The sequence below is a fragment of the Oncorhynchus tshawytscha genome, linkage group LG06, assembly GCF_018296145.1.
Source record: "Oncorhynchus tshawytscha isolate Ot180627B linkage group LG06, Otsh_v2.0, whole genome shotgun sequence".
Lineage (NCBI taxonomy): Eukaryota > Metazoa > Chordata > Actinopteri > Salmoniformes > Salmonidae > Oncorhynchus > Oncorhynchus tshawytscha.
The window spans coordinates 54,595,155-54,710,040 of record NC_056434.1 but is presented as its reverse complement, the minus strand read 5'-3'; the positions used below and the strand labels follow the sequence as shown (position 1 = coordinate 54,710,040).

At 43.7% G+C, this 114,886-nt stretch overlaps 2 protein-coding genes across 2 annotated transcripts; one reads left to right on the top strand and one right to left on the bottom strand.

Moving 5' to 3' along the window:
* Positions 1–22,302: 22,302 nt before the first annotated feature.
* LOC112232342 (L-lactate dehydrogenase A chain) lies at positions 22,303–36,521 on the bottom strand. Its single transcript, XM_024399325.2, has 8 exons — positions 36,426–36,521; positions 35,322–35,447; positions 29,490–29,607; positions 29,015–29,188; positions 28,336–28,509; positions 28,080–28,197; positions 23,732–23,855; positions 22,303–23,367 (listed from the first exon to the last, which is right to left on the bottom strand). The coding sequence occupies exons 2-8, from the start codon at positions 35,445–35,447 to the stop codon at positions 23,203–23,205; spliced, it is 999 nt and encodes a 332-aa protein (XP_024255093.1). The 5' UTR covers positions 36,426–36,521; the 3' UTR covers positions 22,303–23,202.
* Positions 36,522–51,222: 14,701 nt separating this feature from the next.
* On the top strand, positions 51,223–110,917 carry LOC112232475 (filamin-C-like). The gene is made up of 42 exons (XM_024399487.2): positions 51,223–51,607; positions 58,957–59,205; positions 68,203–68,300; positions 73,489–73,645; positions 75,444–75,640; positions 76,192–76,354; positions 76,544–76,744; positions 79,108–79,369; positions 79,616–79,752; positions 79,988–80,181; positions 80,328–80,585; positions 80,868–80,991; positions 81,409–81,569; positions 83,397–83,778; positions 84,029–84,291; positions 84,522–84,788; positions 84,985–85,303; positions 85,658–85,831; positions 87,548–87,710; positions 88,021–88,181; positions 90,875–91,033; positions 91,183–91,303; positions 91,460–91,616; positions 91,698–91,887; positions 91,969–92,237; positions 95,566–95,662; positions 95,929–96,069; positions 97,415–97,543; positions 97,653–97,826; positions 98,159–98,320; positions 98,612–98,815; positions 99,106–99,258; positions 99,498–99,620; positions 103,777–104,034; positions 104,380–104,652; positions 104,854–104,991; positions 105,936–106,051; positions 106,560–106,692; positions 106,929–107,105; positions 109,322–109,540; positions 110,096–110,308; positions 110,411–110,917. Exons 1-42 carry the CDS (start codon positions 51,223–51,225, stop codon positions 110,596–110,598), a joined length of 8,109 nt encoding a protein of 2,702 aa, XP_024255255.1. The 3' UTR covers positions 110,599–110,917.
* Positions 110,918–114,886: the final 3,969 nt, after the last annotated feature.

The following is a 114,886-nucleotide window of genomic DNA, read 5'->3' as shown; positions in this document are numbered from 1 at the left end:
CTGGGTGTCTGTCTCTGTCTGGGTGTCTGTCTCTGTCTGGGTGTCTGTCTCTGTCTGGGTGTCTGTCTCTGTCTGGGTGTCTGTCTCTGTCTCAGTCTGGGTCTCTGTCTCTGTCTCTGTCTGGTTGTCTGTCTCTGTCTGGGTGTCTGTCTTTGTCTCTGACTGGGTGTCTGTCTTTGTCTCTGACTGGGTGTCTCTCTCTGTCTCTGTCTGGGTGTCTGTCTCTGTCTGGGTGTCTGTCTCTGTCTGGGTGTCTGTCTCTGTCTGGGTGTCTGTCTCTGTCTGGGTGTTTGTCTCTCTCTGTCTGGGTGTATGTCTCTGTCTGGGTGTTTGTCTGTCTGTCTGTCTCTGTCTCTGACTGGGTGTCTGTCTGTCTCTGTCTCTGACTGGGTGTCTGTCTGTGTCTGACTGGGTGTCTGTCTGTCTGTCTGTGTCTCTGACTGGGTGTCTGTCTCTCTGTCTCTGTCTGGGTGTCTGTCTCTGTCTGTCTGTGTCTCTGACTGGGTGTCTGTCTCTGTCTCTGTCTGTGTGTCTGTGTCTGTCTGTGTCTCTGACTGGGTGTCTGTCTGTGTCTCTGACTGGGTGTCTGTCTGTGTATCTGACTGGGTGTCTGTCTCTGACTGGGTGTCTGTCTCTGTCTGGGTGTCTGTCTCTGTCTCTGTCTGGGTGTCTGTCTCTGTTTCTGTCTGGGTGTCTGTCTCTGTCTCTGTCTGGGTGTCTGTCTGTGTATCTGACTGGGTGTCTGTCTCTGTCTCTGTCTGGGTGTCTGTCTCTGTCTGGGTGTCTGTCTCTGTCTCTGTCTGGGTGTCTGTCTCTGTCTCTGTCTGTCCGTCTCTGTCTCTGACTTGGTGTCTGTCTGTCTCTGTCTCTGTCTGACTGTCTCTGACTGGGTGTCTGTCTCTCTGTCTCTGTCTGGGTGTTTGTTTCTGTCTGTGTCTCTGACTGGGTGTCTGTCTGTGTCTCTAACTGGGTGTCTGTCTCTGTCTGGGTGTCCGTCTCTGTCTGGGTGTCCTTGTATGTCTGTGTCTCTGACTGGGTGTCTGTCTGTGTCTCTGACTGGGTGTCTGTCTGTGTCTCTGACTGGGTGTCTGTCTCTGTCTGTCTGTCTCTGACTGGGTGTCTGTCTGTCTGTGTCTCTGACTGGGTGTCTGTCTTTCTGTCTGTGTCTCTGACTGGGTGTCTGTCTCTGTCTCTGTCTGGGTGTCTGTCTCTGTCTGTGTCTCTGACTGGGTGTGTGTCTGTGTCTCTGACTGGGTGTCTGTCTGTGTCTCTGACGGGGTGTCTGTCTGTGTCTCTGACGGGGTGTCTGTCTGTGTCTCTGACGGGGTGTCTGTCTGTGTCTCTGACGGGGTGTCTGTCTGTGTCTCTGACTGGGTGTCTGTCTGTGTCTCTGACTGGGTGTCTGACTCTGTCTCTGACTGGGTGTCAGTCTCTGACTGGGTGTCTGACTGGGTGTCTGTCTGTCTGTCTGTCTGTCTGTCTGTCTGTCTGTCTGTCTGTCTGTCTGTCTGTCTGTCTGTCTGTCTGTCTGTCTGTCTGTGTCTCTGACCTGGTGTCTATCTGTGTCTCTGACTGGGTGTCTGTCCGTCTCTGTCTCTGACTTGGTGTCTGTCTGTCTCTGTCTCTGTCTGACTGTCTCTGACTGGGTGTCTGTCTCTCTGTCTCTCTGTCTCTGTCTGGGTGTTTGTTTCTGTCTGTGTCTCTGATTGGGTGTCTGTCTGTGTCTCTAACTGGGTGTCTGTCTCTGTCTGGGTGTCTGTCTCTGTCTGGGTGTCCTTGTATGTCTGTGTCTCTGACTGGGTGTCTGTCTGTGTCTCTGGCTGGGTGTCTGTCTGTGTCTCTGACTGGGTGTCTGTCTGTGTCTCTGACTGGGTGTCTGTCTCTGTCTGTCTGTCTCTGACTGGGTGTCTGTCTGTCTGTGTCTCTGACTGGGTGTCTGTCTTTCTGTCTGTGTCTCTGACTGGGTGTCTGTCTCTGTCTCTAACTGGGTGTCTGTCTCTGTCTCTGTCTGGGTGTCTGTCTCTGTCTCTGTCTGGGTGTTTGTTTCTGTCTGTGTCTCTGACTGGGTGTCTGTCTGTGTCTCTGACTGGGTGTCTGTCTCTGTCTCTTTCTGGGTGTCTGTGTCTGTCTGTGTCTCTGACTGGGTGTCTGTCTGTGTCTCTGACTGGGTGTCTGTCTATGTCTCTGACTGGGTGTCTGTCTGTGTCTCTGACTGGGTGTCTGTCTGTGTCTCTGACGGGGTGTCTGTCTGTGTCTCTGACGGGGTGTCTGTCTGTGTCTCTGACGGGGTGTCTGTCTGTGTCTCTGACTGGGTGTCTGTCTGTGTCTCTGACTGGGTGTCTGTCTGTGTCTCTGACTGGGTGTCTGTCTGTGTCTCTGACTGGGTGTCTGTCTGTGTCTCTGACGGGGTGTCTGTCTGTGTCTCTGACGGGGTGTCTGTCTGTGTCTCTGACTGGGTGTCTGTCTGTGTCTCTGACTGGGTGTCTGTCTGTGTCTCTGACTGGGTGTCTGACTCTGTCTCTGTCTGTCTGTCTCTGTCTCTGACTGGGTGTCTGTCTGTCTGTCTGTCTGTCTGTCTGTCTGTCTGTCTGTCTGTCTGTCTGTCTGTCTGTCTGTCTGTCTGTCTGTCTGTGTCTCTGACCTGGTGTCTATCTGTGTCTCTGACTGGGTGTCTGTCTGTCTGTGTCTTTGACTGGGTGTCTGTCTGTCTGTCTCTCTGTCTGTCTGTAACTCTGACTGGGTGTCTGTCTGTCTGTCCGTCTCTGTCTGTCTGTCTCTGTCTCTGTCTGTCTCTGTCTGTCTGTGTGTCTGTCTCTGTCTGGGTGTCTGTCTCTGTCTGTCTGTGTCTCTGACTGTGTGTCTGTCTGTCTCTGTCTGTCTGTCTCTGACTGGGTGTCTGTCTGTCTGTCTGTGTCTCTGACTGGGTGTCTGTCTGTGTCTCTGACTGGGTGTCTGTCTGTCTCTCTGTCTGTCTCTGTCTATCTCTGTCTGTCTGTGTGTCTGTCTCTGACTGGGTGTCTGTCTGTGTCTCTGTCTGGGTGTTTGTTTCTGTCTGGGTGTTTGTTTCTGTCTGTGTCTCTGACTGGGTGTCTGTCTGTGTCTCTAACTGGGTGTCTGTCTCTGTCTCTAACTGGGTGTCTGTCTCTGTCTCTGTCTGGGTGTCTGTGTCTGTCTGTGTCTCTGACTGGGTGTCTGTCTGTGTCTCTGACTGGGTGTCTGTCTGTGTCTCTGACTGGGTGTCTGTCTATGTCTCTGACTGGGTGTCTGTCTGTGTCTCTGACGGGGTGTCTGTCTGTGTCTCTGACGGGGTGTCTGTCTGTGTCTCTGACGGGGTGTCTGTCTGTGTCTCTGACGGGGTGTCTGTCTGTGTCTCTGACTGGGTGTCTGTCTGTGTCTCTGACTGGGTGTCTGACTCTGTCTCTGTCTGTCTGTCTCTGTCTCTGACTGGGTGTCAGTCTCTGACTGGGTGTCTGTCTGTCTGTCTGTGTCTGTGTCTGTGTCTGTCTGTCTGTCTGTCTGTCTGTCTGTCTGTCTGTCTGTCTGTCTGTCTGTCTGTCTGTCTGTCTGTCTGTCTCTGTCTGGGTGTCTGTCTCTGTCTGGGTGTCTGTCTCTGTCTGGGTGTCTGTCTCTGTCTGGGTGTCTGTCTCTGTCTGGGTGTCTGTCTGTCTCTGTCTGGGTGTCTGTCTGTCTCTGTCTGGGTGTCTGTCTGTCTGTCCCTCTGTCTCTGTCTGGGTGTCTGTCTGTCTGTCTCTGTCTGGGTGTCTGTCTGTCTCTGTCTGGGTGTCTGTCTGTCTGTCCCTCTGTCTCTGTCTGGGTGTCTGTCTGTCTGTCCCTCTGTCTCTGTCTGGGTGTCTGTCTGTCTGTCCCTCTGTCTCTGTCTGGGTGTCTGTCTGTCTGTCCCTCTGTCTCTGTCTGGGTGTCTGTCTGTCTGTCCCTCTGTCTCTGTCTGGGTGTCTGTCTGTCTGTCCCTCTGTCTCTGTCTGGGTGTCTGTCTGTCTGTCCCTCTGTCTCTGTCTGGGTGTCTGTCTGTCTGTCCCTCTGTCTCTGTCTGGGTGTCTGTCTGTCTGTCCCTCTGTCTCTGTCTGGGTGTCTGTCTGTCTGTCCCTCTGTCTCTGTCTGGGTGTCTGTCTGTCTGTCCCTCTGTCTCTGTCTGGGTGTCTGTCTGTCTGTCCCTCTGTCTCTGTCTGGGTGTCTGTCTGTCTGTCCCTCTGTCTCTGTCTGGGTGTCTGTCTGTCTGTCCCTCTGTCTCTGTCTGGGTGTCTGTCTGTCTGTCCCTCTGTCTCTGTCTGGGTGTCTGTCTGTCTGTCCCTCTGTCTCTGTCTGGGTGTCTGTCTGTCTGTCTGTCCCTCTGTCTCTGTCTGGGTGTCTGTCTGTCTGTCTGTCCTCTGTCTCTGTCTGGGTGTCTGTCTGTCTGTCTGTCCCTCTGTCTCTGTCTGGGTGTCTGTCTGTCTGTCTGTCCCTCTGTCTCTGTCTGGGTGTCTGTCTGTCTGTCTGTCCCTCTGTCTCTGTCTGGGTGTCTGTCTGTCTGTCTGTCCCTCTGTCTCTGTCTGGGTGTCTGTCTGTCTGTCTGTCCCTCTGTCTCTGTCTGGGTGTCTGTCTGTCTGTCTGTCCCTCTGTCTCTGTCTGGGTGTCTGTCTGTCTGTCTGTCTGTCCCTCTGTCTCTGTCTGGGTGTCTGTCTGTCTGTCTGTCTGTCCCTCTGTCTCTGTCTGGGTGTCTGTCTGTCTGTCTGTCTGTCCCTCTGTCTCTGTCTGGGTGTCTGTCTGTCTGTCTGTCTGTCCCTCTGTCTCTGTCTGGGTGTCTGTCTGTCTGTCTGTCTGTCCCTCTGTCTCTGTCTGGGTGTCTGTCTGTCTGTCTGTCCCTCTGTCTCTGTCTGGGTGTCTGTCTGTCTGTCTGTCTGTCCCTCTGTCTCTGTCTGGGTGTCTGTCTGTCTGTCTGTCTGTCTGTCCCTCTGTCTCTGTCTGGGTGTCTGTCTGTCTGTCTGTCTGTCCCTCTGTCTCTGTCTGGGTGTCTGTCTGTCTGTCTGTCTGTCCCTCTGTCTCTGTCTGGGTGTCTGTCTGTCTGTCTGTCTGTCCCTCTGTCTCTGTCTGGGTGTCTGTCTGTCTGTCTGTCCCTCTGTCTCTGTCTGGGTGTCTGTCTGTCTGTCTGTCCCTCTGTCTCTGTCTGGGTGTCTGTCTGTCTGTCTGTCCCTCTGTCTCTGTCTGGGTGTCTGTCTGTCTGTCTGTCCCTCTGTCTCTGTCTGGGTGTCTGTCTGTCTGTCTGTCCCTCTGTCTCTGTCTGGGTGTCTGTCTGTCTGTCTGTCCCTCTGTCTCTGTCTGTCTGTCTGTCTGTCCCTCTGTCTCTGTCTGGGTGTCTGTCTGTCTGTCTGTCCCTCTGTCTCTGTCTGGGTGTCTGTCTGTCTGTCTGTCCCTCTGTCTCTGTCTGGGTGTCTGTCTGTCCCTCTGTCTCTGTCTGGGTGTCTGTCTGTCCCTCTGTCTCTGTCTGGGTGTCTGTCTGTCCCTCTGTCTCTGTCTGGGTGTCTGTCTGTCCCTCTGTCTCTGTCTGTCTGTCTGTCTGTCCCTCTGTCTCTGTCTGGGTGTCTGTCTGTCTGTCTGTCCCTCTGTCTCTGTCTGGGTGTCTGTCTGTCTGTCTGTCCCTCTGTCTCTGTCTGGGTGTCTGTCTGTCTGTCCCTCTGTCTCTGTCTGGGTGTCTGTCTGTCTGTCTGTCCCTCTGTCTCTGTCTGGGTGTCTGTCTGTCTGTCTGTCCCTCTGTCTCTGTCTGGGTGTCTGTCTGTCTGTCTGTCCCTCTGTCTCTGTCTGGGTGTCTGTCTGTCTGTCTGTCCCTCTGTCTCTGTCTGGGTGTCTGTCTGTCTGTCTGTCCCTCTGTCTCTGTCTGGGTGTCTGTCTGTCTGTCTGTCCCTCTGTCTCTGTCTGGGTGTCTGTCTGTCTGTCTGTCCCTCTGTCTCTGTCTGGGTGTCTGTCTGTCTGTCTGTCCCTCTGTCTCTGTCTGGGTGTCTGTCTGTCTGTCTGTCCCTCTGTCTCTGTCTGGGTGTCTGTCTGTCTGTCTGTCCCTCTGTCTCTGTCTGGGTGTCTGTCTGTCTGTCTGTCCCTCTGTCTCTGTCTGGGTGTTTGTTTCTGTCTGTCTGTCCCTCTGTCTCTGTCTGGGTGTTTGTTTCTGTCTGGGTGTTTGTTTCTGTCTGTCTGTGTCTCTGACTGGGTGTCTGTCTCTGTGTCTCTGTCTCTGTCTGGGTGTCTGTCTCTGTCTGGGTGTCTCTCTGTCTCTGTCTGGGTTTCTGTCTGTGTCTGTCTCTGTGTCTGTCTCTGTCTGTCTCTGTCTGTCTGGGTGTCTGTCTCTGTCTGGGTGTCTGTCTCTGTCTGTCTGGGTGTCTGTCTGTGTCTCTGACTGGATGTCTGGGTGTCTGTCTCTGTCTGGGTGTCTGTCTCTGTCTCTGTCTGGGTGTCTGTCTCTGTCTCTGTTTCTGTCTGGGTGTTTGTCTCTGTCTGTCTGTCTGTCTGTCTGTCTGTCTGTCTGTCTGTCTGTCTGTCTGTCTGTCTGTCTGTCTGTCTGTCTGTCTGTCTGTGTCTATCTGTCTCTGTCTGGGTGTCTGTCTCTGTCTCTGTCTGGGTGTCTGTCTCTGTCTCTGTCTGGGTGTCTGTCTCTGTTTCTGTCTGGGTGTCTGTCTCTGTTTCTGTCTGGGTGTCTGTTTCTGTCTGGGTGTCTGTCTCTGTCTGGGTGTCTGTCTCTGTCTGGGTGTCTGTCTCTGTCTGGGTGTCTGTCTCTGTCTGGGTGTCTGTCTCTGTCTGGGTGTCTGTCTCTGTCTCTGTCTGGGTGTCTGTCTCTGTCTCTGTCTGGGTGTCTGTCTCTGTCTCTGTCTGGGTGTCTGTCTCTGTTTCTGTCTGGGTGTCTGTCTCTGTTTCTGTCTGGGTGTCTGGGTGTCCCTCTCTGTCTGGGTGTCTGTCTCTGTCTCTGTCTGGGTGTCTGTCTCTGTTTCTGTCTGGGTGTCTGTCTCTGTTTCTGTCTGGGTGTCTGGGTGTCCCTCTCTGTCTGGGTGTCTGTCTCTGTCTGGGTGTCCGTCTCTGTCTGGGTGTCTGTCTCTGTCCCTGTCTGGGTGTCTGTCTCTGTGTCTGACTGCATGTCTGTCTGTGTCTCTGACTAGATGTCTGTCTGTGTCTCTGACTGGATGTCTGTCTGTGTCTCTGACTGGATGTCTGTCTGTGTCTCTGACTGGGTGTCTCTCTCTGTCTCTGTCTGGGTGTCTGTCTCTGTCTGGGTGTCTGTCTCTTTCTCTGTCTGGGTGTCTGTCTCTTTCTCTGTCTGGGTGTTTGTCTCTGTCTGTCTGTCTCTGTGTGTCTGTCTGTGTGTCTGTGTGTCTGTCTGTCTGTCTGTCTGTCTGTCTGTCTGTCTGTCTGTCTGTCTGTCTGTCTGTCTGTCTGTCTGTCTGTCTGTCTGTCTGTCTGTGTCTCTGTCTGTATCTGTCTGTCTATCTGTCTGTATCTGTCTGTCTATCTGTCTCTGTCTGTCTGGGTGTCTGTCTCTGTCTGGGCGTCTGTCTCTGTCTCTGTCTGGGCGTCTGTCTCTGTCTCTGACTGGATGTCTGTCTGTGTCTCTGACTGGGTGTCTGTCTGTGTCTCTGACTGGGTGTCTGTCTGGGTCTCTGTCTGGGTGTCTGTCTCTGTCTCTGTCTGGGTGTCTGTGTCTGTCTGTGTCTCTGACCTGGTGTCTGTCTGTCTGTCTCTCTGTCTGTCCCTCTGTCTCTGTCTGGGTGTCTGTCTCTGTCTCTGTCTGGGTGTCCATCTCTGTCTGGGTGTCTGTCTCTGTCTCTGACTGGATGTCTGTCTGTGTCTCTGACTGGATGTCTGTCTGTGTCTCTGACTGGGTGTCTCTCTCTGTCTCTGTCTGGGTGTCTGTCTCTTTCTGGGTGTCGGTGTCTGTCTCTGTCTGGGTGTTTGTCTCTGTGTCTCTGACTGGATGTCTGTCTGTGTCTCTGACTGGGTGTCTGTCTCTCTGTCTCTGTCTGGGTGTCTGGGTGTCTGTCTGTCTGTCTGTCTGTCTGTCTGTCTGTCTGTCTGTCTGTCTGTCTGTGTGTCTGTGTGTCTGTGTGTCTGTGTGTCTGTGTGTCTGTGTGTCTGTGTGTCTGTGTGTCTGTGTGTCTGTGTGTCTGTGTGTCTGTGTGTCTGTGTGTCTGTGTGTCTGTGTGTGTCTCTGACTGGGTGTCATCCTCTCTCAGTAGACGCTGCCTCCCCCTGGGATACCCTTCCTCCAGCCCTCTCTGCCCTGCAGGAAGTGACCCTTGACCCCCAGCAGCCGCCCACCTCATCCCATTCAGCCTCCACCCTAGACTCCCCCCACCAGCTCTCTCTAGAGGCCTCACCGCGTACGGCAGCCCAGGCTCCAGACCCCAGCTCCATAAGAGGGGCTTCAGGTGGCAGTTCCCAAACCAAGTGCACAGTCTGGGAGCAGGAAACCCCACATGGGCCTGGGTAGAGGGAGGGGGGACCCCAAGAGCCCCAGCCTACGCTGTGGCCCCCCAAAGCTCTCAGAGGGAACTCCGCGGAGAGGATGGAGAGCAGCAGCACCGGCACCACTGGTGGGGAGTGCACACACACCCACGCAGGCTCTGCACACTGCCGCATGGCCCTGTGACTCTTCCTACCTGAGTGTGAGTCTGAATGGAGGCGGTGGAGATTGGTTTACTGGTATACACTAGGCTCCCAAATCCAACCCACCACTCACACCATCAGATGCAAGAGGGATCTCTCTCTCTCTCTCTCTCTCTCTCTCTCTCTCTCTCTCTCTCTCTCTCTCGCTCTCTCGCTCTCAAGATGATTACAACCCACCACCTTAAAAACTGAATGATATATTACAGTTGTTGTGTATGTAAACATAAGTGTGTTGGTTTTGACCGAGTTTGGAAAACCCTTGGTTTTATGTTACTAGAAATAGACTAGATTCTCAGTGGCGAATTTAGTGGTGGGGCAACAAACAAAAAAAGACAAAAAAAAGAAGTGGGACGCATGCCAGCAAAGCAGTTAGGTCCTACATAGACCTGCAGCAACAGCAGTCCCGACATCTTACCACAAGGCTCCGCTGGCTGGCAGCGAAACAGTTCATTCAGACTCATTTACTGCCTTTTAAAAAAACATAGCTGATATGGCTGACTTGCTTAAACACATTCTAATGACAATTGAGATGTACAAACTATGCCATAAGGGGACGACGCGCAGATAAGAGTCTATCGTAATTTCCATTAAGACATTAATTAGCTCTTAACATCTTACTACACAACATACACCTAGTATTACTTTCTTAGCTACAGTATACATATCTCCCAGGCATATTACATTATTTATGCAGCAGCATACAATACATTTTTGGACTCACCTTACTGTACTGTGCTCACTTGAACAGGAAGGTGGTGCTGCGGTCCTTGGTGGGCAAATTTTGTCATCAAACTCTGATATTCTCTGGATTTCTCTGGATTTCTGGTGCTTTCTAAACAAAAAAAGCAAGGTTGAATCATGATGACGTCATTGATCTTCAGGTCGTAGCTCTAGAAAGAGGCCAGATTTACAATACCGAGTTGGATGACCGTTCAAAATGTATTTTTCAAGTCGGAGCTTGTTTATTCCCACTTCCCAGTTGTCTTGAACTCACTGAAGTAAAGTTTCCGCAGTTCTGAGTTAACAGTTTTTTTGAGCGTGGCACAAATCATGCTTCATTGACAGCATGGCCATTGTTGAATGTTTATAATTTTAAACTTGGAAAAGAGCCCCCTCAATCCCAGATTTGGGACCAGACAGCGCTCCGTATTTTCTGCTGGCTTGCCCCACCACAGAGAGCACTGAGCTAGGCTGAAACAGCTGCATTTTGGAGTTGCCTTACTCAAGAAAACAAAAAAAGAGACCATGTTTGTATGCTGCTTTATTAACTCAATGATGTATATAATTTTTTACATTGTTTGCAAACTGATATGTGACAACTATTAATGCCAACAGGAACCCCCCCCCCCTACAAATGTGGGGCTCAAAACTGGTGTCCTGAATGACGAGTCGCCACTGTAGATTCTATAACTATGGACATTTTGAGCTGGAATATGCTGTATGTATATGTCAGCAGCACGTGAAACAGAGAACTCTAGCTTTCCATTTTATATTTTCCATTTCTATGCCTTTTACTGTACATCATGAACCACAACACTGTGGGGGTTCGGCGCATAGGATTTGTTGAGGAGCGGAGGTGTTACATGGGATATGAGGTGGGGCAGAGTGCCCTTCGCCTCGATCACAGCGATGGAGTCAATGCATTTTGGTACACCAGAAGTACTTTAATTTCTAATGGAATGCGCCGTTTGCCTTGCAGCATTGCGTTGCCGCTTTTGTTTCAGCTTGAGGGAGCTGAAATGCAGAACTGGAGTGACAGATTATACAGTATTGTATAGTACACATATCAAACAGCACATCATCAGTGGCTAGTACCAAGGTGTACGCCTACTGTTTCTGTTTGGTCTACAGCGTCAGAAAACATTTTGAAACTTTACAGTGCGAAATAATCATACGCAGAAGAATCATAAAAAGTCGGACTTCTTTAGCCTACTAGCTTTTTCATCATATTATGGGTCCCTAAATGAATTGTTTGAGTACAATGCATTTTGGGCTTTCCTATGGGTATTATGTGTAGCCTGTAGAAGAGGCTAGCCATAGAAATGCAGAGCCAGTCATGTTGGCACCAAACAATTACACTCATATTTGCAGTCTTTTAGCCTTTGGTGCCAACAGGTCAAATTTATATTTCTCAATCTATTTCTCAATCATATCTCTAATCTAAACTCTCTTGCCCTGGCCTGTACTGTAGCATGAAGGTCCAAGTGAATGGCCTTCCTAGAGGCCCTAGAGGGAATGGCCTTCAGTGTCTAGGGGCCTTCCTAGAGGCCCTAGAGGGAATGGCCTTCAGTGTCTAGGGGCCTTCCTAGAGGCCCTAGAGGAAATGGCCTTCAGTGTCTAGGGGCCTTCCTAGAGGCCCTAGACACTGAATTCTTGGTCAGTTTAGCATTTTCTCCACTAATGGTTAAGGCCAGTATTGGGGAGGGGAATATGATCTTTGATCTGTACCTAGGGAAAAATGTCATCCTGGAGCAGACTTTGATTCCTGTTGCCCAAAGTTGACTCTTGTTATTTTATCATGAAAAGCCACACCAGGCCAAATACGAGTGTGTGTTCTTTTGGAGTGCAATCCTGCCACTGGGTAATTTGAGGACCAATGTTGGGAACTCCTACTATCCCTATAGGTATTTGGAAATTCACCCCCAAAAATCACAGAACCTATATATCTCTTCTTTGGCAATAGTAATTGAATTTTGAGTGTTAAGTTGCATATGTTGCAGAGAGGATGAAACTACTGATGCTCACACTGGCACGGATGCCAGCTGTTCCGAAAACATGTCTTCATTCCTCTATGAAACGATTTCTCTCAATGCAGATTCACTAGACACTGCAGTGTTCCAGTCCAGACGATAAACATATCATTTCTATGGTAAAAACAAAAAGGTCAAATGTGAACAAATTGATACTGGTTGCGTTCCAGGTAGACTACATGCATCAACCAATGGTTGTGTGCCACATCATCAACTGTGCATTCGGCCATCAGATTGCTATATCATAGGATGTGGTTAGCTGATATGTTAAACACCTATCCAGTGGTTGTGAGATCTGGCATGTGTCTGCAATGTAATCAGCTAGGAACGCGGACAATATCGCTCAACCCTCGGTGTGTCCGTGGAGGCTTTCCCCTGCCTGCCTGCCTGCCTGCCTGCCTGCCTGCCTGCTGTGAGTGATTTTGTATACAGGAAAAAATATTAATAATGATAAATCTGTGTGAAAGATGGCACGTTCATGAATCCCTCATTAAGCTCAGTATATCTGTGTCGTGTTAACCATGTATTATCCACCATGTATTCCTACAAAATATGGTTTATTGTACCATTGATACTGTAGTTTCAAAGTGGACAACTATTTTTATGAAATGTGACTGGATATATTACATTTTGCAAAAAAATTAAATAATTGTTTACTGAAAGATATTCTGAAATACTGTCAAATAAACTCTTGACATGGTGTAAAGTACTCATTTTCGGATGTCTGTGTGGGATTTTAATGTCTGAATGTGCTTTAAAAAGTGGTAATATGTATTGACTGTGTTCAATATTAATTATCCATATAATGATAGGCCCATAGACTGTTTAAAATGGATTGACCTCATTGTAGTATAGGTCTCAAAGGCTCCATCTAGTGCAGAAGACCACATTATATCATACTGTTGGTTTCATGAGCTGAAATAAAAGATCCCAGAAATGTTCCATACTGACAAAAAGCTTATTTCTCTCAAATTTAAACACAAATGTGTTTCCATCCCTGTTAGTGAGCATTTCTCCTTTGCCAAGATAATCCATCTCACCTCACAGGTGTGGCATATCAAGAAGCTGATTAAACGGCATGATCAAGGTGCACTTTGTTCTAGTGACAATAAATGGTCACTCTAAAATGTATAGTTTTTTTCACACAACACAATGCCACATATGTCTCAAGTTTTGAGGGAGTGTGCGATTAGAATGCTGACTGCAGTAATGTCCACCAGAGTTGTTGGCAGATAATTTAATGTTAATTTCTTTACCATGATCTGCATCCAATGCCATTTTAGAGGCCTGCATACTCACCAGACATGTCACCCATTGAGCACCCATTGCATTTTATCGATTGCAATTTGAATGCACAGTAATATCGTGACGATATCTGGAAAGGCACACACCTGTCTATATAAGGTCCCACAGTTGACAGTTCATGTCAAAGCTTCGAGACAGGATTGTGTCAAGGCACAGATTTTGGGAAGAGTACAAAAACATTTCTGCAGCATTGAAGGTCTCCAAGAACACAGTGGCCTCCATCATTCTTAAATAGAAGAAGTTTGGAACCAACAAGACTCTTCCTAGAGCTAGCTTGTCTTGTTTACATTTTTACATTTACACCGACCAAAAATATAAATGTAAATATAATGTAAAGTGTTGGTCCCATCTTTCATGAGCTGAAATTAAAGATCCCCAAAATGTTCCATTTGCACAAAAAGCTTGTTTCTCTGAAATTCTATGTGCACATTTGTTTACATCCCTGTTAGTGAGCATTTCTCCTTTACAAAGATAATCCATTCACCTGACAGATGTGGCATATCAAGAAAAACAGCATGATCATTACACAGGTGCACCTTGTACTGGAGACAATAAAGGCCCAATCATGTGTAATTTTGTTACATAACACAATGCCACAGTCTCAAGTTTTGAGGGAGTGCACAATTGGCATGCTGACTGCAGGAATGTCCACCAGAGATGTTGACAGAGAATTGAATGTCTATTTCTCTACCATAAGCCGCCTCGGTGGGGTTATGGTATGGGCAGGCATAAACTGCGGACAACAAACACAATTGCATTTTATCGATTGCAATTTGAATGCACAGTAATATCGTGACGATATCCGGAGGTCCATTGTGAGGCCCATTACTTTTGAGGTATCTGTGACCAACAGATGCATATCTGTATTCCCAGTCATGTGAAATTCATATAAACTGTAAATCAGCAACATCTTTGAAAATATTGCATTTATATTTTTGTTCGATAGACATTTTAGTCATTTAGCAGACACTCTAATCCAGAGCAATTTACTGGAGCAATCAGGGTTAAATGCCTTGCTCAAGGGCAGATCGACAGATTTCTCACTTAATCAGCTAGGGGATTCAAACCAGTGTCCTCTAGTCGCATGTGACAAATACATTTTGATTTGATTTGATTCTAACACCAAGACATATTGTATAACGTTTTTAAAACATGCACTTACATAGCAAAATTTAATTTAGAACATGACTGGATCCAAATTACAGAATAGTGTGAGATCATAAAGGTCCTTAAAAGACTATAATTCACATAATGTATATTCTATGTGTGAGTGCATCGTCACAGGGCTCCCTACGGACGTTTTCATTTGGGGCACCAGCTCATGACACAGCATTTTTGTGGAGGTCATGCAATGGAAAATATGAGTAGCATAAACAATTTATAATGTAATTAAATGTGCTTCAATAAGATATGTACTAGATGGTATGATTCTTTAAGTAAATTGTTTAACATGTCCAAGCAGGAATGCATGCTTGTACTTCCGGCGCCTACAGAGATGGCCGCCTCACTTCGTGTTCCTAGGAAACTATGCAGTATTTAGTTATAAAAGAAAAACAAGCCCCGTCGCGGACCAGGATGTCTTGCTCCAAGACAGACTAAACAACTTCTTTGCTCACTTTGAGGACAAGACAGTGCCACTGACACGGCCCGCTACCAAAACATGTGAGCTCTCCTTCACTGCAGCCGACGTGAGCAAAACATTTAAATGTTTTAAACCCTCGCAAGGCTGCAGGCCCAGATGGCATCCCCAGCCGCGTCCTCAGAGCATGCGCAGACCAGCTGGCTGGTGTGTTTACGGACATATTCAATCAATCCTTATCCCAGTCTGCTGTCTCTACATGGTTCAAGAGGGCCACCATTGTTCCTGCTCAGGTAACTGAGCTAAATGACTACCGCCCCGTAGCACTCACTTCCGTCTTCATGAAGTGCTTTGAGAGACTAGTCAAGGACCATATCACCTCCACCCTACCTAACACCCTAGACCCACTCCAATTTGCTTAGTGCCCCAATAGGTCCACAGACTACGCAATCACACTACCCTAACCCATCTGGACAAGAGGAATACCTATGTGAGAATGCTGTTCATCGACTACAGCTCAGCATTTAACACCATAGTACCCTCAACTTGTCATCAAGCTCGAGACCCTGGCCCTGTGCAACTGGGTACTGGACTTCCTGATGGGCTGCCCCCAGATGGTGAGGGTAGGTAACAACATCTTCACCCCACTGATCCTCAACACTGGGGCCCCACAAGGGTGGGTTCTCAGCCCTCTCCTGTACTCCCTGTTCACCCACGATTGCGTGGCCAAGCACACCTCCAACTCAATCATCAAGTTTGTAGATGACACTACAGTGGTAGGCTTGATTACCAACAACGACGAGACGGCCTACAGGGAGGAGGTGAGGGCCCTCGGAGTGTGGTGTCAGGAAAATAACCTTACACTCAACATCAACAAAACCAAGGAGATGATCGAGGACTTCAAGAAACAGCAGAGGGAGCACGCCCCCATCCACCTCGACAGGACAGTAGTGGAGAAGGTGGAAAGTTTTAAGTTCCTCGGCGTACACATCACAGACAAACTGATTTTGTCCACCCACACAGGCAGCATGGTGAAGAAGGGTCAACAGCACCTCAGCCAAACTTCTTGCCCTCCAGGACACCTACAGCACCCGATGTCATAGGAAGGCCAAAAAGATCATCAAGGACAACAACCACCAGAGCCACTGCCTGTTCACCCCGGTCCAGAAGGCGAGGCCAGTACAGGTGCATCAAAGCTGGGACAGAGAAAAACAGCTTCTGTCTCAAAGCCATCAGATTGTTAAACAGCCATCACTAACATAGAAAGGCTGCTACCAACATACAGATTCAAATCTCTGGCCACTTAAATAAATGGACCTAATTAAGGTATCACTAGTCACGTTAAATAATGGCACTTTAATAATGCTTACATATCCTACATTACTCATCTCATATGTATATACTGTATTCTATACCATCTACTGCATCTTGCCTATGCCGCACGGCCATCGCTCATCCGTATGTACATATTCTTATTTATCCCTTTTACATTTGTGTGTATATTGGTAGTTGTTGTGAATTTGTTAGATTACTTGTCAGTTATTACTGCATTGTCGGAACTAGAAGCACAAGCATTTCGCTACACTCGCATTAACATCTGCTAACCATGTGTATGTGACCAATAAAATTTGATTTGATTTGTAAATGCAGAACAGAGGTTCGGTGCAGTGGTATTATTTTTGAGATTCTGCACATCACAGTCTTATGCAATTCATTATTGATTGATTAATTGTTTGTGTTATTGATGACCACATTGCAATTAGCACCCTACTCATGAAATATTAGTTAATAATAATATTAATTGTCATTAAGACGAAAATCAGGAAAAATGATAATGTATACGGTTAAGCATGTTTTTAATCTGCAAGAGAAGGGCGTACGGCACAAAATGAGTTGCAAATGTACGTTATGTAGTGACACGTCATGATGTAACGTACCGCGCCAGAAGGGTCCGTTTAAAAAAAATATTTTCTTGAATAATATCGGTCTATTACCATGTCAATCAACGCTGAATCAAAACTTGGTTCACACCCCGGGTTTTTGATGCCAACACAGTCGCTACAGTCCCATTAGTTTCATTGCAGCCTTGTTTGAATGCTGCGGTTGCGCAAATTTGTTAGCTAGCTATAGTATACCTTGGGCTGTTTCCATATGAATTAAATCAACCAACTAGTTAAGCTGACTATATACAGCTAAACACAGCAACATTTTCCATGAGACAGAGAGCAATCATTTGAGCTACACCGCTGATGTACTTGCCTGTATCAACCAAGTCATAATGACATGATTTGCTAATCTGAGAGCTATTCACTAAATTTAACAGCATCAAACAGACAACACCAAACATATATCTGCTGTTCACTTATTTCACTCACCTCGACATCATCGCTTTTGAAAGTGCAAGGACGTCTCGAATCCGTATCACTAACTAACATAGACACAGTCTCTTTCACAGTGAAAAGCCGTGTCCGGTTCGGCACAGTCATTTGAGTAGGTATTAGATGGTGCAGGACCCTGGACACAGCCAGGGGAGTTAGAGGCAGCAAAAGCGGAACGGCGATACTACGAGGAGAAATACAAGAGAATAGAGGAACAGCAACGATATGAAGTTACACGGCTAGCACAGAAGCCCGAGAGGTAGCCCCATAAAAAAGCCAGACTACATTTTGCAACTGCACATGGGAACAAAGATTGTGCTTTTTGGAGAAATGTCCTCTGGTCTGATGAAACAAAAATAGCACTATTTGGCCATAGTGTTGAGGGTGTGCATAAGTTGTGTTCCATTTCCTTGTATTTGTTACATAACCTCGTTATGTTTGGAGGAAAAAGGGGGAGGCTTGCAAGCCGAAGAACATCATCCCAACCGTGAAGCACGGGGATGGCAGCATCATGTTGTGGGGGTGCTTTGCTGCAGGAGGGACTGGTGCACTTCACAAAATAGATGGCATCATGAGGCAGGAAAATTATGTGGATATATTGAAGCAACATTTCAACAGTCAGGAAGTTAATACTTGGTCACAAATGGGTCTTCCAAATGGACAATGACCCCAAGCATACTTCCAAAGTTGTGGCAAAATAAGTCAAGGTATTGGAGTGACCATCACAAAGCCCTGACCTCAAGCCACTTGTCGGCCAAACTGAAAAGGCATGTGCAATCAAGGAGGCCTTACAAAACCTGACTCAGTTACACCAGCTCTGTCAGGAGGAATGGGCCAAAATTCACCCAACTTATTGTGGGAAGCTTGTGGAAGGCTACCCGAAACGTTTGACCCAAGTTAAACAATTTAAAGGCAATGCTACAAAATACTAATTGAGTGTATGTGAACTTCTGACCCACTGGGAATGTGATGAAATAAATACAACTTCTGACCTAGAACAGGGAATTTTTACTAGGAATAAATGTCAGGAATTGTGAAAAACTGAGTTTAAATTGGCTAAGGTGCATGTAAACTTCCGACTTCAACTGTAAATACTGCACTCTGATCCACAAAACTTCTTTGCTAGATTCATTATAGTGTCAAACAAAGCGTGAGAAAGTGATCTTCAAAACGTGATGTACTTTTATTGGAATTTGTAGCTGTTGGTAAATAATGAATTTGCTAGATTCTGACATGACTTAAATAGTTTGTTGTTTTTGTTTTACTGTTCATGAGTGGTACAAGCAGAGAAGCCATGGTTTTAAAATTGAATTTTAATAAGTCATGGTAATGTTGTGTTTATTTTTTAAACAGCCATTCTGTCCAATGTAGTTTCAGTTCCACTTGAAAGATGACAGTTGATGGTTACTAAAACAACTATTTAAAAAATTGGTAGACGCTATGCCTAATCTGTTTTCAGATTTGACATCAGAGCAGCAGGGGAAGATTTCATACCCCCTATGTTTTTCTCTGACTTGTTGGGGGAGTGGTCAAATGGCAGTTGTTTGGAAAAGGTTTTGGAAAATGTGGTAATGCAGTTTCTAAAACAGTTGTACCGTAAGATCCGTAGTGAATATTTTGTTTCCGCGAAGAGATACAGTTTGAATAGCAGAAAAGTAGAGGAAGACTCATACACTATATGTTTGTCAACATTTTGGGGTAGTGGTCAAAACGGTAGAGAAAATGTTGATGAGGTAACTAAAACAGCTATATTGTTAGAGATGGATATTTGGATATTTCTGTTATTATTTCAGATTTGAATTGCATAGCAGTAGACCAAGATGTAATACCCTCTAACTTTTTGTCTAAGTTGTTAGAAAAGTGGTCAAAGTAGATCATTTGTTTCAAAAGTTGTATTTTTGCATTGACAGTGAATGGCAGTTGGAAGTGATGATGTCACAATGGGGAGCTTTAGAATGTTGAGGAAAATGTCATGAAAGTGAATGAAGATCGATTATAATGTAAAAAGTATAAAATATATAAAAAAGTTGAACTTCTGACCAGTCTACACATTTTAAAGTTAATGGCCACTGTCACACTGGAGAAGTATTCTCTTCACGGATTAATCCCAGTTTCAACTGTACTTGGCAGATGGCAGACAGCGTGTATGGCATCCTGTGGGTGAGCGGTTTGATGATTTCAACGTTGTGAAGAGTGCCCCATGGTGCCTGTGGGATTATGGTATGGGCAGAAATAAGGTACGGACAATGAACACAATTGCATTTTATCTAAAGCAATTTGAATGCATAGAGATATAGTGATGAAATCCACGTGCCACTCATCCGCTACCATCACCTCATGTTTCAGCATGATAATGCATGGCCCAATGTCGCAAGGATCTGTACACAAAAAAAATTCAAATTCTTCGATGTCCTGCATACTCACCAGACATGTCACCCACTGAGCACTCACTGTTTGGGATGCTCTGGATCGACATGTATGACAGCGTGTTCCAGTTCCCCCCCAATATCCATCAACTTTGCACAGCCATTGAAGATGAATGGGACAACATTCCACAGGCCACAATCAACAGCCTGATCAACTATCTGAAGGAGATGTGTTGTACTGCAGGAGGCAAATGGTGGTCACACCAGATGGTATCTAGTTTTCTGATCCACGCCCCTACTTCTTTTTTTTAAATGTATCTGTTACCAACATATGCATATCTGTATTCCCAGTCATGTGCAATCCATAGATTAGGGTCTAATTTATTTATTTGAATTGACTGATTTCCTTATATGAACTGTAACTCAGGAAAATCTTTGAAATTGTTGCAAGTTGCATTTCTATTTATGTTAAGACCAGTTTATTGTCAATGACGCATTCTGACACTGAATTAGTTGAATCAGGTGTGCTAGTTCAGGACTACATCATTATTGGGAAACGTCTGGAGGTCCTCAAGGAAAGATTTGAGGAACACAGCAGTATGGATAGCATTAATCAGCGCTTTTTGCTCTAGAGTTCGCTCATTGTAAGAGACATTTCGTCTCTGCATAAACAAGAAAACTATATTTCTCCACAGCCTAATATGTGAGACTAAATTATTCTCCCAAATTGTGCAGTTATCTTATCTGACTCTAGGTGGCATCCGCACACGGTGTGAAATATACAAAGATGACAGAGAACATGTTCAATGTCAAATCAAATGTATTTGTCACATGCGCCGAATACAACAGGTGTTGAATACAACCTTACAGTGAAATGCTTACTTACCAGCCCTTATCCAACAATGCAGTACAATACTCAATATTGGACACCATTATAATTCCTTGTATGCCAATGTTTCACATGATCAATATTAATGTTCTACATGCCATTGTCTCGAAACATGCATTTCACAAACTACGTTGTAATCTTTCAGAAGTTACATTATCTTTGTTCAAATACATCTCACACAACCAATGACCAATAGACAGTAAAACAATAATTAATAGGGCAAATGTAGACACCGCACACTGTCCTGGGTCTTTGCTTTAATCGATGAAGACCTATCCAAAATTATAATCATTAGACCAAAAAATATCTAAATGAAATAAAAAGTAGACAAGCATTGTTATCTGTTGTAATCCACGTGAACTCTGGATCTACTGCCCGTCATTCTGTTGACCTTTCATCAGTGGTAGAAAAGTACTCAATTCTCATACTTGAGTAAAACTAAAGATACCTTAATAGAAAATTACTCAAGTAAAAGTCAGTCACCCAGTAAAATACTACTTGAGTAAAAGTCTAAAAGTATTTGGTTTTAAATGTACTTAAATATCAAAAGTAAATGTAGTGTCTAAAATGTACCAAAAGTAAAAGTACAAATAATTTAAAACTCCTTCTATTAAGCAAACCAGATGGCACAATTTTATTTTTTTATTTACGGATAGCCAGGGTCACAATCCAACACTCAGACATAATTTGTGTTTAGTGAGTCCGCCAGATCAGAGGCAGTAGGGATGACCAGGGATGTTCTCTTGATAAGTGTGTGAATTGGACCATTTTCTGTCCTGCTATGCATTCAAAATGTACAAGTACTTTAGGGTGTCAGGGATAATGTATGGAGTAAAAAGTATATAATTTTCTTTATGTAGTGAAGTAAAAGTAGTCAAAAATATAAATAGTAAAGAAAAGTACAGATACCCACAAAAATACTTAAAGTACTACTTAACGTATATATACTTAATTACTTTACACAATTGCCTTTCATTGAACCTGACCTTTAACCTTCTGGCTGGGCTCTGTTCCCCTCCCTCTGTGACCTCACTGGAGTGCCAGGCTGCCTCAGAAAGGTCTTCTCTGTAACCAGAGTAGGTTGACCGAAAGGTCAAGGGATGTGGTGGTCTCAAACCCCTCAGGACACTGAGCTATATTTAACCTCTGGGTAGACATTTACCCCTTAAGAACTGCACTATGAGGGGAGTAGAGGGGTGAAAGAGGACAAGGTTCACCATGAGATTAACCATGACATTCATGTTGCTGACTCCAGCCCTCTAGTTCAGATACAATACAGAGCGCCCTCCTTGTAAACCGGTTGGGGAACCCTGGTTGACAAGAAAGAAAGAGAACATAAAACAATTCCACAACTTAAGTCAGTTTTCACATTTATGGTGTAATTTAGTAAGTATAAGACTGTTAGATGGATTACTATGACATTGTTACTTTTGTGAAGAAAATAACCTCCATATCCTTCAATGGCTGACCATCACCTGTAGTCCTTGTGCAATTCTAGGTAACCCCTATCAAGGCTGGTCTCATAGACCAGACATAACATAGTAAATGAAAATCCGGGACGCTTGGTATGGTTACATAAGACCGAAGGTAGCGGTAGCCACCTAGCTAATGTTAGCCACAACAACTTGGAATTCGAGCATGCTTTCTCAGAGCAGGGTCGCGTTCATGTTGACACGAATCCATTTGGAAACCTTTCGAGGTACAATCTGAACTTTTTTTTTCTCAATGCCGACTGAGGAGAGCAGGCGACCTTGGATTGTGCTCCCAGTCCCCCTTGCTTATTTATCTCAACTTTTCTGTCAATATTGATCCAATTGGCATCTTGAACAATTAATAGCGGCTTTAGTGAACATCAATAGTGAAGAGGCGACTCCGGGATGCTGGCCTTCTTGGCAGAGTTCCTCTGTCCAGTGTCTGTGTTCTTTTGCCCATCTTAATCTTTTATATTTATTGGCCAATCTGAGATATGGCCTTTTCTTTGCAACTCTGCCTAGAAGAATCAGTAGAACCAGCTGCAATTCTATGTAAACACAACTCCCCCACAACAGCGCTGAGACCCTATGGGGCATACAGAAAGAGCTCACCTTGTAAAGAGTCCTGTGTGCCCTTCTGTAACATCCCCAATCCCACCTTCTCTATACCCGTCCTTGTTCTCCCCTATAGTGTTGGTTTGGGTGGGGTGGACGGAGGGGCATGTGTGTACATGAGAGGTAGGTGTGTGTATGTGGGGGAGGGTACAACTCCTCCTTCACGCCGTGCATCCCCTGAGAAAGGGAGGGGGATGGATGGAGGCAAAGAGAGAAACTGGTTAAGGGCCAAACACAGCTGGAGTGTTGGTTTGGGTGGGGCATGGTATAGCTCACACGTGCACGGACACACAGAGAGTGACAAAAGAGAGGCTTGTTTCATCCTGGTAGTTTTATTTGGTTGGTGGTGAAGAAAATCGGATCGGACCAGCTGCCTTGACAAGCACAGTACAGAGCCGTAGTTCCAGTTCAGCTCATAATACCCTTTATAGGCCTTTATCACAGTACCATCACAGCGGAGTTTGGGCCACTGAGGCTTCAGTCCAAAGCCACATGGAGAGACCGATTTTGAGAAATCATCATTAACGGTGACAAAACTGAGCAGACATTTAGGGTGCACAGAACATTGATTGTAACCATCAGTTACTTACAGGTCAGGTTTTAACCCAAAACATAACATTGGAAAGTGCCATCAGATTTTTTTTTTATGTGAGCGCCCAGACAATTCCAATGTTTATAACGCTTTTTGTTATTGACATGCAGGTACAGTGCAATTGGCAGTGTGTTCAAACCCACTGCCTTTCTTCAGACCTGATCCTAGTCTTACTTTCTACCGATACCAAACAAACACACCTTTCATTGAGAGAGACTCGCATCCGTGCACTTACGGTTAGTTTTGCAACTGAATGGCTCTGGCCAACTTTCACACACACTAAACAAAGAGTGCAATGGTGGAAATCAACCTGCTCACAATTTCAATCACTTTCTAAAACATTAACAGGAAAAGAGTGTGAATAAGACAAGAAACATCGATGACATAGTACAAGCCAACACATTAATATCTAGAAACAGCAAAATGACTCCTCCAAATTCGACATCATACCAGATACTTCTCCCGCGCAAACATTTTTCTAAGCTACTGTACATAATTGATCCTGCCTAAAAGGCTTCATTTGTACCATCAATAGTAAGACTATAGGGGAGAACAAGGACAGGTATAGAGAAGGTGGGATTGGGGGTTGGGGATGTTACAGAAGGGCACACAGGACTCTTTACAAGGTGAGCTCTTTCTGTACGCCCCATAGGGTCTCAGCGCTGTTGCTCAGCTGCTTCTCCTCCTCTGGCTTCAGAGTCATATGGATGATGTCGGTCAGACCGCTGTTTCCCAGCACGCAGGGCACGCTGAGAAATACCTCCTCCTTCACACCGTGCATCCCCTGAGAAAGGGAGGGGGATGGATGGAGGCAAAGAGAGAAACTGGTTAAGGGCCAAACACAGCTGGAGTGTTGGTTTGGGTGGGGTGGACGGAGGGGCATGTGTGTACATGAGAGGTAGGTGTGTGTATGTGGGGGAGGGTGCGTATTAGCATGTGTGTGCCAACTTAATCCTTACATCTTCAATCTTAACAAGCATTGGTTACAGTATATGCTTTGGCATATAGATTTCCTGTCGGTTTGAGACTAAAAAAAATATTAAAAGAAAGACTTTACTCCTAGTCTACAACCACAGGCAATGATAGAATACGCAACATTGCATCTGTCCCATTTTGGCAGATGGTCTCCGGGCATATGGTCTTCTTACCTTGACCAGGGTGGATACAGGGTGGACTTTATGGAGATTCTTCAGGATGCTCTCAACCAGGTCAGCGACGGACAGGCCGATAGCCCAGGAGGTGTAACCCTTCAGCTTGATGACCTCATAGGCACTATATGACAGAGTGAAACGAGGGGAGGCGTTAGAGGGGAACATCCAAGATACAAACATACTTCTGGTCATGTAGTGTATGTGGACACGTGTTCGTGCATTTCATTCCAAAATCATGGCCATTAATATGGAGTTGGTCCATATATAAAAGCCTCCACTCTTCTAGGAAGGCTTCCACTAGATGTCAGAACATTGCTGCGGGGCTTCCATTCAGCCACAAGAGCATTAGTGATGTCGAGTACTTATTTATCCGTTATTTTACCAGGTAAGTTGACTGAGAACACGCAACGACCTGGGGAATAGTTACAGGGGAGAGGGGGGGGGATTAATGAGCCAATTGTAAACTGGGGATTATTAGGTGACCGTGATGGTTTGAGGGCCAGATTGGGAATTTAGCCAGGACACCGGGGTTAGCACCCCTACTCTCACGATAAGTGCCATGGGATCTTTAATGACCTCAGAGAGTCAGGACACCCTTTTGACGTCCCATCCGAAAGACAGCACCCTACACAGGGCAGTGTTCCCAATCACTGCCTTGTGGCATTGGGATATTTTTTTAGACCAGAGGAAAGAGTGCCTCCTACTGGCCCTCAAACACCACTTCCAGCAGCATCTGGTCTCCCATCCAGGACCAACCCTGCTTAACTTCAGAAGCAAGCCAGCAGTGGTATGCAGGGTGGTATGCTGCTGGCAACTGATGTTGGGTGATTACGCCTTGCTCACAGTCGGCGTTCCAGTTCATCCCAAAGGTGTTTGATGGGGTTGAGGTCAGGGCTCTCTGCAGGCTAGTCAAGTTCTTCAACACTGATCTCGACAAACCATTGCTGTATGGACCTCAATTTGTGCACGGTGGCCTTCCCCAAACTGTTGCCACAAAGTTGGAAGCACAGAATTGTCTATAATGTCATTGTATGTAGTAGCATTAACATTTCCCTTCACTGAAACTAAGGGGCCTAGCCCAAACCATGAAAAACAGCACCAGACCATTATTCCTCCTCCACCAAACTTTGCAGTTGGCACTATGCATTTGGGCAGGTAGCATTCTCCTGGCATCCGCCAAACCCAGATTTGTCTGTTGGACTCAGTTCTTGTCAGACTGTTCTTGTCTTGACTTTGCTTCCAGAGGCATTTTGTAAATCGGTAGTGAGTGTTGCAACCGAGGAAAGAACATTTTTTACGCACTACGAACTTCAGCGGTCCCGTTCTGTGAGCTTGTGTGGCCTACCACCATGTTGCTCCTAGACGTTTCCACTTCACAATAACAGCGCTTACAGTTGATAGTGGCAGCTCTAGTAGGGCATAAATTTGAAGAACTGACTTGTTGGAAAGCTGGCATCATATGATGGTTCCACATTGAAAGTCACTGAGCTCTTCAGTAAGGCCATTATGCTACCACTTTTTGTCTATGGAGATTGCATGGCTGTGTGCTCGATTTCACACACCTGTCAGCAACAGTGCTTCCCACCCACAGTTGTGTCAAGTTGGCTGGATGTCCTTTGGGTGGTGGACCATTCTTGATACTGTTGGCTTCTGAGAATATTAAATATAAGTATTCATGTCACTGAGGGAGAGAGGTTAATGTATAACCTTTACATTATGTCAGGATATGTTATTGTTAGCCATCAGGGATCCTATTGGAGGGAGCCTCTGGGAGGAGAAGAGACACAGTCTGGTACCAGTCACCATGACAGCCGTAAGTTTGGGAGTGAGGACTTTGGGGCAGAGGTCAGGTCAGATGAAGTGAGGAAGAACACCAGAGATTCTGGGTTCGAGCCCAGGTTCTGTCACAGCCGGCCGCGACCGGGAGGTCCATGGGGCGGCGCACAATTGGCCCAGCGTCATCCGGGTTAGGGAGGATTTGGCCGGCAGGGATATTCTTGTCTCATCGCGCACTAGTGACTACTGTGGTGGGTCGGGCGCAGTGCACGCTGACCAGGTCGCTAGGTGTACAGTGTTTCCTCCGACATATTGGTGCGGCTGGCTTCCGGGTTGGATGTGCGTTGTGTCAAGAAGCAGTGCGGCTCGGTTGGGTTGTGTTTCGAAGGACGCATGACTCTCGACCTTCGCCTCTCCCGAGTCTGTACGGGAGTTGCAGCGATGAGACAAGACAGTAACTACTACCAATTGGATACCATGAAAAAGGGGGGGTAATAAAAAATAAAAATATCCGCGCTTGTGTGAATATGTTTTTGTCGGTTCAGCTGTTCAACCTTCTGGGATGAATATACTTGGTTTAAGATTTCATAGTGTCCGTTGAGTTCTTCCTCTGATAATTGGAACCTAACAATACAGATGGGAAACTGTTGAGTGTGAAAAACCCAGCAGTGTTGCAGTTCTTGACACAAACCTGACGTTTTTTTCTAGCCCATTCACCCTTTGAATGGCACGCATACACATGATTAAAAGTGACATCAATAAGGGATCATAGCTTTCACCTGGTCAGTCTATGCCATGGAAAGAGCAGTGTAGCTTTCTGAATGTTTTGTATATTTAGTCTATTTTGAAAACAGCAGGGACAAATGCCATTAATGTAGTTATGAAGTGGGTTGTGAATTACAAGTAAAAACATGTAATTAATGGTCATGCCATTACAGTCTACAGCATTCCATAACAGCAAGTAAAAGGCTTTAGTCATTGGCGTAGTCAGTGCTTACTGTGTTAGTCCAGCATGTTTTCCAAATTCCTTCCTCCATTACACCAAAGTCCATTAGATTTTATTAGGCATGTAGTAATTTAACTCTACCTCAACCATTGTGTTAATGATTTATACAGTATAGACTGATTCATTTGGAGTTCAACTCTATGGACCAGTTTCCATATTAAGCCGAACCCTGGACTAAAAATCTATTCCAATGGAGATTCACCATTGAGTATGCTTTTTAGTCCAGGACTAGGCTGTGTCCATGAAACTGGCCATAAAAGCAGAGTATTTCCATGTATGACAGGCTACAAGTTCACTACATCAGGTTTCTAATTATATAAATAGTACAGTCATGGCCAAAAGTTTTGAGAATGACACAAATATTAATTTTCAAAGTCTGCTGCCTCAGTTTGTATGATGGCAATTTGCATACACTCCAGAATGTTATGAAGAGTGATCAGATGAATTGCAATTAATTGCAAAGTCCCTCTTTGCCATGCAAATGAACTGAATCCCCCAAAACATTTCCATTACATTTCAGCCCTGCCCCAAAAGGACCAGCTTACATCATGTCAGTGATTCGCTCGTTAACACAGGCGTGAGTGTTGACGAGGACAAGGCTGGAGATCACTCTGTCATGCTGATTGAGTTTGAATGTCCTTCAAAAGGAGGGTGGTGCTTGGAATCATTGTTCTTCCTCTGTCAACCATGGTTACCTGCAAGCAAACACGTGCCATCATCATTGCCTTGCACAAAAAGGGCTTCACAGGCAAGGATATTGCACCTAAATCAACCATTTATCGGATCACCAATAACTTCCAGGAGAGCGGTTAAATTGTTGTGAAGAAGGCTTCAGGGTGCCCATGAAAGTCCAGCAAGCGCCAGGACCGTCTCCTAAAGTTGATTCAGCTGCAGGATCGGGGCACCACCAGTACAGAGCTTACTCAGGAATGGCAGTAGGCAGGTGTGAGTGCATCTGCATGCACAGTGAGGTGAAGACTTTTGGAGGATGGCCTGGTGTCAAGAAGGGTATTACAGTATTACATAGTAACATGACAAAAATATCTAAAGATACTGAAGCAGCAAACTTTGTGAAAATTAATATTTGTGTCATTCTCAAAACTTTTGGCCACGACTGTATATTCGTGTGCTACAGTAGTCTCTGGCCTCTGCTCTACCCAACCATTAGGGCTCCCGAGTGGTGCAGCGGTCTACTGCATCTCAGTGCAAGAGGTGACACTATATTCTCTGGTTTGAATCCAGGCTGAATCACATCTGGCCGTGATTGGGAGTCCCATAGGGCGGCGCACAATTGGCCCGGGGTAGGCCGTCCTCGTAAATAAGAATTTGTTCTTAACTGACTTGCCTAGTTAAATATTTTGTTTTTAAATAAAACCATTGTGTTCATTAGGCATGAAACGGAAGAAAACGAGCCGAAAAGGAGTGAGTACTATATGAACTTCTCCACTAAGTAACGCATTTCCCATTGCAAACATTTTTAAAAGGGTGATCCCTGATTAACATGACCCTTGATAAGTAAAGATAAAGTTGAACATATAGCCGATGTGTGTTTATAAGACTCACCCATTAACCACCATCTTGTGGACGTGCTTCCAGTCCTCCTTGTCTGCGTCTGTGCCCATGTCTGGGTTCAGGCCCTTCAGGGAAACACCGGCAACATTCACACCGCTCCATACGGGCACTGGGAGAAAGAGAAGAGACAGGCATCCAGTCAGTCTGTCATAGACACAGTACCAATGTATGTGAAAGTCTTCCACAATATTGTTATCAGATAGACGGGTTCCGGTGTGGAGTGTATTTGAAGCCATAGCCTACATACCGCTGGAGTCTCCATGCTCTCCAATGATCCAGCCGTGACAGCTGGATGGGTGAAGGTGTAGCTTCTCGCCCATCAGGTGGCGGAAACGACCAGAGTCCAGGTTGGTGCCAGAACCGATGACGCGGTGACGGGGGAAACCACTCAGCTTCCAAGCCACGTAGGTTAGGATGTCAACTGGGATGTTGGAAGAAGGGGGGGTGACAAATATTAGCACAATCTGAGTTAACAAAACAAACCCTAACCTTTACCATATCACTAACAATATGCCTAAAATTATATTTTTTCTTTGTAGAAATGTTCACTGTATAGCCTATATTGATTTTGCAGATTGGTCAAACAGTGGGGACCGAAAGAGAGGGGAGGAGGGGTGAAGGAGTGACACATTTTATAGGAGTTGTCAGCAATAGGACCGTGGAGTTGTTAATGGTAATGTAACCTGACCCTGATCATGGAAAGCTACAGGATGAGCAGGCTTTTATTCTAGCCCAGGACTAACATTATTCAAACCTATCAATCACTTATCGTAATGCTAGGGTAATGATCAAGTCACTAGACGATGTTCAACCGAATTACCTTCACTTCCACTTTTCTATTTATTGTACTCTCCATCTGTCTACCTTCCTGTTCTATTGCTCTCTCTTTCTCTCCCTCCTCCTCTCTTATCCCTCTCTCCTCGTACCAGGATTAGAGACAACCAGCAGGATGGCGTTGGGGCTGTACTTGACGATCTGGGGAATTATGAATTTGAAGATGTTGACGTTGCGCTGCACCAGGTTCAGACGGCTCTCACCCTCTTGCTGACGAGCACCGGCTGTGACCACCACCACCTTGGAGTGGGCAGTCGTACTGTAGTCTTGAGTGAGATATAAGATGCACGTTAAACACACACAAATGCAACCTAGTGTTCCGAAGCACCCCCACAACAAATGTGTGTGTGTACGCACGCGCGTTTGCATGTGTGTGTGCGTTTGTATGTGTGTGTGCGCGTTTGTATGTCTGCTCAACTTGTGCTTGTATGTTTGTGTGTGTGTGTGTGTGTGTGTGTGTGTGTGTGTGTGTGTGTGTGTGTGTGTGTGTGTGTGTGCGCGCACAACTCGTTCGTGCATATGTGTGTTTCAGAGTGTGCGTGCATAAGTGTATGACTCTTCACTCACCCTTGTCGCCCACGATCTTGTGAGTCTTGCAGAAGAGGCTGCCATGCTGCAGGTCCATGACCTCACCCTTTAGTTTATCTTCCATCACGTCAATCAGGCACAGCTCATCGCACAGGTCCTGGTCAACACATGCAAACCAGGAATATTATGGTTCAGGAATATACTCCATATAGAAAAGTATATGGCTATACTGTACATAAGGGGCTGGTTTCCCGGGCACAAATTAGGGCAAAATCTTGGCATAAAAAGCCATTTCACCGTTGAAACTGCTTTTTTGTCCCAGACGATGCTTTATTTGTGTCCAGGGAAACGGTTCCTGCTCTATTTTACTAAAACATTTAATGGTGGAATGATCATTATTTAGTAGTACACTTTGTAGTGTTTAACAATTTAACCTATATAAAAATGTGTTGTCAAAATAAAACACAGTGAAAAGGCATTTTAGACAACTGACCAGGCCCATCTCACACGTAGAGGCCTAAAACCACTTCCCTCCAGTCCATTGTCTCATTGATACCAGTCTCATGCCAAATAGGCCTATTGAACAACTGGATAAAATAACCTTCTACTGATTGGTTATAACACAAGCCCTGGAAAAAACACACTGACAGCCCACCAGTTACCTCCGGCTCACTCCACTCAGATCATCTCGGCAGACTTGACATGCACAGCTCAGTCTATTTCCTGTAAGCCTTTGTTTTCTCACTGGCTTAGTTTGCATCCCTAATGGCACTCTATTCCATATATAGTGTACTACTGTTGACCAGGGCCCACATGGTGTATGACAATACATTGAGTGTACAAAATATTAGGAACATATTCCGAAGATCAAGTTGCACCCTCTTTTTCCCACAGAACAGCCTTAATTCGTCGGAGCATGGACTCTACAAGGTGACGAAAGCATTCCAAGGGGATGCTGGCCCATGTTGAATCCAATGCTTCCCACAGTTGTGTCAAGTTGGCTGGATGTCAACTTGTGTGGTGGATCATTCTTGATACTCATGGGAAAAACTGTTAGCATGAAAAACCCAGCAGCATTGCAGTTCTTGACACACTCAAACCGGTGTGCCTAGCACCTACTACCATAACCCGTTCAAAGGCACTTAAATCTTTAATCTTGCCCATTCACCATCTGAGTGGCTTAAAAATCCTTCTTTAACCTGTCTCTTCCCCTTGATCTATACTGATTGAAGTGAATTTAACAAGTGACACCAATAAGAGATCATAGCTTTCACCTGGATTCATCTGGTCAATCTACAGTATGTCATGGAAAGAGTAGTTGTTCCTAATGTTTTGGGACACAAACTATGCCAGTGAGGTCAAAGGTAGTACAATAGGGAATAGGTGTTATTTGGGACGCAATAGTCAGGAGCCTTGTTTATAGGTCTTTTTTCGTTTAAAAAAAAATGTTTACCCCCTTTTTCTCCCCAATTTCGTGATATCCAAAAGGAAGTTAGTCTTGTCCCATCGCTACAACTCCCGTACGAAGGTCGGAGGTCGAGAGCTATGCGTCCTCCAAAACATGACCCTGCCAATCCGCACTGCTTCTTGACACAATGCTCGCTGAACCCGGAAGCCAGACGCACCAATGTGTCGGTGGAAAGTAGATATGGACAAGGATATCTCTACAATTTCTCCAGAATTAAGACGTTGGTCTTCATTAAAAACCAACCCACTGGGAACAGATGTCAGTTCAATGTCTAGTTTTGATTTACAAAAATATAAATATAAAGTATAATGGTCCCATGTTTCATGAGTGAAATAAAAGATCCCAGAAATGTTCCATATGCACAAAAGGCTTATTTCTCCCAATTATTTTGCACACATTTCTTTACATTCCTGTTAGTGAGCATTTCTCCTTTGCCAAGATAATCCATCCACCTGACAGGTGTGGCATATCAAGAAGCTAATTAAACAGCATGATCTTTACACAGGTGCACCTTGTGCTGGGGACAATAAAAGGTTACTCTAAAATGTGCAGTTTTGTCATGCCAGAGATGTCTCACGTTTTGAAGGAGCGTGCAATTGGCATGGTGACCGCAGGAATGTCCACCAGAGCTGTTGCCAGATATGTGAATGTTAATTTCTCTACCATATGCTGCCTTCGGGGTCATTTTAGAGAATCTGACAGTACGTCTAACCAGCCTCAAAACCGCAGACCATGTGTAACGACGCCAGCCCAGCACCTCCACTTCCAGCTTCTTCACCTGCGGGATCGTCTGAGACCAGCCATCCGGACAGCTGATGAAACTGTGGGTTTGCACAACCGAATATTGTCCTCACCAGGGTCTTGACCTGCCTGCAGTTCGGCATCATAACCGACTTCAGTGGGCAAATGTTCACCTTCGATGGCCACTGGCACGCTGGAGAAGTGTGCTCCTCACAGATTTATCCCGGTTCCAACTGAACCGGGCCGATGGCAGATGTGTGAGCGTGCGGTTTTCTGGTGTCAAAGTTGTGAACAGAGTGCCCCATGGTGGCGGTGGGGTTATGGTATGGCCAGGTATAAGCTATGGACAATAAACACAATTGCATTTTATTGATGCCAATTTGAATGCTCAGCGATAGCGTGGCGAGACCCTGAGGCCCATTGTCGTGCCGTTCATCCGCCTCCATCTCCTCATCTCTCAGCATGATAATGCATGGCCCCATGTCTCAAAGATCTGTACACAATTCCTGGAAGCTGGAAATGTACCAGTTCTCGCATGGCCTGCATACTCGCCAGACATGTCACCCATTGAGCATGTTTGGGATGCTCTGGATTGACGTGTTCGACAGCGTGTTCCCGCCAATATCCAGCAACTTTGTACAGCATTTGCGGAGGAGTGGGACAACATTCCACAGGCCACAATCAACAGTCTGATCAACTATATGTGAAGGAGATGTGTCACGTTGCATAAGGCAAATGGTGTTCACACCAGATACTGGTTTTCTGATCCATTCCCCTACCAGTTTTTTAAAGATGCATATCTGTATTCCCAGTTATGTGAAATCCATTGATTAGGGCCTCAGGAATTTATTTCAATTAACTGAGTTCCTTATATGAACTGTCACGTAGAATCTTTGAAATTGTTGCATGTTACATTTATACTTTTGTTCAGTGTACATTTGCTTGAGTTGTCAACTAACGTGAATTTAACATGAAATCAACAACAAATGTCACCACGTCATTGGATTTATTGTAGGTTCAAATGATATGGTGAACCAAAAAAGATGAGACGCCCTTATGTTGATTACTTTTGCAAATCCAATCAGTATCCCCTGTCGATTCAATGCCCTCACATAGATTTTTGGGGGTCGAAATGACATGGAAACAACTTTGATTCAAACCAGTTTTTGATTCAACCAGAAGTGCCTACTGGCACTGTGGTCGGATGCACAGTCCAATTGAAATTAGATAACGCAATTAGAAATTAAGAGGCCTATTTATAAAAAAAGATATTGTCCCGAATGGGAATAAGGGTTCCCCATTCCATGTCCAATGCCAGAGCAAAATCGAATATTTGAAAACATTGTACAGAAAGGCCAAGGACTGCACGAGCAGGAGTGGGAACGGGAGTGCCCGATAGCCATTTTAGTCAGAGCTGGACGCGGTATTGGGTGACCATCCCAACACCCGTCTGTTGTTCATTCTAGACAGTGCTGTGTCAATATTGAGGGAAAGCTGCTGAGCGCTTTATCAACTTTTTTGGTAATGTGAATAGTCTAATTCAGTTGCTATATCAGATATGAAAGTAATAAAGCGGTACAATGCCTTTAGATAGTATCTCTTTACTTTTTTCACATTTTGTTGAGTTACAGCCTGAATTTGAAATGGATTAAATTAAGATTTTTGCTTACTGGCCTAACCACAATACCCCATAATGTCAAATTGTTTTGACAAATTAAAAACAAAATCAAATGTCATAACAAAAGTCAATAAGTATTCAATCCCTTTGTTATGTCAAGCCTAAATAAGTTCAGGCGAAAAATGTGCTTAACATGTCACATAATAAGACTCACTCTGTGTGCAATTACAGTGTTTAACATGATTTTTGAATTACTACCTCATCTCTGTACCCCACACATGCAATTATCTGTAAGGTCCCTCAGTCGAGCAGTTAATTTCAAACACAGATTCAACCACAAAGACCATGGAGGTTCAGGCATCTTTTGGTAGATAGGTAAAAAAAAAAAAGGAGTAATTGAATGTGAAAAAAGGAAGCCTGTACAAAATAAAATATTCCAAAACATAAATCCTGTTTGCAAAAGGGCACTAAAGTAATACTGCAATAATGGCCTATGTTAAGCTTTTTAAAAAAGTACAAAGTATTTGTAAGGTGTTAAGCCTGTTTTAAAATATGCTTAAAATGATTAAAATATAAAAACACAATTGTGATTATTTTCTAACCACAATTTAAAACAAAGGTAGACATGGTTTTAAAAAGGTAGTGGTAATATTTCATTCAGCACAGAAATGTGTAGGCAGCAGTAGGTTGTGCCAAAAGACTATCTTTTCAAAACTGTAATGTTTACATGAATTCTGATTTATTTCTAGGGATACACAACATCCTGAAATATATGTATATGTATATGTATTTGTTTGAAATAATACTATATTTCCCTTGACGGAGTGATGCTGAATGTAAAAAAAAAAAGTCTCTCCTTACCGCACTCTCTCCTAAATTGTAGTATATGTCCAAACTGATGAGTAAAGGCACATTGCTTTCTGTAAGCATGGCTACTTTTAGTTTGACACTTTATTCCTTAATAAAGTCATAGTATTTGCTTTGCACTTTTTATCTATTTCCACTTTTATACATTTTTAATGATGAGAGTGTCAAATTATTGACAATAAAAGTGTGCTGTTTTTTGTCGATTTATACAGCTTATGTCGTAATGGGAGTCCAAGGTCCAAGGCTGGTTACATTAACTTGCATACAGGGAGGGACCAGGGATTTTGGTCACAATACGGATGCAGTGGGCAGATAAGAGACACATTTTAATACCATGTGTAGACGCAACAAATCTCGATCAGATAATGATCGGATCATCTTGATCGGATGACGACAACTACATCCCACTGGGCACAGTCCAATCAATATCTATTCCACGATGGTTCAATGTAGTTTTCATGTTGATTCAACCAGTGTGTGCTCAGTGGGATGTTAATTGCAAGGTGTATCGATGGCTAGAGTATAAAAACGTCTCTCAATGTTTCTGACACTCCCTGAGGTAGAGAGAACTGGAATCCATCAAACATTTAAAGAATGTACTTCACTTATCAGCTTCACTTCATTTAGCCTGTTTACTCTGGCTGGTGGTGTATAAGACAAAGCCAGACTGAATACAGAGGGGTTGGGTTTTAGACCAATGATCTTGGAGCTCTTGAACAGATTCCTGTGTTATTTTCTCTAATATTTTCTCTTACCAGTTAGAACAATAGAGCTAATGGCCTGGGTCATGTTCATTAGGGCACGCAACAGATTTGTATTTACATTTTTCAATAGAAAACAATGTCATATTGCACATGTACATGCAGTCTCCCTCTGTTTAGGTGCGTAATTCTTCCGTTTGGTGCCAAATGAACACGACCCTGGACATTGTGTCCTAGTCATGTCTGTCTAACTTCTTATGTTCATTAATTTTCATGCACTTTACCTAAACACCCATTACCTCTGTCCTCTATCTCCCTCATTCCCACTACCGCCACAATTCACACTAACACCTAATACCCCTGTCACTCTGGTTAAAAGTCTTACACCCTTTCACAGTTACTGCACTTTTACTGTAGTTTAAAAACTGCAGTCTTTTTTTGTAAGGGGGTCCCCCCACCCCCTCCATTCGTCTCACCTTGAGTAGGACGCTGACTGCGGAGGCCATGCCAACCATGCCGACGCCAACAACTGTCACCTTGCTCCGGGAGCCAACAGGCTCACCAGCCAACACATGGGTGATCAGCTTCTCCTTGGTAGTCATCTGAAAGACAGACAGACCCAGAGAGAGAGAGAGACCAGCATAAAATCTTTATCTTCTATTTGACCGACAGCAACACTGGGTCTCCATAGCAATGCCTCTCTCTCTCCCGCACCCTTCTGCTCCTGCTTCCAGTTGCCCTGCCTAACTGACCACAAACTATTATGGGGTGGCAATGGTGTCATGACATGGGCGCTATTTATACTTCCTGGTTCGGGGAGAACGATGGTAAAGGGCCTGTTTAGAATATGACATTAAATTGATGACACAGCATTCAGCTATTTTAGGCTCCAAATTTCCACCCTGTTAGGATCTTGTATTCATTATTGGTTGTTCCACCACATTTTCTTTTTGCTTAATACCCTGTTGTGCATTCCTCCTGTTAGGTCAGTATCAGGATAATCAACGAGAGGCTATGCGTTCTCTGGAGAATAATGAACCATGTGGAAGGTGTGCTCCACGACGCTCTAGCGAAGTGGAACTAACCTTCCACGGAGTTGCATTATTTTCCAGAGAACGTATATCCTCTCGTTGATGATCCCTTAATAAAGATTTGCTAGTTTAGCTAACCAAACCATCAGTCTTAGCTTTCTATTATGAGCATCTAATTCAACAATGCCAATATTGTTTTCAATTCGACTTTTGCTTTCAAAAAGCAGCTGAATAGAACATGTAAGAATGAACTATAGCCATTGAATTCTACCATGCTGATATTAGCGTGCATTATAGGGAAATAGAATGCCCTTCAAGCCAATCAGAATCAAGTATTCAACAATGCCTGGTATAATTAAGCAATAAGCCCACAGAATGTGGTATATGGCCAATATACCACAGCTAAGGACTGCTTGAGCTTGACCACTAAAAGTGCTAGAATGCCCCCCAAAAATTAAACAGGTACTTTCCTCACACAAAGTAGGAATGTAGGCACGCAAAGTAGGAATGACCCATCCCATTACTTGATCACAAAATCTGATGTCTCACCTTGAAGGTTTAGTGAAAGTGATGTGGAAACAACACTGATAAGTGAGTTGGAATGTCTTCGGCTGGCCTCTTCTCCCCTGGCTGGATGCAGCTTTTCTGCAGCAATGGAGCACATGGGGAGGTTCACGGTATTTAAATAGCTTAGGGGTGCCCGGTAGACATTGCGTGATTACATATGAATCATACCAGACCTGTCAGTGTTAAATGTCACGTCGATGCAGAGCAAACGTAATTGCTGTGCTCTTGGATACGGTAGTGCGCGCCACGCTCGGTTAATGTGTCTCTGCATAGACTTTTCTGTGCTATTGCCCGAGTGCATCATCAGAGGAATCCCTCCAGTAGCCCTTCTTTACTCTTGAACAGAAGCCTTTTTATATAGTGTGAGGATATCATTTTGGGTCCGTTCTATTTCATCATACTGAAACCCAGTCACATCACATTAATCACATAAACTAGCCCAGATTGGGAACCTCTCTCACAACCTCATTTCAAGGTATCAATCAAGTTAGTGTAGCTAGCTTGTCTGACTGGCAAGCCTGCTGGCAAGTTTGGTAGACTTTAGAAAAGCAAACAATATCTAAATGTACTGAATAAGATTCCTTTTGATCTTTTACCCAGATTTTAGCAGAGATGCAAAGAAGCATATTTAGTCTCTTTAAAAAGTCAGAAGGATACAAACAGCTCAAGAGGCATGCTTACATATGCCATATGCAATTGACTTTTTTTTAAACATAAAATGAAGCTCTAGATTGCAGGAAAAAACTGTTTCAGGTGTTTAAAAAATGCAAAAGTCTCCAACAGGCAGCCATGTAATCAGTTATGTTACCAGCAAAAATATTGTAATCAGATTACAGATCTTGCAATACTTTTAAATTCATCAAGGATGTTTGCGGGGGGAAAAAAACATTGATTAATTTCTGTTTTCTCAATGACATTCAATTCAGTATGGATAAAGGTGGAAGTTTAAGTTTGCTCCACCTGAGTGAGTCTGACCACAAATCAGAGAGCACTTTTTGTATTCTTCTACATCCTCTTAAGCAGAAAGTAATAAGAGTACGTTACTGAGTTTGGGTAATCCAAAAGTTAGGTCACTGATTCAAATTTAGGACAGGTAACTAGTAATTGTAAAAGATGACATTTAGAAAGCCTAGTCTTCAACCCACTGCCCCACGTGATAAAATGGATAGAAAAGAGCAATAGCCGTGGCAGACTCCCAATAGTTATAATAACAACACTATACATGGAATGTGTTGTACTTCCTTCTCTCATGATAATGTTTGTATGGGGGCTAATGACATGAGAGGTTTAGGATAACTTACTGTGTGGGGGACACCTCATCTGCCACCTGTGATTCATAGCCTGAATCCTCCTTAAAGGGATGTGACTGAGTATAATCTAACTCAATGTCTCCCCCTTGTGACGTTTGCTCACAAATTTAATTAAATTTTTTATTTCACCTTTATTTAACCAGGTAGGCAAGTTGAGAACAAGTTCTCATTTACAATTGCGACCTGGCCAAGATAAAGCAAAGCAGTTCGACACATACAATGACACAGATTTACACATGGAGTAAAACAAACCTACAGTCAATAATACAGTATAAACAAGTCTATATACGATGTGAGCAAATGAGGTGAGATAAGGGAGGTAAAGGCAAAAAAAGGCCATGGTGGCAAAGTAAATATAATATAGAAAGTAAAACACTGGAAAGGAAGATTTGCAGTGGAAGAATGTGCAAAGTAGAAATAAAAATAATGGGATGCAAAGGAGCAAAAAAATAATAATAAATAAATACAGTAGGGAAAGAGGTAGTTGTTTGGGCTAAATTATAGGTGGGCTATGTACAGGTGCAGTAATCTGTGAGCTGCTCTGACAGTTGGTGCTCAAAGCTAGTGAGGGAGATAAGTATTTCCAGTTTCAGAGACTTTTGTAGTTCGTTCCAGTCATTGGCAGCAGAGAACTGGAAGGAGAGACGGCCAAAGAAATAATTGGTTTTGGGGGTGACCAGAGAGATATACCTGCTGGAGCACGTGCTACAGGTGGGTGATGCTATGGTGACCAGCGAGCTGAGATAAGGGGGGACTTTACCTAGCAGGGTCTTGTAGATGACATGGAGCCAGTGGGTTTGGCGACGAGTATGAAGCGAGGGCCAGCCAACGAGAGCGTGCAGGTTGCAATGGTGGGTAGTAATATGGGGCTTTGGTGACAAAACGGATTGCACTGTGATAGACTGCATCCAATTTGTTGAGTAGGGTATTGGAGGCTATTTTGTAAATGACATCGCCGAAGTCGAGGATTGGTAGGATGGTCAGTTTTACAAGGGTATGTTTGGCAGCATGGGTGAAGGATGCTTTGTTGCGAAATAGGAAGCCAATTCTAGATTTAACTTTGGATTGGAGATGTTTGATGTGAGTCTGGAAGGACAGTTTACAGTCTAACCAGACACCTAGGTATTTGTAGTTGTCCACGTATTCTAAGTCAGAGCCGTCCAGAGTAGTGATATTGGACAGGCGGGCAGGTGCAGGCGGCGATCGGTTGAAGAGCATGCATTTAGTTTTACTTGTATTTAAGAGCAATTGGAGGCCACAGAAGGAGAGTTGTATGGAATTGAAGCTTGCCTGGAGGGTTGTTAACACAGTGTCCAAAGAAGGGCCAGAAGTATACAGAATGGTGTCGTCTGCGTAGAGGTGGATCAGAGACTCACCAGCAGCAAGAGCGACATCATTGATGTATACAGAGAGTCGGTCCAAGAATTGAACCCTGTGGCACCCCCATAGAGACTGCCAAGAGGTCCGGACAGCAGACCCTCCGATTTGACACACTGAACTCTATCAGATAAGTAGTTGGTGAACCAGGCGAGGCAATCATTTGAGAAACCAAGGCTGTCGAGTCTGCCGATGAGGATGTGGTGATTGACAGAGTCGAAAGCCTTGGCCAGATCAATAAATACGGCTGCACAGTAATGTTTATCGATGGCGGTTAAGATATCGTTTAGGACCTTGAGCATGGCTGAGGTGCACCCATGACCAGCTCTGAAACCAGATTGCATAGCAGAGAAGGTATGGTGAGATTCTAAATGGTCGGTAATCTGTTTGTTGACTTGGCTTTCGAAGACCTTAGGAAAGGCAGGGCAGGATAGATATGTCTCAAAAGAGAGGTTGAACAGGCTAGTAATAGATAAATAAACTGAATTTACAGACAAGATAACACCACCGCATGTGTCATGAATACATGTCACTCATCATCTCTACCTCGATTTTCAACAGATGGAAGACAGGAGAGAGGATTTGCTCATGGAGTCCTCTGACTGAAAGACAGGTTGATACCAATGTCTGAATTGGGAAAGACCTCATACTCAGCATTAAAATTAGACAATTAGCCATTTGCACACACTGTAAATAGACTTTTTTTTCTATTGTGTTATTGACTGTACACTTGTTTATTCCATGTGCAACTCTGTGTTGTTGTTTGTGTCGCACTGCTTTGCTTTATCTTAGCCAGGTCACAGTTGTAAATGAGAACTTGTTCTCAACTAGCTTACCTGGTTAAAAAAAGGTGAAATAAAAATAAATATATGTTGTGGGGGTGCTTTGCTGCAGGAGGGACTGGTGAACTTCACAAAATAGATGGCTTCATGAGGAAGGAAAATGATTTGGTTATATTGAAGCAACATCTCAAGACGTCAGTTAGGAAGTTAAAGCTTGGTTGCAAATGGGTCTTCCAAATGGACAATGACCCCAAGCATACTTCCAAAGTTGTGGCAAAATGGCTAAAGGACAACAAAGTCAAGGTATTGGGAGTGGCCATTACAAAGCCCTGACCTCAATCCTATAGAAAATTTGTGGGCAGAACTGAAAAAGCGTGTGCGAGCAAGGAGGCCTACAAACCGGACTCGGTTACACCAGCTCTGTAAGGAGGAATGGGCCAAAATGCACCCAACTTATTGTGGGAAGCTCGTGGAAGGGTACCCGAAACGTTTGACTCAAGTTTAAAAAATTCATGGCAATGCTACCAAATACTAATTGAGTGTATGTAAACTGCTGACCCACTGGGAATGTGATGAAAGAAATAAAAGCTGAAATAAATGATTCTCTACTATTATTCTGACATTTCACATTCTTCAAATAAAGTGGTGATCCTAACTGACCTAAGACAGGGAATTTGTACTAGGATTCAATGTCAGGAATTGTGAAAAACTGACTTTAAATGTATTTGGCTAAGGTGTATGTAAACGTCCGACTTCAACTGTATATTTTTTTTTAAATATGAACAAATACACTACACTGAACAAACTAAATGCAACATGCAACAAATTCAACAAATTTACTGAGTTACAGTTCATATGGTAATGTCAATTGAAATAAATTCATTGGACTTTAATCTATGGATATTATATGACTGGGAAGGGCCACAGCCATAGACCCACCCACTGGGGAGCCAAGACCTGCCAGAGCTTTCCCCACAAAAGGGATTTATTACTAACAAAAATACTCCCGTTTCATCAGCTGTACGGGTGGCTGATCTCAGACGATCAAGGTGAAGAAGCCTTATGTGGAGGTCCTGGGCTGGTGTGGTTACACATGGTCTGCGGTTGTATGTACTGCCAAATTCTCTAAAACAACATTGGTGGCTTATGGTAGAGAAATTAACATTAAATTATCTGGTAAACATTCCTGCAGTCAACATGCCAATTGCACGTTCCCCTGACTTGAGACATCTGTGGGGTTGTTTTGTGACAAAACTGCACATTTTAGTGGACTTTTATTGTCCCGAGCTGTTGTTTCCACCTAGCTGTTCCAGGCCTGAAGTGGCACGCTGGAACTTCCAGAGGCTTGTAGACCTGAAGCAGTGTGATGTGGTCCAGGTAATTATCACACACACGTATGCACACTCACTCAATCAATCACTCTGTTTTGTTGTATAATTATTTTAACTTTAAGTGTAGTTGGAACACCAGTTCCAACTACACTGGCCGTGAAGGGAGAAACTTTTGAGGATTCCCAGATGGATACAGGTAATTCAGAATTATATTACATATGCTCAGTCACACCAACAGATGTACATACAGACATGTTGTTGAGCGGTATTACCTGTATCCATCTGGGAATCCTGAAAAGTTTCTCCCTTCACGTCCAGTGTAGTAGGAACTGGTACAGCCGGTAAATTAAATACCACAGCAGAGGACTGCTGTGACAGCAGCTGATCTGCTGGGGGTGGCATATCTAAAAGAGAGGCACAATTTTCTTAACTGACAATAATTATACAACTAAATAGACTGTGAGTATAAGACCTAGACTAAATCAGATCAAGTGTTAACCGGAGATAGCCGACACCCACATAGCTGATGTTTTGGCGGTGTCTGAGGTGTAACTGCGTTGGATCTATCAAATCAGTAAGCAGCAGCTCTTGATCATTGTCACAAAACTACACCCGTCCTACTCTTGTTACAAGTTCAGAACGAGAAAATGTAGGTTCTATAGAATTCTTGCCGCTCAAATTCAAAATCATTCAACTAAATAATGAGGATTTCGATCAACCTAATCTAAGTGTAGATTACATCTCAAATTCCAGTGTTCTAACTTGTAAACAGGGCTGCATGAGATTTCTGTTAATGCGACTCCGTGCAGTCAATGGCAATGTCCGCTTTAGGTATAATGCCAGGAACCGCTTGTGAATTTGACAGCTCTAACACAGTTCCACCTGAGACACCGCCAAAACAACCACTATGTGGATGTCGGCTAAAGTGGACGGATTGAATAGAGCCCCAAAGCGAGGGAGTGTGTGCATGTGTGTATACATGCATGTGATAATTACCTGTATCAGCTGTCATGACCGGTGTAGCAGATACAGGGGCAAACTGCAGCTGTGATGACTGTGGTTGAGCTAATAGGGGTGTCAGATCTAAAAGAGAGAGGAACAATTTCCCCAAGTTAAAAGAATTACAAGCCTCTGGAAGTTCCAGAGTGCCATTCCAGGCCTAGAACAGCTTGGTGGAAAGACAGTTTTACCTGTCACCCACTGAGCAGGTTGGCAGATCTGAAAAATGGGCACAATATAATTTTAATGACAAAGCCTTGACTACACACTAACCTAAACAGAACAGACTAAGGGAGGCACACAGTAGTATAGAGCCATGATTACATGGAACTCTATTCCACAATAACAAACTCATGTAAGCAGTAAAATTAGATTTAAATGACAGATAAAAATACACCCTATGGGACAGCGGGGACTGTGAAGAGACATGCATACACACAATAACATACACACTGTACACACACGTACACAAGGATTTTGTTGTTGTAGATATGTGGTAGTAGAAGTGGCCTGAGGGCACACACTTAATGTGTTGTGAATGTATTGTAATGTTTTTAAAATTGTATAACTGCCTTAATTTTTCTGGACTCGAAGAAGAGCAACTGCTGTCTTGGCAGCAGCTAATGGGAATCCATAATAAACACAATAAAACAAATGAATTAAGATTGGGTGTGTATATCTGGCAACCCACAAAGCAGACTTCATTTTCCCAACTGCTCATTGTACTTGACCTTGCAATCTGATGTGTGTGTGTGTGTGTGTGTGTTCTGTGTTATTATGACTTAGAAGTCTCAACCTGACCACATCATTGTACTAGGCCATTCAGTGATTAGCTTGGGAAAAATTACTATCAACAGTGTACAGTAAAAAGTATATCCAATATTTAGATCTGGATTGACAAGTAGGCTAAATCATGTCAAGTTACAAACCTCTAGAGCTTAGTCTACACTCAAGTTAAATAAAGGATGCAGAACATGAGCTCTAAGACCATGCCTCAGGGCTACCTGGCCGGACGACTCTTGGCTGTCCCTGTCTCCAGTCCACCTAGTTGTGCTGCTGATCCAGTCTCTGCTGTTTCTGTCTGCAGCTATGGAACCCTGACCTGCTCAAGGCTCACCGGAGGTACTACCTTGTCCCAGACCCACTGTTTGATTCCGTCTCTCTCTACCGGACCTACTGTCTCAACCTCTAAATGCTCAGCCTTGAAGAGCCAACTGGCATTTACTCCTGAGGTGCTGAACTATTGCACCCTCTATAAACCTATATTATTTGTTACTGCTGGTCATCTATGAATGTTTAAACATCTTGAAGAATAATCTGGCTAAACAGCTGGCCACGCCTTAGAGCCTGGTTCCTCTCTAGGTTTCCTCCACATCTGCATTGCTTGCTCTTTGGGGTTTTAGGCTGGGTATCTGTATAAGCACTTTGTGATAACTGCTGATGTAAAAGGGGATTTACAAAATACATTTAATAGATTGCTTGTATATGCTTCTTTTCATGTCAGTAAATATAAACAGGACATTGAGTGGTCTAATTTTCTCAATAGGAAGTTGTACTTTAAGCCAACACTTTTTCCTAGTCTTTCCTGCTCGGGACAGGGGGCTTCAGGATTGGCAATGGAGGGCCTAGAGAATTGGAATATTAACAATAATTTGAGTCCACATTTATGAATGACATTCAATATGGGGTTTGCTGTGCATCTCATCTGATTGAGAATTGCTGATGATAGTGTATATGTTGATTTTCTTTTTAAAATCTGCCACCAAACCACACAATTCTATCTAGTGAGAGTGCACACAACCATTATCTTATTTTACCAAGTCAAAAATAACATAATTTTGTCAAGGGACCCAACGAATAACAACGACGCTAGCCTACTGCACCCCATATCAACCAATTTGCCAACTAGTAGTGACAAGGCTATATCGTCAATCAGTAATATTGTAACGTTACTGTACATCACATTATTATCCACCTAACTAGCTAGTGATAACTTAGCTAGCTCCAAAGAAACAACAGGCTTTTAAACAAAATATATATCTAGTTTGCATGACTGCATGTAAAAACAACTTTACAGACGATTACAAAGTTTGAAAACAAAGTTGACTTACCAGTATGCCGCTCTCTCGGGAACGAGAGTAACACGGAACCCAGACCGCGTGCGCCATCGTGCATACATTTATTTTGCCCCCCCACACCAAACGCGATCACGACACGCAGGTTAAAATATCAAAACAAACTCTGAACCAATGACATTAATTTGGGGACAGGTCGAAAATCATTAAACATGTATGGCAATTTAGCTAGTTAGCTTGCACTTGCTAGCTAACGTTAATTTGTCCTATTTAGCTAGCTTGCTGTTGCTAGCTAATTTGTCCTGGGATATAAACATTGAGTTGTTATTTTACCTGAAATGCACAAGGACCTCTACGACAATTAATTCACACATAAAACGGCCAACCGAATAGTTTCTAGTCATCTCTCCTCCTTCCAGGCTTTTTCATCGTCTAAACTTTCATTGTACTACCACAACTACCGGCAAAACAGTTCATCTTTCAGTCACCCACGGCACATGGGTACCTGCTTCTATAAACCAATGAGGAGTTGGGAGAGGCAGGATCTGCGTCGGAAGCACGTGAGCAGTGTGGGTGCAATAATTGAATAACATGGATTTCTACATTTAATTTGCAATGCTCGCGGCTTCGTGCAGAACTTTATTTTGTCCCCCTACACCAAACACGATCACAACACGCAGGTTAAAATATCAAAACTAACTCTGAACCAATTACATTCATTTGGGGACAGGTTGAAAAGCATTAAACACTTATGGCAATTTAGCTAGCTTGCTTGCACTTGCTAGCTAATTTGTCCTATTTAGCTAGCTTGCTGCTGCTACCTAATTTGTCCTGGGATATACACATTGAGTTGTTATTTTACCTTAAATGCACAAGGTCCTCTACTCCGACAAATAATCCGCACATAAAACGGTCAATATTGATTTCTAAATGTATTGACCCCGTGATCGGTGTAGTCAGGGTATTACAGGCAAAATACAAATCTATATTATTCAATTATTGCACCCACATTGCTCGTGTGCGCCAACGGCGTCTGTGTTGCCAAGCGCTAAAACAGCAGTCAGTTCTATTCCTGACGCATATCGCGCTGCAAGTCGTGGCTCTCCCATCTCCTCATTGGTTTATAGAAGCAGGTACCCACGTGCCAACTCCTAATTGGTTAAACCCAAATGGGTGACTGAAAGATGAACGAGGTCAGTGGCGGAAATGCACCTAATTTATGAAAGTTGCCAATCGCAACATAAAGTCAAGAGAAGAAAAGGCCTAGAAGGAGGAGAGATGCCTAGAAACGATGCTGAACTAGCGACATGGTGGAGATGGCCTGAAAAATGGTGGAGAGGAACTATAAACATGACTTTCGGCCATGTTCATGAAAAACGACTCAAAAATATGTTTCAAATACGTGGCCCAGAAACGGTGTATCCCTTCATTCTGACCTTGCGGCATGGTGGAGAGGGCCTAGCAGTGTGGTGGATGGCATCCGGTGTCACTGCTCTGTCTATGTCTGCTGCTGAGTCTCGCACAACAACACTATCTTCAGGATCGCCCACAAGGCCTGAAAACACACAGAAATAAAACAGTCATACAATATTTAAAGCGTTTTATTTTCCCACGTTGTCCCTGTAGTAACAGGTTATTAGGTCAAAATACCTCTTTAAAAAAAGAAAAAGGAGACCTGGTCATTTTGATTTTTCTTGTTGTTATTGTATATCATACTCTGTGGATGAATTATAGAGCAGGTGGTTTGAGCCCTAACTGCTGATTGACTGAAAGCCGAGGTATATCATACATGGGTATGACAAAAAATATTATTTACTAGTCTTATTACATTGGTAACCAGTTTATAATAGCAATAAGGCACCTAAGGGGTTTGTTGTACATAGCCAATATACAGGAACTCTGCATTGAATCTTACATAAGAACAGCCATTAGCCGTTATATATTGGCCATATACCATACCTCCTCTGGCCTTATTATACCATAGAATTGTTGAATATTCATTTCTGGCTTGAAGGGCATTCTAGAGTGTGCATTATTTAATAAAGCTGGGGGGCAGAATTTTCACTTTTGGATAAATAGCGTGCCCAATTTCAACTTCCTGCTACTCATGCCAAGAATATAAGATATGCATATATAATCATAGATTTGGATAGAAAACACTCTGAAGTTTCTAAAACTGTTCGAATCATGTCTGTGAGTATAACAGAACTTATGTAGCAGGCAAAACCCAGAGGACTAACTGTTCAGATTTTTTTCTTCCCATCTCTTTCCCCTATATTGTCTTTGCCATTGGATATTTAATAGGAACCTATTTTCAGTTCCTACCGCTTCCACACGATGTCGCCAGTCTTTGGAATATGGTTGAGGTTATTTTTTTGTCTTATGAGGAAGTAGGCCATCTCGGAACAGGGGACACTTTTGTGAGTTGTGTAAGACGTGAAGAGCAGAGCTGGTATCGTTTCGTTCATGTATTGAATACAGATTGCCCCGTCTACATTTTGATCGATTATTAATGTTTAAAAATACCTAACGTTGTATTACAAAAGTAGTTTGAAATATTTTGGCAAAGTTTATAGGCAACTTTTGAAATATTTTGTAGTGACGTTGTGTTTTTCTAAGCTGTTTTTTTTTCTGGATCAAACGCGCTTTATAAATGGACATTTTCGATATATATGGACGGAATTAATCGTACAAAAGGACCAATTGTGATGTTTATGGGACATATTGGAGTGCCAACAAAAGAAGCTCGTCAAAGGTAATGCATATTTTATATTTTATTTCAGCATTTTGTGTAGTGCCTGCTACGCTAGCTCCTTTGTTTACTGCTGGTGCAGATGGATGCAGGCTATCAGATAATAGCTTCTTATGCTTTCGCCGAAAAGCATTTTTAAAATCTGACATGTTGGCTGGATTCACAACGAGTGTAGGTTTAATTGAGTATCTTACACGTGTGATTGAATGAATGTTTGAATTTTATAGCATTTTATTTGAATCTGGCGCTCTGCATTTTCCCTGGCAATTGGCCAGTTGAGACATTTGAAACTCAGCTATAACTTTGTGGTGATAATAAGACAGCGAGAGCCCCTCCAGGTTTTCCTTATCTGGAACTGTCTGCTAATTGGTAATAAACTATGGTGAGACTTCAGGAGTTAATCCAGATATAGTGTGTCAGGTATGTGCGCTAGTGGGTTGGAATGAACTTTTGAACCTGCTTTGTCCTGGTCGAGAGGAGGAGAGACATTTTAAAACCTATGATGTCATATGTGATATATAAACTGTTCTACATGGTTCTATGTCCAGCGCTCTCGAGAATAAATTATATTGGCTAATTTTGGTAGACTGGTCTCTGTCTATTTTATGCAAATAAGGATCTTAAAAGAGTGATTTTAATTGAATTGGTTAATGAACACATATAGGAATTGTTAAATTACTTTTACAATTACCATCTAAATTAACCAGCCACAATGGCTCTCACTTTGTGAACCTGGTGATACAGAACTTGTCTGAGAGTCTGCAGAAAGACCTCAGGACCCATTGTAGCTATAGGCCGCAATCAGGCGGTTTAGTTGAACGTGCTAATCAGACCCTAAAATTGAAGATGGTGAAGTTTATGGCAGAGACAGGGCTTTCCTGGGTCACTGTGATGCCCCTGGCTCTGATGTACATGCAAGGGCAGCCCCACAGAACGACTGGATTGGCTCCTCATGAGGTTCTGACAGGTAGACCAATGAGGATGATCAATTCCCCCTTCCCACAGAACAAGTTGACACTGATGGGCTGTGACGATGACATGGTAAGTTATTGTACTGCTCTAAACAATGTTCTGAAGGCTATTTTTCCCAGGGTGAACGTGTCTCTGCCCCAGCCTCTGGTGGGGATCCTATACAAACTGCAACCAGGTGACTGGGTGGTGGTGAAACACCTGAGACGAAAGCATTGGAACCAGCAGAGGTGGACTGGACCATACCAGGTGATGCTGATTACCCCCACTGCTGTTCGCGTAGCTGAGAGGTCTACTTGGATCCACGCCAGCCGTGCCATTCTGCCCACCAGACCCTGAGGATGGGGGACCGGAGATGCCGGAAGTCACCGACTAGATGGCCATGGAGGATCAGGCCCAGACTCTACGCATCATGTTTTTTGATTTTGTCTGTATAAAACACCTGTCTCCAGATTACATCTTCAAACTAAGGGCAACCATGGCACCCATGACAGAGAGGGAGAAGCGTTCATCCATGTCCACGTGTAAGAGAGAGGGGTGGTTAATTTCTGTATTATCAAATGAAGAGAGACAAATGTATCACACAAGTCAGAGTCATACTTAAACTGAATCTTTATTAGCGAGAATTCTGCAATTGCGATGGCTGGTCGACAAACCACCCTCAGATGATTTGTTGAGAGCCATGACAAAAAGGCTACTAAAATCTTTTATAGCAAAGATCCACCCCCTAGTCTACATAACAAACCACATATGTTTGGAACGGGTCACAAGGTGAGTATCCCGCAGCCAGATAGCACTTGCTATAAACTCTGTTCTTATCGTTCAGTTTGGCCCCTAAGACGAGGCTCCGATCTCATTCCTGGTGCTTCATAGCACAAAAACACAAACACCTATGGCATGAATCAATTGTCAACTGCAGATACTTCCATCTCAAGTAAAACCCCTTCTTGACCACATGCCTGGACAAGCTCACTGAGGGGAGTGAGCCTCTAGGTCATACACTATTCCAGTACAACATTAGAGATGACATACAATGGCTCCAGACACTACCCCACACATATGTTGTCTCAAACCTTATCTCCCCCAAGGCCAAAGGAGGGAGTGACTGGCGCACCGACATTGTGGAGACAGGTAATTGGTTCCCCATTAATCACGCCATCCCTTCACATGGTTTATGAATAGGTAAAGACACATTCACATATGAAGACAATGTTCCCTCCTGTCCTCTTTCTCTTTCTGATATTCTGCATAGCACCAGGGACAAGTAAAAGGCAAGTCTGACTTCTCTCCTCTCTGGGTCCCAGATGACTGAGCACCAGCTGAGGGAAGAATGGTAACTGCCAACACCAGAGTCCAAAGCGATACATTCTAATAACAAGCATATCATATTAGCATATTATGCAGATAAGACATCTTAATTATCTATGTTCCCTAACTAATTCTGATTCTTCCACCACATTCCCCTCTCAAGAATCAGAACAGTAACATGGTACCTTACTAATGTTCGTTGCGGATTATATGAATTATATAACAACAATTGAGAATCAAATCCCTTCAATGTCGAGTACTTTATTTCCATGTAAGCTTTATCCCTTAGGAAACTGAGTTACCAACCTTCATTCCTCAAGACATACTTGCACATGTTTAATCATACAGAAAATACATTGTTGAGGAAAACAGAAATATGAAACAGAAATTAGAAATGTTCCCTAAGTTCAGCCATTTGGAAATTGCTCCCAAGGATAAACCAGACTTGTGGATGTCTAGAATTCTTTTTCTGAGGTCTTGGCTGATTTCTTTTGATTTTCCTATGATTTCAAGCGAAGAGGCACTGAGGCACTGAGTTTGAAAGTAGGCCTGAAATACATCCACAGGTACACCTCCAATTGACTCAAATGATGTCAATTAGCCTATCAGAAGCTTCTATAGCCATGACTTCATTTTCTGGAATTTTCCAAGCTGTTTAAAAGCCCAATCAACTTAGTTTATGTCAACTTCTGGCCCACTGGAATTGTGATACAGTGAATTATAAGTGAAATAATCTGTCTGTAACCCATTGTTGGAAAAATTACTTGTGTCATGCACAAAGTAGATGTCCTACTCGACTTGCCAAACCTATAGTTCGTTAACAAGAAATTTGTGGAGTGGTTGAAAAAACTAGTTTTAATGACTCCAACCTAAGTGTATATAAACTTCCAACTTCAGCTGTACATAATGCAGTGGCTTTGTAGCTCAATGAACTACTAGCAATAGGCTATGGGACCTCAAGTTTTATGAGGCCTTCCTAAATCTCTCTCTTTGCGAAAATAATATATCCTATCAATTGAAAGATTAGGCTATTACAAGGATTTAGCAAAGGGGAAAAAGGGTACAAAAGTACAAAAGTACAAAATAATCATAAAATACCAAATACATTCCGCAACTAAGCCACATAATGAGGCCCACTTGATTTTAGGATACATAATTTTCCTGTCTTGGATCAATTGTTTAACCACTCTCAAGAAGTCCTAGGCTCCACAACCCATATCGGAGTGTCTAAAAATAGAGCGCAATGTCACAACTGTTGCTGCATGCACAGGATCTGACCCACAGTGAATGAATCACTGCCATATCATCCCTTATGGCCAATTCTGACCCCTCCCGTTATTCACATATAGAAAATAGGCTATGATTGTAGTTATGACATGGTGGTCTACGACGGGTGTGACGTAGTACAATGGTTCCTTTATATACTCCACTCTTGCACACCTCACACCATTCAAGTTTAACTGACTTTCATACAGACCTCAATGAACTACTGTGCGTGAAACTGCTGCTTTAATACTCACCAGCTATAGAACAAACTGAACTGAAGCATCATTGACATTATTCTCTAAGCCTATCTATTAAGAAACAGAAACTACATTTGTCAAACCACTGCCAATTAACAACCAGTGACCGGCTGTAAATCGGACTGTAAATCGGACCATTTAATTCATCATTCTCCTACCTAACAAGAAGTGACTTCTTCACATCCGAAAAGTCTTTGGGGGAACAGTTTTTAAAACTCATCTCTCCAAGTTTTGAACTTTTACAACAGCGAATAGTGCGCATGCTTGGCATCGACAAGCTAAACTTTTTTGCAGATAATTTCACACATCGGTCTATCTTTCGGTATAAAAAGCCACACACAGAAACTGCCAGCATGTCAAGCAATAATGCACATTACTATGACCACAGCCATCCACCACAGTACTACCAGGGCACTGACACCTCTGAAGGGGACAAGGAAGACGAGATGCCGGCTACAGAGAAGGACCTTGCCGAGGATGCACCATGGAAGAAAATACAACAGAATACTTTTACCAGGTGGTGCAATGAGCACCTCAAGTGCATCAACAAGAGCATCACTGACTTACAGAAGGATGTTGGCGACGGTTTAAAGCTGATCGGGCTCCTAGAAGTTCTGAGTCAGAAGAAGATGTACAGAAAGCATCACAATAGACCCAACTTCAGACAGATGAAACTGGAAAATGTGTCGGTGGCCCTTGAATTCTTGGACGGGGAACACATCAAGTTGGTGTCTATTGGTAAGTAATAATTAAGCTTTTGGGGGCAATTCTTTATTTATTGTTATTCATCTTTGGGAGAGAAAGGGGGAGGAGAGAGAGAGAGAGAGAGAGAGAGAGAGAGAGAGAGAGAGAGAGAGAGAGAGAAGGAGAGGGAGTTCAATCAAACTCCGGTGCATAATCGGGACAGAGGGAGTAACAGAACAGGACAATACATGTGCCTTTATTTATTTTAACAAAATATATCAAGATAATAGCTTTTTTACTGATTCATAAATCTATTATCTTTAGGTTACAATATAGACTCTACAGAAATGAATTCACCAGTTATTAATTAATCAATGGATAATACATTCATTATAGACTGTCAGTGTCATTTCACAAAATATTTGTACTTAATACACAGTAGAGTAATAATATGTGTTTACACATTAGTGGATCTTAGATTGTCGACCACATATTATTGAAAGACCAATTTGAATCATTCAGCTGAGTGACTAAACATCCATCCACACTGCAGTATTATGGCACCTCTGTAAACCCAGTTTGCAGTAGAGGTGCGTGGGTAAAATCACTGATGAAGCTAAGCCAGTAAAAAATCCATATTAGGTTGTGATAATTGTGTTGTTTGCTCTATAACCTATTTGTTCATACGCCAACGTGATATACAATAAGGCCTAGACAACAAAAAGACAAGTCACACATTGTCAGAATAAATTCAACAACGCATACGTTTGTGTTTCATTACAAAACTGGAGAGCAGTTCATGAAGCAAATATTGCACATACCAAACAGTTATATCACCTGCAGTATGGTCAAGCAAGATTTAGAACCACAGAGTTACCGCAAGTCAGCACAAAGACAACAGGAGCACTGCCTCTGCTATTCCAGCACCATTTCAACTTAAACATTTAAGCATCATCAAATCAACAAGACTATATATGCTTAGTTTAATACACTAAAAACAAACTTAAAGATACCAAAAACAATTTAGTCTAATCAATGTTGCTAAAAATCATGTGGCTGTCCATGGCAAAAATATTGAAAAAAGGGAGACCATATGCTTGCTGGCATCAATCAATCAAATGCTACGGCGGCAACATGTTATATTATTTTGGTCCAGATAGCATCAGATACATGGGGTACACATACTGAGACAGAGAGGCGCTCTTTCCCTCGCTCGGATGATTTCTCCAGGGAGATTCAGCCACTTGCTAATTTACTGAAAAGGATGTAAACACAGAGAGAGACGGAATATAACTGATTTTATAATTGTATTTATACACGCCACTGCCAGTTTGTCAGGTGCTCTACTGATGCATGGCTTTCACAAAGTAGGCATGGGTTAGTCAGCTCTCTGGAATACCAGAAGGCGATGCACAATTGGCCCAGTGTTGTCTGGGTTAGGGTTTGGACGGGGTAGTTACATCATTGTAAATAAGAATTTGTTCTTAACTGACTTGACTAGTTAAATAAAGTTTTAATAAAAAAATGTCAGGGCCAAAGCTGAAGCCAGCCATCCATCCTAAACTCTCAAATCTACTGAGGTGGGCAGTGGCAGGCCATCACTCTGGCCTCTGAAAATTCAGTAAGACCATGTTAATGAGAATAACACACAACAATGTTGTGCATGCGTGCACAGACGGACACACCCACAACACACACACCCCTCTCACTCTGCACTCACTCCCGCACCTCATAATCACACTCACTGAAGATCAGATGAGTCAGGCCAAGGGACAGGAAGTGAGGGACAGGAAATGAGTTTATGTCGACAGCCACTAACTCTATGGCTTGCTTAACACTAAAATAGCCTGGTGGTCCCAGATCAGTTAGGGCTGCATAGCCAAATCCTATGTTCATTGTTTTGTAGATCAGAGGAATTATGAGAAAGATGATAGGAGTTGGCTGTAATACAAAACTGATCTAGGCCCAGTCTAGCTGAACAGTGGGTGCATGGCTAGAATCCTCCTGGGATGGTGTGGTCATGAGGTGAGGTTTAGGCTGGCTGCAAGCATGTGCAATGTGTTAGGGATAATCATAGAGGTATTCTGTTCAAAGAGGTAGCTAAACCCCGGGATGAGTGATTGAGGCATAGATTGCTGAACCTTGGACTCTGTGGAGCCTGGACTCCCTTAGCAGCAGCTACTAGCTAGACATAGACACATACAGTACTTCCAGTGGATAGAGCTGGTTGCAATAATGTCATTTTATACTGGCCAGGTTGTGTACTGGTTGAATAAGCAGGGGGCAAACTTAGCAGTAGCTTTAGATAATAAGTTATCTCGGTTAACCCAGAACTAATGCTCAATAGTCAGTCGACGAGAGACTAGGTAAATAGAGATACTGAACAGTAGCCTAAGTGTATGTATGAGGTAAGAGGGCATCCTGGACATGTTGGCGCCATACCTGCAAACAAGTTTTAAGTTCAAGCGTAAGCCAATTTAAATAATTGACGCAGTTGCACGTGATCAAAAGCTGTTCCCATCATGCAACCTGGTAAATTTAGCCCTATGCTAACGTCACCAGGTAGCTGTGATTATATCCGGTTCAAACTCAATATTAACTCTTTAAAATCACTGCCGTAGTTGGAAGGGATAGAACACTTTACCATGAGAGCGTCCTTAACAGCAGTCAAACGGCACCATCTGCTAATGAACGTTTTTAAAACACGCATTGGTTTAGCTGACAGATTAGCTGACAGTGTTGCAAGCCTGGCTTCTGGTGATTTTTTGCTATGTTCTGCAAGTTTGAATACCAGCAGAAATATACGTTTTTCTTTTGAAATGTAGAATTACATTTATTGTGTTAGCATGTTGAGAAGAGAAGTGCAGCCAAAATACATTTACTGAGAAGCTTCTTGTTGGAATCGCACTTGCAGACCGACATAAATAATCGTTGCTACTTTAGTACAGGCTATATTACATAGACGTGTAGGGCTACATTTACATGTACAACCAAGGTTTTATACACATTCTTATAATCATCTGCTTCGTCACATATGTGTGGACCAGCAGTGAACAGTGTTTTCCTTAACAAAAATGCTTGAAATTCTTTAGCAGTTTTTCACCATGAAAGCTGTTATGAATACAGAACGTGACAGGATGCATGGCTCTCGACCTTCGCCTCCCCCGAGTCCATATGGGAGTTGAAGCATTGGGACAAGACTTTAACTACTAATAAAAAGTACAAAAAAAAAATATATATATATATATATATATAACATTAAAAAGGCTTCCTTCTGGTTCACAGAGGAACTCTGGAGCTCTGTCACCTCCCTGACCAAGGCACTTATCCCCTGATTGCTCAGTTTGGCCGGGCGGCCAGCTCTAGGAAGAGTCTTGGTGGTTCCAAACTTCTTCCATTTAAGAATGATGGAGGCCAATCTGTTCTTGAGGACCTTCAATGCTGCAGAAATGTTTTGGTACCCTTCCCCAGATCTGTGCCTTGACAAGTCCTTCATGGCTTTGTTTTTGCTCTGACATTCATTGTCAACTGTGGGACCTTATATAGACAGGTGTGTGCCTTTCCAAATCATGTCAAATTCATTTAATTTACCACTGGTAGACTCCAATAAAGTTGTAGAAACATCTCAAGGATGGTCAAACAGGATGCACCTGAGATCAATTTCGAGTCTAATAGCAAAGGGTCTGAATACTTACGTAAATAAGGTATTTCTATTTTTTTATGAATATAAAATTTGCAACAATTTCCAAAAACATGTTCTCGCTTTGTCAGAATGGGGTATTGTGTGTAAATTGATGAGGATTTATTTTTATATGTTTACATTTTAGAATAAGGCTGTAACGTAACAAAATGTGGAAAAAGGGAAGGGGTCTGAAAACTTTCCGAATGCACTAAATAGCATTTAGCAAAAAATAATAGAATATAATCTATGAATTATATATCTGAGAACAGCAATATTTTACACACACAAATGTACCCATAAGTTATCATTTCTGATGAAAACAAATGTGAAAAATTGGTGGATTTAGCGTTTTGGAAAGAAACTCTTCATATTGACATTTTGATTCATTTCAATATTGATGTGTCACAAAGACACAGACAGAGGGTTTTTGTTTAGAAGGAAATATGCCCTTTACTGTAGTTGACTGCTGAAGAGACACCCAACAAATGAGACATGAAAAGTGCTCTTTAAGCACCTTGGCTAGTTATTTCTTTAATTTTGTCTACTGTACAGTATGTTTACATAACCATCTTATGATATGATAAGGGTTAGGACTATGAGAAGCCTAGCTAGCGTTTTCCAGACTCACATTTCACCAAGTAGATGGGTTATTAAACCCATGACACTGGTGACTGATTTCTCTCCCCACACTGCGCGATGAAATTCCTAGTGTGACCGCCGCTTTGAGCGGGTGGTTGTGAAGGGCATGGCGTGTGTGTCGTGATGCCCGGGGGTAGTCTCTATGGAGAGCGATGGACCTCATACCTCTGGAATGTCCCAACATCCTGCAGTATAGTGTCAGCAAAGAAGTTAGGGGTCATTCACACAATTCCCACCTCAAAGTGTGTTTGTTGGGGAGTGGCAGGCAGAGAAGGTGTTTATACTTGCGACCTTGTCAGTCTGACATAAACGGGACACGATAACGGCAGCGCTGTCATTCCTCTCCTGACGCCTGCCTCTTGAGACTTGATGCAGCAACACCAAGTGAACAGTGAAAACAAACCATGAAATGACTTTTCTGTGTTGTCACAGCAACTGAGTACGTGATACTGAGTACGTGTCACTGGCACACACCTTTTGATAGGTGGTGATAGGCAGTATTAAAACTACATCAAGCCAAACAACCCTCCTACCTGTTGAGCTTGAAAATCAAGGCAGTGGTGCAGTTCATGACACAAACCGATGCGCCTGGCACCAACTACCATACCCCGTTCAAAGGAACATCAATCTTTTGTCTTGCCCATTCCCTCCCTGAATACATTGAGTATACAAGACATGGATTACTGTGTATCTTCCTCTATATTTTTTACTACAAAACATAGAAACCTGCCATGTTCACATATGTTGATGTTGGGCTGGTGCTGGAGATGATGAATATGAAGTTGAAAAATGGCCCTTATATATATATATACAGTTGAAGTCGTAAGTTTACATACACTTAGGTTGGAGTCATTCACACTCGTATTTCAACCACTCCACAAATGTCTTGTTAACAAACTATAGTTTTTGCAAGTCGGTTAGGACATCTACTTTGTGCATGACACAAGTAATTTTGGTTTACAGACAGATTATTTCACTTATAATTCACTGTATGACAATTCCAGTGGGTCAGGAGTTGACATACACTAAGTTGACTGTGTCTTTAAACAGCTTGTAAAATTGAAGAAAATTATGTCATGGCTTTAGAAGCTTCTGATAGGCTAATTGACATCATTAGGGTCAATTTGAGGTGTATCTGTGGATGTATTTCAAGGCCTACCTTCATAGTGCCTCTTCGCTTGACATCATGGGAAAATCAAAAGAAATCAGTCAAGACTTCAAAAAACAATTGTAGACCTCCACAAGTTTTATTCATCCTTGGGAGCAATTTCCAAACTCCTGAAGGTACCACATTCATCTGTACAAACAATAGCACCCAAGTATAAACACCATGGGACCACGCAGCCGTTATACCGCTCAGGAAGGAGACGTGTTCTGTCTCCTAGAGATGAACGTACTTTGGTGCAAAAAGTGCAAATCAATCCCAGAACAACTGCAAAGGACCTTGTGAAGATACTGGAGGAAACAGGTACAAAAATATCTATATCCACAGCAAAACGAGTCCAATATCGACATAACCTGAAAGGCTGCTCAGCAAGGAAGAAGCCACTGCTCCAAAACCGCAACTGCACATGGGGACAAAGATTGTACTTTTTGGAGAAATGTCCTCTGGTCTGATGAAACAAAAACTGTTTGGCCATAATGACCATCGTTATGTTTGGAGGAAAAAGGGGGAGGCTTGCAAGCCAAAGAATACCATCCCAACCGTGAAGCACGGGGGTGGCAGCATCATGTTGTGGGGGTGCTTTGCTGCAGGAGGGACTGGTGCACTTCACAAAATTGATGTCAGGAAAATGACGTGGATATATTGAATTAATATCTCAAGATATATGTCAGGAAGTTGAAGCTTGGTCGCAAATGGGTCTTCCAAATGGACAATGACCCCAAGCATAATTCCAAAGTTGTGGCAAAATGGCTTAAGGACAACAAAGTCAATGTATTGGAGTGGCCATCACAAAGCCCTGACCTCAATCCCATAGAAAATGTGTGGGCAGAACTGAAAAAGTGTGTGCGAGCAAGGAGGCCTACAAACCTGACTCAGTTACCCCAGCTCTGTCAGGAGGAATGGGCCACAATTCACCTGTCTTATTGTGGGAAGCTTGTGGAAGGCTACCCGAAACGTTTGACCCAAGTTAAACAATTTAAAGGCAATGCTACCAAATACTAATTGAGTGTATGTAAACTTCTGACCCACTGGGAATGTGATGAAATAAATTAAAGCTGAAATAAATCATTCTCTCTATTATTATTCTGACATTTCACATTCTGAAAATAAAGTGGTGATCCTAACTGACCTAAAAAAGGGAATGATTACTAGGATTAAATGTCAGGAATTGTGAAAAGCTTAGTTTAAATGTATTTGGCTAAGGTGTATGTAAACATCCGACTTCAACTCTGTATGTATTAGCCTATTTGACAATGGTTTTGGGTACACTTTACCCTCTCTAGTTTGTCTACTCTTAATCAAAGTATGAGGCTATTGTTTGGTTTATGTATAGTCTCTGAGTTTGGTTAGTTCTGAAGAGGTACGAAGAGAAATGACTGATCTAAGAATCTGATCTAAGAACACTGGTTAAGTTTGTTGGCATGATTACCAGCCTCTTTACTGTCCTACTACTTAGTGCATCTTCCTGGATTTATCTCACACTAAGAACTTATTTTCCAAAGTACTTTCAAAGCAATTGAAATGCAAGTGCTGTTGACTTAGGGAAGGATTCCATATCAACATACTCTATGTCCTCAGCTGTTGAGCCCAACCATGCCCCATTGTCTGTATGTGGAATACCAGGGATACTCAGTCACTCTTGTGTTGGAGAGGAGTGTCTGGGGTGGGGTGAGAGAGTGGAAGTCAGGTCAGACTTGATAGATGTGATAGTAAGTCGCTCTGAATAAGAGCGTCTGCTAAATGACTAAAATGTAGATGTAATCACAAGGCCATTTTGATTTATCTAAAGACTCAGATAGAATCAGATACCAAACAGTCCATTTGGCCTGAGAAAAAGCCATACACATAACATTGCTTCTTACCATGATGAATGGGAACTAAAATCTAATTCTAGATCTGTGTTTCTCTCCCCTCCAGACTCCAAGGCCATCGTGGATGGGAACCTGAAGTTGATCCTGGGTCTGATCTGGACTCTGATCTTGCACTACTCCATCTCCATGCCCATGTGGGAGGACGAGGATGATGAGGAGGCCAAGGAACTGACCCCGAAGCAGAGGCTGCTTGGCTGGATCCGGAACAAGGTGCCTGAGCTGCCCATCAACAACTTCCACCGTGACTGGAGGGACGGCAAGGCCCTAGGAGCCCTGGTAGACAACTGTGCCCCTGGTTAGTACATGTGGATTTCATGTTGCCCCTTATATGTCCCCAGGACACACCTCCCTGACAGACACAGCACTCTCCCATGGGAAATTTAGTTCCTGGTAGGATAACATCTCTTCATCAGAACCCAATTACATACAAAACATCACAAACATCAAGATGTCAATTTCTGGTCGAGGCAGAAATCCTAACATCTTGCAATGTTGAAGATAACAATTTGAATTTGAGGCAGAAATGTATATAACATCTTGGTATGGTCAATATACACATTTTTGGTAGACAGAAAATCTTTTTTTTTATTATTCATTTTTACACCTTTTTCATGGTATCCAATTGATAGTCATAGTCTTGTCTGATCGCTGCAAGTCCCGTACGGACTCGGAGAGGCAAAGGTCGAGAGCCATGCATACTCCGGGACACAACCCAACCAAGCCGCACTGCTTCTTGACACAATGCCTGCTTAACCTGGAAGCCAGCCACATCAATGTGTCGGAGGAAACACCGTACACCTGGCAACCGTGTCAGCCTGCATGCGCCCGGCCCGCCACAGGAGTTGTGATGTGACAAGGACATACCTGCCGACCAAACCCTCACCTAACCCGGACAGCGCTGGGCCAATTGTACACCGCCCCATGGGTCTTCCAGTCACAGCCGGATGCGACAGACCCTGGACTCGAACCAGGAACTCTAGTGTCACAGCTAGCAACTTCGATGCAGTCCCTTAGACCACTGCACCACTCGGGAGGCCCGAGAGACAGAAATTCTATGTAACATCTCGGGATGCTCAAGATACCGATTTCCCTAACTGTGCCCCTGGTAAGAACTGACTCGGGAACAGTTTAGTGCTAGTTAATGTGACTAAAGGACAATGGTAGTTGGGCCTTACACTACTGTACGAACTGAATTGGGAACAGTTTGGTGCTATTAATGTGACTAATGGAGAATGGTAGATCCCTGGTAAGTGCTGTGCCAGGTCATTTTGTCTTCCATCAGACACATGTGTGGGAAGTTACTTTGGTGAGATGTCAGTGTCAGCTATGAGTCAGTTGTTGTATTCGATATAGTATCACTTATACACCCTGGTGTGGCAGTGGGCCTCATTGGACCTGTTTAGTCAGTGGAAAAGAAAGAGAGAGTGGAGAGAGAGGAATACAGAGTGACAGAGACAAGGACAGAGAGAGAAGGTGGGAGAGAGAAGAAAGAGAGTGATTGAAAAATCAACAGAGAGAGGAGAGAAAGAGCTCTAGTACGTCCCTACCAGCTGTCCCAGACTAAGTGAAGTAGCTCTCTTCAGCCTCCCCACACAACACCCCCAAATTTGGGCACGATTCCTCTTCATCTGTCAAGGAAGATGTGCTTATATGCTTGGCATGGTGTTAAAAAGCAGGCCGTTCTGTGCTAGAGATTGATAGCACGAGGATAAGCATTGGAGGAGGAGTGGAGATTCACAGAGATGACTCATTGACTTGAAATGCCTCCATTTTGACCAGAAGTTACTGCACAATCTGACCCTCTGACATAAAAGCTTTAAATGTCTCATTTTGAGTTATAGAACAGAGAGAGTAGTCTAGAACACTGTGGTTGAATGTTTACATGACTCAGAAAGCCTGACATGAAACAGCGACTTTCAAACACCTAACGAGCTACAGCTGAGACCATACAAGGCCCAGGTTCCTTACTGAATATGTGATATCATTTAGGAAGTTGACAAATCCTGCCCTTATCAAATCCTTAGAGTTAGTTTGTAATGTACACTACTGTTCAAAAATTTGGGGTCACTTAGAAATGTCCTTGTTTTCCATGAAAACATACATGAAATGAGTTGCAAAATGAAGAGGAAATATAGTCAAGACAATGACAAGGTTATAAACAATGATTTTAATTGAAATAATAATTGTCCTTCAAACTTTGCTTTTGTCAAAGAATCCTCAATTTGCAGCCTTGCAGAGACCTTTGGCATTCTAGTTGTCAATTTGTTGAGGTAATCTGAAGAGATTCCACCCCATGCTTCCTGAAGCGACTCCCACAAGTAGGATTGGCTTGATGGGCACTTCTTACGTACCATACGGTCAAGCTGTTCCCACAACAGCTCAATAGGGTTGAGATCCGGTGACTGTGCTGGCCACTCCATTATACACAGAACACCAGCTGACTGCTTTTTCCCTAAATAGTCATTGCATAGTTTGGAGCTGTGCTTTGGGTCATTGTCCTGTTGTTGGAGGAAATTGGCTACAATTAAGCGCTGTCCACAGGGTATGGCATGGCATTGCAAAATGGAGTGATAGCCTTCCTTCTTCAAGATCCCTTTTACCCTGTACAAATCCCCCACTTTACCACCACCAAAGCACTCCCAGACCATCCACCATGCTTGACAGATGGCGTCAAGTACTCCTCTAGCATCTTAAAAAAAATTCTGCGTCTCTCAAATTTTCTTCTTTGTGATCCAAACACCGCAAATTTAGATTTGTCTGTCCATAACACTTTTTTCCAATCTTCCTCTGTCCGGTGTCTGTTTTATTTTACCCATCTTAATCTTTTGTTTTTATTGGCCAGTCTGAGATATGGCTTTTTCTTTGCATCTCTGCCTAGAAGGCCAAGTTCCCAGAATCGCCTCTTTAATTTGGATGTTTAGACTGGTGTTTTGCGGGTACTATTCAATGAAGCTGCCAGATGAGGACATGTGAGGCTAGACACTAGACGCTCTAATGTACTTGTCCTCTTGCTCAGTTGTGCACCGGGGCCTCCCAGTCCTCTTTCTATTCTGGTTAGCGCCAGTTTGCGCTGTTCTGTGAAGGAAGTAATACACAGTGTTGTACCAGATCTTCAGTTTCTTGGCAATTTCTCACATGGAATAGCCTTCATTTCTCAGAACAAGAATAGACTGACGAGTTTCAGAACAAAGTTCTTTGTTTCTGGCCATTTTGAGCCTGTAATCAGGCTCGTCCAGATACTCAACTAGTCTAAGAAGGCCAGTTTTATTGCTTATTTAATCAAAACAACAGTTTTCAGCTATGCTAACATCATTGCAAAATGATCAATTATTCTTTTAAAATTATAAACTTGGATTAACTAACACAATGTACCATTGGAACACAGGAATTGGTCCACCCACACAGACAGCATCGTGAAGAAGGCGCAGCAGCGCCTCTTCAACCTCAGGAGGCTGAAGAAATTCGGCTTGTCACCAAAAGCACTCACAAACTTCTACAGATGCACAATCGAGAGCATCCTGGCGGGCTGTATCACCGCCTGGTACGGCAACTGCTCCGCCCCCAAAACCGTAAGGCTCTCCAGAGGGTAGTGAGGTCTGCACAACGCATCACCGGGGGCAAACTACCTGCCCTCCAGGACACCTACACCACCCGATGTTACAGGAAGGCCATAAAGATCCTCAAGGACAACAACCACCCGAGCCACTGCCTGTTCACCCCGCTATCATCCAGAAGGCGAGGTCAGTACAGGTGCATCAAAGCTGGGACCGAGAGACTGAAAAACAGCTTCTATCTCAAGGCCATCAGACTGTTAAACAGCCACCACTAACATTGAGTGGCTGCTGCCAACACACTGACTCAACTCCAGCCACTTTAATAATGGGAATTGATGGGAATGATGTAAAATATATCACTAGCCACTTTAAACAATGCTACCTAATATAATGTTTACATACCCGACATTATTAATCTCATATGTATACGTATATACTGTACTCTATATCATCTACTGCATCTTTATGTAATACATGTATCACTAGCCACTTTAACTATGCCACTTTGTTTACATACTCATCTCATATGTATATACTGTACTCGATACCATCTACTGTATCTTGCCTATGCCGCTCTGTACCATCACTCATCCATATATCTTTATGTACATATTCTTTATCCCTTTACACTTGTGTGTATAAGACAGTAGTTTTGGAATTGTTAGTTAGATTACTTGTTGGTTATTACTGCATTGTCGGAACTAGAAGCACAAGCATTTCGCTACACTCGCATTAACATCTGCTAACCATGTGTATGTGACAAATAAAATTTGATTTGATTTGATTTGATGGTTGCTGATAATGGGCCTCTGTACGCCTATGTAGATATTCCATAAAAAATCTGCCATTTCCAGCTACAATAGTAATTTACAACATTAACAATGTCTACACTGTATTTCTCATCAATTTGATGTTATTTTAATGGACAAAAAATTTGCTTTTCTTTCAAAAACAAGGACATTTCTAAGTGACCCCAAACTTTTGAACGGTAGTGTTGTAACGGTTTTCTAGTGGTGATGAAGGAGAGTCGGACCAAACTGCAGCGTGTCGATTGCGATCCATATTTATTAAACAAAACGTAAACACGACTAAACACTAAACACTACAAAACAATAAACGTAATGAAAACCGAAAACAGCCTATCTAGTGCAAACTAACAGAGAGTACAAGTAAGACACTAAGGACAATCACCCACGACAAACTCAAAGAATATGGCTGCCTAAATATGGTTCCCAATCAGAGACAACGATAAGCACCTGCCTCTGATTGAGAACCACTCCAGACAGCCATAGACCTTGCTAGACAACCCACTAAGCTACAATCCCAATACCACCACCAAAACCCCAAGACAAACACACCACAATTACAAAAACCCCATGCCACACCCTGGCCTGACCAAATACATAAAGATAAACACAAAATACTTTGACCAGGGCGTGACAGAACCCCCTAAGGTGCGGACTCCCGAACGCACCTCAAAACAATAGGGAGGGTCCGGGTGGGCGTCTGTCCATGGTGGCGGCTCCGGCGCGGGACGTGGACCCCACTCCTTTAATGTCTTAGTCCCCTCTCCCTTCGTCCCTGGATAGTCCACCCTCGCCGCCGACCATGGCCTAGTAGTCCCCACCCAGAACCCCACTGGACTGAGGAGCAGATCGGGACTGAAGGACAGCTCGGGACCGAGGCAGCTCGGGACTGAGGGAAGCTCGGGAGTGAGAGAAAGCTCAGGAGTGAGAGAAAGCTCAGGAGTGAGAGAAAGCTCAGGAGTGAGAGAAAGCTCAGGAGTGAGAGGAAGCTCAGGAGTGAGAGGAAGCTCAGGAGTGAGAGGAAGCTCAGGAGTGAGAGGAAGCTCAGGAGTGAGAGGAAGCTCAGGAGTGAGAGGAAGCTCAGGAGTGAGAGGAAGCTCAGGCAGGTAGATAGATCTACCAGCTCCTGGCTGGCTGGTGGTTTCAGCAGATCCTGGCTGACTGGCAGATCCTGGCTGACTGGCAGATCCTGGCTGACTGGCAGATCTGGAAGAGTCTGGTTGACTGGCAGATCTGGAAGAGTCTGGTTGACTGGCAGATCTGGAAGAGTCTGGTTGACTGGCAGATCTGGAAGAGTCTGGTTGACTGGCAGATCTGGCGGCGCTGGGCAGACTGGCGGCGCTGGGCAGACTGGCGATGCTGGGCAGACTGGCGGCGCTGGGCAGACTGGCGGCGCTGGGCATACTGGCGGTGCTGGGCAGACTGACGACGCTGGGCAGACTGGCGATGCTGGGCAGACTGGCGATGCTGGGCAGACTGACGGCGCTGGGCAGACTGGCGACGCTGGGCAGACTGGCGACGCTGGGCAGACTGGCGATGCTGGGCAGACTGACGGCGCTGGGCAGACTGGCGACGCTGGGCAGACTGGGGGCACTGGCGGCGCTGGGCAGACTGGCGGCACTAGCTGCTCCATATAGGCTGACAGCTCTGGCGGCTTCTTACAGACTGACCGCTCTGGCGGCTCCGTGCTGACTGGCAGCTCCTTGCAGACTGGCAGCTCCTTACAGACTGGCAGCTCCGTGCAGACTGACAGCTCCGTGCAGACTGACAGCTCCTTGCAGACTGGCAGCTCCATGCAGACTGGCAGCTCCATGCAGACTGGCAGCTCCATGCAGACTGGCTGCTCCATGCAGACTGGCTGCTCCATGCAGACTGACAGCTCTGGCTGCTTCATGCAGACTGACATCTCTGGCTGCTCCATGTAGACTGGCTGCTTCATGCAGACTGGCAGCTCGGGCTGCTTCATGTAGACTGACAGCTCTGGCTGCTCCATGCAGACTGACAGCTCTGACTGTTCCATGCAGACTGACAGCTCTGGCTGCTTCATGCAGACTGGCAGCTCTGGCTGCTCCATGTAGACTGGCTGCTTCATGCAGACTGGCAGCTCGGGCTGCTTCATGTAGACTGACAGCTCTGGCTGCTCCTTGCAGACTGGCAGCTCCATGCAGACTGGCAGCTCTGGCTGCTCCATGCAGACTGACAGCTCTGGCTGCTTCATGCAGACTGGCAGCTCTGGCTGCTCCATGCAGACTGGCAGCTCTGGCTGCTCCATGCAGACTGACAGCTCTGGCTGCTCCATGCAGACTGGCTGCTTCATGCAGACTGGCAGCTCTGGCTGCTCCATGCAGACTCACAGCTCTGGCTGCTCCATGCAGACTGACAGCTCTGGCTGCTCCTTGCAGACTGGCAGCTCTGGCTGCTCCATGCAGACTGACAGCTCTGGCTGCTCCATGCAGACTGACATCTCTGGCTGCTCCATGCAGACTGACATCTCTGGCTGCTCCATGCAGACTGACATCTCTGGCTGCTCCATGCAGACTGACATCTCTGGCTGCTCTATGCGGACTGACAGCTCTGGCTGCTCTATGCGGACTGACAGCTCTGGCTGCTCCATGCAGGCTGGCAGCTCTGGCTTCTCCATGCAGGCTGGCAGCTCTGGCTGCGCTGAACAGGCGGGAGACTCCGGCAGCGTAGGAGAGGAGAAAGGCTCTGGCTGCGCTAAACAGGCGGGAGGCTCCGGCAGCGCTGTAGAGGAGGAAGGCTCTGGCTGCGCTGAACAGGCGGGAGGATCCGGCAGCGCTGTAGAGGAGAAAGGCTCTGGCTGCGCTAAACAGGCGGGAGACTCCAGCAGCGCAGGAGAGGAGAAAAGCGCTGGCTGCGCTGAACAGGCAAGGCACACTGAAGGCCTGGTGCATGGTGCTGGAACTGGTGGTACTGGATCGAGGACACGCACAGGAAGCCTGGAGCGGGGAGCTGCTACCGGAGGACTGGAGTGTGGAGGTAGCACAGGATGGGCTAGACCGTGAAGGCGTACTGGAGATCTTGAGAGCAGTGTTGGCACAGGATGTGCAAGGCTAGGGATGTGCACAGGAGGCCTGGTGCGTGAGGCTGGCACCAACTTCACCAGCCGACTAACACGCACCTCAGGACGAGTATGGAGCGCTAACCCAGGTGCCATCAAATCCCCAACACGTTCCGTCGGGCGAATTCCATGCAAAAGCACCAACACAGCAACTCCCTCATTTCTCTCTCCTCCAATTTCCCCATTAACTCCTTCACAGTCTCTGGTTCTGGTCTCCTCCTTGGCTCCTCACGATAAACAGGGAGAGTTGGCTCAGGTCTGACTCCTGACTCTGCCACACTCTCCCTGAGCCCCCCCCAAGAAATTTTGGGGCTGATTCTCAGGCTTCCATCCGCTACGCCGTGCTGCCTCCTCATATCTGCGCCTCTCAGCTTTCGCCGCCTCCAGTTCTTCCTTGGGGCGGCGATATTCTCCAGGCTGAGCCCAGGGTCCTTTACCGTCCAGTTCTTCCTCCCATGTCCATTTCTCCAGGTGGTGCAGCCTCTCCCACTGCAGCTGCTGCTGCTCCTGCTGCTGCTGCCTCTGTTGCCTCTCCTGTGGTTCCTGCCTGTTAACACGCTGCTTGGTCCGTTGGTGGTGGGTGATTCTGTAACGGTTTTCTAGTGGTGATGAAGGAGAGTCGGACCAAACTGCAGCGTGTCGATTGCGATCCATATTTATTAAACAAAACGTAAACACGACTAAACACTAAACACTACAAAACAATAAACGTAATGAAAACCGAAAACAGCCTATCTAGTGCAAACTAACAGAGAGTACAAGTAAGACACTAAGGACAATCACCCACGACAAACTCAAAGAATATGGCTGCCTAAATATGGTTCCCAATCAGAGACAACGATAAGCACCTGCCTCTGATTGAGAACCACTCCAGACAGCCATAGACCTTGCTAGACAACCCACTAAGCTACAATCCCAATACCACCACCAAAACCCCAAGACAAACACACCACAATTACAAAAACCCCATGCCACACCCTGGCCTGACCAAATACATAAAGATAAACACAAAATACTTTGACCAGGGCGTGACAAGTGTATTTATTCTTAACAGACTTATAGTTTTGTTACAGATAGAGAAATCAGGTAGAACAAGAGTCGTCCCCACCTTTGTTTGAGAAAGTATTTCTCGTATATCCCTGCCAATATTCCAGCGCCAGATCAATGTAATGTAAACGTCACGATAATGTTACAGTAACACAGCAGCACCGCGGTGTCAGTAATAACGACATACTAGACTTGTTGAGCTCTGGGTTCTTTGAGTCAGTGAACTCAACTGCATTGATAACAGATAATTAAGCATTAGCAGCACAAGGCACATCATTTATGGCCTCACGAGTGGCGCAGCGGTTTACGGCACTGCATCGCAGTGCTAGAGGCGTCACTACAGACCCGGGTTTGGTCCCGGGTTGTATCACTACCGGCCGTGATCGGGAGTCCAAAAGGGCGGCGCACAATTGGCCAGCGTCGTCCCTGTTAGGGGAGGGTTTGGCCGGGGTAGGCCGTCATTGTACATAAGAATTTGTTCTTAATTAACAGACTTGCCTAGTTAAATAAAGGTACATTAAAAATAAAAAAAATAAGCACATAGAAATAGAATTACATTGCGGTCCACACATCATAGACCCATTGACTTGAATGGGAATGCTAATTCCAATAAGTCTATTTCTAGTGTTTAGCCTGTTTGCTTTAGCCCTCAGTGTCCGACAGGGAAAGTGAAAGGACGTCTGTTGCTTTAGTTGAGGATGCCATCTTAACCCTGAGAGGATGCCATCTTAATCCACTTAGTCACTCCCTCCTTCCTCCCTCTCTACCTCTCTCCCATCATTTCCCTCTCTCTTTCCTTGTAGGTCTGTGCCCTGACTGGCAGGCCTGGGACCCTAATCAGCCTGTGGAGAATGCCAGAGAGGCTATGCAGCAGGCTGACGACTGGCTGGGCGTTCCCCAGGTAAGACACACTACTCTGGGGACTGCTGTCCACGGAAAGCCCCTTGAGGCTTGTCAAATTTGCAGTTTAACATGTTCAAATCACATGTCCAAATCCAAATTTGCAGTTTCACATGTAAGAAAATTCCACTTTCACATGTGTAATTGCAAGTTCAAATGTAGTGATGAAATAGCGTTATTCTCCTCACGTGAAAAGGTGGTGTTAACATGTTGCAGTAGCAATGTTACAGTATGTAATGCCATTCTGGAAGAAGGTAACTTAGCCTCCAACGAGTATAATAATTAAGGTGCTTTAAAAATAATAATTTCTTATTTCTGAGCCATCCATTCGGAGTGTTTCTCAATATTCTTGTAATGCTTTTTGTATAAGAAATCTTAAATTTCAGCTCAATTTGAGCAAATTATGAATTTGCGATGAATTGTGATTAATCACAGCAGATCCTGCGATAAAGTCAATTACATTGCTTTATCATTTGACTGCCCTAGTTGACATAAAAATATAAAAATGCACATGTGAAAGTGTAGTGGACATGAGTCGGTCATGGTTCTTCATGGTCACATAATGAAGTAGGCCCGCCTGCAACTTCAGAATTGTGTTGTTCCTTTCGTTCGTAAGGTCAAGACATTGGCTTTCTTGTGGGAGACCTGGGTTCTAATCCCTGCAGTTACAAAAGCATACATGAGAAATGTAAAATATCACATGTGAAACCACATGCAGGTGAAGTCGGAAGTTTACATACACTTAGGTTGGAGTCAGGCTAGGGTCCATTTTTCTCAATTTCCGCCTGACTGACGTGCCCAAAGTAAACTGCCTGTTGCTCAGACCCTGAAGCTAGGAAATGCATGTAATTGGTACCATTGGAAAGAAGACACTTTGAAGTTTGTAGAAATTTTTAAATAATGTAGGAGACTATAACACAATAGATATGGTAGGAGAATATCCAAAGAAAAACCAGAGAGCCCATGCTTTTACAATGGAAAGTACAGGGAAAAAATTTCCCAGTATGCAATTCCTATGTCGTCCACTGGGTGTCAACACTCAATGTTCAAGGTTTCAGGCTTGTTTCTTCCAAAACGAGTAAGAATAATGAGTTTTACTACAGGGACATGGTCTTGGAAATTTGTGTATGCGCGCGCGAAGAAGAGGAGACACATTGAACATACCTCTTTCATCTTTTACATTTTAGGGTATCTGAGGAGTCAATAGAAAAGTATTTTGACTTGTTTTAACAAAGTTTATCGGTACATTTTTGGATTCCTTTCTCTGCATGTTGAACGAGTGGATTAATCAAATCGATGGCGCCAACTGAACAGACTTTTTGGGATATAAAGACGGATTTTATCTAACAAAATGACACTACATGTTATAGCTGGGACCCTTTGGATGACAAGTCAGATGAAGATTTTGAAAAAGTAAGTGAATATTTAATCGCTATTTGTGAATTTATGAAGCCTTTGTCGGTCAATAAAATATTTTGATGTGGGGCGCCGTCCTCAAACAATCACATGGCATGCTTTCGATGTAATGGCTACTGTAAATCGGACAGTGCAGTTAGATAAACATGAATTTAAGCTTTCAACCGATACAAGACACTTGTATGTACCTAAATGTTTAAAATCCATAATTTTTCTGATTATTTATTTGAATCCAAAGAAAAACCAGAGAGCCCATGCTTTTACAATGGAAAATACAGGGAAAAAATGTAATCTATCTCCCAGTATGCAATTCCTATGCCCTCCAGTTTCATCGGAAGTTGTCCCGCTAGCGGGCCGCCTAGCCTTAAGAGGTTTTAAAACTAATTTTTCAAAAACTCCACAAATTTCTTGTTCCCAATAAACTATAGTTTTGGAAAGCCAGTTAGGACATCTACTTTGTGCATGATACAAGGAATTTTTCCAACAATTGTTAACAGACAGATTATTTCACTTATAATTCACTGTATCACAATTGCAGTGGGTCAGAAGTTTACACACACTAAGTTGACTCTGCCTTTAAACAGCTTGGCCAATTCCAGAAAATGGTGTTATGGCTATAGAAGCTTCTGATAAACTAATTGACATCATTTGAGTCAATTAGAGGTGTACCTGTGGATGTATTTCAACACCTACCTTTAAACTCAGTGCCTCTTTGCTTGACATCATGGGAAAATCAAAAGAAATCAGCCAAGACCCCAGAATTTGTTTTGTAGACCTCCACAAGTCTGGTTCATTCTTGACTGATGTCTTGAGATGATACTTCAATATATCCACATAATTTTCCTGCCTCATGACGCCATCAATTTTGTGAAGTGCACCACACCCTCCTGCAGTAAAGCACCCCCACAACATGATGCTACCACCCCCGTGCTTCACGGTTGGGATGGTGTTCTTCAGGTTGCAAGCCTCCCCCTTTTAATTTGTTTGAGTGTTGAGTATGTGCATGAGTAGGTGCATGATTATATCTTATTATAGATGTATATGCTGAGATATAGATTTGCCAAATTCAATTCCAATACTGACACTGTCAGATGTACAATTTGAGTGCTTGTTTATCTAGTTGTTCACTTGTTTATCTGATACAACACGTGCATAGTCTCAGTGAAGCACGGCCATTCATGACAAGGCATCACCCAAGGGTGGGATTCATGCTGAGATGGCTTAGGGTGTATATTGAGCTGGTCTTGTGACTAGGGGGCAGTATTTTCATTTTTGGAAAAATAACGTTCCCAAAGTAAACGGGATATTTTGTCAGGACAAGATGCTAGAATATGCATATAATTGACAGCTTAGGATAGAAAACACTCTAAAGTTTCCAAAACTGTAAAAATATTGTCTGTGGGTATAAAATATAAAATAACTGATATTGAGGGCGAAAGCCTGAGAAAAATCCAATCCGGAAGTGACTCATGTTTTGAAAGCTCTGCGTTCCGATGCGTCCCTATTGAGCAAGGAATGGGCTATCAACCAGATTACTTTTTCTATGTATTCCCCAAGGTGTCTACAGCATTGTGACGTAGTTTTACGCCTTTATGTTGAAGAATAAGCATAAGCGGCTACATTGTGTAAGTGGTCACCTGATGGCTCTGAGTGATTCTTGCGTTAAATAGCTATTTTTTTCCAATCGGTCCTACTGAAAAACCAATTGTCCTGGTGGATATATTATCGAATAGATATTTGAAAAACACCTTGAGGATTGGTTATAAACAACGTTTGCCATGTTTCTGTCGATATTATGGAGCTAATTTGGAATATTTTTCGGCGTTGTTGTGAACGCAATTTCCGGTCGATTTCTCAGCCAAACGTGAAGAACAAACGGAGCTATTTCGCCTACAAAAATGATATTTTTGGAAAAAATGAATATTTGCTGGGAGTCTCGTGAGTGAAAACATCCGAAGCTCATCAAAGGTAAACAATTTAATTTGATTGCTTTTCTGATTTTCGTGACCAAGTTACCTGCTGCTAGCTGGACATAATGCTATGCTAGGCTATCGATAAACTTACACAAATGCTTGTCTTGCTTTGGCTTTAAAGCATATTTTGAAAATCTGAGATGACAGGGTGATTAACAAAAGGCTAAGCTGTGTTTCAATATATTTCATTTGTGATTTCATGAATAGGATTATTTTCTAGTAATATTTATGTGCGTTGCGTTATGCTAATTAGGGTCAGTTGATTATTACGCTCCCGGACCCGGGATGGGGAGTCACTAAATATTGAGCTGGTGTAACAGATGTGAAACGCTTGCTTAGTTAGCGGTGGTGCGCGCTAAATAGTGTTTCAATCAGGGACGTCACTTGCTCTGAGACCTTGAAGTAGTGGTTCCCCTTGCTCTGCAAGGGCCGTGGCTTTTGTGGAGCGATGGGTAACGATGCTTCGTGGGTGACTGTTGTTGATGTGTACAGAGGGTCCCTGGTTCGCGCCCGGGTATGGGCGAGGGGACGGTCTAAAGTTATACTGTTACATTAATGCTGTTGACGCGGATCACGCTTAGGTAGCGGTAGTGGCTAGTTGTAAAAAATTGTCATTTTAATCCATAGAGACGTGAAGGAGAAGCTCGTCGGATGTTGATCTCTTCTCGGCTGGGCTAAATCATGGCTTACTGAGGCCGCAGTGCTTAACCCTGCTGTACTGGGGTCAAGATATTTACACCACACTGTGATATGGCCAAAAACAGGGAGGGAAAGAGTGTAGTGGAGGAGGAGGGAGTCAATGAAATAGAATAGAAATAGAATCTATGCAATGTGGAAATGTGCCTTCACATTGGTATATTTTATGCCTGTCTGTTATGTCTATGTCCTTAAACAAAGTTCTACCTTTTGCCAAGTAGACAGACTATCTTCCAGGCCTACTAAGTCATTTAGTCCTGTATCGATTTCTTTAAGACTATTTACAGTAAAGACCAGACAACAATCCTCTTTAAGGTTAAATACAGATGTGCTTTGACCTATGCTTCCCATGGGGCACAAGTGTTTAAGTCAAGTAAGACAATTGTGGCTATATTGACCCTTAACCCAATGTTTGCCAACCATTTATTTTTATTTTTATGTGGCACACCTAAAATGTTCCTATTAATTAATTTAGTGGTAATGACCTCCTTCTTGGCAGATCCATACTGCAAATCCTCTATTTTCAGTGACAAATATTTTTTTTACAGATCAAATAGGGTTTATTTGAACTATTGTCATAGTTCTTTACTCATGAAGATTAATTTGTGTGTACCTCTTTAAGAGTGTCCCGTGAATCCCCACTAGGAAGATATTTGTTTAGCTCTGGTAAAAAAGTAATTTAGTTTTGAACATTTTGGGCTACAGACGAGCGGTTTTGTGCATTGGGGTGCAATCACGGACACTCAGCTAAGCCTAATCAGCCTAATCAGACCTGCCTGTGCTAATGCTTCTCACAGGCTAAGTAAAATGACAGCCTTTGCTCATGATGCGCTCCCCTCAAATGATAATGAAACAACAATGCACCAGACTTGAAACAGTGATACAGAAGTAACCATGTACCATTCAATGTAGTGGCAAAATAGTCAAAATTCCATATGCATTCACAGGTCACGTGGTGTGTGTTCCAAAAAATTTACAAGATCAGGAAGACTTTTGTGGCACACCTGAGTTCCTCAAGGCACCGGTTAAAAATCACTTCCCTAACCCATGACTTTCTGCTTGTTGACTAGGTAAGTAATTTTTCACACTCTCCTTGTGGCCTAGGTGATCAACCCTGAGGAGATTGTAGATCCGGAAGTGGATGAACAGTCCATGATGACTTACCTGTCCCAGTTCCCCAAGTCTAAACTGAGGCCTGGCGCTCCCCTCAAACCTAAAGGGGTTCAGCTGTACCCCAAAAAAGCCAAGTTTTACGGACCAGGTGGGTACCACTGGGATAGGGACCATACTTTACCACAGTGGTGAGTTGAATCTAGCACTGATTTCAAATCAAATCAAATCAAATTTTATTTGTCACATACACATGGTTAGCAGATGTTAATGCGAGTGTAGCGAAATGCTTGTGCTTCTAGTTCCGACAATGCAGTAATAACCAACAAGTAATCTTAACTAACAATTCCAAAACTACTGTCTTATACACACAAGTGTAAGGGGATAAAGAATATATACATAAAGATATATGAATGAGTGATGGTACAGAGCGGCATAGGCAAGATACAGTAGATGGTATCGAGTACAGTATATACATATGAGATGAGTATGTAAACAAAGTGGCATAGTTAAAGTGGCTAGTGATACATGTATTACATAAAGATGCAGTAGATGATATAGAGTACAGTATATACGTATACATATGAGATGAATAAATTAGGGTATGTAAACATTATATTAGGTAGCATTGTTTAAAGTGGCTAGTGATATATTTTACATCATTTCCCATCAATTCCCATTATTAAAGTGGCTGGAGTTGAGTCAGTGTGTTGGCAGCAGCAACTCAATGTTAGTGGTGGCTGTTTAACAGTCTGATGGCCTTGAGATAGAAGCTGTTTTTCAGTCTCTCGGTCCCAGCTTTGATGCACCTGTACTGACCTCGCCTTCTGGATGATAGCGGGGTGAACAGGCAGTGGCTCGGGTGGTTGTTGTCCTTGAGGATCTTTATGGCCTTCCTGTAACATCGGGTGGTGTAGGTGTCCTGGAGGGCAGGTAGTTTGCCCCCGGTGATGCGTTGTGCAGACCTCACTACCCTCTGGAGAGCCTTACGGTTTTGGGGGCGGAGCAGTTGCCGTACCAGGCGGTGATACAGCCCGCCAGGATGCTCTCGATTGTGCATCTGTAGAAGTTTGTGAGTGCTTTTGGTGACAAGCCGAATTTCTTCAGCCTCCTGAGGTTGAAGAGGCGCTGCTGCGCCTTCTTCACGATGCTGTCTGTGTGGGTGGACCAATTCAGTTTGTCTGTGATGTGTATGCCAAGGAACTTAAAACTTGCTACCCTCTCCACTACTGTTCCATCGATGTGGATAGGGGGGTGTTCCCTCTGCTGTTTCCTGAAGTCCACAATCATCTCCATCTCCTAGATTTAGTAGATAAGGAAAGTTTTACTTGCGATAGTTGTGAGGTTGTTTTACCTACTGTAGTTGAATGCACTTGGGGATAAAGCATCTGCCCAATGACTAAAGTAATGTAAGTGAATCAGGATCTCTGATAAGCATAATGTATTGTTTCATATACTGCCCATAGACCCAAACACATCTAACTGTCAGGACTTCTGCCGAAGTCAGTTCCTCTCCTTGTTTGGGCTGCATTCGGCGGTTGACGTCACCGGTCTTCTAGCCATTGCCGATCCACCTGTCATTTCCCATTTGTTTTGTCTTGTCTTGCCACACACCTGGTTTACATTCCCTCATTACTTGTCATGTATATAACCCTCTGTTCCCCCCATGTCTGTGTGTGAAATTGTTTGTTGTCAAGTGTTTGTGCACTATGACTGGTTCGCAACGGGTTATTTGGTAACCATATTTTGTTGTTCTGGGTGCCGTTGGTTTTGCTTATTAAACTGCTCCGGTTTTTACCCAGTTCTGCTCTCCTGCGCCTGAATTCCCTGCAGCCAGTCACGCACTTCTTACACCAACTCTCTATTTTACACAGATTTTTCTAACTATAAATTCTGCTGGAAATTCATGGACATTGTACAATGAAGTAATCTTCCTCTCTCTCCCATAGGTATTGAGGCAAATGGTAACATGGTTCTGAAGCCAGCAGTGTTCACAGTGGAAACTCTAGAGGCAGGTCAGGCTGAGGTGCTGGTGTATGTCAATGATCCTGAGGGACACACTGAGGAGGCTAAGGTGGTCTTCAACAACGACAAGAACAGGACCCACACCGTTATTTACATCCCCAAGGTTGAGGGCGCCCACAAGGTAACTGATCACTACCATCAATATCCCATATAGATTTATTTTACTTAACTTTACATTCTTACTTGACTTGACTTTACTATACACACATCTCATCATCACAATGCACTACTAGCCCATTGAAACTCTTTAAAGGAAAGCTTAAAGGCCCAATGCAGTCAAAAGTCATTTCCCCCTGTTTTGTATCATATTGTACAACAGCTGATGAAACTAACACTGTAAAAGTGTGAAAATATGATATCAGTGTTATTTCCTGATAGCTGCTGGTTGAAAATACAATCTACACAGGACCTTCTAATCACCAGGTTTGCATGGGCGGGAGTTTCAGATTTCCATGGTGACATCACCATGCAGTAAATTGGTTGATAAGACCAATAACAAAGTTCCAAACCTCTGCCAATAACAGCTAAATTTCACACCACTCCCAAATTTTGCCAATGTAAATCTATTACAGTAAGCTATTTAATTGTTACCCAGAAATTATTTGAAATATATATATTTTTTAAAGTCTGCATTGGGCCTTCAAAGGAACATTTTACTGGTTCTTTCCTCAGGTGAAAGTGCTATTTGCTGGGCAGGATGTTGATAAGAGCCCCTACACAGTGAACGTGGACAAGGCCATAGGTGATCCCAACAAGGTCCAGGCCAGAGGACCAGGGCTGGAAGCTACCGGCAACATGGCCAACAAACCCACCTACTTTTACATCTACACTGCAGGTAGGGAGTGGGGACACACCAGACAAGGAACACATTAGTAGCAGTGATCAGATGAGTTCCTTACAAAACTGCTAAAACTAGAGAAGGAATTTACTGTGAGGGCCCAAAACAATGTCCCACGTTTCCTTGTTTTGATCACATGGTTGGTTAACAGTGTTTTGATTGATCTCTTCCTGTTATCCTGTCTAGGTGCTGGTAACGGTGATGTGAGCGTTGTCATCGTGGACCCTGAGGGGAAGAAAGACACGGTGAAACTGATCTTGGAAAACAAGGGGGACAGTGTTTTCCGTTGCACCTACCGGCCCATGTTGGAAGGCCCCCACACCATCCATATCCTGTTTGCCGGTCAGGAGATCCTTAAGAGCCCCTTCAAGGTTCAAATCACAGAGGGTAAGTTAGCACTGAGCCAACTGTCACTAACAATTACCAACTGTCACTACACAAATCACTGTTGTTGGCACTACTGTTGCATTGTGTCATTCTGATGTTGATCTATCACTCTTTAGTTCCACAGTTATTTCAATCACTCGTCGCAGCCAACACGTCGCCATGATGACCAGTCAGTGTTAGGTTGAAGTTAAACCAACTTCCTGTCTGTGATGTTTCACTCCTCCCTCTATCGTGGGTCCTCTTCCAGTTCAGATAAATCCCCAGTCTGCATTCACCTCTCCCGGTGGGGAGAAGGACCCAGAGGGCAAGAAGGGTGGTGTCCCTACCCTCAGAGGCAAAAAGTGCAGACCAAGTTAGTATGGGTTGTCTAGGTGGAGGCCTGTGCCCATTGGTATGCTAGCCGGCCCCCACCATACCTATGTCCTGTGCCCTATGCCATTTTCCCGATGCCCTGTATGCTTCCTGTGGCAATGCCATGCCCTCTGAGGGCCAAGTAGGAGTGCCTTGCTTGGGAGGTTTCTGCCTTGCCTGTGGCAGCTTGGTGTTGGAGACAGATATCTCATACATTTCTATTATGCAGCCAAGTGAATGTTCTTGACTAGTAGGAAACTTTCCAGGAAAGTGATTTTAGTCTAAGCGAGTCAGTGCTTCTCAGATTGCATTATGAAATGTTGCATTTTTGGCTTGTTGTGTTTCCTTGATTTGGGTTAGTATTCATAGGTGTGATTGCTTCAAACTTTTAAGTGTAACCAAGCCTGCAATCAATGTTTCTATTAGACTGACCAATTGTTAAGTCAGTTGTTGCCTGGAAGCTCAATTAGTTTCTTCATGCTGCAACCAATACATGGTTGTATTGATATACAATACTTGTCAAGTTTGGACACACCTACTCATTCAAGGGTTTTTCTTTATTTGTACTAGTTTCTACATTGTAGAATAATAGTGGAGACATCAACACTCTGAAATAACACATATGGAATCATATAGTAACCCAAAAGGTGTTAAACAAATCTAAATATATTTTATATTCTTCAAAGTAGCCACCCTTTGCCTTGATGACAGCTTTGCACACTCTTGGCATTCTCACTTGTGATATTCCTATACTGCATTGTGTCAAAGTTCAAAGCTAGCATCATATGGAATTGATTGACTGATTATGTTCATTGACCTTAAAAATGAAATTCATTATAGCCTCTTGCCTGCATCATGTTTGCATACGACATTGTTTCGTATGTGAATGCTCCTGCCAGGTTAGTCTGTCAATCTGTCAGTCTGTGTACCACTCTCCTTAATAAATCCTCTACTGACTCCCCATCCCGCATGCGGGAGCGTAATCATCGCCTGAAACGAATTAGCATAACGCAACGGACATAAATATCCCTAGAAAATATTCCTATTCATGAAAATCACAAATGAAATATATTGAGACACAGCTTAGCCTTTTGGTAATCACCCTGTCATCTCAGATTTTCAAAATATGCTTTACAGCCAAAGCTAGACAAGCATTTGTGTAAGTTTATCGATAGCCTGGCATAGCATTTTGTCCAGCTAGCAGCAGGTAACTTGGTCACGGAAATCAGAAAAGCAATCAAATTAAATTGTTTACCTTTGATGAGCTTCGGATGTTTTCACTCACGAGACTCCCAGTTAGCTAGCCAATGTTCCTTTTTTCCAAAAACATTATTTTTGTAGGCGAAATAGCTCCGTTTGTTCTTCACGTTTGGCTAAGAAATCGACCGGAAATTGCAGTCACGAAAACGGCGAAAAATATTCCAAATTAGCTCCATAATATCAACAGAAACATGGCAAACGTTGTTTATAATCAATCCTCAAGGTGTTTTTCAAATATCTATTCGATAATATATCCGTCGGGACAATTAGTTTTTCAGTAGGACCGATTGGAGTAATGGCTACCTCTGTATTTTACTCGAGAGTCACCCTGGGAGCCATCAGGTGACCACTTACGCAATTTTGCTGCCTACGGCTATTCTTCAACATAAATGCGTAAAACTACGTCACAATGTTGTAGACACCTTGGGGAATACGTAGAAAGCGTAAGCTGGTTGATAGCACATTCACAGCTCAATAGGGACTCATTGGAACGCAGCGCTTTCAAAACATGAGTCACTTCCGGATTGGATTGTTCTCAGGCTTTCGCCTGCAACATCAGTTCTGTTATACTCACAGAAAATATATTTACAGTTTTGGAAACGTTGGAGTGTTTTCTATCCAAGGCTGTCAATGCATATTCTAGCATCTTGTCCTGACAAAATATCCCGTTTAAAATGGGATTTTTTTTTTTCCAAAACTGAAAATACCGCCCCTAGAGTCGCAACAGGTTCCACCCCTTTCCTTCTCTCCAGCCATCAATGCTGACACGTGTCGTGCCACAGGAAGAGGCCTTCAGGCAAAAGGGGTGCGGGTCAAGGAGGTGGCAGACTTCAAGGTCTTCACCAAGGGAGCTGGCAACGGAGAGCTCAAGGTCTCAGTGACTGGACCATGTGGAGATGAGGAGCCAGTGAAAGTAAAAGATATTGGTGGTGTCTATGAATGTGAATATCTTCCTAACCAGACTGGTAAATACACCGTCAACATCACCTGGGGAGGACAGCCTATCCCACACAGGTAAGGACTTTCAATAAGCTGTTTTAAATGCTTAGAAATGTGTAGAAATGCTTATGAATTATAATGCTTTTTTAATGTTCTATTAGTGTTTGTTAATTATTAAATCCTAATTAATAATAGCATATAAAGTATTTATAAAGTTATCATAATGTGTTTACTACACTTCCCAATGTCCAGCACCTACATAGTCTACTGCAACATACCCTCCTTTCCTTTTCTTTACCTATTTCTGTGTGTCTCTTTCAGCCCCTTCGATGTGGAGGTGAGTGAGGTGGCAGGCCCTCAGAAGGTGAGAGCCTGGGGTCCTGGTCTGTTGACCGGCCGGGTGGGCAAGTCGGCTGACTTCGTGGTGGAGGCCGTCGGCACGGAAGTGGGAACTCTGGGTAAGCCAAGACATGAGGGACATGGGGCATTATGGGTAAAGTAGTTGAACAAGTAGAGTAATGGATCAGATGACAGTAACAAAATCAAACTTCTTTAGTGGAATTTATCTTTACATTTTACATTACTTCTTCTTTATAGTCACAAGTTCAGTTGGTATTCTAACAGGTGTGCAGAGGAAAATGACCTATATGCCTTGAGTGATTGGGAGACTAAAGTCAAACGTTCTCTCTCCAGGCTTCTCTATCGAGGGTCCATCCCAGGCTAAGATAGAGTGTGATGATAAAGGTGACGGCTCCTGCGATGTCCGCTATTGGCCCACTAGGCCAGATTACTATGCTGTCCATGTCATATGTGATGACGAAGACATCAAGGGCAGCCCCTTCATGGCCCACATCCTCTCTGCAACCAATGACTGCTTCCCTGATAAGGTTAGGCTCCTCCCACCACACCAGCCTAGCTCCACCCTTACAGGAGTAGTTTTTATGACGCACAAAAACACACTGATGTACAAACAACACACACATGTAATTGTACCTCTATGCAACTCACATTAATGTTTACCTCTCTGTTGCAGGTGAAAGCTTTCGGTCCAGGCCTGGAGCCCATAGGGGTCATCGTAAACAAACCAGCAGAGTTCACGATCGATGCCCGCGGGGCTGGCAAAGGCCATCTGAAGATCTACGCCAAGGATACAGAGAGCGTCACCATCGACATTAAGATAACTGATAAGGGAGACGGGACCTTCTTGTGTGTGTACGTTCCCATCAAGCCCATCAAACACACCATCATCATCACCTGGGGAGATGTCAAAGTGCCCAACAGCCACTTCAGGGTGAGTAGGACCGACCCACTGGGATTTGAACCCGGGATCTCCTGTGTGTCACTAAACCGTGTTAGCCCACTGAACTAAAGACTAGGCATTAGGTAAGGGACGGGGAGCCAATACAAGTCTTCAGGTCTCATACAAGTTTACATAAGCCCAGCTAGCCTACTCTTATTTAGGGAAAATGATACTCCACTAGAAAGGGATATGAGTACTTTAGGTAGCAACAATAGTGTTGTGTGTCAAGTGTTGCCTATGTCTGAAAAACACTGTGTGTTTCTGTGTGTATAGGTGATTGTTGGAGAGGGCTGCCACCCAGACAAGGTCAAGGTGTATGGTCCAGGAGTGGAGAAGACAGGACTCAAGGCAAACGAGCCCAACTTCTTCACTGTGGACTGCGCAGAGGCTGGACAAGGTATGTGTGTTAATAGGAAATACTACTCAAAGTGTTCTTCGGCTTCTTCCTGTAGAAGAACCCTGTAGAGTTCCAGGTATACCATTTTCACCCTGCTGGAACCCTTTTAAAACCATTTCTTCCCTTTTAAAACCATTGAGAAGGCAGTTTATTTATTTTTTATTTAACCTTTATTTAACTAGGCAAGTCAGATTCTTATGACGGCCTACCCCGGCCAAACCGTAACCCGGACGACGCTGGGCCTATTGTGCGCCGCCATATGGACGAGCATCGTCTTGCACTTGTTCTGCCAATACCAACCTAACTTTAGTGCCTGCAACTGTAAAAGATCAGAAAGTTATTGATACTGATAGGCACAGTATTATGAGATTTCTTCATTTGTACCGGTAGATATACATATATATTGACCTCCCACAGGAGACATCAGTATTGGGATCAAGTGTGCTCCAGGAGTGGTGGGTCCAGCTGAGGCTGACATCAACTTTGACATTATCAAGAACGACAATGACACCTTCACTGTCAAGTACACCCCCCCCGGTGCAGGGAAATACACCATCATGGTGTTGTTCGCTGAACAGGTGAGACTAAATCTACACTACCCAGGGTCCCTCAGTAGAGAGTTACTGTTACAATGGACATCAAATGTGGAGACACTATGGAGGCTCTAATCTAGAGCGCCCAGTTAAATTGTGTTTGAGCCCATTTTTTATTAACTCTCTAAATTGTTAAATGAGCGAGAAATAGATGTCATTGTTGCAATAGTTTGAGTGGGCAACATATACTATCATCTTAAATTGACATGTTGAATTATTTTGCCATATTGAATTATTGTATATTTTGCACTAATTTCCCTCATGTGGACATTTGTTTTACTACCTTACACATTCTTGCATTTTCACCATAAAATTAAGTGGAATTCAACATCCTTTTACCTTAGATTGGTGATGTTCGAATAAAAGTTTAGTCATCATGATAACATAAGATTGATTACTTAAAACAGATCAATATCTTTGATCAATATCAATATCCGTTGAGTTTGTCACACGTGCTGGGACGCATCGGACTTAGAACGCGGAGTGGCCAGGAAATGGCACAGAAAATTAGTGGGTGGTCTCTCTATAAAAGTTGCTGGCCACACACCAATAGAAGGTTTTGACAGTCAAACTAGCAGTTAAATAGCAACCAACCGTTGTCACTGTTGATATCCTATGCCGCGTCGTGATATGTTGAAGTTAACTAACAGAAAAAGTGGTCTGTTCCCTTTTCCTTGATGGCAGCCTCCCAAAATCAACATCCAAAATTAAAATATAGATATAAGTTCTCATCTAACCAACCATGTATAGGTTATTCCAAGTTTCCATGTGCCCTTTGAATAGTGTTAGTTTAAACAGTGCAACACCCCAAACATTTGTCCCCTGTTCTATAGATTTTGGCGTAATATCAATGGAAGTGATTAACAAAAAAAAGTGTTGTGTTACACTTACCCGGTTTGCGAGCCACCTGAAAACAAATGCAACACTTCAAACTGTAGCTAGCTGTCTTTTACAAATTGTCCTCTAACCAGTAATGTACACATTATTTTGAGATCCCGTGTGGTTTTTGAGCTTTATTAGTTTTAACAAGACGTGCAACCTCATCTCCTCCCTCTAGCGCCATTGAACTCAACATGATATCGACATGAGTGATTGACAAATAGGTGTTGTGTTTCTCTTTCCATTTTGGCGACCCCCAAATCAAAATGCATCCCTCCAAAATATAGCTGACTGTCATCTGCAGGTTGTTCTCTAACCAAGCGATGTAAATAATAACTCCAGTTTCCATGTGTTTTTTTAGTTGTGTTAGTTTCAGCAATGCGTACAACCTGGTTTTAAACCCTATTCGATAGGGTTTTTGGTGCGTGTGCAGTTTATACAAAAACACATGTAATATGATTACTATTGTTGCACATTTACTTCATGTGTAGATACTACATTTTATATTTAGGTTTTCAATACAGTATATCACAAACTGTTTCTGTTTCTGTTTTAACATTGGCATTCTTATCAAAATGTCTTCTCAACAGGAAGCAGCGACAGCATCATTTTCAACTTAAGTTTTAGGAATATAAATTGAACATTCAGCATTAATTTCCAGTGTTATTGTACCTGATCGGGTAAAAACTCCTGAATGAGTCCAAAAATGTGCTATGGTTTATTTATTTTGATGATATACCAGAAATCACCAAAACAGGTTTGCCCTGCCTACTGTTACTATGTGGCTTAGCATTAGAACTATAATAATTATAACTATTCATTCTAAGGATGACCCGAATGGTACAAAAGTTGCCGTAGTTGGGATCTCGATTTGTGTTCGAATTTTTATAAAAAATCATACAGCAGCAAAACCATTACATATTTTTGTTACAGGAAATCCCCATTAGTCCATTTAGGGTGAAGGTGAATCGTTCCCATGATGCTGGCAATGTGAGGGCTGAGGGTCCAGGACTCAACAAGACAGGCGTGGAGGCGGGCACTCCGACCCACTTCACCATCTTCACAAAGGGAGCAGGCAAGGCCAAGCCAAAGGTCCAGTTCACAGCAGCAGAACTGAAGGGAGAGGCTGTCAGGGACTTTGAGATCATAGACAACCATGACTACTCCTACACCGTTAAGTACACCGCTGTTCATCAGGGTCAGATGACCATCTCCGTCACCCATGGAGGGGACCCCATTCCAAAGAGCCCCTTCAATATTACTGTGGCTCCTCCTGTAGATCTGGGAAAGGTCAAGGTTACAGGACTGGACACCAGTAAGTTCTCAACATTGTACACAGTAACTTTGCAACGTAGAGCCCAAAATGTAATTCATTTGAAAACTGGGTCTTGTTATCTTATTCATTTTCTTCTTCTTAGGACCATGTACATCTGACATTGCCCTAGATTATAGCTATATACCATAGCTAATTCTTATTTGCAATGGTGTTGTCAATAGTTTCAATGAGTAGCTGTTAAAACTGATGAATTTAAGATTTAAGCATGTTTGTTCTTGTTATTTTACAGAGGTGGAAGTTGGCAAGGATCAAGAGTTCTACATCAACACCCAGGGAGCCGGAGGACAGGGCGAGGTGGCTGTCAAGATGACCTCACCCTCTGGCCGACCAATCCCTTACAAGCTGGATTCGGACACAGCCAATGGAGCCCACTCGGTGAAGTACATCCCCCCAGAGGAGGGGCCTTACAAGGTGGACGTCAGCTATGACTGCAACCCCGTCCCTGGATCCCCCTTCGCTGTGGAGGGAGTGATGCCTGCTGACCCATCAAAGGTAAAAGTGACTACAACATTTGACCCTATGAGCTTCAGTGGGATCTATTTTAATGTGAGGCTCATGAAAAGACAGTAACTGTCCTCTGACTGATACTCCAAAATGTAATCTGTACTGAAGCTTAGTGAAGCATTATGGATGTTTTTTGTCCTGTGTTTGCTTACACTACTGGCATCGACTTCTTCATGACATTATGAGTCTCTCTAACATCTATTAACTTTATCCTTCAGGTGCGTGCATACGGCCCAGGCCTGAAGGGAGGCATTGTGGGTAAACCAGCCCCCTTTGCCATTGACACCAATGGAGCGGGCCCCGGCGGGCTGGGCCTGACTGTGGAGGGGTCGTGCAAGGCTAAGATCGAGTGCCAGGACAATGGACACAGTACCTGCCTGCCTACCGAGGCTGGAGAGTATGCCATCAATATCCTGTTTGGAAAGCAGCACATCCCTGGGTCTCCTTTCAAGGCAGCTGTTAAGCCATGCCTGGACCCCAGCCAGGTGAGATGATACTTTATTTAATATACTTTATGCCTTTGATATGCCAAGTTATTGATTTATTGACATGCCTATTGGTTGTGTATTCAGGCTGATTATATCGTTTATATATTTTCCATGTTTTGTAGGAATGTATGACATCAAATTTGAGATTGTGTGTATGTTTCTGCATCTCAAAAAATATCAACTAAACCTACAGGTAACCGCCAGTGGTCCAGGCCTAGATAAAGCCAAGGCAGGGGAACCAGCCTACTTTACAGTGGACTGCACCAGTGCCGGAGAGGCTAAGCTCACCATCGAGATTGTCTCTGAGTCCGGGGCTGAGTCCGAGGTCCACATCCAGAAGACAGCCGAGGGATCCTTCTCTGTCACCTACATCCCACCTTTTCACGGCACACACACCATCACCATTAAGTACGGGGGTCATGTGGTTCCCAACTTCCCTGCGCTCATCCAAGTGGAGCCGGCTGTTGATACCGGCGGAGTGCAGGTCTATGGACCAGGAGTGCAGCCCAGAGGTAAGGTGGAGTAGTTGTGGAGTGGTTAGGGCATATTACCCTTGCTTAGGTAGGCAAAGTAGGCAAAGACTCCTATAGCTAAAGGCTACTTAAGCTATTTAACTATAATTTGGTAAATGCCTCAATCTAAGGCTAGCTAGCTACTATACACAGTAGTTTACAAGCAAAACGAAGCATAGTTTACTGATTAAGGCCATATAGCTAAGGCTACTATAGCATTCTGGCAAAAAGCTACTATAGCTAAAGTATACTTTAGCTTACTGGAAAAGGTTACTAACACTACTGTAGCTAACAATTACATGCTAACAATTACAGTAGCTTGTGATCCTTCCTTGCGATCATCTATGTCTGTAGGTGTCATCAAGGAGGTTACCACTCACTTCATTGTGGATGCCCGCAAAATGCCCAAGACCTCTGGTGACCACTTGAATGCATGCATCATCAACCCTTCAGGCACCAACACAGACACCTACATCACAAACAAGGGAGACGGAACCTTCAGAGTGGAATACACCGCCTATGAGGACGGTAAGAACATGTAGAAGATGAAAACTTTTCTGAAAGCTTTCTGATAGCTAAAGTTAGGTTGCTTGGTAGGATATGTTTAATAGCTATCCGACTCCAAGGACCATAAAGGGACAACGTAGATGTATACAGGGCAAGCCCATCACATGTTACTTGTTCTTTTATTCAGTTTTGTTCAACAAGGAATCCTTGAAAAGAGTGATAGCGAGATATTTTCAAATCAAATCAAAGTTTATTTTTCACGTGCGCCGAATACGACAGGTTGTAGACCTTACAGTGAAATGCTTACTTACAGGCTCTAACCATCAGTGCAAAAAGGGTATTTGGTGAACAATAGGTAAGTAAAGAAATAATAACAGTAAAAATACAGTGAAGAATAACAGTAGGGACGCTATATTGTTAGGAGAAATATATTCTCAAGGTTCATAAGCTGAACAGAAGTTGTAAGGTTCTGGTTTAAATTAATCAGATACAGACCAGTCCACAATTGTCAGTTACGTTTATTCTCGAGAGCTCTGCCCATCATTTCATGTACACCTCTCATTTCGTCATAAATGTCCCTCCTCCTCTCAGACAATGTCAAAGCTGCTTTTCAATTCCATTCCAACACATACATATTGCTTATCATATGCTACCACATGTTACACAATCTACTGCAAGTCCAATGGTTTCTCCCCTCCCTGGGTGGGGGCAAGACATCTTTCCTGTTGTTAGTTTCACTGTGGTCACAAGTTGTCTGTCACAAGTCGTCTGTTAACACTTCCGCTTTGCCTATGTACAAATATTCTTCATCAGACAGGATACAATTCTGTTAGTTATAGTTCTACATTAAATGTATACATCATTTAGTCATTATTCATAAAAATCCCATAACATATATACAGGCACCGGTTAGTCGGGCTGATTGAGGTAGTATGTATCAAATCAAATCAAATCAAATTTATTTATATAGCCCTTCGTACATCTGCTGATATCTCAAAGTGCTGTACAGAAACCCAGCCTAAAACCCCAAACAGCAAGCAATGCAGGTGTAGAAGCACGTACATGTACATGTAAATATGGTTAAAGTGACTATGCATATATGATGAACAGAGAGTAGCAGTAGCGTAAAAGAGGGGTTGGCGGGTGGTGGGTGGCTGGACACAATGCAGGTGTTTGAGCGGAGGGTTCATTTAGGACTAGATAGATAGAGTAGATAGAAAGGGTATAAATACAGAATGAGGCAGAGGAGGTGATCTGAGGGGTTTAGAGAAGAGAGGCAGAGAGGGGAGAGGGCTTTATAAATAGAGTTAGTGCTGGAACAGAACAGAAGCTCAGGTATATATGCTCTGCTCTGTCCTTCTCTGAGCCTCTTCTCTCAGATACAGGAGTAATGGCTAGCTGGAGGTATTAATAGAGTTCTGTCAAGTTAATGTTATTACGGTATAACAACGGGGGGAGATGTGTTATTTTTGTGTATTAATGATTAGTCTCACATCTCCATAGTTACCACATGTCTCATTCATTATCTGAACGAATCTTAGGAAGAAAGGTTCACTCGTGATAAAATATCAGAAATACATTGAAAATTGTCTTAGATAGATATAACTTAATTGCCCTGCATAGTAAAACCAGCTTGGCCATCATACAACATCATGTACAGTATACATGTATATAGAGCACTACACACACACAGCACTGTGAGATATTGAAACCATCTGATTGGTCTGTCTGTTCCAGGTATGCATGTGATTGAGGTACTGTATGACGAGGTGGCCATCCCTAAGAGCCCCTTCAGGGTGTCAGTAGTGGAGGGATGTGACCCCACCCGGGTCAGGGCCTACGGGCCAGGGCTCGAGGGAGGACTCATCAACACACCCAACTGCTTCACCGTCGAGACCAGGTACAATCACAGCAAAGGAAAAGATTGCATACACACAGCCAATGTTTCTGAGCAGGTGCTGGATATCAAATAATATATTCAGTAAATGCTCAAAAGAGACAGCACACTGCAATCTATTATGCTCCCATGTGGTTTATTGATGACAATAACATTTTAGCTAGTTAAGCACATAAGAACACATGATCACAGGAAAATCATTCACAAATCCAATGTCTTTCAATTCTTCCAAAAATGAGAAAGCCTTTCCTATGAAAGCAATGTAATTGATGTGAAATTACCATTAGCGTTGATCATTGTCTGTGTTCTCTAGGGGTGCTGGTACTGGAGGCCTGGGCCTGACCATAGAGGGAGCGTCAGAGGCAAAAATTACCTGTAAAGATAACAAAGATGGCAGCTGCAGCGTAGAGTACGTTACCTTCACACCTGGAGAGTACGACGTCAATATCAACTTCGGAGGACACCCCATTCCAGGTAATGCCTCATACACATACACATTCTAGTTGTATTAGTCGTATGTACAGGATACACATGGTATACATCAAGGATGGGCAGCTGATGTGGGTGGGGGCCACAAAACATCTGAACTCACCATGAGGGGCCGCAGTGGCTCGTGGATCTGTGTACCCACATCCATACACCCACATACAGCCATAGACTGCGGAGAAAGAAAAAAAAGGTTTAAAGTGAATTTCCTGCAATTCTATACATGTTGCAGAGAGAAGATTTATTTTTATTTATTTTTAATTTCATGCAATTTTGCTATGGGGCGGAGAGAATAATTTGCAGTTTAACAGCTAATTTACTGCAATTCTATTCATTTTGCCATAAGGTGGAGAGACATGTTTGTAGTTTTGATTGTGATATATTAGTGAGAGTGACTAACAAAATCATTGGGGGCCTCCCGGTCAGTATTTTTACCATGATTACCTCAAGTTTTGACAGCAGGCTAGACATTGGCTAAATTGAGTGACTGTCAGTGACTGACATAACAATAGAAAATCTGCTGATACACAACCAAATTTCAAAATTGCATAGAGTTGATCAGGCTGTTGATTGTGTCCTGTGGAATGCTGTCCCACTCCTCTTCAATGGATGTGCAAACTTGCTGGATATTGGTGGGAACTGAAACACACTGTCGTACACGTCGATCCAGAGCATCCCTAACATGCTCAATGGGTGACATGTCTGGTGAGTATGCAGGCGAAGAACTTGGACATTTTCAGCTTCCAGGATTTGTGTTCAGATCCTTGCAACATAGGGCCGTGCCTTATCATGCTGAAACACGATGAACTCTTTTGACAACGTTGACAGGAGCAAAACGGTCGCCCACAAGACGCCATACATGCTGTCTGTCATTTGCCCGGTACCGTTGAAAATGGGATTCATCCATGAAGAGCACACTCTTCCAGTGGCCATGGAAGGTGAGCATTTGCCCACTGAAGTCGGTTATGACGCCGAGCTGCGGTCAGGAAAAACCCTGGTGAGGACGACGAGCACGCAGATGAACTTCCCTGAGACGGTTTCTGATAGTATGTGCAGAAAGTCTTCGGTTGTGCAATCCCACAGTTTCATCAGCTGTCTCGTGGCTTGGTCTCAGATAATCCCACAGGCGAAGAAGCCGGATGTGGAGGTCCTGGGCTGGCAGGGTTACATGTGGTCTGCGTTTGTAAGTCTGGATGGACATACTGCCAAATTCTCTAAAATGACTTGGAGGCGGCTTATGATAGAGAAATGAACATTAAATTCTCTAGCAAGAGCTCTGGCAGACATTTTTGCAGTCAGCATGCCAATTGCACACTCCCTCAAAACTTCAGACATCTATGGCATTTGTGTTGTGAGACAAAACGGCACATTTTAAAGTGGCCTTTTTACTGTCCCCAGCACAAGGTGCACCTTTGTAATGAGCATGCTGTTTATTCAGCTTCTTGATATACCACATCTGTCAGGTGGATGGATTATCTTGAGACAAATGCTCGCTAAAAGGGATGTAAACAAATTTGTGCACAAAATTTGGGAAAATAAGCTTTTTGTGAATATGGAACATTTCTGGGACTTTTTTTTTTTAGCTCATGAAACATGGGACCGACACTTTACATGTATACAGTGCATTCGAAAAGTATTCAGAACCCACATTTTGTTACGTTACATCATTATTGTACAATTGATGTAATTGTTTTTTTCCTCCTCAAACCTTGCCGCAGAAATGTTTTGGTACCCTTCCTCAGATCTGTGCCTCGACACAATCCAGTCTCTGAGCTCTACAGACAATTCCTTCGACCTCATGGCTTGATTTTTGCTCTGACATGCATTGTCAACTGTGGGACCTTTATATAGGCAGATGTGTGCCTTTCCAAATCATGTCCAATCAATTGAATTTACCACAGGTGGACTCCAATCAAGTTTCAATTTCGAGTCTCATAGCAAAGCAACTGAATACTTATCGAAATAAGCCATTTCCCTATTTCTATATTTATTTTGACAAATTTGCAAACATTTCTAAAAACCAGTTTTCGCTTAATCATTATGGGGTATTGTGCGTAGATTGCTGAGCATTTTCTTTATTTAATCAATTTTGGATTAAGGCCTAACAAAATGTGGAAAAAGTCAAGGGGTCTGAATACTTTCTGAAGGCACTATATATATATATGGGAGAATGGGAGAAATACATATATATATTTTTTTGTGTGTATGTGAAGTTTTTGAAAATTGATCCGCAGACCCACAAAAGAACGGTTCACGGGCTGCCAGTTGCCCATCCTTGGTTTCCACCGTCCAAAGAAATGCTTACTTGCAGGTTCCTTCTCGACAATGCAACAACAATAAGATTTAATAACAGATAAGACTCCTAACATAAAGTGAATGGCTCAGTAGAATAGAATAAACATTTTAGCGTGAGTATAATACAGGGAGGAACAATTGATAGTCCAATAATTAATAGTCCCCACATAAACACACATACACTTACACACTGCATGGAGAAGAAGCAGCAGAATCATCACCATAATACAAGTTTCAAGTTTATTTGCTATGCATAATGAATAGTGAAAATCTTACCCCAGCTCTCACGATAAAAACACCACAAAAACACAATATCCAATACTTCTCAATATCTCACTATTCCACAAAAGCTGACCATACAGTGTCTCTATATGTGTCTTCTGCAGGCAGTCCGTTCCGCGTGCCAGTGTGGGATCCCAGTAAGGTGAAATGTTCAGGCCAAGGTTTGGGTGACAGAGTCAGAGCCCACCTACCTCAGACCTTTACTGTGGACACTATACAGGCAGGACAGGCAAATCTGGAGGTCAGTCTCATAGGACCATCAGGTAAGACGAACTCGACATACTTGACTTTACTCACACATGCACACACTCAAACATAAAAACACCCATAAACACACACACACACATACACATGAATGTTTACATATAGTGACTTATTTGAATGTAGCTAATCGGTCCTCTTTTCCCCATAGGTTCAGAGCCTGTTGCTGTAAAAAATAACAGTGATGGTACACACACAGTCAACTACACTCCAGTTCATGATGGCCCTTACACTGTGTCAGTTAAATATGGAGACCAGGAGGTTCCTCGCAGGTGAGACAGACTGGACAAAACTAGATTTACCGTAAACCCTTACTGTAATATCCTCATTTACTTTTCTGTATGCATTTCATACATTTTCAATAGGGTCATTAAATATATATGCTGTATTTATATTTTTTTGCTCTCTCTCTCTCTCTCTGTCCACAGTCCATTCAAGGTGAGATCTCAGCCTGGTCATGATGCCAGTAAGGTTTGTGCAAGCGGTCCAGGTCTGGACAAGTCAGGTGTGCCCGCCAGCCTGCCAGTGGAGTTCACCATTGATGCCCGCGACGCAGGAGAGGGACTGCTCACTGTACAAATACTGGTGGGTAACCCCTCACCTCCACCCCACCCCCACACACACACACACACACCCCACACACATTAACATCTTCTTCCCCTGTAGGACCAAGAATGCAAGCCAAAGAAGGCTACCATCTATGATAACAGAGATGGGACCTACACAGTGTCTTACGTACCAGACTCCACCGGCCCTTACACAATCATGATCAAGTATGGAGGCGATGAGATCCCCTACTCTCCCTACCATATCTTAGCCCTGCCCACTGGAGATGCCAGCAAGTGTCTGCTTACTGGTACACCTCTCATTTTCCCTTCTCTTCTATTTTATTTTCTCTTTTCAATAGTCTGACAATTTTCTCTCTCCTTATTCCCAGTGTTTATCGGAGGACATGCCCTGGCATCAGGTCTGACTAAGATGCAGGTGAACGAGGAGGCCATCATCTCTGTGGACACAAAGGCCGCTGGGAAGGGCAAGGTGACCTGCTCGGTCATGACCCCAGAGGGGGTGGAGCTAGACATGGATGTGCAGGAAAACCGTGATGGAACCGTCGACATCTACTACACCGCTCCAGAACCAGGAAAATATGTCATCACCATCCGCTTCGGAGGAGGGCACATACCCAAGAGCCCCTTCCATGTTACGGTTGAGTACATATTAGTAATATAGATTTGTGTGTTAATTAATATATATATACACACTACTATTCAAAAGTTTGGGGTCACTAAGATTTTAAAAGAAAAGCACACATTTTTTTGTCCATAAAAATAACATCAAATTGATCAGATATATAGTGTACATATTATTAATGTTGTAATTGACTATTTTAGCTGGAAACGGCAGATTTTTTATGGAATATCTACCTAATGGGCCTCTGTACATAGGCGTACAGAGGCCCATTATCAACAACCATCACTCATGTGTTCCAATTTTAAAAGGCTAATTGATCATTAGAAAAACCTTTTCAATTATGTTAGCACAGCTGAAAAATGTTGTCCTGATTAAAGAAGCAATTAAACTGGCCTTATTTAGACTAGTTGAGTATCTGGAGCATCAGCATTTGTGGGTTCGATTACAGGCTCAAAATGGCCAGAAACAAAGAACTTTCTTCTGAAACTTGTCAATATATTCTTGTTCTGAGAAATTAAGGCTTGCTCCGTTGTTTAAAGGGGCCTCCCACTCCTCTTTTTATTCTGGTTAGAGCCAGTTTGCGCTGTTCTGTGAAGGGAGTAGTACACAGTGTTCATTTCTCAGAACAAGAATAGACTGACAAAGGATTTCCACTCTGGGAGGGGGACACTGTGGAGTTGTCAACCGTGATGGAGAGGTCTTTGAGTGGGCAGGCCTTCCCCGGAAAGAAGAGCAGCTTCGTCTTGTCGAGCTTGAGCTTGAGGTGGTGGGCCGACATCCAAGCTGATATATCTGCCAGGCACGCAGAGATGCGTGTCGCCACCTGAGTGTCAGAAGGGGGGAAGAAGAAAAGTAGTTGAGTGTCATCCACATAGCAATGATAGGAGAGACTATGTGAGGATATGACGGAGCTGAGTGACTTGGTATATAGAGAGAAGAGGCCGAGCCCTGGGGGACACCAGTCGTGAAAGTACGTAGTGCAGACACAGATCCTCTCCACATCACCTGGTAGGATCGGCCTGTCAGGTAGGATGCAACCCAAGAGTGTGCAGAGATGCCCAGCCCTGAGAGGGTCGATTTGATGTTTCAATGTGTCGAAGGCAGTGGACAGATCTAGGAGGATGAGAACAGAGGATAGAGATTTAGCTTTGGCAGTGCAGAGAGCCTCCATGACACAGAGAAGAGCAGTTTCGGTTGAGTGACCCATCTTGAAGCATGACTGGTTAGAGTCAAGAAGGTTGTTCTGAGAGAGATAACGAGAGAGTTGGTTAGAGACAGCATGCTCAAGTATTTTGGAAAGTACAGAACAAAGGGATACCGGTCTGTGGTTTTTACGTCAAAGGAGTCGAGTGTTGGTTTTTTGAGGAGGGGAGTGACTCAGGCCATTTTGAAGTCAGAGGGGATGCATTCAGTGGTCAGGGATGAGTTGATGAGGGAAGTGAGGAATGGGAGAAGGTCTCCAGAGATGGTCTGGAAATGGGAGGGGGGGTGGGGTCGAGCGGGTAGGTTGTTGGGCGTTCGGACCACACTAGTTGCAGGATTTAATCTGGAGAGAGAGGGGGAAAAGAGGTCAAGAAGTAGGGTAGTTCTGTGTGAGTGGGACCAGTGGACTCAATAGGCTGAGTGAATGAGGAGCGGATGTTGTCAACCTTTTCAAAGTGGTTGACAAAGTCTGCAGAGATGGAGGAGGGAGGGGGAGGAGGTGAAGAACTAAGGAAGGCTGTGAAGGTGGAAAAGAGTTTCCTAGGGTTAGAGGCAGAAGCTTGAAATGTAGAGTAGAAAATGGCTTTAACAGTGGATACAGAGGCCCGACAGGAGGGAGTGGAGGGATGATAGATCCTCTGGAATTTTAGTTTTCCTCCAATTTTGTTCAGCTGCCCACATGCTGTTTTGTAAGCTTGCAATGAGTCACTCAGCCACGGAGCAGGAGGGGAGGGCCAAGCCGGCTGGTAAGAAAGGGGACAGTACGAGTCATAGGATGAGAAAAAGGGAGGAGAGTAGGGTTGAAGAGCAGAATCAGGAGACAGGAGGGAGAATAATTTAGCAGAAGGGAGAGATAATAGGATAAGAGGAGAGAGTAGTGGGAGAGAGAGAGAGCGAAGATTGCGACGGCGTAGGACCATCTGGCTAGGGCCTGAGTGGCTAGGTTTGGAGGAGAGGAAGACAGAAAATGAAACAAAGTTGTGATCAGAGAGCTGGAGCGGGGTTGCAGTGAGATTAGTAGGCAAACAGCCTTTAGTAAAAATGAGGTCAAGCGTATTTGCCTGCCTTGTGAGTGGGAGAGGTCTGGGAAAGGTTGAGGTCAAAAGAGGCAATGAGGGGAAAGAGAGAGCTGGAAAGAAATTAATCGAAGGCAGACGTCAGAAGGTTGAAGTCACCAAGTATGAAGAGCGGTGAGCCATCGTCAGGAAATTAGCTTATCATGGTGTCAAGCTCATTGAGGAATTCTCTAAAGGCACCTGGTGGGCGATAGATGACAACAATGTTAAGCTTGAGTGGACAAGTGACAGTGACATCATGGCATTCAAATGAGGGGATGGACAGATGAGAGAGGGAGAAAAATCCCAAATATTCACTTAGGAGAAATGAGTAGCCATGTGCCACCACGACGACGACCAGATGCTCTCAGACTATGAAATAAAACATAATCAGATGAAGAGAGAGAGCAGCTAGAGTAGTAGTGTTGTCTGGGGTGATCCATGTCTCCATCAGGGCCAAAAAGTTAAGGGACTGAAGCGCAGTATAGACTGAGATGAACTCGGGCGTTCTTGACTGCAGATCGGCAGTTCCAAACGCTACCAGAGACCAGGAATTCCACATGGGTTATGCGCACAGGGTACACTAAATTAGGGTAGCAGCCAAGGAGTGGGGAGTGTCTGTATAGCCTACAGGGAGAGGAGCGAACTGGGGTAGAAAACAGACACATAGTTGCCAAAGCTACAAAATAGCAAAAATTTGATTACCTGAAAATTACATTTACATTTTAGTAATTTAGCAGACACTCTTATCCAGAGTGACTTACAGTTAGTGTATTGATCTTAAGTAGCTAGGTCGGTATCACAGGAATAGAAATACATTTCTCCTGAATCAGAGACACAAATTGGGGTGAAGGCGGTCTGTTGAGAGAGTGGTGTGGAGCATTCTGGGGGACAATACTAACATTGGGTAATACTTCACTTAATGCTTTATAACTTGTTGTTATCATGTATGAATCTTTATGATGTCTTATAAGGGTTTAACAACATTTTAACGGAGTCAAAAAGGCTGCATTAAAGTTAAATTTTTTCTTTGTATCGACATAGCTTGCTTTAGTTATTCGTACATGTATCATATGCCCTTTTAGGCAACAAAGGAGCCCATTGTCCTTAGTGACGGCATGGATCAGTTCCGCCCTCTCAACCTGGTCATCCCGTTCACTGTACAGCAGGGACCAATCACAGGTACAGGGACTTTTCCGGAAACTTTCCCAAATTTCCCAGGTTTTCCCCCAAAACCCCAGTTAAAGGATTCCCTCTCTGCTTATGCAAGGATGCAAAGATTATCCTTTCAGGATTTGGGGAAAACCTGGAAATTTGGGAAACTTTACAGAATGTTGTAATCCTAACAGATACTCATTAACACATAAAACAGTACACAGGTACCTGTAGATACTCTCGACTGTTTCTGACACAATGACACATTCACTTTCCTTTCCTGGAATTTCCAGGTGAGGTGCGTATGCCCTACGGTAAGACTGCCCATCCCTACATAATAAATGACAATGATGGGACCATCACAGTTAAATTCAACCCTACTGAAAAGGGTCTGCACGAGATGGACATCAAGTATGAAGGAAATCACATCCCAGGTAATCACATCCCAGGTACTGTCACGTCCTGACCTTAGTTCCTTTAGTATGTTTCTACTTTAGGTTGGTCAGGGCAAGAGTTGGGGTGGGCATTCTATGTTTTGTTCTTGTGTTTATATTTCTATGTTTTTGGGCTGGTATGGTTCCCAATCAGACGCAGCTGTCAATCGTTGTCTCTGATTGAGAACCATACTTAGGTAGCCTGTTTTCCCACTCTTGTTTGTGGGAGGTTATTTTCCATTTCAGTGTTTTTCACCATTCGGGACTGTTTCGGTTTTTCTTTATTCGCTTGTTCGTTTGTTTCCTGTGTTCAGTGTAATAAATATGACGAACACTTACCACGCTGCATATTGGTCCGATATTTCCTACTCCTCCTCAGAAGAGGAAGACGACAACCGTTACAGGTACAGTGTCTGTCAAAACCAGAGGAGAAAACACCTTGTGTTAGCCTGTCTTCAAACTAAACCCAGACTCAATTTAAGTAGTTATGCTCAATTAAGATTCTTATGTTTATATTTCAACAACAAAAAATCCAGCTCATGTAACGATGTGCGCTGAGAGCCGGGAAGCAAGTTCAGGGAGTGAGTGTCTTAATAAATAACGCCTGGGGAATGAACAGCCTGGTGACCTAGAGGCCAGAGAGGGAGCACATGTGACAGTATCCCCTCCCCGACTCGTGGCTCCAGCCGCAGGACGCCGACCAAAATGATGATCCTGCGGATCAGGAGCAGACCGGTCACTTCTCCTGAGGCGCAGGAAACCTGTCAGTCCGGCTGAGAAGCGGGAGCATTGCGACCTAGGGCGCCGGAGAGAGAGCATACGTGACGGAACCCCCTACCCAGAGAGTTCTGCTCCTGCCGCAGGACGCCAACCAAAGGGACGTTCTCGGGGATCAGGAGCCGACCAATCCGGCTGAGGCATGAGAGCCTGACGAGCCGGTAGCAGCAGGGGAGCCGGGCTCTCCGGCAAAACCATGAAAGCCTGACGAGCCGGCTGAGGCAGCGGAGCCTGGTGATCCGGCTGAGGCATGAGAGCCTGACGAACCGACGGAGGCAGGGTAGCCTTTAGATCTGTCTGAGGCATGAGAGCCTGTAGCGGCTCCCAGACCCGACCAAATTCCCACCAAAACAAAAAGTGATAATCATAATCAGGTGAGTCTGATTATGCCCAGGTGTGCATAAGGTGTGCCATAACAAGCAGCCTGGTGACCTAGAGGCCAGAAAGGGAGCACACGTGACAGCTCAGGTGTTTAAACAGGCGTATTTATGTAAATTAATGTTAAATAAACATTGATGAATATTGAACAAACTTTTTTCTGATGGTCCATTCCCTCTCCCCCTCACAGGAAGCCCCCTCCAGTTTTATGTGGATGCTATGAACAGTGGTCTGGTGACAGCACACGGCCCTGGTCTCTGTCAAGGGTCCATCAACAAACCTGTCACTTTCATTGTGGTCACCAAGAATGCTGGAGAAGGTACTTCTGACTATTTTTCTTATTTCTTATCTGTCCACAATGATGGGAAAACATTTCTCCATCTAATCCTATGTAGACAGTTGAGTAAATCTCCCCCCCCCCCCTACAGGTGGTCTGTCCCTAGCGGTGGAGGGTCCTTCTAAGGCAAAGATCACCTGTAAAGACAATAAGGATGGAACCTGTACTGTATCCTACCTGCCCACCTCACCAGGAGACTACAAGATCATTGTCAAGTCTGACAACAAACACATTGCCGGCAGCCCCTTCACTGCTAAAATCACTGGTGAGTCTGTCTGGACCAGAACACTCAGGGGTGCAGGCACAATGCCACTCATACTTTTGCCTTGAAATCACTGGTATATTGATCAATCATATGTGTTGTAGGGCTCTACGTAAAATGGTATTCGGGATGGTTAGTAAAGGGTTAGCAAATGATTTGTAAGTGTAAGTAAATGGTCAGTCATTGTGAGTGAATGTTCGTAATTGTTTGTACATGTTAGTAACTGTTAGTTAATGGTAAGTAAATGGTTTATAAATGGTTAATACATGTTATTATGTAGTTAGTAAATATTAATAAATGGTTTGTCAATCTATTTTCCATTTCTCTCTATCAAGGTGATGACTCTATCAGGACATCCCAGCTCAACGTGGGGACAGCAGCAGACTTGTCACTGAAGATCACAGAGTCTGACCTGAGTCTGCTGACGGCTAATATCAGAGCTCCATCAGGCAACGAAGAGCCGTGTTTGCTCAAGAGACTGCCCAGCAGATACATAGGTGAGATACTACCCACTAGTCTGGCCTGAGCTAGAGACTTTCAATAACATGGCACTGGTGGGTAGAATAAATGGTTTAGTTTCCTTACTCTGAAGCAAAGTAACCTTTTTCTCCGTGTGAACCATCAGTCTTGGGACTCACGACAGACAGACAGCACTGAGTTCAACTTTCTTGAAGCATAAAATGATGACAGCACTGTCAGAATTTGTGAATCCTTTAACTAAACCCTGTTTAAATATTCTGTTCAAATATCTACTTACACACTCCTCTCCTCCATCTCTCCATCTGCAGGTATCTCCTTCACTCCTAAGGAGGTGGGAGAGCACGAGGTGAGCGTGAAGAAGAACGGTAAGCACGTGACCAACAGCCCTTTCAAGATCCAGGTTGGCCAGTCAGATATTGGCGAGGCCAGTAGGGTCAAGGCCTTTGGTAAAGGACTGGTGGAGGCACACACCTTCAAAATGGCTGAGTTCTTTGTGGACACTAGGGATGCAGGTAAGGCATGTTAGACATATTAAAGGAAAGATTCACCCATTTTGAATGTTTATAGTTTTTGTGCATCTCTGAGTGATGTTCTATCGATTCCCAGAGTCATTTCAAGTGTTCATGTGTGTCTGAGCTATTCGCCGTTCAAGCAGGCAGAAATACAGACGGTATGACGAGTTTCGCATCAACATTCAAAATGGGTATATCTTTCTTTTAAGCTAATCTAACCAATATCTGCTAAAGTTAATTGACAGATACAATGCTCTCTCCATTGCCTTACATCTTTCTCTTTTTCTCAGGTTATGGTGGTCTGGGGTTGTCGATCGAGGGTCCGAGTAAAGTGGATATTAACTGTGAGGTTGTGGAGGATGGGACGTGCAGAGTCAGTTACTGCCCCACAGAGCTAGGCAACCACATCATCAACATCAAGTTTTCTGACAAGCACATCCCAGGTTAGTGTTTTTTTGTCTTACTTCAGTTTTGTAAATGTTATCAAAAATGTGTAAAATCCGTAAATTAACTTGGTTTAGGTGAGATTGCGTTTCATTATCGAACAACATTGTCAGTCACTGTTACCTGTGATTTTTTTTTCTGCACCAATTCCGGTTTCGGACCTCTCCTTGGCTAATACACTTCTCCCTGACCTCACTAATTGGCTGTTGCTGGTACTCTCTGATTGGCTGATCCTCAGGAAGTCCTTTCACAGTGAAGGTGACAGGAGAAGGAAGGATGAAGGAGAGCATCACCAGGAAGAGAACTGCCCCCGCCATCGCTTCTGTCGGCAGCGCCTGTGGACTCAACCTCAAAATCCCTGGTGAGCACAGCCTAAGAACAGCTGGTGTGCGATATCTAATGTTAAGGGAGTCTCAGGTCTTTGCTCGCCTGAATTACAATACCTCATGATAAGCTACAGACCATACTATTTACCAAGAGTTTTCATCTATATGTTTTGTAGCTGTCTATTTACCACCACAAACTGATGCTGCCACTAAGACCACACTCAACAACCTGTATAGGGCCATAAGCAAACAAGAAAATGCACATTCAAAGGCAGTGTTTGTCATGGCCAGTGATTTTAATGCGGGAAAACTTACATCCGTTTTACCTCATTTTTACCAGCATGTCACCTGTGCAACTAGAGGTGACAAAACTCTAGATCACCTTTATTCCACACACAAAAACCATCACCAGACCATAACTCTATTCTCCTGCTTCCTGCTTACAAGCAAAAACTCAAACAGTAAGTACAAGTGACTCGCTCAATATAGAATTGGTCAGATGAATCGGATGCTAAACTACGGGACTGTTTTGCTAGCACAGATTTTAATATCTTCCAGGATTCATCCGATAACATTGAGGAGTTTACCACATCAGTAACTGGCATCATTAATAAGTGCATTGACGACATCGCTCCCAGAGTTACTGTACAGTACTTACATACCCAATCCAGAAGCCATGGGTTACAGGTAACATCCGCACTGAGCTAAAGGCTTGAGCTGCCGCTTTCTAGGAGCGGGACACTAATACGGACGCTTATAAGTAATCCTGCAATGACCTCTGATGAGCCATCAAATAGGAAAAGCGTCAATATAAGACTAAGATCAAATCCCACTACGCCGGCTTTGATGCTCGACGGATGTGGCAGGGCTTGCAAATTATCACGGATTTCAAAAGGAAACTGAGCTGTGAGTTGCCCAGTGACACAAGCCTACCAGATGAGCTAAATGCCTTCTATGCTCGCTTCGAGGCAAACAACACTGAACCATGCATGAGAGCACCAACTGTTCCAGACAACTGTGTGATCTCTCTCTCCGTATGTGAGTAACACCTTTAAACAGGTTGGCATTCGCAAGGCGACAGACGGAATACCAGGCCACATACTTAGAGCATGCACTGACCAGCTTGAAAGTGTCTTCACTGAAATGTTCAACTTATCCCTGACCGGGTCTGTAATACCAATACCATGTTTCAAGCTGAACACCATAGTCCCAGTGCCATAGTCCCCACCCCCGTGCCCAAGGACACCAAGGTAACCTGCCTAAATGAATATCACCCTGTAACCCTCACATCTATTGCCATGAAATATAAGAATGCTGTTCATTGACTTCAGCTCAGCATTATGCACCATAGTCCCCTCCAACTTCATTACCAAGCTCAGGACCCTAGGACTGAACATCTCCCTCTGTAACTGGATCCTGGACTTCCTGATGGGCCGCCCCCTAGGCGGTGAGGGTAGGCAACAACACATCCACTACGCTGATCATCAACACGGGGGTCTCTCAGTGGTGTGTGCTTAGTCCCTCCTGTACTCCCTGTTCACCAACGACTGCGTGGCCATGCACGACTCCAATACCATCATCATGTTTGCTGATGATACGCCGGTGGTAGGACTGATCATCAACGACAATGAGGCAGCCTATAAGGGGAGGTCAGAGACCTGGCAGTGGTGCCAGAATAACAAGTTCTCACTCAACGTTAGCAAGACAAAGGAGCTGATCATGGACTACAGGAAACGGAGGAGCAAGCACGCCCCCATCCACATCGATGGGGCTGTAGTGGAGTGGGTCGAGAGCTTCAAGTTTCTTGGTGTCCAAATCACTAAGGAATTAACATGATCCACACACACCCACACATTTGTGAAGAGGGCACGACAGCGCCTCTTCCCCCTCAGCAGGCTGAAAATATTTGGCAATGGGCCCTCAGATTCTCAAAAACTTCTACAGCTGCACCATTGAGAGCATCTTGACTGGCTGCATCACTACCTGGTACGGCAACTGCTACAGAGGGTGGTGAGTATGGCCATTGCATCACTGGGGCCAAGCTCCCTGCCTTCTAGGACCTCCATACCAGGTGGTGTCAGAGGCAGGTCCAAAGAATTGTCAAAGACTCCAGCCACCCAAGCCATAGACTGTTCTCTCTGCTACCGCACGGAAAATGGTACCAGTGCATCAAGTCTGGAACCAACAGGGCCCTGAAAAGCTTTTACCACCAAGCCATAAGACTGCTAAACAAACAAGACTGCAAAATAGCTAATCAAATGGCTACTCGTTGCTGCTACTGTCAATGATCTATCCTGTTTCCTAGTCACTTTATCCCACCTACAGTGCATTCGGAAAGTATTCAGACCCCTTAACTTTTTCCACATTTTGTTACGCTTCAGCCTTATTCTAAAATTGATTAAATTGTTTTCCTCTTTGGATTAAATTGTTTTGTCACCCCTTTGTCACCTTGTTTTCCTCATCACTCTACACACAATACCCCATAATGTCAAAGCAAAAACAGTTTTTTTTTTCATTTTTGCAAATGTTTAAAAAAGTATTCAGACCCTTTACTCAGTACTTTGTTGAAGCACCTTTGTCAGTGATTACAGCTTGGCACACCTGTATTTTGGGAGTTTCTCCCATTCTTCTCTGCAGATCCTCTCAAGCTCTGTCCGTTTGGATGCGGAGCGTCACTGCACAGCCATTTTCAGGTCTCTCCAGAGATGTTCAATCAGGTTTAAGTCAGGGCTCTGGCTGGGCCACTCAAGGACATTGTCCCGAAGCACTCTGGAGCAGGTTTTCATCAAGGATCTCTCTGTACTTTTCTCAATTCATCTTTCCCTCAATCCTGACTAGTCTCCCAGTCCCTGCTCCTGAAAAATATCCCCACAGCATGATGCGGCCACCACCATGCTTCACCGTAGGGATGGTGTCAAGTTTCCTCCAGTTGTGACGCTTGGCATTCAGGCCAAAGAGTTCAATCTTGGTTTCATCAGACCAGAGAATCTTGTTTCTCATGCCGAGAGTGCTTTCAGTGACTTTTGGCAAACTCCAAGCGGGCTGTCGTGTGCCTTTTACTGAGGAGAGGCTTCCGTCTGGCCACTCTACCAAAAAGGCCTGATTGGTGGAGTGCTGCAGAGATGGTTGTCGTTCTGGAAGCTTCTGCCATCTCCACAGAGGAACTCTAGAGCTCTGTCAGAGTGACCATCGGGTTCTTTGTCACCTCCCTGACCAAGGCCCTTCTCCCACGATTGCTCAGGTTGGCCTGGCTGCAAGCTCTAGAGTCTTGGTGGACATGCAGACATTTTTTGGTACCCTTCCCTAGATCTGTGCCTCGACACAATAATGTCTCGGAGCTCTACGGACAATTCCTTCGACAACATGGCTTGGTTTTTGATTTGACATGCACTGTCAACTGTGGGACCTTACCAAATCATTTCATGTCCAATCCATTGAATTTACCACAAGTGGGCTCCAATCAAGTTGTAGAAACATCTCAAGGATGATCAATGGAATCTCTTAGCAAAGGGTCTGAATACTTATGTAAATCATATTTATTTTATTTTCATAAATTTGCCAAAAATTCTAAAAATCCATTTTCATTTTGTCATTTTAGGGTATTGTGTTTAGATTGAGGATTTGAAAAATTTTTTTTTTTAGAATAAGGCTGTAACATAACAAAATGTGGAAAAAAACAAGGGGTCTGAATACTTTCCCAATGCACTGTATTGTACATAGCTAATTCAGTAACATCCTACAGCTGAACATCGACATGCTACTGGCATTCCCTGTATATAACCATGTTATTTTTAATCGTCATTGTTATTCAGTATTCTCTGTATTTATTCTTCTTGTCACTATTTCAATTTTTTTGTTAACATTTTTTCTTTAAATCTGTATTTTTGAAAAAGTACCAGTAAATAAGCATTGTTTACGAAGCATGTGACAAACACATTTAGATGTTTATTTCATTTTAAACATGGTCACAATGTGGTCAAGTATTACTCTCACGGTGCTGAAGTGTGTTAATATCATCTATAGAATGAACACAACGGTGGTTGTTACCCCTATCACTCGACTCTCAATCAACTTTCATACAGCTTTTGCTAGCTGGCTTTAAAGCTAAGCTAGCTAGCACAAGTCTTCAAGTATAGCTTGCATCTAAGACTAACCAAACACTAACCATCCCTGCTCTCTCTCCACCAATAGGAAACTGGTTCCAGATGGTGTCAGCCCAGGAGAGGATGACGCGCACATTCACACGCAGTAGCCACACGTACACACGCAAGGAGCGCACGGAGATCAGCAAGATGCGGGGCGGCGAGACGAAGAGGGAGGTGAGGGTCGAAGAGAGCACCCAGGCGGGAGGAACAGGAGGAGCCAGTCCATTCAAAGATGTTTTTGGAGAGTTCCTGGGCAGAGAGAGTCTGGCTAGCTTCGCTGGGATACCCGCTACAGTCACACCAGGTGAGAATGAATGAAGAAAAAATACAAATTTACTAACACTCAATGGTTGTACTTGTTTTTCTTTTACTGATTTTACAGATTGCGACAATATTGAGCAAGGTTTTACTTGCAATCATCATAATCGATATATGGTTGTTTCAACTACACTCGTAAAAGAAAACTGATAACAAAAGGTTTCTTCAGCTGTCCCCAGATGAGAACTCTTTTGGGTTCCTTTCTCTGTGAAAAGGGTTTTACATGGATCCCAAAAGTGTTGTATCTGGAACCAAAAAGGGTTCTCCTATGTGGACAGCCGAAGAACCCTTTTTCTCCCAGCCCCCTATCCTTCGCTCCTCCCTCCCCTAGGTGAAACCACTACCAAGGGTAGTATGATGGCCCAGGTTACCAGCCCTGGGGGTAAAACAGAACAGGCAGAGATCATAGATGGAGGGGACAGCACCTACAGTGTCCGCTTCGTGCCCCAGGAGATGGGGGCCCACACGGTCAATGTGAAGTACAGCGGGCAGCACGTCCCAGGTAGTCCCTTCCAGTTTACAGTGGGACCACTGGGAGAAGGAGGGTCCCACAAGGTTCGGGCCGGAGGCACTGGGCTGGAGAGAGGAGTGGCAGGAGCACCAAGTAAGTAGTCTGACCTGACCCTCTCTGTTTTTGAAAAAAAAACATAACTGTTGTATTTGTCCTTTCCTTTACACTAACTAGCACTGATTTTGCATACAGCACATATATTTTTGAAGAATGTTTTACTTTCAATACGTGATTTTTTTGCCTACTTTAGTTGAACCAGGTTAATCCCATCTCTCTCTCCCTCCCTCCCCGTAGCTGAATTTAGTATCTGGACGCGGGAGGCCGGTGCAGGCGGTCTGTCCATCGCTGTAGAGGGGCCCAGTAAGGCTGAGATCTCCTTTGAAGACAGGAAGGATGGATCCTGTAGGGTGGTCTACATTGTACAGGATCCAGGTGAGATAGGGTAGAAAAACCCCATCCAGCTCCAAGGACCAAAAATTGAACAAAGTATTTGGATAGTGAAACTTTTTTGAGGGGGGGGCTCTGTACACCAGCACTTTCATTTATACTATGAGAGTGAGGTTAATTTGAGGGTATTTTCATCTATATCGGGGGAACTGTTTAGAAATTACAGCACTTTTGATAGTCCCCTCATTTTTGGAAACCTAAAGTATTTGAACAAATTCACTTATACAGTATGTGTATTCAGGATTATCCGTAATCATGGTAGCATCCACATTAATGTAGAACTGTTCCGAAACATATTCTATTCTTATTTACAATTAAAATGACACAATACATTATTTACCATTTATTTATCTTGGGAACAAAATAATCTGAAACGCAACCAAAACGAACTGCCAATGCATCCAACAAATGTGTAGAGTCACAAGCTTGATGGAGTCATTGCGTGCTAGGAATTTGTGACCAAATACTAAGCTTTTGACTACACATATAAGTAAACTTGTCTAAATTATTTTGGTTCCCTAAAATAGGGGGAACATGTACAAAAAGTGCTGTAATTTCTAAATGGTTCACCCACATTGTATCATTTAAAATCCAAAGAAGCTACATAGCACTAAGAAGCTACATAGCAGTAGGCTAGGCAGTAGTTGGTCTAAAAAGCTACATAGCAGTTGTCCCCAGTTAGAGGGATGAGGACACAGTAAGAAACAAACACACTGACTACAAGGCGTCAGTCTTTCCCACAATTTATCAAAGAAACAGATAAGCTCTCATATTCAGCAGAGACAATGACAGCTATTGATCTGATCATACTAAACTGAGATCTTTTTATGTAATTTACGCCATGTTTTGCTCCTTTCCTTCTACTAGATTTCAATCAACTGATCACTGTTATTTGTCTCTAACTCCCTGGTTCCGCTGTGTGTCCTCAGGTGACTATGAAGTGTCAATCAAGTTCAACAACGAGCACATCCCCGACAGCCCCTTTGTTGTTCCCATAGCAACGCTGTCTGATGAGGCATGCCGACTCACTGTCACCAGCCTGCAGGTAGGCACGCACGCACGCACGCACGCACGCACGCACGCACGCACGCACGCACGCACGCACACACACACACACACACACACACACACACACACACACACACTCTCACATTTTTAAGTATTGTGTTAGAACACTCCTCACAAGACCATAATTTAGCATAACAATAGTCGCTTGTTGGTCAGGCTTTGTTTGTCCTTGGAAGTGTAACTGGAGGCGTGGGCTACAGCAGTAACCAAGGCTATTTGAATGTGTTGTTGTTTAATGGTGAGTGAGAGGGATGTAAGGGTCTTACTCATGGCTATCAGTACTGCTCATCACCCCCCACTAGGAAACCCATTAACACCTTCTCCCTCTTACACACACTCAGCCCGGGAATCTCTCGACTTACCTCCTTATTGTAGTTTCATATACAAGATGAGTCACAGTTAAAAACACACATTCTACACACACAAGGCAAGCTTACAGAGCTTTACCAGGCCCTGACCCTGTTTTTCTTTCCTCCTCCCCTCAGGAGAAGGACCTAAAGGTGAACCAGGAAGCGTCGTTCGCTGTACAGTGTAACGGGGCAAGGGGCGTGGTTGATGCTAAGGTCCATACCCCCTCCGGCTCAGCAGAGGAGTGCTACATCACAGACCTGGACAGTGGTGAGATATAAGGATAGGTTTGGTGTTAGACCTCACAGTTATATGGTTCCTTACTCTGAAAGTAGTCCATGGGCCTGGAGAGACTGTAATTCGAGGTTCGGATTTCTGTACACACTATTCCTAACTTCAGCCAAATTAAATGGGAGAGATGGGGACAAATGTGTTACTTAATGTTGAACAAAACATTAACTTTATAACATTATATTTATTTATATCTAATCACTCATATTCCCCAGACAAGAACGCCATCCGCTTCATTCCCCGTGAGAATGGCGTGCACTCCATCGACGTCAAGTTCAATGGCAGCCACATCCCTGGAAGTCCGTTCAATGTGAGGGTGGGGGAGGCCGGACAGGCTGGAGACCCAGGCATGGTGACAGTTTATGGGCCTGGACTGGATGGAGGGTCCACAGGTACATACACTACTCTATATCTTCTTCTTATCTTCTTACTCCCGCTGTACACAGACCCTCTGCTACTGACAACACATGAAGGAGAGGTTTGTCATCAATGATTAATATACATACAGTATATTAATCATTGGTTGTAATCTGGTTGCAGTGACATCATTTCAACCAGTTTTGCCTATTGTGATTAGGGCTGTTCGCTGTGACCGTATTACTGCCACACAGGCTTTCACGAGTCATGAAGGCAGTCAAATTCCACATGACCATTTAGTCACGGTAATTAGGCTTTTCCTGGTCATTAGTAGCCTACCAAACGTGCTAACTGCCTGGTACTCTATTGTCCCTCTAATCACTCTGACATCAATTCAAATGTATTCAAAAATCTAATCAAACACTTAATGAAAGCCCATGAGCTCATGTTGCGCAACATTTCTATAGGCTATGCAATTGTGCGAGAAAAAGAGTATGGTGTTCTTTGGATGCAACTCAGCATTCTTTGTCCTCCAAACACAACGAGTAGAGGTTTTACCAAAAAGTTATATTTTGGTTTCATCTGACCATATGACATTCTTCCAATCTTCTTCTGGATCATCCAAATGCTCTCTAGCAAACTTCAGACGGGCCTGGACATGTACTGGCTTAAGCAGGGGGACACGTCTGGAACTGCAGGATTTGAGTCCCTGGCGGCGTAGTGTGTTACTGATGGTAGGCTTTGTTACTTTGGTCCCAGCTCTCTGCAGGTCATTCACTAGGTCCCCCCCGTGCGGTTCTGGGATTTTTGCTCACCGTTCCTGTGATCATTTTGACCCCACGGGGTGAGATCTTGCGTGGAGCCCCAGATCGAGGGAGATTATCAGTGGTCTAGTATGTCTTCCATTTCCTAATAATTGCTCCCACAGTTGATTTCTTCAAACCAAGCTGCTCACCTATTGCAGATTCAGTCTTCCCAGCCTGGTGCAGATCTACAATTTTGTTTCTGGTGACTTTGACAGCTCTTTGGTTTTAGCCATAGTGGAGTTTGGAATGTGACTGTTTTAGGTTGTGGACAGGTGTCTTTTAGATTGATAACAAGTTCAAACAGGTGCCATTAATACAGGTAACGAGTGGAGGACAGAGGAGCCTCTTAAAGAAGAAGTTACAGGACTGTGAGAGCCAGAAATCTTGCTTGTTTGTAGGTGACCAAATACTTATTTTCCACCATAATTTGCAAATGAATTCATAAAAAATCCTACAATGTGATTTTCTGGATTTTGTTTTCTCATTTTGTCTGTCATAGTTGAAGTGTACCTATGATGAAAATCACAGGCGTCTCTCATCTTTTTAAGTGGGAGAACTTGCACAATTGGTGGCTGACTAAATACTTTTTTGCACCACTGTGTGTATATATATATACACACACACACACACACAAACATTGAGAGATTAGATATTTTTCAGGTAATTTGCACCTTCCCACATGCCACAGCAGACACTGCCAGTACTCAATTAAAGTAACTACCGTGGGTCTCTCTACTCTGGAACACTCTCTACTCTGGAACACATACATCTAGAGTGTATTGTCAAAAACCTCTCAAACATCACGCCTGCTCCCGCTCACCCTCTCGCGCCACGCTGCCCATCATTATGCACACCTTGTCACCATCATTACACGTCAGTGGAGTCACCTGGACTCCTTCAAATCTCATTTGGAGAAAATATTGTTTCTATTTTATTTAGCTTTGTTCAATTGTATTCTTCATACTATAAAATAATGCCTTGGAATTCTAAGTAAATATTGTCTTCTAAATGAACTAGTGTAGCCCACAGCCATTTGGCATAGCCAGATCAGGACCTAACATAAGGACAACTCAGAGTATGCTATTCTGTTCTTCTGAAATAGACTACATTTTCTTCATATCATGCTTCTTTAGACCTGTCTAAAATAAATCATGGATTTATTGAGAAGGTGTAGGCTATATTACATATACATTTAGAAAAGTCTAATAAATCTATGTTCCAAAGGTCTGCATCAGTGGCTTGTAGGGTATGTGTGGAAGCCAGGAGATGCTAAATGTGTTTACGTTAATTAACGGTCAATTACCATTAGACCGACAGTTATTTGCTTGACAATCACCGGCTGACGAAATTTGTGACCGCGACAGCCCTAGTTGTGATGCTGTCTTAAAATGATGCATTATGAATGCTAGGTCTCCTCACCATGTAGTCTTTCTCTCTCCCTCTAGGTGTAGCCTCAGAGTTTGTAGTGAACACCTGTAACGCGGGGTCGGGTGCCCTGTCCGTGACCATCGACGGTCCCTCTAAGGTGAAGATGGACTGTTCCGATTGCCTTGATGGCTACAAGGTCATCTACAGACCCATGGCCCCTGGCAACTATCTCATCACCATCAAATATGGAGGACCCAACCATATAGTGGGCAGCCCATTCAAAGCCAAAGTCACAGGTGTGTGTTCGGTGTGTGTGTGCAGCTTGACTGGCAGATCTTGATGAAAAAGGTGTTGAGGTTTTCGGTATAGAACGAGACACTCTGAAAAGTTCAAAAGTTCAAAGTTCCTAGAAATGTAATGTAATATAAATAACAAATTACGTAAATGTTACTCAGGGGGATTCTTTGTAACTTCACAACAACATACGTAAGTAAAAAAAATTATCTCGTCGGGATTGTAAATTGAATAGTCACTGACGTCAGTGCTGAAGACTGAGTGCATCCTCTGAAGCACTGGCAAAATGTAGAAAATAAGGCTCGATACTGTATGTTGCTGTGAAGTTACAAAGAATCCCCCTGAGTATGAGGAATCTATGTTGTATGAATATGTTGAGATGGGGAAAACAGTAGCCTACAGGTTAACAGTGTTGTTCTAAGTAGCCACCCACCCTCTCATAAGAAACCCCCATTCATGGTGCTCTTGTCTGTTCTGAGGAGGGGAGGTGTTAGATCATGTAATGTCTGGTTTGAGTTGTTACTGCAGCTCTTTTGTAACATTGTAACCTCCCTCAGGTACCCGTCTGTCTGGTGGTCACAGCCTTCACGAGACGTCCTCGGTCCTGGTACAGACGATTACTAAGACGTCCAAGGTAGCAGGAGCGTACAGTACCTCGTTTTCCTCAAAACTGACCTCTGACGCCAGCAAGGTGGTGTGTCGAGGCGGCGGGCTCACCAAGGCTCTGGTCGGACAGAAGAATGTATTCAATGTGGACTGCAGCAAAGCAGGTGAGAAGAACAGACTCGAGGAATATGTAACACCCACACCAATATGTAACACACACATACACACACTCCTCTAGTACCATTCCTAACCCTCCCCTCTTCCAGGTACTAACATGTTACTGGTGGGAGTGCACGGTCCCAGGACGCCCTGTGAAAAGGTGTACGTTAAACACATGGGCAACCGCCTGTACAACGTCACCTACACTGTCAAAGACAAGGACAACTACACCATTTTCGTCAAGTGGGGGGATGACAGTGTTCCTGGCAGCCCCTTTAAAGTAGCTGTGCCCTGAAAGAACTCTGTTCTCCAACCCTTGAAATCTCACTCCTGACCCCCATTTCACCGCCACCCTGCTCCGCTGCACGACTGTAGAACAAACCTCCTCTCCCAATGTGCACAAAAAACATGCAAAGATGTTTCTCTCCCTATAAGTAAAAAATAAGATTTCAACCTTTATTTAAAAATGATTAACTCTAACTGTTACTGTTTAGAGAAACGTTGTCTGTGACTAATGACTATCATTGTGAAGCAGAATTCACCAAGCGTTGGATTGTTCACCCACTAATAGGGAACGTGAGCTGGGTTTAGACCGTCGTGAGACAGGTTAGTTTTACCCTACTGATAATGTGTTGTTGCAATAGTAATTCTTTCCAGAGTTGGAAAGAGGGCACTCCTATATTTTGCCATTAATTGTTTCTGTAACTGCATGGGCAGTGCGCCATCTATCAATCTCTATGTGTACTGTAGACGTGTTCCAAGTCATGTTGTTCAAAGTATTTTGATTGGTCCCAAGACCCTGTTCGACCAATAGAAAGGGATTGTTGTGTAGCAAAGGATGGCTTAATGTGTGAATGTTATAAACTGAAGATAATTTGCTATCAAACAGTATTAAATATCATATGGTTTGTATGCTTAAATAAAGAGAAACATGTCTTTTTGTAATATTAACCTATATTTTTTGGTAAACTTTGCAGATATATATGCCTTGACAAAACACAAGTGGGTTTATTTAGTGATTTTGATGAATGTGAATGTGAGTGTCATTATGAACATGCCCTGGGGCTTTTCTAGGATTTCTAAACATTTTGGGCTTAGCCCAGAGCCAATAGGGGATCCAGAGGCATCCTTCCCTAGCAAAAAAAATAAGGATTTTCAACAGTTAACTTCTCTAGGGGGCAGTATTTGGAATTTTGGATGAAAAGCATGCCCAAATTAAACTGCCTTCTACTCAGGCCTGGAAGATGGGAAATGCATATATCTGGTAGATTTCGATAGAAAACACTCTAAAGTTTCCAAAACGGTTAAAATAATGTCTGTGAGTATATCAGAACTGATTTGGCAGGCGAAAACCTGAGAAAAATCCATTCAGGAAATTTGTTTTGTTGTTGTAGTTTTCTATTCAATGCCATTACAGTATCAATTGACTTAGGACTCAAATTGCAGTTCCTATGCCTTCCACTAGATGTCAACAGTCTTTAGAAATTGTTTCAGGCTTGTATTCTGGAAAATGAGGGAGTAAGAGCAGTCTGAGTGTCACAGAGCTTTTTCATGCGGTGACCGAGAGAGTGCCTTTCTTGTTTACCTTTTATATTTACAACGTTATTGTCCGGTTGAAATATTATTGAATATTTAGGCTAAAAACAACCTGAGAATTGAATATAAACATTGTTTTACATGTTTCTATGAACTTTACGCATACAATTGGATTTTTTTTGTCTGCCTGTTGCGACTGCGTTTGAGCCTGTGGATTACTGATGAAAACGCTGAACAAAGGTTTTCGGATATAAAGAGAGACTTTATCGAACAAAAGTAACATTTATTGAATAAATGAATGGCTTCTGAGTGCAAACATATGACGATCATCATAGGTAAGTGATTCCTTTTATCTCTATTTCTGACTTGTGTAACTCTTCTACTTGGCTGGTTTAGGGTTTATAATGATTTGTCTGCTGAGCTATGTTCTCAAATATTTGTACGGTATGCTTTCGCCATAAAGCATTTTTAAAATCTGACAACGTGGTTGGATTCACAAGAAGTTAATCTTTAAACCTATGTAAAATAGTTGTATCTTTTCTGAATTTTTATAATGAGTATTTCTGTATTTGAATTTGACGCTCTGCAATCTCACTGGATGTTGGCCAGGTGGGACGCTAGCATCCCACATACCCTAGAGAGGTTAACTTCTTTGGGGTAGGGGGCAGTATTGGGAATTTTGGATGATTTTGGATAGAAAACACTCTGAAGATTCTAAAACTGTTTGAATGATGTCTCTGTGTATAATGGAACTCATATGGCAGGCAAAAACCAGAGAAAAAAATCCAACCAGGAAGTGGGAAATCTGAGGTTTGTAGTTTTTGCCCCTATCGAATACACAGTGGGATATTGGTCATTTTGCACTTCCTGAGGCTTCCACTAGATGTCAACAGTCTTTGGAAACTTGTTTGATGCTTCTACTATAAAGGATGGGGGAATGAGAGGGGAATGAGTCAGAGGTCTGCCAGCAGCCACAAGCTCAGTCTTGCGCGCTCACGTGAAAGGTAGCTGTGTTCCGCTTCATTTCTGAAGACAAAGGAATTCTCCGGTTGGAACATTATTGAAGATTTATGTTAAAAACATCCTAAAGATTGTTTCTATAAAATCGTTTGACATATTTCTACTTACTGTAACCGAACTGTTTTTTACTTTTTGTCTGAAACTAGTGAACGCGCTTCATGAATGTGGATTACTGGATTGAACGCGCTATCAAAAGGAGCTATTTTGACATAAATGATGGACATTGTTGAACAAAACAAACATTTATTGTGGGACTGGGATTCCTGGGAGTGCATTCTGATGAAGATCATCAAAGGTAAGTGAATATTTATAATGCTATTCTGACTGTTGACTCCACAACATGGCGGATATATGTATGGGCTCTGAGTGCTGTACTCAGATTATAGCATGGTGTGCTTTTTCGGTAAAGTTTTTTTGAAATCTGACACAGTGGTTGCATTAAGGAGAAGTGTATCTATAATTCCGTGCATAATAGTTGTATCTTTTATCAATGTTTATTATGAATATTTCTGTGAATTGATGTGGCTCTCTGCAAAATCACCGGATGTTTTGGAACTACTGAACGTAAACATGCCAATGTAAACTCAGATTTTTGGATATAAATATGAACTTTACCGAACAAAACATACATGTATTGTGTAACATGAAGTCCTATGAGTGTCATCTGATGGAAATCAAAGGTTAGTGATTAATTTGATATTAATTCTATATTTCTGCTTTTTGTGACTCCCCTCTTTGTTTGGAAAATGGCTGAATGCTTTCTGTGACTAGTTGCTGACCTAACATAATATGTTGTGCTTTTGCCGAAAAGCATTTTTGAAATCAGAGACTGTGGTTGGATTAACAAGAAGTTTATCTTTAAAATGGTTTAAAATACTTAAATGTTTGAGGAATTTTAATAATGGGATTTGTTGTTTTGAATTTGGCGCCCTGCAGTTTCACTGGCTGTTGGGAGGTGGGACGCTCACGTCCCGAACGAGGCATGAATTTTGGTGCACTTTGAGATGAACATTGAGAGTGTAGAACATTGAGACATTAGATATTTTTCAGCTAATTTGCACCTTCCACAGCAGACACTGCCAGTACTCAATTAAAGTAACTACCGTGGGTCTCTCTACTCTACAACACTCTCTACTCTGGAACACATAAATCTAGAGTGTATTGTCAAAAACCTCTCAAACATAGACTCTGACCTGTCCAATGAGCCAAACTGATTAAAGAATCACACAGTACACACACACCTTTTACTCGTGAGATTGTTGAAGCACCTTTGGCAACGATTACCCAAGACGACTCGAGGCTGTATGACGCTACAAGCTTGGGTATGGATGGAGTCAAGGCTCCTTGTCCCTTCTCCCAGCTCCTGAGAGTGATCCTGATTGCCTTGGCAGCAGCAGGGATATATTGAACTCCTTTTACAAAAAAACACCCATAAATGTTTCATCAGGAGAAATCGGCCCTGGTTATTATTACATTCCTTAGAGGGGAGAGGAGTCAAGGGAGGGGGTTGCTAAGGAGATGGAAAGATTGTCCTACACACACACACACACACACACACACACACACACACACACACACACACACACACACACACACACACATATTCAAGCGTACACACACACAGTATGGCTCATTTGCACTGTGGAATAATGACATGCCCCCATGATTATTCCCTTAGTGTGCGTCCCAAATGGCACCTTATTACCTACACAGTGCACAGCTTTTGACCAGATCAAAAGTAGTGCACTATATAGATCTATATATCCAGGTCGCAAATGTAAATGAGAACTTGTTTTCAACTTGCCTACCTGGTTAAATAAAGGTGAAATAAATAAATATAGGCATAGGGTGCCATGTAGGATGCAACCTTACTGTTGCATCCTACATGACACCCTATAAAGTGCACTACTTTTGATCTGTTCAAAAGCTGTGCAACCTTACTGTTGCTTTACTCGATGTGTCGGCATCGAGTAATTGTCTCTTGCCCCCTCCCAGTTAGGGGGAGTGATGAGCTCTACAGCAGAGTC

What these genes read in the sequence shown, in the direction of transcription:
- LOC112232342 (XM_024399325.2), bottom strand. Translation starts at nt 35,447, where the DNA reads ATGACTACCAAGGAGAAGCTGATCACCCATGTGTTGGCTGGTGAGCCT. An exon ending in CAGTCAGCGTCCTACTCAAG is followed by an intron (nt 29,608 to 35,321) that starts GTGAGACGAATG and finishes TGTGTTGACCAG; the next exon opens with GACCTGTGCGATGAGCTGTG. An exon ending in AGAGCATGGAGACTCCAGCG is followed by an intron (nt 28,198 to 28,335) that starts GTATGTAGGCTA and finishes TCTTTCTCCCAG; the next exon opens with TGCCCGTATGGAGCGGTGTG.
- LOC112232475 (XM_024399487.2), top strand. Translation starts at nt 51,223, where the DNA reads ATGTCAAGCAATAATGCACATTACTATGACCACAGCCATCCACCACAG. An exon ending in TGGTGTTGTTCGCTGAACAG is followed by an intron (nt 81,570 to 83,396) that starts GTGAGACTAAAT and finishes TTTTTGTTACAG; the next exon opens with GAAATCCCCATTAGTCCATT. An exon ending in ATTCAAAGCCAAAGTCACAG is followed by an intron (nt 109,541 to 110,095) that starts GTGTGTGTTCGG and finishes AACCTCCCTCAG; the next exon opens with GTACCCGTCTGTCTGGTGGT.